The sequence below is a fragment of the Oncorhynchus mykiss genome, chromosome 16 (genome assembly GCF_057628025.1).
Source record: "Oncorhynchus mykiss isolate SJ-2025 chromosome 16, ASM5762802v1, whole genome shotgun sequence".
NCBI lineage: Eukaryota > Metazoa > Chordata > Actinopteri > Salmoniformes > Salmonidae > Oncorhynchus > Oncorhynchus mykiss.
Genome location: NC_143037.1, coordinates 44,166,560 through 44,310,738, shown reverse-complemented (window position 1 = coordinate 44,310,738; position 144,179 = coordinate 44,166,560). Strand labels below are relative to the sequence as shown.

At 41.1% G+C, this 144,179-nt stretch overlaps 10 protein-coding genes across 23 annotated transcripts in view; all 10 read right to left on the bottom strand.

Annotated features, from left to right (window-relative positions):
- Window positions 1–29,702: 29,702 nt before the first annotated feature.
- On the bottom strand, window positions 29,703–33,550 carry hoxc1a (homeobox C1a; the record flags this gene model as incomplete). The annotated part of the gene is made up of 2 exons (XM_021564429.3): window positions 29,703–30,191; window positions 33,127–33,550. Coding segments are annotated over 2 exons (768 nt in total), but the record flags the coding sequence as incomplete, so codon positions are not given.
- A 7,226-nt stretch (window positions 33,551–40,776) lies between these two features.
- Window positions 40,777–112,622, bottom strand: LOC110491998 (homeobox protein Hox-C3a). Of its 13 annotated transcripts, none has more exons than XM_090202818.1 (5): window positions 111,766–111,901; window positions 66,460–66,508; window positions 44,742–44,887; window positions 44,217–44,538; window positions 40,777–42,591 (listed from the first exon to the last, which is right to left on the bottom strand). In XM_090202818.1, exons 3-5 carry the CDS (start codon window positions 44,847–44,849, stop codon window positions 41,882–41,884), a joined length of 1,140 nt encoding a protein of 379 aa, XP_090058944.1. In that variant the 5' UTR covers window positions 44,850–44,887; window positions 66,460–66,508; window positions 111,766–111,901; the 3' UTR covers window positions 40,777–41,881. The 13 variants fall into 13 exon arrangements, with proteins under 13 accessions (XP_090058944.1, XP_090058943.1, XP_021421599.3 ...); XM_090202817.1 differs by having other exon boundaries at window positions 111,751–111,890; XM_021565924.3 differs by lacking the exon at window positions 111,766–111,901 and adding an exon at window positions 82,801–82,941.
- Window positions 59,852–63,477, bottom strand: LOC110491999 (homeobox protein Hox-C4a). Its single transcript, XM_021565929.3, has 2 exons — window positions 61,380–63,477; window positions 59,852–60,823 (listed from the first exon to the last, which is right to left on the bottom strand). Exons 1-2 carry the CDS (start codon window positions 61,819–61,821, stop codon window positions 60,456–60,458), a joined length of 810 nt encoding a protein of 269 aa, XP_021421604.1. The 5' UTR covers window positions 61,822–63,477; the 3' UTR covers window positions 59,852–60,455.
- hoxc5a (homeobox C5a) lies at window positions 70,159–73,627 on the bottom strand. Its single transcript, XM_021565932.3, has 2 exons — window positions 72,951–73,627; window positions 70,159–71,958 (listed from the first exon to the last, which is right to left on the bottom strand). The coding sequence occupies exons 1-2, from the start codon at window positions 73,444–73,446 to the stop codon at window positions 71,741–71,743; spliced, it is 714 nt and encodes a 237-aa protein (XP_021421607.1). The 5' UTR covers window positions 73,447–73,627; the 3' UTR covers window positions 70,159–71,740.
- On the bottom strand, window positions 74,604–76,732 carry hoxc6a (homeobox C6a). Its single transcript, XM_021565930.3, has 2 exons — window positions 76,183–76,732; window positions 74,604–75,686 (listed from the first exon to the last, which is right to left on the bottom strand). Exons 1-2 carry the CDS (start codon window positions 76,589–76,591, stop codon window positions 75,379–75,381), a joined length of 717 nt encoding a protein of 238 aa, XP_021421605.1. The 5' UTR covers window positions 76,592–76,732; the 3' UTR covers window positions 74,604–75,378.
- On the bottom strand, window positions 94,072–97,839 carry hoxc8a (homeobox C8a). 2 transcript variants are annotated; one of them, XM_021565917.3, is made up of 2 exons: window positions 96,878–97,839; window positions 94,072–95,752 (listed from the first exon to the last, which is right to left on the bottom strand). In XM_021565917.3, the coding sequence occupies exons 1-2, from the start codon at window positions 97,311–97,313 to the stop codon at window positions 95,418–95,420; spliced, it is 771 nt and encodes a 256-aa protein (XP_021421592.1). In that variant the 5' UTR covers window positions 97,314–97,839; the 3' UTR covers window positions 94,072–95,417. The 2 variants fall into 2 exon arrangements, with proteins under 2 accessions (XP_021421592.1, XP_021421593.1); XM_021565918.3 differs by having other exon boundaries at window positions 94,072–95,746; window positions 96,878–97,827.
- On the bottom strand, window positions 101,605–104,296 carry LOC118939536 (homeobox protein Hox-C9). Its single transcript, XM_036946913.2, has 2 exons — window positions 103,568–104,296; window positions 101,605–102,497 (listed from the first exon to the last, which is right to left on the bottom strand). Exons 1-2 carry the CDS (start codon window positions 104,181–104,183, stop codon window positions 102,250–102,252), a joined length of 864 nt encoding a protein of 287 aa, XP_036802808.2. The 5' UTR covers window positions 104,184–104,296; the 3' UTR covers window positions 101,605–102,249.
- On the bottom strand, window positions 112,340–116,048 carry LOC110491995 (homeobox protein Hox-C10a). Its single transcript, XM_021565916.3, has 2 exons — window positions 115,143–116,048; window positions 112,340–113,033 (listed from the first exon to the last, which is right to left on the bottom strand). Exons 1-2 carry the CDS (start codon window positions 116,029–116,031, stop codon window positions 112,756–112,758), a joined length of 1,167 nt encoding a protein of 388 aa, XP_021421591.2. The 5' UTR covers window positions 116,032–116,048; the 3' UTR covers window positions 112,340–112,755.
- A 10,249-nt stretch (window positions 116,049–126,297) lies between these two features.
- Window positions 126,298–129,881, bottom strand: hoxc11a (homeobox C11a). The gene is made up of 2 exons (XM_021565915.3): window positions 128,636–129,881; window positions 126,298–127,369 (listed from the first exon to the last, which is right to left on the bottom strand). Exons 1-2 carry the CDS (start codon window positions 129,324–129,326, stop codon window positions 127,137–127,139), a joined length of 924 nt encoding a protein of 307 aa, XP_021421590.1. The 5' UTR covers window positions 129,327–129,881; the 3' UTR covers window positions 126,298–127,136.
- A 13,833-nt stretch (window positions 129,882–143,714) lies between these two features.
- The window catches only part of hoxc12a (homeobox C12a), a 1,952-nt gene continuing 1,487 nt past the window's right edge, over window positions 143,715–144,179 (bottom strand). The window contains exon 2 of the mRNA XM_021565914.3: window positions 143,715–144,043. Coding sequence (XP_021421589.3) covers window positions 143,805–144,043 — 239 coding nt within the window. The 3' untranslated portion in view covers window positions 143,715–143,804. The remainder of the gene's footprint in view (window positions 144,044–144,179) is intronic.

Here is a 144,179-nt window from a genome sequence, read left to right as displayed (position 1 = left end):
ATTTGCGGTGTCATATAACACACTAAGTTAGCAATTGAACACATTCGCTGTGCGGTTTGGAGCCCCTTTGATTGTAGAGTAACTCAAGCATTTTACCTCTGAGCCCTGCTTTCTGGAACAAATGTCCATCCACTTAGACAAGAAGAATGCTTATCTCAAGTGCTTCAAGAGGCTCTTATCTCTCCTTCCTCCTCTTTGTATGAAAGTTGCGTAAGTTATCTAAGCTATGGTAGTTTCTCTGTGAGACACACACACACACACACATGCACACACACACGCACACACACACGCACACGCACACACACACACACACACACACACACACTTCTCAGCGTAGCTAAAAGCATATATTGATTTATGCTTTTTACTTCTCATTGAACTTAGCACGGTTTGTTTAATATTTTTGGACATACCCCAAGCGGCCTGGGTCCAAATGAGTGTACGTAACTAAGATTTATTGTAATTCCCCATGTCGTTTGATTGGCCTGCCAATAGGTGGAGCTGTGTACATAAAACACAGAGGGAGAGAGACCGCAGTTGACGGTCAAATGCAGGAGGAGAGACACGGGAAAAGAAGGGCCATTCATTTATAGAGGGTCTCAATGTCAACTACTAGAGGATCATCTGGATGAAGCTGATGCTGAAAACCAACTCTGGTTAGTAAGGTGGTCAGAGATTCTGTCTGTAGAGGGAGATATTGACGGATTCCATAGCTCAAAGCCTACCTGAGTAGTAGTAGCGAAGTAGTAGTAGCGAAGTAGTAGTAGCGAAGTAGTAGTAGCGAAGTGGGCACGACAGCGCCTCTTCCCCCTCTGGAGGCAGAAAAAGTTGTACTTCTGCACCATAGAAAGCATCTTGACTGGCTCCATCACTCGACCGCCAAGCGTTACAGAGGGTGGTGCGGACAGCCCAGTACATCACTCGACCGCCAAGCGTTACAGAGGGTGGTGCGGACAGCCCAGTACATCACTCGACCGCCAAGCGTTACAGAGGGTGGTGCGGACAGCCCAGTACATCACTCGACCGCCAAGCGTTACAGAGGGTGGTGCGGACAGCCCAGTACATCACTCGACCGCCAAGCGTTACAGAGGGTGGTGCGGACAGCCCAGTACATCACTCGACCGCCAAGCGTTACAGAGGGTGGTGCGGACAGCCCAGTACATCACTCGACCGCCAAGCGTTACAGAGGGTGGTGCGGACAGCCCAGTACATCACTCGACCGCCAAGCGTTACAGAGGGTGGTGCGGACAGCCCAGTACATCACTCGACCGCCAAGCGTTACAGAGGGTGGTGCGGACAGCCCAGTACATCACTCGACCGCCAAGCGTTACAGAGGGTGGTGCGGACAGCCCAGTACATCACTCGACCGCCAAGCGTTACAGAGGGTGGTGCGGACAGCCCAGTACATCACTCGACCGCCAAGCGTTACAGAGGGTGGTGCGTACAGCCCAGTACATCACTCGACCGCCAAGCGTTACAGAGGGTGGTGCGGACAGCCCAGTACATCACTCGACCGCCAAGCGTTACAGAGGGTGGTGCGGACAGCCCAGTACATCACTTGGCCGAGCACCCTGCCATCCAGGACCTCTCTATCAGGTAGTGTCGGAGGAAGGCCCGTAAAATTGCTAAAGACTCCAGGCCACCCGAGCCATTATTTATTTATTTATTATTTTACCCCTTTTTCTCCCCAATTTCGTGGTATCCAATTGTTTTTAGTAGCTACTATCTTGTCTCATCGCTACAGCTCCCGTACGGGCTCGGGAGAGACGAAGGTTGAAAGTCATGCGTCCTCCGATACACAACCCAACCAAGCACCACTGCTTCTTAACACAGTGCGCATCCAACCCGGAAGCCAGCCGCACCAATGTGTCGGAGGAAACACCGTGCACCTGGCAACCTTGGTTAGCGCGCACTGTGCCTGGCCCGCCACAGGAGTCGCTGGTGCACGATGAGACAAGGAGATCCCTACCGGCTCTATGCACACTCACAAGACACACAGCGAAGTGCCTTCAGAAATATTTGGATTTATTGTATGGGCCGCGTCTCAATCCACCACATCCGCAAAATGCCTGCCGGTGTAAGGTGTTACAGCGGTGTGTTTTGTCAGCAGGTGTTACAGCGGTGTGTTTTGTCAGCAGGTGTTACAGCGGTGTGTTTTGTCAGCAGGTGTTACAGCGGTGTGTTTTGTCAGCAGGTGTTACAGCGGTGTGTTTTGTCAGCAGGTGTTACAGCGGTGTGTTTTGTCAGCAGGTGTTACAGTGGTGTGTTTTGTCAGCAGGTGTTACAGCGGTGTGTTTTGTCAGCAGGTGTTACAGTGGTGTGTTTTGTCAGCAGGTGTTACAGCGGTGTGTTTTGTCAGCAGGTGTTACAGCGGTGTGTTTTGTCAGCAGGTGTTACAGCGGTGTGTTTTGTCAGCAGGTGTTACAGCGGTGTGTTTTGTCAGCAGGTGTTACAGTGGTGTGTTTTGTCAGCAGGTGTTACAGCGGTGTGTTTTGTCAGCAGGTGTTACAGCGGTGTGTTTTGTCAGCAGGTGTTACAGCGGTGTGTTTTGTCAGCAGGTGTTACAGCGGTGTGTTTTGTCAGCAGGTGTTACAGCGGTGTGTTTTGTCAGCAGGTGTTACAGCGGTGTGTTTTGTCAGCAGGTGTTACAGCGGTGTGTTTTGTCAGCAGGTGTTACAGCGGTGTGTTTTGTCAGCAGGTGTTACAGCGGTGTGTTTTGTCAGCAGGTGTTACAGCGGTGTGTTTTGTCAGATCGGTCTTCTCACGAAAAAACGTCAGTAGCGTCAAAACGGTTTGGCCTACAAAAACTGTGACCCCATTACGAAAAGATGACTCACGAACACGTACGTGTCAGTTGTTTTGCTCTCGGGACTCCCACAAAGCCTAGCAAGTTAGTCTGAAGGTCCCCGGTACCAGTAGAAACAGTTCATGGAAGTATATATGGAAGTAGTTTAGTGCATAAAAAAAAGGGGTGTTAAGTATTTTAAAAAATATATAGAATAATAATTTCCTGATCTTTCTTATTTCTCTCAGATATAGAACAGACACTTCAAAACATTGTTTTTTGTCACGTTCTGACCTTTATTCCTTTGTTTTGTCTTTATTTAGTATGGTCGCGAGTTGGGGTGGGCAGTCTATGTTAGTTTTTCTATATTCTCTATTTCTGTGTTTGGCCTGATATGGTTCTCAATCAGAGGCAGCTGTCTATCGTTGTCCCTGATTGAGAACCATATTTAGGCAGCCTGTTTTCCTTTGTGTTTTGTGGGTGGTTATTTTCAGTCTTTGTGTGTCTGCACCAGATAGAACTGTTTTCCTTTGTGTTTTGTGGGTGGTTATTTTCAGTCTTTGTGTGTCTGCACCAGATAGAACTGTTTCGTTTGTCACTTTGTTGTTTTGTATTTTTGAAGTGTTCAGATGTTTTATTAAAAAGATGAACACTAACCACGCTGCGCTTTGGTCCTCTCCTTCTTCCACCCAAGACAACCGTTACAGTTTTTCCATGTATGATTCTCCAATTCAATGTGTTTCTATGGGCTAATACCAGTTAGGCCAAATTCAACGTTTCATCAAATACTGTATGTTGTTTTTTTTTTTAATAGCTCAAGGGGTCCTAAAATGTTAAATCAAATAGCTAAATGATCCTCGGTATGACCATCTTGAACAATTCCACATGTCAGCTTTAGTAGTTAACTTTTAATTATTTTTTTTATTTTTATTTTTAACTCTTTGTCGTTGGGAATGGCTCGTAAGCAAGCATATCACGTTTAAGTCTACACCTGTCGACGTTCGGCACACGTGACAAATCATATTCGATTTTCATTTGATCTGATTTGAGAATGAGTTCTGGCATTTGTCCATCTTTGGAGAGATGATTCTCAGAGTGAACCTGTTACTGGCAAGGGATACTATCTTATCCCACTGTTTTATTGTACTGATGAAGCAAATGACTTTGCAATAGGGTTGCTACTCTATAAATTCATTAGGACCCAACCAGTTAACTCTAATCAATATGGTTGAGACAGTAAGCCTGTGTGATGAATGTGGCCTATTATTCTTAGTCTCTCTTGTGGGATATGTGTAGCCTGGCCCTGATCCCAGATCAGTTTGAGCTGTCTTTCCAATTCCTATGGTCATTGTGTTTGGTGTGACAACGACCATAGCAGTTGACAAAAACAGCCATAACAGGTTTGGGACCATGCTCAGATATGTGTAGCTCCTGGGTGTTGTGATATACAGTAAGAGTCAAAAAATGTGGACACACCTACTCATTCAAGGGTCTTCATTTATTTTTTACTATATTCCACATTGCACAATAATAGTGAAAATATATGTTATATTTGAGATTCTTCAAAGTAGCCACCCTTTGCCTTGATGGCAGCTTTGCACACTCTTAGTATTCTCTCAACCAGCTTCACCTGGAATGCTTTTCCAACAGTCTTGAAGGAGTTCCCACATATGCTGAGCACTTGTTGGTTGCTTTTCCTTCACTCTGCGGTCCAACTCATCCCAAACCATCTCAGATCATCTGATGCAGCACTCCATCGCTCTCCTTCTTGGTCAAATAGCCTTTACACAGCCTGGAGGGGTGTTGAGTCATTGTCCTGTTGAAAAACGAAAAAAGGTCCCACTAAGCGCAAACCAGATGGGATGGCGTATCGCTGTTTTTTTGGTGGCTACATGATTCCATATGTGTTATTTCATAGTTTTGATGTCTTCACTATTATTCTACAATATACTATTATTCTACAACCCTTGAATGAGTAGGTATGTCCAAACTTTTGACTGGCACTGTATATATTTTTTTAAATCCAGTCAGATAAACACTCCAAACAGCCTAACCGACCGCTCGGAGAGGTCCGCATGGTCCTAAAGCACACCGTTGCCTCGTTTTGTATCGCATTCCAAAGATAAATCGGGGGGGGTGCAATTGCAGAATGTGCGGGGGACATGTTGCGCCCATGAATTACTTCTGTATGCCTGTGCAATCCCTATTGAATTACTACTGCCATCTGTGTGTGTAGGGTTTTGTCACTACTGATCACTACTGAATTGCTTCTGATACTTTTTAATTTCCTACATAAACCCCTTTTTGAATTACTATTGAAAATAGACACATTTACTACTGTTTGCTTATTCAAAATTCTTATTTCACTACTGTGTCACTATTAAACTAGTGCACATGTTATTTCCTCAACTATAACATTTTCCGACAAGATATAACTGCCAAAGGGGGCAGTGTTGCAATCTACTGCAGAGATAGCCTGCAGAGTTCTGTCTTACTATCCAGGCTTGTATCCAAACAATTTGAGCTTCTACTTTTAAAAATCCACCTTTCCAGAAACAAGTCCCTCACCATTGCCGCCTGCTATAGACCACCCTCTGCCCCCAGCTGTGCCCTTGACACCATATGTGAATTGATTGCCCCCCATCTATCTTCAGAGCTCGTGCTAATAGGTGACCTGAACTGGGACATGCTTAACACCCCGGCCATCCTACAATCTAAGCTTGATGCCCTCAATCTCACACAAATTATCAATGAACTCACCAGGTACAACCCCAAATCCGTAAATACAGGCACCCTCATAGATATCATCCTAACCAACATGCCCTCCAAATACACCTCTGCTGTTTTCAATCAAGATCTCAGCGATCACTGCCTCATTGGCTGCGTCCATAATGGGTCTGTGGTCAAACGACCACCCCTCATCACTGTCAAACGCTCCCTAAAACACTTCAGCGAGCAGGCCTTTCTAATCGACCTGGCCCGGGTATCCTGGAAGGATATTGACCTCATCCCATCAGTAGAGGATGCCTGGTTATTCTTTAAAAGTGCCTTCTTCACCATCTTAAATATGCATTCCCCTTTCAATTTTTTTTGAACCAGGAACAGATATAGCCCTTGGTTCACTCCAGACCTGACTGACCTTGACCAGCACAAAAACATTCTGTGGCGTATCGAATAGCCCCCATGATATGCAACTTTTCAGGGAAGTTAGGAACCAATATACACAGGCAGTTAGGAAAGCTAAGGCTAGCTTTTTCAAGCAGAAATTTGCATCCTTGTAGCACAAACTCAAAAAAGTTCTGGGACACTATAAAGCCCATGGAGAATAAGAGAACCTCCTCCCAGCTGCCCACTGCACTGAGGCGTGGATAACACTGTCACCCCCAATAAATTCACTATAATTGAGAATTTCAATAAGCATTTTTCTACGGCTGGCCATGCTTTCCACCTGGCTACCCCTACCCCGGTCAACAGCCCTGCACCACCCACAGCAACTCACCCAAGCCTCCCCATTTCTCCTTCACCCAAATCCAGATAGCTGATGTTCTGAAAGAGCTGCAAAATCTGGACCCCTACAAATCAGCTGGGCTAGACAATCTGGACCCTCTCTTCCCAAAATTATCTGCCGAAATTGTTGAAACCACTATTACTAGCCTGTTCAACCTCTGTTTTGTATCGTCTCAGATTCCCAAAGATTGGAAAGCTGCCGCGTTCATCCCCCTCTTCAAAGGGGGAGACACTCTAGACCCAAACTGCTACAGACCTATATCTATCCTACCCTGCCTTTCTAAGGTCTTCGAAAGCCAAGTTAACAAACAGATCACCGACCATTTCGAATCCCACTGTACCTTCTCCGCTATGCAATCTGGTTTCATTGCTGGTCATGGGTGCACCTCAGCCACGCTCAAGGTCCTAAACGATATCATAACTGCCATCGATAAGAGACATTACTGTGCAGCTGTATTCATCAACCTGGCCAAGGCTTTCGACTCTGTCATTCACCACATTCTTATCGGCAGACTCAACAGCCTCAGTTTCTCAAATGATTGCAGCGCCTGGTTCACCAACTACTTCTCTGATAGAGTTCAGTGTGTCAAATCGGAGGGCCTGTTGTCCAGACCTCTGGCAGTCTCTATGGGGGTGCCACAGGGTTCAATTCTCGGGCCAACTCTCTTCTCTGTATACATCAATGATGTCGCTCTTGCTGTTGGTGATTCTCTGATCCATCTCTACACAGATGACACCATTCTGAATACCTCTGGGCCTTCTTTGAAACACTGTGTTAACTAACCTCCAGACGAGCTTCAATGCCATACAACTCTCCTTCTGTGGCCTCCAACTGCTCTTAAATGCAAGTAAAATTAAATGCATGCTCTTCAATCGATCGCTGCATGCACCTGCCCGCCCATCCAGCATCACTAATCTGGACGGTTTTGACTTATGTGGACAACTATAAATACCTAGGTGTCTGGTTAGACTGTAAACTTCACATTATTCATTTCCAATCCAAAATTAAATCTGGAATCAGCTTCCTATTTCGCAACAAAGCATCCTTCACTAATCCTGCCAAATATACCCTTGTTAAACTGACTATCCTACCGATCCACGGCTTTGGCGATGTCATTTACAAAATAGCCTCCAACACTCTACTCAACAAATTGGATGCAGTCTATCACAGTGCCATCCATTTTGTGACCAAGGCCCCATATACTACCCACCACTGCGACCTGTATGCTCTAGTTGGCTGGCCCTCGCTTCGTACTCGTCGCCAAACCCACTGGCTCCAGGTCATCTACAAGTCTCTGCTATGTAAAGCCCTGCCTTATCTCAGCTCACTGGTCACCATAGCAGCACCCACCAGTAGCACGTGCTCCAGCAGGTATATCTCACTGGTCACCCCCCAAAGCCAATTCTTCCTTTGGCCACCTTTCCTTCCAGTTCTCTGCTGCCAATGACTGGAACGAACTGCAAAAATGACTGAAGCTGGAGACTCATATCTCCCTCACTAGCTTTAAGCACCAGCTGTCAGAGCAGCTCACTGATCACTGCACCTGTACATAGCCCATCTGTAAATAGCCCATCCAACTACCTCATCCCCATACTTGCTCCTTTGTACCCCAGTATCTCTACTTGCACATTCATCTTCTGCACATCTACCATTCCAGTGTTTATTGCTATATTGTAATTACTTTGCCACAATGGCCTATTTATTGCCTTACCTCCCTTATCCTACCTTATCCTACCTTATCCTACCTCATTTGCAGACACTGACAACAGAGGACACATAAGAAAATACAAAAATATAATATATACATAGTATCTAACATGCATAAATGAGCTTCAAAGCATCATTTACACAGTATCTTGGTGGAGAGGTTATCATATGCTGTTGAAAGTTAGATGGAAGTTGGTGCTAGTTTTAGAGACAGTAAAGGACTGACCCTTGAGTTGTGTCTGGGGCCCTGAAGGAATTGTAAACATGGACATGCTTTCAGGCAAAGCATGTACCCACATCAACTACTTTATGTTGACTCTTCTTCTCACATGCACACACGCACGCACACGCACACAAACACGCACGCACGCACACAAGCACGCACACACGCACGCACGCACGCACACACACACACGCTTCAGCATTGGGTTAAAAGGTAGTTAGATCAGCAAAACAAATGAGTCAACGAAGGGTGTTGACTGGGCTTTATCTCCCATGTTCCTCATCTCTTACTCCAATGGCCCTGTGCAGCATCCTCCGTGGAGGCCAGAGCCAGGATGTGAATGAGGAGTATGAGGCCTGCAGAACACCTGTGGAGACGGAGTGACAGCCAGCCAGGCTCTTGCATTAGTAAAGCCTCTCTACTCTCTACTACCCTGTGGCTCCACTGAAAGAGAGATGTCAGACTAGACGTGGCTGTGGCTCGTCTGTGTAAGCTACTGCGGCTGTCTGTCTGCATGACCGAGCCACAGGCAGGTAGCTACAGATGCTAATGTCCTTTATTATGCTGGCTCACTCCAGACAGAGAGGGAGAAGAGAAGGAAACAGACAAAGCAGAGGTATAGCAATGATATGGCAAAAGGAGAGTGGCATGCTTAAAATAGAACCTGCGTGAGCCCTGTGTGCAATGAATGACTAAGATGTCTGATGTGGCAGCATTCAGTCGATAGCGTGCTTATGTGTGTTTGTGTGTGTGTGTGTGTGTGTGTGTGTCTGCAGGTTGTTGAGCTGCACTAGTCGAACACTGTTCCCTGTTGCCCTGACTACGGCAGGGTCAAACCTGTTACATTACCTTGTCGTGTTTGAGTCCCCAGGGCACCAAACCAACGAACGGCACGCCGACCGCCACGCCACGGTGAGTAATCGTGCTCTGTGTGTACGTGTGTTGCCATTGATTTTGTCTCAGGCTCCCTGCTTCCCCAATTACCTCCAGCCACAGCCTGTTAGTGTGTGTGTGTGAGTGTGTGTGTGTGTGTGTGTGTGTATGTGTGTGCTTGTGATTGCGTGTGTGTTTGTTAGTCCCTGTGCTGTCAGAGGGAGGCTGTGTGGACTACTGGGGCCTTGCTGAGCGCCTTGTTAACTCTGCTAATTGCCCCTGATGTTTCCTTTAATTAGTGAAACAGCCTGAGCTATCACACACACACACACACACACACACACATACACAAACATATGAAAAAGTTATAACAAAAACATCTCAAAAAGATTGTTTAAAATGAAAATGAAATCGAAGAAAATGAAAAGTGCATTAACGTTCTACTTTTTGAAAGTTCATCTGAGCTTAAGAAACTGTATTAGGTCCTTCCATGGCTTCCTGCTTCCTGTTTCACCGGAGTATAACATACATGTTTCATCCATCACCATGGGGAATGGCAAAGAACTCACAAAAACGAAAAGAGTCAAAGGGTTGTTGAACTTCATGCAACAAATATATACCACTTACCACTATTAGGGAAATCATTAAGTAGTTTAAAACCACTGGAACAGTGTTAAACTCAACAAATCTCACCGTTTTACCAATTTTCTCCAAACGTCAACTTTCAAAGTGTTTTTGACATTGTTCCGTTTTCTCCAATAGTCTTTTTTTAATTTCATGTTTTGGATAGGGTTTGGCATTGAAAGAAGGATACATATGCAGACAATAACCCCATACCTAGTGTGGTGGATCTTTGATGGTATGGGGCTGTTTTGCTTCCACTGGTCCTGGGGCTCTTGTTAAGGTCAACAGCATTATGAAGTCTACCAAGTAGCAGGATATTTTATGTAAAAACCTGGTTGCCTCTGCCAGGAGGCTGGAACTCGGCTGCGAGTGGATCTTCCAGCGAGACAATTGAGCTGTTCTTGAAGCAGCATATACTATTCCTGGGGTGAGTAGCTGCTGCCCCCAAGCACACATCAAAATCCAGAAAGGAATGGTTAATTGGCCACAAAACCAACATTTTTCAATGGCCATTTCAGTCTCCGGACTTGAACCCCGTTGAAAACCTGTGGTTGGAGTGCATGGGCATTCCATTAGCACAGACCGAAGGATGTTAATGATCTGGAAATATTCTGCATGGAGGAATGGAATGGTCTCAGATCCCTCTCAATGTGTTATTTCAATCTCATGGAAGCATTATAGAAAAAGGCTCTGTGCTGTTATCCTCGCAAGAGGAGGGTACACAAAATATTGACAACATGGTGCCAATAATTGTACACCTATCTTTTGGGGAGAAAATGTTTTTACTTGTTCAAACCTCTTGAGGATCGTACCCTTTTTTTCAGTTTTCGCCTAAAATGACATACCCAAATCTAAACGCCTGTAGCTCAGGACCTGAAACAAGGATATGCATATTCTTGATACCATTTGAAAGGAAACACTTTGAAGTTTGTGGAAATGTAGTAGAATATAACACAGGACCCCTCCTGTCTCAGCCTCCAGTTTTTATGCTGCAGTAGTTTATGTGTCGGGGGGCTAGGGTCAGTTTGCTTTATCTGGAGTACTTCTCCTGTCCTATTCGGTGTCCTGTGCGAATTTAAGTATGCTCTCTCTAATTCTCTCTTTCTCTCTTTCTTTCTCTCTCTCGGAGGACCTGAGCCCTAGGACCATGCCTCAGGACTACCTGGCATGATGACTCCTTGCTGTCCACAGTCCACCTGGCCGTGCTGCTGCTCCAGTTTCAACTGTTCTGCCTGTGATTATTATTATTTGACCATGCTGGTCATTTATGAACATTTGAACATCTTGGCCATATTCTGTTATAATCTCCACCCGGCACAGCCAGAAGAGGACTGGCCACTCCTCATTGCCTGGTTCCTCTCTAGGTTTCTTTTTCTTTCTAGAGTTTTTCCTAGCCACCCTGCTTCTACACCTGCATTGCTTGCTGTTTGGGGTTTTAGGCTGGGTTTCTGTACAGCACTTTGAGATATCAGCTGATGTACGAAGGGCTGTATAAATACATTTGATTTGATTTGATTAGATCTGGTAAAAGATAATGCAAACCAAAAAACATGGTTTTCTATATTTTCTTTCCTTTCATCATCTGTGAAATGCAAGAGAAAGGTCATAACATAATATTGCAGTTTAGGTGGAATTTAGAGTGTGGCCACTAGATGGCAGCAGTGCGTTTGCAAGGTTTCAGATTGATCCAGTGAAGAATTGCAATACTGGACAATATTTTGTATCAAGTCTGCCCAAATGTGCCAAATTAGTCAATTGATCCATTTTCAGTACATAACTATAGAGAACATACAAAATTAATACGTTAATACAAAATGTAAGTGTACACACTCCCAGGAATGTCATACATGATGGAACATTAGCTAATACACTCTTTCACACATCAAGATGGCCGGGCAGGGTTGGTTTGGAGCCAAAGACAACAAGGGTTCAAACTGTAGAACCCAGTTCCTACATTTGAATATAAAAATCAATTTTATCAAACAAAACTATGCTACATTTTATCTCTGGCACCCTCAGGATGACAAATCAGAGCAAGGTTACTGAATGTAAGTACATAATTTACCTTCAGAGTGGAATGTATCAAACCAGTTGCAGTGATAAGTTTGTTGTTGTTGTGCACTCTACTCAAACAATAGCATGGTATTTTTTTCACTGTAATAGCTACTGTAAATTGAACGATGCAGTTAGATTAACAAGAATGTAAGCTTTCTAACCGTATAAGACATGTCTATGTCCTGGAAAGTTTGCTGTTACTTACAACTGTCATGCAGTTTAGCACATTAGCGCACGTTAGCTCAACCGTCCCGGTATAGGGACACCGATCCCGCAGAGGTTAAACAACATTTCTTCCTCTGAGTAATTGTATTAGTATCAAATAATATATTGGACTTTTTTTGGGAACGTACACTATAGCTCACTATTTTTATTTACACAGTCTTTTTTGCTCGTCTTTATCAAGGGTGCCAATCATTTCGGAGGTGACTGTATTGTATCAATTTGAATTCGTAACATACTTTATCATACGAAGTGCATTTGCATATCATACAAAATGTAAGTTATCCTACTAAATGGAGGTGAACAAATGTACATTGACTATGTTACGTTGACCCCTGAGTCCAGGTTGTACTCCGCCTGGTCTGTCTGTGTACAGTACAGTATATATTAGACATATAGTATGTGGCTGCATGCTAACATATGGCTGTTACTGGAAATAATAGGCCTGAGCTGTGTGTGCATGACACCACAGAGCTGTAAACATCTCTGTTTCTATAGACCCCTCAGTCATTTAATTGAATGCCATTTATTTAACAAGGATAGTCGACTCAGTAACACTAGTTTCCCAGGGAGTCGTGGGATCTATAAAATAGACCCCCTCTGGTTCTAGTGTATGTTGGTACCATTGTTCCAATCAGACCCTGTCTCAGCTCAATAATGAAGGAGAGAGAGGGATGCATTTCTTTTTGCTCTATCTGACCTTTTGTTCAGGCCCAAACTGTCCTGTCCTGTCCACTGTGTCTGTGTGTGTCTGTGTCTGCCTGTGTTCTCTCAGACTGGTTTGTCCTTAGTGGAGTATACTGTACACCAGAGCTGTTCTCTCTCTCTCTCTCACTCTCACTCTCACACACATATACACACACACACAGCCATGGCGCGGCTCCTTAATGACTGCCATCCCTCTCTGTGCCATGTTATTAATTAGCTCAATGATCCTTGCCGATAGGACCTGTGTCATGGATTAGAGCCTCCAGCAAAGCAGGAGCCAGCAGCCAGCAGCTAGCAGTCAGCAGCTAGCACCCGCACCCCTGCCTACCCTCCCAGCACACCCGCACCCCTAGCTACTGCTGCCTACCTACACCACCCCCTCCCCCCGCCCCGCCCTGCCTGGCAGGGATAAATCATGATACCGGAGGGAGAACCACTGTAGTGCTCAGCAGCTCTCATGGACTGTTACCTGCTCAGTCGCATTGTGTTCTACCCTGTTGTTTTCTAAGGCAATGATGTTTAATATCTTGTCCTGGTTGCTGATTCCCACGTTACATGGATTTGTAATCTATTCCATTCTGTTCGATTCCATTCATTGATTTTAGGCTCCCCGAGTTCTTGTCCTCTTCAGTGTCTTTGTTGTGTATAATCGTCAAGGTGTCTTTCCTTGTGTCTCCCCCAGATCCAGGTGTTCATCAAGGGCTTGGTCACTGTGGCATGCAAATCTGAATTGATATTATTGTCAGAGTGAAAAAATGGGGGGAAATGGGAAAGCAGCCACTTCAGATGCCTTGCTGATGTACAGAGTAAATGAACATAAACGTCACTGTCAAAATAGAATGAAGAGAGAACATGGGCGGAGTGGTCGCTAACAAACAGTGCTTCTTCTTGATTCAATTGTATTCGGATCACCATTAGCCGATGCCAATGGCGACAGCTAGTCTTACGGGGGTCCGACACGTGATGAAAGAGACAAAAGACGTTTGACATTTTACATACATTAAAAAAACACGGTGGTGTGTTTGTGTATGTGTGTGTGTGCGTGAGTGTGTTTGTGTGTGTGTGTATGCATCTATCAGTCACACATTACATATCACTACATACACACAAAAAGTAGGTCACATGGGGGAGAGGCGTTGTGCCGCGAGGTCTGACTTGATTTGTTTTTTGAAACCAGGTTTGCTGTTCACTTGCACTATGGAAGGGAGTTCCATGCAATACTGGTTCTGTACAATACTGTACCTTTCCTTGAATTTGTTCTGGACCTGGGGACAGTGACCCTGGTGGCATGTCTGGTGGGGTAAGTGTGAGAGTCTGGGCTGTGTGTCAGTTGACTATGCAATTCTTACGTTCTTATAAAAACAAGACGTGATGCAGTCAGTCTCTCCTCATCTCTTAACCAAGAGAGATAGTATTGATATTATACCTCTTCTGATTACAATGAAGAGCAAAACGTGCCACTCTGTTCTGGGCCAGCTGCAGCTGCACTCGTTCCTTCTTTGCAGCTTGACCATATGACTGGACAATCAAAGATAAGCTCAAACTAGACCCTGTCGGACTTGTTTTGTGGAGTGGGGTGTCGAAAAATCTTAGCATCTCTTTATCACATACAGACCTTCCCCCCATCTCTACAACCATTGAATCAATATGTTTTGACCGTGACAGTTAACAATCTAAGCTAACACTAAGTCATTTAGTCTCCTCAACTCCTCAACTCATTACCAGATTCAGCTGAGGTCTAGAACTTAGGGAATGATTTGTACCAAATACTATGCTCTTAGTTTTAGAGATGTTCAGGACCAGTTTATCACTGGCCATCCGTTCTAAAACTTACTACAACTCTTTGTTTAGGGTTGCCATGATTTCACTAGCTGTGGTTGTTGATGAGTATAGGGTTGAATCCTCAACATACTGTTCATGGACACACAGGCTTTGTTTAATGCCAGTGGCAGGTCATTGGTAAAAATAGGAAAGTTGTAGACGGCCAAGAGAACTGCCCTGTGATACAAAAAAAACTTGACATGTTTAGCTTCCATTAAAGAAACCATTTTTTGTGATCAATAGCTCTGAATCCATGATATGGCAGAGGTTTAAAAACCACAACACAACAGGTCAAAAGTTTTAGACCACCTACTCATTCAAGGTTTTTATGTTATTTTATTGCTATTTTCTACATTGTAGAATAATAGTGAAGACATCAAAACTGTGAAATAATACATATGGAATCACGTAGTAAGCAAAAAAGTGTTACACAAATCAAAATATATTTTATTTTTGAGATTCTTCAATTAGCCACCCTTTTCCTTGATACAGCTTTGCACACTCTTGGCATTCTCTCAACCAGCTTTAAGAGGTAGTCGCCTGGAATGCATTTAAATTAACAGGTTTAACAGGTGTGCCTTGTTAAAAGTTCATTTGTGGAATTTCCTTCCTTCTTAATGCATTTGAGCCAATCAGTTGTGTTGTGACAAGGTGTGTGTGTGTGTGTGGGGGAGGGGGAGGGGGTGGGGGGGTATGCAGAAGATGGCCCTACTTGGTTAAAGACCAAGTCCATATTATGGCAAGAACAACTCAAATAAGCAAAGATAAATGACAGTCCATCATTACTTTAAGACATGAAGGTCAGTCAATACGGAATATTTCAAGAACTTTGAACGTTTCTTCAAGTGCATTCGCAAAAACCATCAAGCGCTATGATGAAACTGGCTCTCATGAGGACCGCCACAGGAATGGAAGACCCAGAGTTACCTCTGCTGCAGAGGACAAGTTCATTATACCCTGACTACACCGAATGAGGTCGGTGGCGGTAATGCACCTAATTTATGAAAGTTGCCAATCACAATATAAAGTCAAGAGAAGAAATAGCCTGGAAGGAGGAGAGATGACTAGAAATGATTCGGTTGGCCAATTAGCTAGCAACAGCAAGCTAGCTAAATAGGACAACTTAGCTAGCAAGTGCAAACTAGCTAGCTAAATTGCCAAAACAATGTAATGCTTTTCGACCTGTCCCCAAATTAATGTAATTAGTTCAGAGTTTGTTTTGATATTTTAACCTGCGTGTCGTGATCGCGTTTGGTGTGGGGGGACAAAATACATCTATGCACAATGGCGCACGATGGCGCACGCTCGCAGACGGTTTGGGTTCCATGTTAGAGTTACCAGCCTCAGAAATTGCAGTCCAAATAAATGCTTCACAGAGTTCAAGTAACAAACACATCTCAACATCAACTGTTCAGAGGAGACTGTGTGAATCAGGCCTTCATGATGGAATTTCTGCAAAGAAACTACTACTAAAGGACCCCAATAATAAGCAGAGACTTGCTTGGGCCAAGAAACACGAGCAACAGACATTAGACAGGTGGAAATTTGTCCTTTGATCTGGACTCCAAATGGAACATTTTTGGTTCCAACTGTCGTGTCTTTGTTAGACACGGTGTGGGTGAACGGATGATCTCCGCATGTGTATTTCCCACCTTTAAACATGGAGGAGGAGGAGGTGTTATGGTGTGGTGGGTGCTTTGCTGGTGACACTGTCTGTGATTTATTTAGAGTTCAAAGCACACTTAACCAGCATGTGGCTACCACGGCATTCTGCAGCGATACACCATCCCATCTGGTTTGGGCTTAGTGGGACTATCATTTGATTTTCAACAGGACAGTGACCCAACACACTTCCAGGCTGTGGAGGGCTATTTTACCAAGAAGGTGAGGGATGGAGTGCTGCATCAGATGAACTGGCCTCCACAATCCCCCAACCTCACCCAAATTGAGATGGTTTGAGATGAGTCGGATGCAGAGTGAAGGAAAAGCATTCAACAAGTGCTCAGCATATGTGGGAACTCATTTAAGACTTTTGGAAAAGCATTCCAGGTGAAGCTGGTTGAGTATGCAAAGCTAGGCCTCCCGGGTGGCGCAGTGGTTAAGGGCGCTGTACTGCAGCGCCAGCTGTGCCATCAGAGTCCCTGGGTTCGCGCCCAGGCTCTGTCGTAACCGGCCGCGACCGAGAGGTCCGTGGGGCGACGCACAATTGGCCTAGCGTCGTCCGGGTTAGGGAGGGCTTGGTCGGTAGGGATGTCCTTGTCTCATCCCGCACCAGCACCAGACTCCTGTGGCGGGCCGGGCGCAGTGCCAAGGTTGCCAGGTGCACGGTGTAGCCTCCGACACATTGGTGCGGCTGGCTTCCGGGTTGGATGCGTGCTATGTTAAGAAGCAGTGCGGCTGGTTGGGTTGTGTATCGGAGGACGCATGACATTCAACCTTCGTCTCTCCCGAGCCTGTACGGGAGTTGTAGCGATGAGACAAGATACTACCACGAAATTGGGGAGAAAAAGGGGTAAAAATTCAGTATGCAAAGCTGTCACCAATGCAATGAAGAATCTCAAATATAAAATATATTTTGATTTGTTTAACACTTTTTGGTTTATTACATGATTCCTGTGTTATTTCATAGTTTTGATGTCTTCACTATTCTACAATGTAGAAAATAGTCAAAATAAAGAAAATGTGTAAGTGTTCTAACACTTTTGACCAGTAGTGTACATTTTTTCAAAAACAAGTTATGGTCAAAGGCTGCACTGAAATCTAACAATACAGCTCCCACAATATTCTTACCAATTTCTTTCAACCACTCATCTGTCATTTGTGTCAGTGCAGTACATGTTGAGTGCCCTTCTCTATAAGCATGCTGAAGTCTGATGTTAATTTGTTTACAGGGAAATGGCATTGTATTTGGTCAAACACAATTTTCGACAACAGTTGGCTAAGAGCTGGCAGTAAGCTGATTGGTTGTCTGTTTGAACCAGTAAAGGCCGCTTGGATAACGGAATGACTTTGGCTTCCCTCCAGGTCTGAGGACAAAGTATTTTCTCTAGACTCAGGTAAAAGACATGACAAATAGGAGTGACTATAGAGTCAGCTACCATCCTCAGTAGCTTTCCATCTAAGTTGTCAATGCCAGGAGGTTTGTCATTATTGATCGATAACAATCATTTTCCCACCTCTCTCACAATAACTTTACAAAATTCTAACTTACAATGCTTTGCCAATTAAGTAATCATAAACATAATTGGCAACATCAAATGGTGTTATGATGAATAAGTCATCTGATTCGACGAAAGACGGAGTAGAACGTGCCTTTCTGCCCCTAATTTAATTTAGTACTCCAAAGTTGTTTTCCATTATTCTTTATATCATTGATCTTGGCTTCATAATAGAGTTTCTTCTTCTCTTAGTTGAGTTTAGTCACATCATTTCTCAGTTTGCAGTAAGTCAGAAAGTCGGATGTACAGCCAGACTTATTAGCCACTCCTCTCATCTCTCACTCCTACAGCTTTTCAACTCCTCATCAATCCATGGAGCCTTAACAGTTCCGACAGTCAGTTTCTTAACAGGTACATGTTTTTCAATAATCGGAAGAAGCAATTTCATAAAAAGTGCAGCATCTGGATGCTCCTCATTAATCACATCAGACCAACACATATTTTTAACATCATCCACATAAACCACAGCTAAATATTTTGTAAACCCAGCTTTTGGAACTTTGGCTTTCCTGGATATAGCCACTATATTGTGATCACTGCATGCAATGGGTACGGATACAGCTTTAGAACAAAGTTCTACAGTATTAGTTCAGATGTGATCAATACATGTGGGCGATCTTGTTCCTGTAGTGTTTGTAAACACCCTGGTAGGTTGATTAATAACCTGAACCAGATGACAGGCACTGGTTACAGTGAGAAGCTCCCTCTTGAGCGGACAGCTTGATGAAAACCAGTCAATATTCAGGTCCCCAAGAAAGTAGATCTCTCTGTTAAAATCACACACACTATCAAGCTTTTGTTACCACTTGGTGGCCTATAGCTGAACCCTAAAAGACTGGGCTTTAGATGAAGCAGGTGAACCTCAACCACAACATTTCATTAACACTTGACATGAGATCTTCTCCAAGCATTACAGGGATATGGCTCTGAATATATCCCCCATTGGCATTCCTGTCTCTTCTGTGGATGTACATCCTTGTATTGCTACTGCTGTATCATCAAAGGAATTAGCCGAGTCTCAGAAATGGCTAATATGTAAATGTTATATGACGGTAGCAAGTTATTCATTTCATTAACCTTATTTCTAAGGCTACATATATTAATTAATATGTGTTGTTTTTAGTCCTTCCTGGGTAGCTTATCAGAGATAGACATAATATGGAAAATAACAAGCAAAGCAGTTGGTGTGTGTAAGTGTGTGTTTTGCTGCGGTGTTGAAGCCACAAACCCACATGCTTGGCTCTCTCATCCCTTCCAGGCTTTTGGGAGGGAGGGTGGACAATGAGCCCGTCAAAGCGGCTGTAAGCAATGTCCCCCACGCGCTCTGGCAGCTTTCATGGCTGCGATAAGGAACACACACATGTCCAAAGTTATTATTAGTAGTGAAGTCAATGCCAGTTGGAAAATGTGCCAGGTAGGAAAAAGTTTGTGCTTGGGCTGTTGTTGAAGAGAGAATGTCTGTCCTACTCAGTAATGCCTCAAATGTACATTGTACATCCGCTACAGTGAAATGGGCTACTTCTATGTGGATTAATGAGGAGGCGGAACACACCTCAGTTCAAACTGTCAGTAAATAAAACTGATTAGAAAATAATTTAAAAGTTGAAACATAGCTTGTGGAAAATTAGCAGGAGCGTGCCTTGGGTTTGAGGGCTGCGTAACTGTCCTGTTTTGTGACCATCGCATTTTAAAACAGTGAATGCATTCTGACATCATGCACATATGAGAGACCATTAGAGATACTGCATTTGAAACTCACACGTGAGAGCTCTCTTTGCTTGTTGAAAAGATCCTTCACCTGTGATAGAGAAACACCACTGCCCTCAGCGGTACTCCCACCGGCTTTGGTCTTTGTCAACGTTAGGCTGTGTTCTTACTCCTCGCAGTTCCAGACAGGGCAGGTCACAGGGCAGATGGAAACAGCAACAAACAGCAGGGATTCACAGTCACACTCCCGGGACAATCCGTTCTGTTCCTCTGTGGGAGGACAATGGGCCACGTTTTACATACGAGGAGGTGAAAATCAGAGAGAGAGAGACGTTACAGCGTAGGCTAATTTAGCATCTCAACACTGATTTGTAATTAGTAACAGTGATAATGACAATAGTGAGGAAACTTAAAGGGACCGCACGTTTACACTGCAATACCGTACACTTTGCAAGCACCTATGTGTACACTTTACAGTACTGCGAGCGCATCATTCACATGCTGCGTGGTTGTGCCTACTAATCGTCTCGGTCAATGACAATCACCACATAGTACTGTATGTAAATATGAGGAGCATGGACACATCTCCAAGGTGAAAGCCAGCAATGTGTGTGTGTGTGATTATTGACTGTGTTGACCTGCGGGTGACCCTGGCGGTGTGCAAGTAAAGGGCAGGGAGTTAGTGTGCTCCGCAGCGCCTGTCACACACGTCAATAAGCTGATGGATGGTCGCTATGGTTATTAAAGCAGAATTAGAGCGGGGGGGGGGGGGGGGAGTACTGGGATAAATGATGTCTGAAAATGGCTGGTTGTACGTGTGTGTGTGTGCGTGTGTACGTGCGTGTGTGCGTTGCAGTGTGAAGAGGAGACGAGGGAGCCGGATGGCACGGCATCGGTGTCATTAGTCTTTATTATCCTCCGGAGAGGAGGAGTGGAGGGGAGGGGAGGAGCAGTGAGGGAGAGACAGGGAGCGGTCAGTGGATCCCGTCGGTAAGCCAGGTCGCACCGCGCCAGGACTGTAATGTCCCCCCTGCTGGCCATGCGTTATACCACACACACACACACACACACGCACACACACACACACACGCACACACACTCACACACACACGCACGCACACACACACACACGCACACACACACACACACGCACACACGCACACACACATGCACGCACACACGCACACACACACGCACACACACACACACACACACACACCTCCATTCTTCTTCCACCTCTCAGGTTTCTCTCTCTAGTCTCCCCAGGCTTCCCTGCTTTGCCTCCTCTCTTTTCTCCTCTTCTTAACTCCCTCCATTCTCTCTCTCTCTCCTACCAAGGGAGGAGAGGACCCCCACCACAATCAATCATGGTGAAGTCGCAAAGCACAGCGGCACACTCAAGGCACAGCTCAGCGCCGAGCAGATAGGCTGGGGAGAAGAGAGGGAGCGGCCAGGGGGAGACAGGGAGATGAGGAGAGAGGAGGGATGAGAGGAGATCCGAGCTGTACTGGTGGAGACGATGGGTTCACTGCACAGTCAAATAGTGGGCACACTCTCTCCTGGGCTTGATGTGTGGCGGGGAGGCTGGGATGGAGGGAACCAACGAGCCAACATGATTGGTGAAGCCCCCATGAGGACCAGCCCCTCGCCAACAGAGCTCTGAAAGCGTCCCAAATGGCACCCTATTCCCTATTAAGTGCACTACCTTTGACCAGAGCAGGTCAAAAGTAGTGCACTGTATAGCGGTAGGGGCGCCATTTGGAACACAACCTCTGAATCGCTGGCTGAATGCAGATGTGACTGAACAGGCCTGTCGTTGATATTCTCTCCCTGTCTTCTCTTCCTGTTCCAGCACGGGTTCTTTTTTTCTAATTAGTGGTTTATTTATTGATACCCCAGTTAATGTCTCTCCTCATTTCAGAATGCTTCTGTCTCCATTACCCAGGGAGATTCATTTGCCGCAGTGTGTGTGGGAGGGATTGTGTGTGTGTGTGTGTGTGTGTGTGTGTGTGTGTCGGAGCGTGGGTGTGTGTGTGTCTGAGTTTGGAGCGACTCACCAAACGCCTACCAGTTTATACCCTCTTCCTCCCCAAAACTGCCCCCCCCATCTTACGCCCTCTACTTCCACCTCTACCTCTGTCTATCTTTCACCTGTAGGGACATCTTTGTTCGGACTGCAGCCAGTGCATTGACACTTTGTACTTTAGCGTTGTACTCCTTAAAAAAGTATTTCTGACCAGTTTATTTTTTGTACGTTGACAGGAAATGAAATGGCTATCTGATAGACAGACAACAATCCCATTCAGTCGTCTCTATACCTTAATTATATTAAATTGTCTGTCCATCAGTTTGACCCCTTGTGCCTCATCATTCCACAACACCCTCCCTCACCTGGCAGACAGAATGACTAAACTACATAATACACCCCCCCCCCCCCACACACACACACACATGCACACACACACTCCTGCCCTGTTTCCCTACTACACCCAGCTGCAAGCCCAGCTGCACCCAGACTGACGTCTCATGGATCACAATAAATCCCCCCATTCAGTCCAGCACCATCCCTATCTGTTAACCTGGTCTGTCTGTCTGTCTCTCTGTCTCTCTCTCTCTCTCTCTCTCCAGGGTTGAGGATGATACCATCCCAATGATCCCAGCCTCTCCATGACAACAGCTTCCATGGGCTTGAGAGTGGACCGGCGACCTTTGAGAGAACTTCTGTCTTTGTTTACACTGTCATACTGTGACATAGTTCCCATAACACAATGTGACACTTGGGAGCTGTATGAGATATTGTCCACTAACTCTTTGCTTTTCACCAATGCATGGTAAAGTGTCTGACAAATCTGCCCATTGATTGAGTAGATGTGGATGAAATATAAGCGCAAGTCTATTTGAGAGGCCCCTACATTTTCATCACACTCTATCGGCTTTCTAAATGGGTCAAATAGGAGAGAGGGGGCGGACCATGCACGCAGGACAGGAGAGATGGGAGGTGGCCCTGGCAGTGTGGCACCAAGGTTAACTAATTAGAGCATTAGTGTGTGATACATGTCTCTCTCAGGTGATCAGTCAAAGCCATCCAGTCATCCCCTCCTTACCGCCCCTCATCCACCCCCCCACCCCCCTTTCATCCCCTCATTACCTTCCCCTGCTATCTCCCCTTAACACCTGCAGCCCAGCCATCGGTTGTAGCATTATACAGTGGCTTCCCACAAACACACACACGCACGAGCGAATTTGAAACACGCATGCATTCACACACGGTCGTATCACATTGGTCCATACACCGCCACTCTTTGTCCTGACGGAGCCAAGGCCTACCCATCACGTCAATCTAATGGCAGCACTGTTTATATTTATGTACAGAGGATAGAGGGGGGGGCGAGAAAAGGTCCCTCTCTTACTGTGGGGTTTATTGACTAAGCATTAAGTGGACATTATCAGCCAATAGCCTGGTTATTTATGAGGCGGTGAAAAAGGCTTGGAGATTGAGTTATGTGAGAACCAGGCTCTGGATGAAAGGTGCTCATACAAACCGCTGATACCCGCCGCTCGGAACTCCGTGTCTGGGTAGAGAGAGAGAGGCACGCCGGCCCAGGCTGAGGCTGGGAGAGCCGGGCCAAACCCGAGCTGAAACACTATTGCGCGGAGGATTTATGGATGAGGGCATTTATGCTCCTTCCACAGGTCAAACGAAGGGCTGCTGCTCTACATTTCCTATCTGCGTAAGACGAGGCAAATCTATCCTGTACGTACTGAATTCTATTGACCTCTTGACCTTAGCGTAAGATGATACTGAGGGCAGCTCAGAGAGCGAGTGTTTAAAATGCAACATGCTGTTATACATAATGCATGGGAAAATGTACCTTATTTCTCAAACCTTTTATTGAATATCGTCGCTGTCCACGACTATTCCCTCAGCCAGACTTCAGTGCTCGGTTTGGTTTTCATTTAAAAAAAGCTGTGGCTACAGTGAAACAGCAATCCTATGGACCGATAATACTTTCTTGTGTAATCTAAAAGAAAAACACGAGTTAATCTGTGATAAATCTGATCCCTCCAAACACCTGCACTGTACACAGACATACATGTACACACACCCAATACAGTACACACACACACACCTTCAACCAAATTCACGACATACACCCATCTTCATACTGTACACACACCCATTCTCACCCACACATACTGCCACTGCACACACACACACGCCTTCACCAAAATCCACAACACACACCTTCACCAAAATCCACAAGCCACACACATCCTCACCAAAGTCCACAATGCATACACAAACGGACTTTATCCACTGTAACTGTAACTGTACACACACCACTGTATTCTTCACCCACTACCCCGAGGAAGCCATCTTTCTCTGCACTAAACCAGGTCAACAAACAAAAAGCAATTATGTTGGGCAGCTGCCGCCTGGGAGTGGGTAATTACAGTGCTGTGTGGACAGCTTCATTCTAAACAGGTACTAAAAGCATCATCCATCATCCTCACACTCACTGACGCCCACCTCACCCTCGTCATGTGACACGAGTGGAGTGTGTAGCTGTGGAACTGTGATGGGGGGTGGGGGGTATAGGAAGTGTGGGGGTATGTGCGTGTGTGTGTGTGTGTGTGGGGGGGGGGGGGGGGGGTTGTGTTTCTGGGAGTGTGTGTGTAGGCAGGGAGAGTGAGAGTGAGATGGATGTGATTGGCTGCTGCCAGAAGTCATTTTAGAGGTCAGCCAATCAGAGGAGATGACCTGCCAATGACCTTGTATCACTTGACCTCCGAAGGCCTGAGGGTCAGTCGCTCATATCTGGAAGAGAACATAGCAGGAAGCAAGCGACAGTGCTTGCGTGAGTGAGTGAGTGAGTGAGTGAGTGAGTGAGAGAGAGAGAGAGAGAGAGAGAGAGAGAGAGAGAGAGAGAGGGAAGATGAATGGCAGAGAAGAAGAGAATGGTGTGAGAGGAGTGGGGAGTGGGGAGGCATCAAGAGAAGGATGGGTAAATAAGGAAAGGGAGGGGTAAAGATGAAAAATCACCTGGGGTTCCCCCTTTGGATAAAGGGACTGTTCAATGTGTGTTTTCATAGCATCCAGGCCAGTCCTGCAGTCCGCCTAACCTGTGTGGATGTTATCCTTGAATATATAGAATATATAACAAAAAGATCTATGTTAGATGTTAGACACAAAATCTACCAAAAAATTATCAAGAGTAAAAAAAAAAACACACATTTTGTCCGTAATTCTATGTATTTACGCTTCCTCAGGAAAACGTAGGTTCAGGGACATGATTGTACGGTAATCCGTTTGTTTATCTCCGCCCTAAATGAATTAAGATGGTGGCTGCCGGCTGGCACAGACCTGATTGAGATAGGTTCATGAACTGGGCTCCTATTCAGCACGCACGGATGATTGAGGGATGAGGCACAAAGACACATCTGAAAGACAGACAGTGCCCTCGAACCGCCCCTTCTCTTCTCCTCTCCTCCGGACTCCCCCTCTCCTCCCCTCATCTCTCCACCGCCCCACCCAACCCCACCTCCCTGCTCCCCTGTGCTCCCCTCTCTTCTCTCCATGTCTAAGAACCTGTTGTCATGGCAACCTCACCCAGCGCAGCAGAAAAGGGAGGGGGGGTTGTCGACTTTAGAGCAGACAAATAAGCATTGCAGGGCTCATTTATGTTTTTTTTTTAAATAAGATAATATAGAGATCAAAATATGTTTGTGTGTGTGTGTGTGTGTGTGTGTGTGTGTGTGTGTGTGTGTGTGTGTGTGTGTGTGTGTGTGTGTGTGTGTGTGTGTGTGTGTGTGTGTGTCCTTGTTGTGTCCGTGTTGTGTCTGTACACTGAATACTGAATACCAGTAATACATGTCATTGCCTCAATTAAATAAATCGTAATCAAATATTCATAATTTTGTATGATATATTGTAATGCAACCTACATAACCATCAACTCAAAACTCTATTCAAATTAATTCTGAAAAATAAGTATAGGGCTCCTTCATTGCAATAGCCAGACTCAAGTATGGCTGACGTCTTGAATGACCCATCAGCAACCCCTATAGAGGCCTATTGTTTTGCTTTGTGTGCCCCCCCCCCCCCCCTCACTTTATGTTCATCTGCAACTTTTGAAAGGGCAATGCAAAGCGCTAATGTAAACAGAGCTGTAGGATAGAGGTCAGTAGCTCCACACACACAATCTGCCGTGGCGTCCACCTGCATTCATTTTACTGACGATGCATGTGTTCCTGCAGAGGAGAGGAGAAATCCTTTCTGAACCTGCAGCATACTGCTTAGTCTCAGAGACTCAGAAACCTGTATTCATTCAAAAGTCGTATGGGGAAATAACAATAGAATTCCTATGCAATAAACATGCAACCTTGACACAGATTCACCTTTGTGTGCACCCCTTCTCTCTCTCTCTCTCTCTCTCTCTCCTTCCCCCGCTCCCTCTCTTTCTCTTTCTCTTTCTCTCTACCTCTCTCTCTCTCCCTTACTCTCTCTCTCCCTCACTCTCCCCTTTACCTTGTGTTGACTCCATCGCAGATCTCCCCTCCCCCCATCCAAAAGCAAACTTCTCTGTTCCTGCAGCCAGAAATGCTGAGTGCTGCTGTTTTGCTTTGTACACTGAAATGCGCTGAGGCTGTAAGCTGTCCCCAAGCATCTGGTCCCTGGAGGAGAGGATGACAGGAGAAGCAAGGACCTATATGTGTGTGTGTGTGCGTGTGCGCGTGCATGTGTGTGCGTGCGTGTGCGTGCGTGTGCGTGTGTGCGTGTGCGCGTGTGTGTGCGTGCGTGCGTGCGTGTGTGCGTGTGTGTGTGTGTGTGTGTGTGTGTGTGTGTGTGTGGGTTGGTGGGTGGGTGGGTGCATGCATGATTATGCATGTTGAACACTTATCGTTCATTGCTGCTCCTTGAGTAATTAATTGTCAAACAAGGTAGCCAAACCTGTGACAGAGAGAGAGAGGGTATGAGAAGAAGTGCACAGGAGAGAGTAAAGGTGAGAGTGAACGACTGAGAAAGAGAAAGAGAGAGAGAGAGAGAGAGAGAGAGAGAGAGAGACAGAGGGAGCCAAAGGAAGAAGGAAGAGAGAGTGTAATCCCGGAGAACCCCATATTTATTTAACTTCGTTAGTAGTTCTGAAATGTTTAAGTTGATCAATTGATTTCATTTCAGGGTGCACCTATGGCATGTACATGATGTGTTACGTTAATACTAGGTTGCCTTACAATGAATGTCAATGAATCCAGTCAAATCACACTTACACGTACGTGTCAATGCAAAAGTAATGCAACATATCTCTGATTCAATCAATCATCTCATGCTATAGAGTGCATTAGCACAAGAATATCAGTACGTATTCCTATAACCAGAATAAACTCTGGGCTCTCATCATAGCCTCGTGTTCCCAGACAAACTCAAGGCTCTACAGTATCACTTGATTGGGTTCAACCTTATGCATGCACGTTTTGAATAGTATTGAACCCGTATTAACACTAGTGTCAGTGCGTGACAGAGCTGTCACTGTGATGAGGGGGCTGTGCAGCGTTGGGAAACGAGGGGAAAGGAGAGTACAGATCCATCAGACAAGAATGGTTTCAAACTCTGGAAATGTCAGCGTGGACAGAAACGCAAAGGTGTTCTCGTCAATTGACAGGCAGCCAGCCCAATACTGAACCTGTCAGAGAACAACCAGAACAAATGTTAGTACAGGTGCTCAGTAACAGATATGGCTAGCCGAGCCTCTGTCTCCGCGAGATAATGGTGCATTATTTAACCAGATTAAACTCAACTAATTCAAGTCAAATATCAGTCCATCACAATCATAATCACGACCATGTACATCAGAAGCATCATCATCATCACACTGTAGTGGGTACATCCTGCTATATTGTTTGCTAAGAACCAAATCACTTATAGATGCTGTTAAAGCGTCCCTAATATGGTCATCGTGTTTTATTGCAGGAAGCAGAACTAATGGTGTGTATTTAAATGACTTTAAATGACAGCGCTAAATCTAAAAATGAGTTGGGTACAGTGCACTGCCTTTTTACAATGATCCTCCCTTTGATTCAATCAAGCTCATCTTTTTCAGGGCCATAAGCCATGAAGGTCATTGGTACTTCATTTTGTATGGATTAAGTCTGTATGCGTTTTATAGCTTATTTAAGTTCCTGTAGGTGAAAACGAATGAACTAATGAAAAAAAAAAAAAAAAAAAAAAGATATGGCTGTAGGAAGCAATTTCGCAAACGTTTTAGACAGAGGCAACATGATTTTGTCGATTAAGTGTTGACGTTTAATGAAAGAGCAGACCGATTAAAGACAATGTCCATGTGAAATTGGACCATAACAATGTAACAACAAAATAAAATGCAATACAGGCCTAAACATTCTATTTTATAATAAGCATTGTTAGCAGGTCAATAATAAGACTACAATTATGAGTAGGCCTACTCAATCAGGCTATAGTATACTATTCTCCTCCGTCCAATTTCAATGCGGGATGAAATATTGTTTTGAACAAAAGTGTTACGGAGTTGCTTGAAAAAGCCAAAGAGCCCCTTGTGAGTCTAAGGTCACACAGATGAACGGTCACCGTCGTCAGGAGGCAAGAGAAAGGTCACGGGGTCAGAGTTGAACTCTGGAGTAACTGCATACATTAGCACGACTTGCACAAGCTTAAGTGCATGTTTCCATAACCCTATACAATAGTGGTATATTCATTCATGTAAAACTATGCATTGAAATTCCCAAAATATGTCAAATGTTCTACACTGTAATTAATTCAAAGGAAGGCATCGGTCAGTAGTAGGCCAATAGTTTGCAATAAATAATTGCATTAATTCCGAGCATAAGTAACTGAAGTAATTCCGTGCTTCCAAATGTTTTGTAATTTTCAGCCCTGCGACATATTTATGGGTGATATATAGGCCTAACACACGCATGCAAAAAGCTATTCAACTAAACTAGGCGATTCGATATTTCCGAAAATAATATGGATTCATCCCTTCCATGGTTTTAACTTTAAACGTGACAAACTATAGACCCTATATTAACACCACGGATAACCTGTCACTCCGTCAATAACGTTTTTATGAAGCATGTGAACAAACAGTTAACGAACGCATTTCAGTGGAATAGTGGCGTCGTGCCCAGTCAATCTATTGGTTGATTTACTACAGGGGAACACCACAGTTTAGATAGCGTTTTATTGTTGAACACATGTTGAAACTGAAGTGTTCAGAAGTGGATTTTTATTTTTTGATGTATGTTTATGGCGAGGCTATTAGCATACTCGTTAAGGAAAGAGGATTCTACAATTAATTAGCATTTACAGTACCGTTGAAACGCGTTCAAATGTTTGATTCAAATGGTCGGATTAACGTTGATCAATACACTAAACCTGTTAGTCAATAAATCTATCATTCAATTGCCAAATGAATCCCTCGGCGCTCGCGGTATAATTCAAACTATCAACGGATAGAAACAAAAAGAGTGAAACAGGAGATACAGAAAGATGAAGAGAAGAGCACAACAATGTTGAGTAGAGGTGGAAATATAAAATCAAGAATGATTCATATTCAAGGACATGAAAAATCTAAACGGAATAATAAATATAACTCAAATAACTGTTCATTTATTCCAAATTTGTGACCAGAAGATGTATTACTGTAGATAGGCTATTGACAAAAATATTGTAAATTATTTTGGAAATAGATTTCAGCCATGGTGCTTTTAAAAAAATTAATTAGATGTTCTTTCACCTTTTAAACGAAGAGAAAACCCTGACAGAAATATACATGCTTTTTAGTCAAGAACATTTCAGGTAGGCTGTTCCCGAAGAAAGAGCTGGCCACAAAATGATTGTAATGCTGCTTTAATGACATGTAGGCTAACTTATAATAATTAACAACTCAATAAATAAATAAACAAATACATATAATACATATTATAATAATAGTTATGTCTGATTAAACTTATTTGGTATAAACTCATAAAGTGCCTTAATTTTACTACAGCTGACACCGGAGAACAAGTCAAATAGCCTACTCCAATCGAAAGTCTCAGGTAGGCTTATATTGCCTCGTAAAATAATGGTTCAATAAATACAGAAAATAAATATGTGAGCCTCTAAAACTAAGAATCGCCGAGTCAAACATTTTACAATAAATTATTCGCGTTCACAAAACTTACCCTGCTTTCGTGGTTTTCGTGCAAAACAACATGATCCTGATTTAACCAATTAGGCTAACTAAAATTCCCCCAAACGGAGAATTAAACCAGCTGCAGGTTGGTGACACTATCACAATTTTTAGGCCTACACACCTTGTTTTGTAACGCACGAGACAGGTCCTCTGCTAGTTGGTGTTTGGGAGAGCACGAGGTCGGGTCAGATGTCCAAGTTGTTGGAGCGTGAGTGTTCTGAGCATCTCGAGGACGCCAAAGGGGTCACCGGGAGAAGAAGGCCCTCGCGCGTTAATTTCTTGTGTTTCATGAGCCGGTTCTGGAACCAAATCTTCACCTGCGTCTCGCTCAGCTGCAGGGCGCTCGAGGGCGTCAAGTACTTGTTGAAGTGGAAATCCTTCTCGAGCTCCGTGAGCTGTTTTGTGGTGAAGTTGGTCCTTGGTACCCGGTTAGCAGTAAGATGGTGCCCATCGGTGGTTACCTCCACGTCCTCTGTCCATACTGACCCCCGTGCAACTATACTCAATCCACAGGCCATGTGCATCTTGGCTGAAAAGACAGTTAAAACACAAGTATATCATTATTATAAGGAGCATAAAAGTGTTTCTGAAACTGACCATGGAGACCACACTGGCTGCAACATAAAGTCATCTTATCCAATGAAAGAGATGAATGAAGGTTTCAGGGGGATTAAAGTGATTACAGAATGACTTATAAAACATATATTCAATATATTCATTAAGTTAATTGGTTATGTGTATCTGTGTTGAGATCAATACACTGGGTGGCAATGAGGAGTAAAAAATGTGGCACTAAAAGAGTCACATTTTTGTTGCAGTGCCCAAGATTCGGCTATGGTTCTGAGACATGGATAGATAAGTAGCCGTCGTGGCTTTTGCCCTAGTCACACACTGGACACTGGACTTAAACCAGACTTAAACAGCTGACTCACTAAATCCTCGGGACTAGAGTAGGTGTGATGAAATCCCTAGTCTGGAGTGTTTCTTAATCCTGGCACTGGAGACCTAAAGCAGAGCACAATTATTTATTTTCATCGTAACACATGAATGATGACTTGATCATTTTGATCAGCTAGAATAAATGTACAAAAAAATAGTGCCCCCGCTTTGGGTCTCCGGGACCAGCATTTGGAAACACTGATTATAGGTGTTGGATTGTTTGTGATGGAGACACCAACCCCATCATGGTGTCTGTCTATGGTGATTATAGGTGGGTCAATTGACTGGTACTGTATCCATACTGTACCATGGACTCAATAAGGCCAGGTATTGGATGTAATAACTTCTATCATAATTCATAAGAAAGGTATAGGAATTGAAGAGGCTATGAAGAAGAGGCCTCTTAGACACGTCAGCTCATAGGAGACGTCTTGAAATCCATGTTTTAGACAAAGGAGAATGTCAAGGAGAGGTTTACCTAACCTATAACCTAAACTAAGAGCCTTTGGTGACTATGAAGAGGCCAACACAGGCCAAACAACACAGTAAGTAATTAAGCACCTGGGCTCTCAGGAATAGAACATCACATGTACATTCTGATGAATGACTTCTAAGATAATAGAACTGATGCTGGCCAGGAGGAATGAAGAATCAAACTGAAAATATTCTCCTTGGCTGGGAATATTAACGACTCGCATGCTTTAAAAATAGCCAGCCAGCAAAGCCAGGGCAAGCTGCTGAGGGAAAGTATTCCCAGCCAAGGAGAGACAGAAAGAGAAAGTGAGAGAGAGAGAGAGAGAGAGAGAGAGAGAGAGAGAGAGAGAGAGAGAGCAAGAGAGAGAGAGAGAGAGAGAGAGAGAGAGAAGATCAATACACATTGCCTCAGCCATCTGGGCATCCTGCCCACAGTAATTCAGGTGCTGTCAGAGCATAATTGAAGAATGAGGCACTGGGAGTATATACACTGTACCAGCAGATCAACTTGCAGAGACGGGTTGTATGAAGGCCTTTATGCATGAGAGAATATAGGGATGCTTTGTTTTCGTGCCAAGACAATACACCCTACAGAAAAAAACGTTGCTGCTGCTTTCACTAATCATACTACTGGTAAGAATGTAGCACTAATGAGATATACTCCAACCCCGAGAATCATTCTTATGATACTACGTCTATCCTTTAAATCTACCCAGCTGTTTGTATGATAGCTTAAAGCCATCAGGCAGTAACATACAAACGCTGGCTAGAGGACATGGATACTAGTCCTGGCAAGCAACAAAAACAATCAATTTAAATCAAGACATTTTGAATGAGAAATTGTTGTAATTGTAGATGTCTCTGAGACAAGTAACAATGAAGGCATGTCATCTTTGATTAACCATTTACTGCAGTGTGCTATATCGGGGTCACACAGAAAGATTATTGGTCGTTTTAAACATGATCAATTACTTTCAATGGGCAAAGTCAAGAAACTGCAGGTATTCTACGGGAGTTTTTAGTAAGTACGATCTCATTTCTACGAAATCAGAAAGTATACGCTGAATGCACAGTAAAGACCGATGTGTTGTTGGTGGACTGATGATATGTGACTATGATTATGGTCAAAAGGTGAACGCGTAAAGGTGCTTGGCATTGAGATCAATACACAAGGCTCTCATTACTATACCGACAGATAATCAATAGGCAGAGAGCTCTAACGTTTTTGGGAGTGAGCTTGGCTAAACTTACCTGTGCACACTGAACCCTCAGGTCCTACTGCCTTTCCAGAGCACAGTGATGCAAATTAAAGAAAGGCGCAAGTGGATAGAATAAAACTATTCTATTCTTTTCTAGAAATATCTCCATAATTTTCTGTGCCCCAATAGGTACAGAGAGGCAGGCATATGTGTGTATGCCTGTGTATAGACTCAGTACATCCTAATTTTTCCAATCTGGGTTGAATTGATGAATACGTAGGTAAAATGTCACTAACTGTATGGTTATTGGGGTTGACTGATTCAGGAATTACAAGTGCTCAGTTATACTATTCATATTTTATAGCCTATTACCTTTTGTTAAAAGTCACAATTATGTATTTATTTCTGAAGCCATTTGGTGCAATAGGCTACATGAATGCAAATAAATACGTGTCTTGTAGTTGATCATGTTGACCGACTTTTGCGAAATTTCAGCTATGCACAAAAACACGTCAAACTTGTTTTGCCTGTTGTACAGTAGCCTACAGTAGCCTAGCTTATACTTTCGCACAGCACAGCACTGTCCTACCTACAGTAGCCGATTTGAGAATATGGCACATCTGTTGCAGACTACTTTTCAACATATGATAAGTAATGAATAACGGTTTACCAAACGTTAAATGTAGATGTAGAAACGAATTGATAACTAATGATACAGTACTCATACATCGTTTAAGACTTGCTATTGGTTTTCGTATCAATAACAAATGAAACGTTTTTACAAATGATTTGGTCAATAAGATAGCTGTCGTCTTTCCAAATGGGAACGTGAACGACGTGTCCAAAACTTACCCGTCCGAGGTCGAGTTCTCTTCACTTTCAACCACTCAAAAGTTTTGCTCCTGTGACTTAGTTCAGGTACCTTACACTTGGGGTCCGAGGGAGAGCCACTGTCCACAACAGCAACGTGAATCTTAGGCCCATCATGAGTGTAGATTTGAAAGTGTGCATTTACACACCCGAATTCGGAGTGCGCCAGCGCCTCAGTCGCGGTGTTGTGTGTGGAAGAGGAGTATCCAAGTCCGGGAAGTCGTGCTCGTGAGCCAGGAGATAGGAGGGGAGACGAGAGTAGCGGAGGCAAGACGCTGGCGTGGTGGAAAAGCCCTGACTCTGTGTTAAGGGAAGGGCTGCTCGAGCCTGAGCAGACCCGGAGCTGACTTACCGTGCAGTCTGTTTTAGAACTGGTTTCGAAAAAAGATGGGTAACTGTGTTGCAATTAATTAATATTCCCTGCCAATCTCTGCTGAAGTTTTTCCTTAGTTGCCAGCGCTAACTTCAGGATAAGTTATCTGGTCCAAGTCCCGTATCATGACCTCCCCAGGTCGGTACCCCCCCTGCTACCCTCCCCATTACACGCTAACTCTTGATGTGAATTCACCTACCATAATCGTTGGACCGGTCAAACGGTCGTAGAACGCATGGACAAGTAGCTGTAGCTAACACCCAACAACGCATGGATGGACCAAGACAGCGACCATGCATGGACAGTCAGATGGGCATGCCCTGGAGAAAGTCGATCTCTGATTGATGGAGATGACGTGCCCTCTTGGTCTTGGCCAATAGCTGGACATCTCTGTCATCCATCCGGGACAACGCTGATTAGCCAAGCCAAGCAAGTTGTAGACTATTTTGGGGTGGCCAAATGAATGGACTCCATCCAGTACAGCAGGCAATGCCAGTGTAGACCATTCGTGGTAACTTTATTTTCTCAAACAGGTCCGTTTAAATATTTACGCGTAAGATGGACACATGAAGTGGCACTTTGTGACTGGGATATGGAGGACTGGGATATGGAGGACTGGAATATGGAGGAGCAAGTAGGCCTAAATGAAGGAAAGTTCCCTGAGACGATAGACCAACGTTTCTGAAGTTTTGCATTCATCACAGTGTCCGCGCTCATATTTCAAACAGGCACAGGCAAAATGACGGCAGATTGGTGTGTTCCTCTTTACGCGCACTGTGCTGCAGGCTTTCTCCATCTACCAACTTTGTGACTCTGTATACATCACGCCAGATTTGTTGTTATCATTTACGTAAACGATTGGGCCTATAGCTGTTATTTAATAACTGCTTTTAAGGTACAAGCCAATACCATAACAACACTTGTTTGCAGGTCCTGGATTGAAATGTTTGCCAATATTGGCCTAAGACGTTCATTAGTATAGGCCTACATAATGTAAAATGCCTAAACAAACTAGTAGGAAGGTCGACTATAAGCTTAAGTGGATACAGTCTATTCATTGGCGTTAGGGTCTTACGCAACTATCCTGCGATGACGGTTTTTTCAGCAGCATTGGCCGCGTTCAGTGCAGGGCTAAGGGTCATGTGAAAGGCACACTTAATGGGTTCAAAGGTCGTGACAGTGGCTGTTGAGCTGTTCACTGGCAGCATATCTGTAATTAGTCTCCGAACAACTAGGAAAATAGCTCCGAGGACAAAACCCAAAAGTTTTGCATTTGAGAGACAGATGGACGTTCACGTTTAGGGACCCACTTCTCGACAATTATATAGCCTTAGTTAGCTTTATGAAATGGGAAGATAAACTAATAGAACTATGAATGATCAAACTATGTCAATATTGCAAATGCAGGCTCAGCGATGTTATTTCAGATACATATTTCCATCTTCATGTATATTATATATACAGCCGGCCTTCTTCTTGCCATTAAACTGTATTTAAATTTTTAATTAGATGGCATAGGAAATGTTGACAGTGCAAATTGAACAACAACCTTTAAATTACATTTTGTTCGGCCGCTATAATTCCCAGTTACGTGCATAGGCCTATACGCTCATCCTCATTTTATTACACTTTAAGGAGAGCTAAACCTGTTTAATTGCCTACATTAAAGTTGATTATATTCAGATGAGGCTACATGTTAAGAAACAAAATAACACAACGTGAGAAAAAAATGTTAGTATTAGCTCGTACATTTTTTTTAAGAAGCAGAATTTACAGGTAGGCGTGCAGTTTTATTAGGAATTATTTGAAGGAATTACATGTGTTTAGAGATACAGGTAATTACAACGTTATTAATTCAGTAGCATGTCTGTTGAGTCCAGATATTGAGGTGGGTGAGACAAGTGGGTGGAGAATCCAAAGACCTTTGGTTTTGTAGTATTGACTGCTATACGATTAGAGTGTAATATTACATATACCGGGACACCAACTTCACAATAGACAACGTATTTTAGTTTCACAAGCGTAAATGTATCCGTTTAAAATGGTGTAATTATTATTTGTAGTAAATATCGTGCATTTATTATTGTTATTGTTATTATTATTATTATACGACTTCGTTTTATTAGGCATATCATTTTTGCTATTATTATTATTGTAGGGGAGAGAAATTGCTATGAATAATGTTTTATTGTTCATAACTAACCTCTATTTGCGTCTGAATTTTTGTTTGAATTATTATCATCACCGTAACATAATTTTCCATCAAAGACCATATAACTAACCTGATCACAATATTTATTCACACAACTCCACAATAGTAATTACAAAACAATGATATATAATCAACCATTTAGGCCTCATAAAAGCATACAACATTCTATAGGCAACAGCCCAGAAACCCGGTCGCAGCTGGGGGAGGTAATGGAATTCTACAGGCACCGATGTGCTGAATGAGTGAGTGCGATATATCCCTTCCCTCCGTGCATTTGCATGCTACACTTATCCATCTTGTTGTCATCTTGCGAGGTTACCCAGGGTTCACGCGCTAGCTTGTTTCTCTCCCCTACACTCAATAAATAAATCTCCGCAGCGTTCTGTTTACCGCCTGAATATAAATTTGTTTGCAGTCGATCGAAGACCTGTGTGGAGGTATTAGAAATTGTATTTCTCTAATGGCTTTCAGCAGAGGGGGAGGGGGGGGGGGGGGGGGGGGGGGTATGCAGTATGATAAAAAAATATATAAAATTTTTTAAAAAACAACTGGCATGAGAATATTTCCTCTCCCTTTCTGGAAATACACGTACTTCTTTAATTAAAAAAAAGTTAATAAACCCAGTTACCAACGAATAAAAAATCTGAAAATAAATAAATAACTATGCAACCATGCATATATTCAGTCAGTGGCATATGTTTGATTAGCATATATTTTAAATAAGTGTGTTAAACACACTCCTGGTTGTAAACATCCTGGCAACAGGAGTGATATTATCACGCTGACCTTAGGAAGTAAAACAAGTCCTCTGGACCTTGAGTTGGCTCGTCTCCCTCTCAACAGCTTGTATCCCCAAAACAGACACATTTACCAGGGCAGATGATGCTAAACAATCTGGGATGATGTTAAGAATGGAGAAAGAACATTTCCTTCTTTTTTTTTACAGCTGGAATGAAACCAACCAGCAGCCAATACCACCATCCTAAACCTCCTCTCCCTCTGCAAAATAAATGAACCAACTCACTGCATTATTTAACATCCTGCATGGATGTCAGATTTGTACTTTGCCTTCACATGCCTCATTAAAATTATGCACTCTTACAAAACCCTTCTCAGATGCTATTTGGCGATAAAGTCAAACACCACGTGTTGTTCTGGATGGGTAACCTAACATACCTTGTTGTACCCTGTACAATCCATTCCATGTTCCCTTATAACATGCATATTACATTTTCACATCCCTCCATCCTCTTGTTGATGACCCCATTGTCTCTATAGTTGTCATTGGAGGTGAGGTAAACAACGCTATTGGTGAGGTTGTCTATCTCAGACAGCAGGGAGAAAGAATATTGATTGACTGATGCTGCTCATTTGTTTTCTGCTCCATTCTCTGATCTCTCTGATCTGTCGCCAATAGAGGAGCTGAGCTGCAGAGGCCCAGTGATCATGGTGGCCATGCCTGGATGGATGGGATTATCTCCTATGGGTTTGTATGGACCCCTCACCCTGTTGACACGGACATACACGCACACACACACACACACACACACACACACACACACACACACACACACACACACACACACACACACACACACACACACACACACACACACTGACAGTGGTCATACACACACACACACACACACACACACACACACACACACACACACACACACACACACACACACACACACACACACACACTGATAGTGGTCACACACACACACACACACACATACACACACACACACACACACACACACACACACTAACAGTGGTCATACACACACACACACACCTTGCTGACAGTGGCGGTAATGATGCTACAGGCTGAAGCGTGGTGACGGTGCTGACACTGACACGATGAGGCCCTGGTCTAACCCAGGAACACCGTCACAGACTCATTATTTGTCATCTGTCGACCCTGGGAGCGCTGGGAATTAACCGTGCGATGACAGATGACTGTCACCACCAACCTGAGGTCACAGTTGGCCGTTAATGCGGTGTGGGGCTGAGCTGTAAAAGCTGAGCGACCTATACAGTGGCGGGGATCTCTGTGGGGTCCACAAGATGACAAACAGGAGCAGTAAAAGCCAGCTCGGCGATATATATGCGGTGAGGCCCTCAGCAACCTGTACAGTGGGGATCACTCAGCAGTCATAACCTCAGTTGTGGACTTTACCAGGTCAAGGGACAGAGGCACGTTATAGTGAGGGAGGGATTGGGGGGAGAGGGGAGGGGCTCATCTAAGATGCATGTAACCACATTCCCACAGAGAGGATAATAGAGCGATACACAGCCAACAGCGCTAGCTTGGCATACTCAGACTTCCCAAGAACATATAGATACTGGTGCGCCACCAGAATATGTGTGTATGATGCTTCACAAATCCTAGGAGCCCAGCGAGGCGCTCAGCAGGCAGTCCCCCAAACACCATGACAACAAAGCATCCGTCATCACCGTTCCTCGCCAGCTGCTGTGCACACTTCTCGGTTTCCTTCCGGAGTTTTTACTGGCGGGAAATGAGCAGGGTTCAACATGAAGTGTGAGTGCGTCGTGTGTGTGTTCATCGCAGCAGCACATTGCTATATGCCTCCGTCTCCAGTCTCACACCGCAACGAATGCAGGGAAATAGAATGAGAAGGAGAAGACAGCACATGGCATTGAGACGTTTTTAGAGCTGAAAACGTCTATCGTGGACATGAATAAGGGTAAAGAATTTTTGTGACACAAAGGGCTGTGCTTTTAATTTGAGGTTGTTACCGTGGAATGCAATTGAAGCTGGATAATAAAGCCATTGGGTCTGTCCATCATATCTCCTGTCCTCTCTGAACGATCAATGACGATCAACGCGTTGACATTTAGCCTTGATGATTGGTGTGATTACAATTTCCTTTAATCGGTCAGATTTGTTGTAGTGGCAGATACACTGTCAATGTCAGTTAGAATACGTTCTTAACCAAAGGCAATTGGTACAGCATGCGATCCCTCTAGGACTTGAACATTGCTGTAGTGCCAACTGAGCCACACAGGACCACAGCCGAGGTACAGTAAGTGACTCTCTCTCTCAGTTTGCTCTGTCCTTCCCTCGACTGCCACACTTTTATCGGTGGCCTCACCTTTTCATTGTCACCGATCACCCTTAACTGGGATGTATTTAAAACGTCATGGATCTTTACGGCGGCATGCTTTAATGCGACGCTAACAGTTGTCTAGCTAACCAGGAAGTCAAATTCCTGAGATGGATGAGCAGTACCAGGTGAGTTGTCATCCGTCTACCTGAGTGATGCTCTCCCTCGCTCCGTTCCGCACCACGGCGCGGACATATAAATACAACCCATAAAGCTGACACAGGAAATTGACACTTAACAAAAAAAAAAAAAAAAGCTGCTGGAAAAGGGCATGAGCGGTGTGACGTACTGCTGAGGGTGGAGGGATTGAAGGGAGAGAGGGAAGGGGGGAGGGGGGAGAGAGAGCGAAAGAGAGCGCGTAAAGGCGGATGATAAGGTTAACGGTTGTAAATTGTACTTGATTGGCTAAAGGCCACCTGTGAAGTTCAGTGTCTTGTTTATCGTCAGAGGAATAGAGTATAATGCATGTATAATACCTACTCGTTGGCCCAAAATAAGTCAAATGAAAATATAACAACACAGACAAGAAAGGGTCACCAAGAATGATCTTACGTTGAAAGTTTTATGGGCAGTCTGTCTTTGTTTATGTGACCACCAATTGTCAAAAAACATCATCTATGATCTGGTTTGGATTGCAAGTCTGCTGGGATCTGACCTCATGTTCCGGAATGTGTAATGTAATGCATTCTCAATCCTGGATTCTGTTTCATATTCTGCAATGACACTGAGAGTGTTTGTAGTGGCATGGTTTAGTGTGGTGTGTCTGGTTTTTAATGTCTAAAAGCCGACTGTTTAGGATGGAGCAGAGCAGAACAAGCAGAGCTCCTCAGATGCCGGGCCAGGCCTCATTTAATGCTCTGTATTACGACCATAAATCACGTCTGCTCACACAGCACACACAAGAATGCAAAGAATCCAACACTGCTGTCTGCAATTTAGTCTCTCTCTCTCTCTCTCGCTCTCTCTCTCAGTCTCTCGCCGGTTGGTTTTCTCTCTCTCTAATCTATTCTCTGTCTGTCTCTCTGTCTCTGTCTCTGTCTCTGTCTCTGTCTCTTTCTTTCTTTCTTTCTTTCTCTCTCTCTCTCTCTCTCTCTCTCTCTCTCTCTCTCTGATTTATATTGAGTATGCATCTTCTGTTTTGTGTCCTGATTCAATCGTTTTCATCATACTGTACCTTTGATCTTAGACAGACTGCATTGTCGAGGCCATAGGGTTCCAGGTCATAAATATCTGATGATAACACTGCTGGCATTTACTGTATAATCTCTGTCTCTGTCTATCTCTCTGTGTCTGTCTCTCTGTCTCTCTGTCTCTCTGTCTCTCTGTCTGTCTGTCTGTCTGTCTGTCCGTCTGTCTCTCTCTCTCTCTCTGTGTCTCTCTCTCTCTCTCCGTCTCTCTCTCTCTCTCTCTCTCTCTCTCTCTCTCTCTCTCTCTCTCTCTCTCTCTGTAATAACAAGTAGATAGCTTGGCATATAGTCCTACTGGATGCTGTAAACTAGGGTGCTGAGCCATGCAACAAACACATCCTCTGAGAATGAAGGGACTCCAACCCTGCTTCAAATAAGCAATTGAAAAGGAGAGGGTTTAGAATGAAAGGGAGGCGGCATCAGCTCTTGTCAAGATGTCTAGTGGGTTGAGAGCCTGTGGTTGGACTGCTGGAAACACTGCCTTGTCTCCATGATTAATGTAGGGTAAACAGGAGGCAGGAGCCAGGGAAAGTGGTGCCCAGAGATTGTGTAACATGAAAACATAATATCACAGAGTTTTTATTGAATCTATTCCACAGTATGGGCTAATTTCATTACAAAACTTGTTTTCCAGAAGTAGAATGCACTCTTTAATCTCAATAAAATGCTGCTGGAGAATGAAGTCATTCTAATAAGAAATGAATAAAGATAATGATTCCACTGAGATTGATTTTCCACAAATGCCTTTATTAAACATCTCATTAATCAAGAACAGTATCAAAGACGTTTTTTTTTCAAAGCTGTGATCCTTAGTTTCTGCATCCAGTTTTAATTTATAGATGAATGGCATATACCCATTGACTCTTGAAGAATATAACTTATAAATGCCGCATGAGCTTAGTTCAACAGTCGTACCCTATCAGAACACAAACATAAGCTTGTTTTACCCCAATGTTTGTCAACAATGTAAATGTAAACAAACACTGTATAGCCTCGAAACACGGTTAAAACGATACATTTGAAATCATGGATGGTCAGTCCTTGCATCCATAGCGCTGTCTATGAATTTGAGAGTAGTTACATTTCTCCAGCCCCATCCCTTAGCTTTTTTAGCGAAACAGGGACAGGGAGACATGTTGATATTGTTTTAACGAAGGATTCTAGCTTCAACACAAACACATATATAACAAAAATAGAACTTCATTCAATATGAACATATGCTTCTGTGTTTTCACACTTACACAAACTCACACGAACGAACAGCTATTTAATGATAAGAACACAAAACATGGCCTAACACATGACACCTACATGACACCTACAGCCCAAGTCAAATTCCTTTCTCTCTGATTTACAGATATGGCCGCCACAATTATTTTACACATTAGGAGCTCTTGAAAAAACAAAACTGATCGCTAGTACGTTACGCTATACTGCAAAGTAAAATTCCTTTCTCTCTGATTTAAATAGATGACAAGCACAAGCCATGACACATGAAAATACAAAAATGGATTGATAATGTGTTCAAAACATGCATTTGACATGCAAAACAGTAGCAGGATGTCTTTGAGGATTTTATTGCTAATGTAAATCATGTCAATTTTGATTCAAAAAAGATAACATTTTGCCACAAGGTGTAACAGGAACAGAGGGGGCAGTAGTGGTCGCTTTTGGACTAGAAACCTATAAGGATACTGGAAACCCTATAGGTAATAAATCTGCATTCTTCAATGAGCCACTATCAGAAAGTTGAAAGAAAGCTAGCCTCCAGAATGCTGGTTCACATATTACTGAAGGTCTAGGTGTTTAGGTTTGTGGCATAGGCCTGCTCTTACAGGTGAGTAAGTGTAGGGGGTTCTAGGTCTAAGAGGCATCCTCTACATCTGAAATATGCACTGATGTCACTGTCAACATAAGAGGATAGGTGCCCTGGGGCGAGTTTGGAGAGACCCGTGCACAAACATCCGCTGTCTACAACCGTAAGGGCCGACTGCAGACTATCAGAGTCAGGCACAGTTCCGGTGGTGAGCTGGGGAAGGTCCATGGGAGTAACACGTAAACAGTCACTGGTGTTGGCCTTACTGTGAGAACCCGACGCCGGGGTACGATCACAATTAACGAGGAGAAGGTTTGGAGACCGAGTCCCTCTCACCAGACCAGCACTTCTGAATCCCGAGTACCCAACTCCAACAGAGGACCTTGGGCTGAGGGATGGCATGTGTGTGGTGGTAGAGAGGCACGGCGACGGTGTCTCAGTCGCTGTCCCTCTGTCCTCCTTATGATCCTTCTTGTATTTCATGCGTCGGTTCTGGAACCAGATCTTGATCTGCCGGTCTGTGAGCCTCAGGCCCGCAGCCATCTCCAGCCTGCGTGGTCGACATAGGTAGGGGCTGAAGTGAAATTCCTTCTCCAGCTCCACTAGCTGAGTACTGGTGAACGCCGTCCTCGCTCGCCTCTCTCCGTCTCGCCCTCCGTCTCGCCCTCCGTCTCTTCCTCTACTTGGGAGACCACCAGCTTCGTTACGACTGCACACTGAATCACCTGGGGGGAATGACAAAAGGAACATGTGAAGGAGCAGTCAATTAAAAGTCAGCTAGCGGGCACCCAGGCGAGCTTCCGCCTCGCTTGCGTAAAAAGGGAAAATCTTAACTGAGGGACTTAGCAATCCTAATAGGCATCTTGTAAAGTGTCCTGGGATAAAGTGTTTTTTTCTGGAGTCAATTAACCTTTTACTGCAGTGGGCTAAATCAGGGTCACACAGTGTTTCTTGGTAGTCTTAACCAAATCTACTTTGGAACAAAAGTACACACCTCACACACATGGCGATGGACTTAAGAAAAGAAGACACCTGTACCATGTCAGATATAGAGTTGAAATGTATTACATTGTGACGTTGCATCCCAATATTACACTTCATATACATCACAGAAGCCTGAAATATAACAAAACTATTTGACATAGAAACCACCAGATTTCCGTTGTTTAAAAAAAAATGTTTTTTTATTAATGATGAAATTATGATGAATATGAATAACTTTCCACTCATGACGCCAAAGAGGGCACTTTTGGTCATTGACTGCAGGAAAGGGCTACATGTGTTTCCGTCAAAGCTTCCATCTCTCCTTAATTGCATCAATTGCTTTGTGTTCATGACTAGCCCAAGAGAGACCTGTCCCATGGGCCTAAGAGAGAAACACGTCTATACCTTGCTGATAATGCACTGCAAGTGTCTGGGACATAACACCAGTTACAGCTTGTCTCAGATGATAGTGTTTTGAGAAAGTTGTTTTTCAGGGAATCGTCTTACATACGCATTAATCACATCTACACACGGCAGTAGTGTACCTGTCAACTCAATCACTTAAAGAGTGCCTTGGGACCACCACTGGAAACAACCACCTTCAGAGTGTCAGATGTGCCACAACAATCCTGTCAGTGACTATTGCATTCAGGGTTTAAAGTCCCAGTTTACACCTGGATATCTGACCTACTTAGGAGGAAATGATTGTGTGTGATAGAATTGAGAACTAACATCAGGAGTTGTTCAAACATATTATTCAAATTTCTTCAAATGTAACACAAACATATGTATGTGTATATACACTCTTAGGAAAGGAGGGTGGGAGAACCATTTTTGGTTCCAGGTAGAACCCGTTTTGGTTACAGGTAGAACTCTTTTGGGTTCCATGTAAAACCCTCTATGAAAAAAAGGGTTCTACATGGAACTCTCTGTGAAAAAGAGTTCTACCTGGAACCAAAAAGGGTTCTACCTGGAACCAAACAGAGTTCTTCAAAGGGTTCTCCTGTGGTGACAGCTGAAGAACCCCTTTAGGTTCTAAATAGCACCCTTGTTTTCTAAAAGTGTAGGCATAGCATAATTCTGGTCAATAAAAAGAGAATTATAGACAACATCTAAACTCTATATTATGTCAATAAAGGTTAAAACAAGAATTATTGCCTAATACTTATTATTTCTATGTTAATATGTGAGCAAGTCATAACTCACAAATGTTCTTTTGGCACCAAAATTATAAGGTGTGCAATGTTCTGATAAAATACGTTTGAAGGCTAGGTAAATGCAGATATAGGCTAGGGTAATATGGACAGTCATATGCACATTCATCATTATGACACTGTACTATATTCAAATATGATATTATATTTACCTAATTCGTTGGAGTCCGATGCACTCTGGTGTAGGTCATGCCGAGTTTCTCTCATCCAGGGGAAGAGATGCCTCGGTGAGAGGAAGTAAGTGGATGCACTGCACCTCTTGTCTCTGACGACTGCTTTGCCCTTGGCATGGCGGGTATCCACCGGGTCCGGGGTGCCCCATAACGGGTCAGTCGGGTACGGCGTGCAGCTGATACAAGCAGAAGAGGTGACTGAACGCTGGAAGAGTGGAATCTCTCGGAATTGTGGCGCGTGGCCTCCCTCACTGTGTCCGGTGACGCATCCAGCAGGTTCGGTTGCAGTGTTGGGTTCGCCCTGTAGATGACATGGGAGAAGGGACTGGTGCTGGTCCATAGACCTAGCAGGGTGCACTTCATCAAATTCACTCTGATAAATATAACTCTGGGAAGGTGTGCACTTTTGCATGTTAAATATATAGCTTTTACAACGAACGTAAATGTAAAAGCTTTATGCAGAAGACTTTAAATAAGCTTTAAGACTGTATTGAATAATATTACCAGAGGGGTAAACCGTGAAGTCACGTGGGGCCGTCCTCCAATAATCGCGCGCTGGAGTTGCAAACCGTCCGAAAGGAACTTAATCGCGCTGGAGGAACCCGCTCCCATTCTTCAGGCAGCATTGCAATAAGCACGGGTTTCTTCACCTATGGATGAAAACAACTAATTAGTGTATGAAAAGTAAGAGAGGACTAGCAGTGTATGTAGGCAGTTTTAGAACGCGAGAGAGGGGAAGATGGAGGAAGAGAGAGAGCTAGAGAGAGAGAGAGAAAGAGAGAGAGAGAGAGAGAGTAAGAGAGTGAGTAAGAGATAGACAGAAAAAGAGGCACGCAACTGAACGCATCATTTGGAACTAAATATCTATTCGTTTTTTATTTACAGAGTACCAGATGGTGGGAAGAATTCGAATGGAAATCCAGCGCAATGAAAGTTGCATCGTTTTTAAAAACTTCCCCGGTAGGTTATATCAATGCTCCTTGTTGGAAACTATCGAATAAGTGGTATGTTAGCCTACTTGGATAATATCAATGCTATCGCGAGATATACAACAAAAAAAAAAGACATTTGACTAAATGTGTAATTTTCGTGAATGTGTTATTGTAACATGAGTGTGCTGTTTGTTGAAGTGTTATTACTATATTAAAAACGAGGACCAACCATTGTGAGTGGTATTCCTCTGGATATACAAAGCTTGGGCTTAAAACTCTACGTTTGTCTATTTACTTTATTCTGTTTGCTTGTGAATATGCATTCAGTTCATAGTGGTTGTATGCTAATACACTCAGTGAGGGAACCATCCAAGTGAGCAGTGCATTTATCTACTTAGATTAAAGGACTTGGAATAGATTCGAATAGAGTCAATGGGAGTGGTCAAACAAAGGCTTTTGATAATCATTGCCACACACAAAGAGAATGAGAAGACTACAAAAGAATATCAAAAATAATAGTATTTTTTACCTCAAATGTCTGGCTACCTGCGATTACTAATCAATATCCACGTGGATGTGTTTTGCTCTGCCCAACAACATTCATATTACAGGGTATTTTTCGATTGATATAAAACCCGTGTGTATGGACGGACAGACAAAGAGGGAGGAAAATGACTGGCTGGCTGTGTTATACGAACCCAACGCTAACACCAAAGCAATAGCCTATGGACTTCATGAACTTGCTAGTCATTTAACTTGGAGGTGTGCTGTTGCAATAATGTTTAGGCCAATGTAAATATTACAATAAAAAAATAGACTATATAGCTAGCTATAAATACCCTACCCAAACGAGCATGGTCTACAGCAGAGCCATGTAGAGATTAGGGCTCTGGTGGCTTTAAAGTGTACGTGGACTAAGGATGATATTATCAGAAAATGTTGATTAGATTCTAGGCCTACAATATTATATTTTCACTAGTATTTCTATAATATAATATAACAAATATGTTGAGGTGAATCCTCAATAGATGTCTTCCAGCAGCACCGTGATGGATGATGCACTCTGGATCGCCTAGCCGGGACGACCCAGCATCTTCACAGCACCACTCTGATGTAATCCCTCTTCCGTTTACCCTCCTTCTAGCCCCGCCACAAGGGTAACCTCACTCCCTGATTCATAGCCTCCATTCACACGTCACACACTCACGCCAATACGTTATTTGAACATAAAGAAGGAGCATATCACGTTCTCAATATTGTAGGCTAAAACGATTAAAGGACATTTTTTGACGGGATCATTTAGAATAATAGAACAACAAGAATAGCACGCATGTAGAGATAGGATTTCCGGCAACATCAAATGTTCACGGAGAGCATGCAGTTGATCATCAGGATAAACAAAATACTCCACTTGAATTTCAGCTAAATCGAGTTATGGGTCATAGTCATATCCTAGTCATGTTCACAGCCTTATAGTAATGAGAGAGAACATAGACTTTTCAGAATCATATAGGAGATTGGGACAAATAAGCAGACCATCTCTTATTAAACGTTAACAATAAGACGTGTGCACATACAAAAATGACAAATATTCGCATGTATTTACCATATTAGGCCTACATTAAAATAGGCTACCTCTGGCCATTTCATTTGAAACTGGTATGCATAGTATACTGTGCACAACTAAACAGGCAGGTTATACTGCGTCTATTAGAGGGAGCTTATCAGAAGACACTCCTCCTCATGCCCTTAACTTTTCCAATTGTTCTTCCCAAAATCATTCTTGTTTTAAGAACGATTTGTTATTTAGAGTACAGTGAATTGCTTGCTGTCACATAGCTCTTCAGAGAGAGGCATTCAGTGTACACATAGCAGGGTTCGCATTGGTGCCATTTAGGCGACATGAAATATGACTTGGTTGGGAGTGTGCGGTGAATGTGAGACGATTCATTCCAACCTGAGATACAAATGCCGATAAGGGAACTCAATAGGCCTATTTGAGCTTCATGTGCATTTAATCCACTTTTTCATTTTCCTCACCCATGATCAGTTTCGATATATAGACTACACATACTCAGTACAGTATTATGATTAGGATAATTATAAGGATAACATTATTATTATTATTATTACCATCATCATATGGTGAACCTGTAACTAATTTTAGCTGGAAATGAGAAATGAGAGGAAAGGAATTCAATTCGGTTTGTTTTCTTTGTTTCAAATCGTTGAACACTCGGCTGTGTTGGATATAGAATATAATCTGTGATATACTATCTCAGCAAGAACATAATTTAGCTCATCCGTGCGACTACACCACGATTCTCCGTGAACTCTGGTTGAACCGCCCAAGTGGCAATAAATCATTTTTCTCTGTCTGCACAAAGCGCGCGCCAGTCCCTCTGGGTGTCAACCCCTTTTTCACGGCTTGGTGGCTGACACAAACAGCCGAGGAAACATGGACAAAGTTTCGTAACGATTGAGGATTTTAACATACAACATATCATAACTCACAGCATATAGCATTTCCACTAATGTGGGCTTTTTCGTGTTGACATGGCTACCATGTAGGCCTTAGCACTAGCAGCAAAATTCCGAACCCCTTTGTTCCAAAAACACTGTTCTCCACACTGCTCTTCTCAATAAAAAGCATCCATGCCCATAATGTATTTTCGGCGGACAGAGCTCGAGTCGGGCAGAGAAGAGGAGACAGAGAGCTCGTGGAAGGACGTTAATGGGCAGAGGATGTTGTCGGTTAAAACGGTGCATACAAATGGACCTGTCTCGGCAGAGCACGCGGGAGATTTATTGGCCCGGTGCCCTACATTGCTGTAAACAATTCAGAGTGAAATGAAAGGACCGGAGACTTTGCTGAACACTGCACACTTCATACATGAGGAAAAGTAAAAGACACACATTGTCAATTTCCTTTCTTCCCAGAACACGTGTTAATGTCTTGACCTATATAAATAGGACATGTACATGCAATACACTTAGAAAAAAACGGTTCCTTATAGAACCAAAAAGGTTATATTGCGTGCTTTATGTATGGAACCCCTAAATGTTCTATGTAGAACCATTTTATGGGGTTCTTTTATCAGAACCCTAGAGGTTCTTCTTCACTAAAACAAAATGGTACCATATGGAACCCTGCATGGTGCCATTTATGAATTATGGCTACTACCATTAACCAACAATGTTTTGAGCTTTAATAAACAATTAATGAAAGCACAAATGTATACCAGCATAGTTTTTAGAATGCATTGTCATTATTTGCAAACATAGTTTGGAAATATGCATTGGTGGCCAGGCAGGTATCTCCGTGTTTGAATGATGGCCTAAGTCAACTCTGGCTGACTTCTTTACAATAACAATACAATAAAACATGAAAAATGTGTCGTCTGCTCCCTTCTCAACTCCCCAAACCTCACACATACAGTTGAAGTCGGAAGTTAACATACACTTAGGTTGGAGTCATTAAAACTTGTTTTTCAACCACTCCACACATTTCTTGTTAACAAACTATAGTTTTGGCAAGTCGGTTAGGACATCTACTTTGTGCATGACACAAGTAATTTTTCCAACAATTGTTTACAGTCAGATTATTTCACTTATGATTCACTGTATCACAATTCCAGTGGGTCAGAGGTTTACATACACTAAGTTGGCTGTGCCTTTAAACTGCTTGGAAAAATCCAGAAAATGATGCCAAGGCTTTAGAAGCTTCTGATAGGCTATATGACATCATTTGAGTCAATTGGAGGTGTACCTGTGGATGTATTGCAAGGCCTACCATCAAACTCAGTGCCTCGTTGCTTGACATCATGGGAAAATCAAAAGAAATCAGCCAAGACCTCCGAAAAAAAATTGTAGACCTCCTCAAGTCTGGTTTATCCTTGGGAGCAATTTCAAAATGCCTGAAGGTACCACATTCATCTGTACAAACAATAGCATGCAAGTATAAACACCATGGGACCACGCAGCTGTCATACCGCTGAGGAAGGAGACACATTCTGTCTCCTAGAGATGAACGTATTAGGGGGCGAAGAGTGCAAATCTATCCCAGAACAACAGCAAATGACCTTGTGAAGATGCTGGAGGAAACAGGTATGAAAGTATCTCTATCCACAGTAAAACGAGTCCAAATCAACATAACCTGAAAGGCCGCTCAGCAAGGAAGAAGCCACTGCTCCAAATCCGCCAGACAAAATCCAGACTACGGTTTGCAAATGCACTTTTTGGAGAAATTTCCTCTGGTCTCATGAAAGAAAAATAGAACTGTTTGGCCATAATGACCATTGTTATGTTTGGAGGAAAAAGGGGGAGGCCTGCAAGCCGAAGAACACCCCCCCAACTGTGAAGCACAGGATGTGGCAGCATCATGTTATGGGGGTGCTTTGCTGTAGGAGGGACTGGTGCACTTCACAAAATAAATGGCATCATGAGAAGGAAAATTACGTGGATATATTGAAGCAACATCCTAAGACATCAGTCAAGTTAAAGCTTGGTCGCAAATGGGTCTTCCAAATGGACAATGACCCCAAGCATATATCCAAAGTTGTGGCAAAAAGGCTTAAGGACAGCAAAGTCAAGGTATTGAAGCAGCCATCACAAAGCCCTGACCTCAATCCTATAGGAAATTTGTGGGCAGAACTGAAAAAGCGTGTGTGAGCAAGGAGGCCTACAAACCTGACTCAGTTACACCAGCTCTGTCAGGAAGAATGGGCAAAAATTCACCCAACTTATTGTGGGAAGCTTGTGGAAGGCTACCCGAAATGTTTGACCCAGGTTAAGCAATTTAAAGGTAATGCTACCACCTACTATTTGCGTGTATGAATCTTCTGACCCACTGGGAATGTGATGAAAGAAATATAAACTGAAATAAATCATTCTCTCTACTGTTATTCTGACATTTCACATTCTTACAATAAAATGGCGATGCTAACTGACCATCGCCTTAGTCTTAATCACGTTGAGGGAGAGGTTTTTGTCCTTGCACCACACGATCAGGTCTCTGTACTCCTCCCTATATGCTGTCTCGTCGTTATTGATGACCAGGCCTACCACTGTTGTGTCATCGGCAAACTTAATGATGGTGTTGGAGTCATGCCTGGTCGTGCAATCATGAGTGAACAGGGAGTACAGGAGGGGACTGAGCACGCACTCCTGAGGGGCCCACGTGTTGAGGATCAGCGTGGCGGATGTGTTGTTACCTACCCTTACCACCTGGGGGCGGCCCATCAGGATTTCCAGGACCCAGTTGCAGAGGGAGGTGCTTAGTCCTAGGGTCCTTAGCTTAGTAATGAACTTTGAGGGCACTATGGTGTTGAACGCTGAGCTGTCGTCAATGGTATAGCATTCTCACATAGGTGTTCCTTTTGTCCAGGTGTGAAAGGGTAGTGTGGAGTGCACTAGAGATTGCATCATCTGTGAATCTGTTGGGGCGGTATGCAAATTGGAGTGGGTCTCGGGATTCTGGGATAATGGTGTTGATGTGAGCCATGACCAGCCTTTCAAAGCTCTTCATGCCTACAGACGTGAGTGTATGTATCAGTAGTCATTTAGGCAGATTACAGTGCCTTGCAAAAGTATTCATCCCCCTTGGCTATTTTTCCTATTTTGTTGCATTACAACCTGTCTTTTAAATTGATTTTTATTTGGAGTTCATGTATTGGACAAACACAAAATAGTCCAAATTGGTAAAGTGAAATGTAAAAAAATTCAAAACGGAATTGTGGTGCGTGAATTGTGGTGCGTGCATGTATTCACCTCCTTTGCTATGAAGCCCCTAAATAAGTTCTGGTGCAACCAATTACCTTCATAAGTCACATAATTAGTTAAGTAAAGTCCACCTGTGTGCAATCTAAGTGTCACATGATCTCAGTATATATATATACCTGTTCTGAAGGGCCCCAGAGTCTGCAACACCATTATGCAAGGGGCAACACCAAGCAAGCGACAGCATGAAGACCAAGGAGCTCTCCAAACAGGCCGGGGAAAATATCAGAAACTTTAAACATCCCATGGAGCACCATTAAATCCATTATTAAAAAATGGAAAGAATCTGGCACCACAACAAACCTGCCAAGAGAAGGCCTCCCACCAAAACTCAGGCAAGGAGGGCATTAATCAGAGAGGCAGAATTGAAGCAATGATGGATTGCGCTAAATACAGGGAAATCCACGAGGGGAACCTGTTTCAGTCTCCCAGAGATTTGAGACTGGGAAGGAGGTTCACCTTCCAGCAGGACAATGACCCTAAGCATACTGCTAAAGCAACACTTGAGTGGTTTAAGGGGAAACATTTAAATGTCTTGGAATGGCCTAGTCAAAGCCCAGACCTCAACCAAATTGAGAATCTGTGGTATGACTTAAAGATTGCTGAACACCAGCAGAACCCATCCAACTTGAAGGAGCTGGAGCAGTTTTGCCTTGAAGAATGGGAAAAAAATCCCAGTGGCTAGATGTGCTAAGCTTATAGAGACATACCCCAAGAGACTTGCAGCTGTAATTGCTAAGAAAGATAGCTCTACAAAGTATTGATTTTGGTGGGGGGTAAATAGTCATGCACGCTCAAGTTTTCTGTTTTTTTTTGTCTTATTTCTTGTTTGTTTCACAATTAAAAAGATTTTGCATCTTCAAAGTGGTAGGCATGTGAGTGTGTAAATCAAATTATACAAACCCCCCAAAAATCTATTTTAATTCCAGGTTGTAAGACAACAAAATAGGAAAAATGCCAAGGGGGGTGAATACTTTCGTAAGCCACTGTACCTTAGTGTTATTGGGCACAGGGACTATGGTGGTCTGCTTGAGACATGTTTGTATTACAGACTCAGACAGGGAGAGGTTGAAAATGTCGGTGAAGACACTTGCCAGTTGGTCAGCGCATGCTTGGAGTACATGTCCTGCTAATCTGTCTGGCCCATCGGCCTTGTGAATGTTGACCTGTTTAAAGGTCTTACTCACATCGGCTGCGGAGAGTGTGATCACACAGTCGTCCGGAACAGCTGATGCTCTCATGCATGTTTCAGTGTTTCTTGACTCGAAGCGAGCATAGAAGTAATTTAGCTTGTCTGGTAGGCTCATGTCACTGGGAAGCTCTTGGCTGCGCTTCCCTTTGTAGTCTGTATTAGTTTGTAAGCCCTGCCACATCCGACAAGCGTCAGAGCCAGTGTAGTACGATTCAATCTTAGTCCTGTATTGACACTTTGCTGTTTGATGGTTCGTCGGAGGGAATAGCGGGATTTCTTATAAGCTTCCGGGTTAGAGTCCCGCTCCTTGAAAGCGGCAGCTCTACCCTTTAGCTCAGCGCGGATGTTGCCTGTAATCCATGGCTTCTGGTTGGGGTATGTCACTGTGGGGACGATGTCATCGATGCACTTACTGATGAAGCCAGTGACTGATGTGGTGTACTCCTCAATACCATTGGAAGAATCCCGGAACATATTCCAATCTGTGCTAGCAAAACAGTCCTGTAGTTTAGCATCTGCTTCATCTGACCACTTTTTTATTGACGAGTCACTGGTGCTTCCTCCTTTCAATTTTGCTTGTAATGCAGGATTCAGGAGGATAGAATTATGGTCAGATTTGTCAAATGGAGGGCGAGGGAGAGCTTGAAGAATTATAAAAAGAATAATGTGCAAAGATCTTACAGACTTACCCAGAAAGACCTACAGCTGTAATTCCTGCCAAAGGTGATTCTAACATGCACTGACTCAGGGGTGTGAATACTTATGTAAATGAATACATGTTTTCTTTTTTTTACATTTTCACTTTCTCATTATGGGGTATTGTTTGTAGAGTGGGGAGGAAAAAATAAATTGAATAAATGTTTTATTCAGTGTGTAACACAACAACATGTAGAATAACTCAAGGGGTTTGAATACTTTCTGAAGGCACTGTAGAACCTTTTACTGTAAGGCACTGTAGAACCTTTTTTTGTAAAAGGTTATTTTATCTTGTCCAAAGAACCAAAAGGTTCCCCAAATTAGGCTTTTTCTAAGACTGTAGACTCCTATCAATAATAACCCACTAAAACGACAAATTAAAAGTGAAACTAGCTATTTTGTCTTTCTTGGCCAACATATATCCTTAGTTTCTGGACATACATTTCCATGAACATTTGAGTAAATTAACATGTTGGTTTGTGTCCAATATAGACATAAAACACTACTTTTCAGTTGTATCTCCCTCTCTAGGGCCTATACCATAAACTGAAAAACCAGTTCTTTCAGAAGTGTGCTTCTGGGAGTAAAATATTGTTACAACAACCCCCTGCACTTGGATATCGTCCACGGCCAAAGGACCTCCAATCTCTAGCGCGGATGGAAGTTCTATTTTACATAGTATTTTTGGATTGATTCTCTGTCAATACGTTCCAACAGTAGGCTAATATCACTTCTAAAACTGTTATGTTCCATTTCTCAAAACACATGATACCTACACAGTATACTGCAGTGAACTGTTACCAGTTTGCATCTGAGCATCACAATCTCATTATTCCCTAAAATGTCCAGTTGGGGCGATATACTGTGCATCAATAATGACTACATTTGGTATGGAATATGTTCATGATTCCTGTATCTGCTACAATGCAATTGGACCCATCGAGTTCTGCAATAATGCCATAGTTTTGATCCTACAGAAATACATTTTCGCCTACACTCAGCAAACGCAACCTTGTAGTCCAACCAGGCAGATTGTTCAAGATGGACTTGTCCCGAAGACGTCGGTAAATGCCTTCTAAACCGGCCACTAGGGGCAACACGGAGCGCTATTACCGTAGGCTTGGTGTTATGGACAGGCGTGGTGGATGGGCATAATCCCATGACTTCGGATCAGATGGTCGTGTGTCCAATCCCAGTGGTAGACAATCATTTTATTTTATATTTCTTTTAACCCTATATCAAACCTTAACCCTTAACTGAACCATTCGGAAGGAATGCCTGAATTGAATGGTTTAACCCAATCCAAAGCCTCAACCTCTCACCTGATTTAATGGACCTGCATAGAATTGGAGAGCTGACAAGAACAGATGGCTGCTGAGAATTATACAATACCTTGGAAATGTATGTTACTTGTCCAGAAAAATACATTTAATCAAATTCACATTAAACGTCTGTTGGGTATACTAGTGAAGACAAGACGTTATTAGTAGCTCACTTGCTATTGCAACTAATCACTCTCCCTTTATCATTTAGGCAGCAGTCCAGTGCATTCAGTCCAGCTCTGACATTGATCCATGTCTCATATAGACCAATACTTGGACACTTGTCTACCAGGGACTGAAACTTGGGTAAAATGCTATATTACGTTACACTAATATCTATAAATGCTTTATAAGTAACTGCAGTAGGCCTAATTACAACTGTTAAATGTTATGTTATGATGTTTATAAAGGAATAACCATAATTGTATTGACAACTTTTAAGTCCATATACTTTTTAAATATTGAGCCTTGGATGGCAACTTTTCTACTTGTAAATAATTAATTCATAATAGATTTGAGAATCAATTCAACACACACACACACACACACGCACTCACACACGCATGCTCCAACACACACACACACGCTCCAACACACACACACACACAGATGCCCATGAGCACACAGGCCAGACATGGTGCATCTGCCCCTCTGGGGGTGAACGGACCGACTAGATTTACGGATTTATGACACACCCTCCTTAATTAAGTCTGGTCAATGTGAGAGTGAGCAGCCTTATTTCCTCTATCCCTGGAACATGAGATTTGACCCCTGTTTCAACTCAGCGCCTTCATGCAGCTGCCATGACTGCTATATAAACAGACTACCAGTGGTGGAAAAAGTACTCCGTTTTCATACTTGAGTAAAAGTAAAGAAACGTTAATAGAAAATGACTCAAGTAGAAGTGAAAGTCACACAGTAAAATACTACTTTAGTAAAAGTCTAAAAGTATTTGGTTTTAAATATACTTAAGTATCGAAAGTAAATGTAGTTGCTAAAATATACTTAAGTATCAAAAGTAAATGTAAAAGTAGGAATAAGTAGAAATGCATTATATTAAGCAAACCAGATGCATAATTTTCACACTCCAACACTAAGACATCATTTTAAAAACAAAGCATTTGTTATTAGCGAGTCCTCCAGATCAGAGGCAGTAGGGATGACCAGGGATGTTCTCTTGATAAGTGTGCGACTTGGACCATTTTCTGTCCTGCTGAGCATTCAAAATGTAACGAGTACTTGTGGGTGTCAGGGAGAATATATGGCGTAAAAAGAACATTATTTTCTTTAGGCATCTAGTGAAGTGAAAGTAAAAGTTGTCAAAAAATATAAATAGTAAAGTACAGATACAAAAAAAAAGTACTTAAGTAGTACTTTAAAGTATTTTTTACTTAAATACTTTACGCCTCTGCAGACTACACCATCCCCATCACAATAGTCTGGAGTCAGACCTTTCGTTAAAAAATAAATTGGTTGAAGAAGACACTCATCTTGAACAAGGGAGAGATGTTTTTGTAGCCATAGTAATGTACTAATATAAATCTACACATATTACCACAAAGATCATCATAACAGTTTTTTGGGGTGGGGATTTCGGATATATGATTTCCACTTCTTTTAACAAGTTTATTTTCGTGGTTCCGTCCGCCAAGAGAGTGTGAGAGAGAAAGATGCCTTGCCAGAGGCCTGCCATAAATCAACGTTGCAAAGTGGAATGTTCGCCTGCATTCCCCGGAATCATATGGAGAGAAACATTCTCAATATTCTCTAAAGACTTTGAAGAGACAAGATTCACAATGGCTTAGCTTTTGCAGGAATGTTATCAAATAATTAGGCCTACACTCCAAAAATATAGGCGACATTTGTACAAAATGCAGCATATTCTTTATTTACTTTTGGGGAATTCATCACACCAATTGAAATACACGAAGCTAAACAATTAAACAAATACAAAATAATTCTGAAAAGACAGGTCTTAGCCTGTAGCTACAAATAAAACATTACATCTGAACTAGTGCGTAATTGCTTTACATTTAAACCCATAGTGTATAATCTACTTTTAGATGTATTTATATTACCAGTATCTGGCTATATAATCTACTTTCAAACTAGCATTCTTCGTAATGACATAAACATGTAGATTTGATTGAAAGCTGCAACTCGTAAAGTAAGCTTTCAAATCAAGTTGAAAATACATTCGGTTGCGGCTAAGGTCTGTGAATGGACCTCTTCGATTGTTTAAGTCACAAGAAAATAACTTGAAAAAGTTCATTTCCCCCATAATTTATGTTCTGTTTGTGTTGCTGCTTGTGTTTACTCAAATAATATTGAACAATGTGAAAATAAACGTATTGTCACACATAACCTCTGTGCAACCCCTACTCTCAAATATCTTCAGGGCACAAAATGTCAGGTGAGGTGGCTTTATGGAGATGCTGATAAATGGTACAATTACTGTTCTATAGCACGTGAAAGCTGTTCATCGCTTACAGAACTGTTGTGTGTAAACTTCCTGTTTGCTACAACATATTTGTGCCATGGACCACAGTAACTGCATAGGTTTGATATATGTTTTAGGGGCAAATCAAGGCATAGGCCTATATCTAAAATCGTGAATTACATGTTATGATCACAAGTCATTTTAAAACGGTTTCAATGTCGAATCATTCTAAGAGGTCCGACTGAACGTCAATGATCTAAATATAGTTACAAATGATGCAATTACAAGTGACCACTCTCGTTCATATGTACACATCTACACCTAACCCATTCACACACATATAACATCTAACCAGCACAGGTTGAATAATCTATACTGAGTGTGATGCATGCTGCCGTGGTGTGGTTTAATTCATGTATTCGTATAGGCCCCACTTCGACGACAGATCGTAACAGACTAGTACGTAGTAAATCAGTGAACTGCAAAGAGAGGTACACGAGGTACAAAAGCTTCTAATAAAATACACCATGTGGCTGTATAACTTCACACACCTGCACAGTGCACTACGAGACCATTCACTTCAGACCGTCGTCAATTGTATATATTGGGGGATTCAGTCCTGTCCTGGTGGAGCATCCTATCATTGTCTCCATGAATGCCCACAAGTTGAAGACGTGCATTTCTTGTATAACATTGTCATTATTTGAGCTTTATCAAGGTAGGTGTTAAAATGTAGATTAAATATTATAGGCTCAAATTAGGCTAGATGCCTGGACTAATCTCTTGCAGAATCAGTTTTATAAATCAATGCTTTCGTTCGTGGTTGTTCATAGCCTCACACTGTTAACACATGTACTTAATTTTGTGATTAACTGACTTAAGAACTTAAGAACGTTTATTTTTATTTTTGGGAGCATGAATCAAATACATGACTTGGATTGCAATGCATTCAATTGTTAATTTAGGCCTACAATGCAGGAGCAAATGTCCACATAAACGTAGCCTATATATTTGTCTATATAATATTTATTCCAAAAGTAACGTTTACCCGTAATGATATTGAAGCTGTTATGCACCAAGATGGATGCATTTTCACAAATATACAACGTTTTCCCATGCAGAATCCTATCAATTGTAATAATGCATTCGACATGAGCAGGCCTAACACTCACATGCATACGGATCAGAAGCTCCAAAGTCACCACTTGGAAGTCCCTCAAATGTGTAAGATGTCCAAGGGGGCTAGGTCCTACACAATGGAAGAGAAGTGGCCGACAGTTCACCGCACTCTCGGGTCACCACTGAGAGCAACAAAAGAGCAACACATTCAGAGGTGCCCTTCCACCGGCCCCTCAATAGGCCCCGAGCAGAAAAACCCACAAAGGCCAGCGCACTGACGAAGCCACGTAAGGACGGGGTACCACCTACGAGGGCACACACAGAAGGTACACGTATAGAGAGCCAGTCAGGTCACAGGGGTTGCAAAGGTCGGCCATCCCGGCTGAAACGGACCTAATGGGACAGAAAATGTGCCCTCCGACTGAACTCGGCCTTCTCGCGGTTCGTCCCCAACTTCAATAAAGTACCTTTTCAGCCTCGCGACATGGAGGCGACAGGTTTTAGAAAGAGATTGGAGGGATGCTGAGACTGTGGAGTAGCTAGCTACACATTCTCTCAACTGTCAAGGGCCCGGTTTCCCAAAACATTTTAAGGCTAAGTTCATAATTATCCTTAAGATGCTTTTGGGAAAACGGGCCATGGCAACTACATAAAGGCTCCTGGAATTTGGCATGGTGTTAAGTTTCATTTTTGTCCCTGGTAGTTTTATTTCGTAAAGTTGCTAGTTAGCGAGTTGGGTTTATTTCTTTGTGAGGGAGGCTGTTGCCAAATTAATATATTCAGTCCCAAATAATTTTACTCTGCGGCGTTAAGATTGATGGTTCAGAATAGACTACATCTCCCCTTTGTGATCGTCTGCCCCCCCCATCTAGCAAGCCGTTTTATAATTTCTATTCAAGTCACACATTTTAATAATCTATCAAATGCTTGCGCTCTTTTCAAACGTGGCATGTTTTACACCACATTTTGAGCAGGATAAGAAAAAGTTATTCCACAAATGAAATAATTTTTTGGAAAACTGTTAACTGAACGGTCTTTTTCATCATGCAAGACATGGTTACAGGAGATAAATTGCACAATATGAGTAGCCTATGTATTATTAGAGTTGCATGGTGACAATAAATCCACAACACTGCCATATAGGCCTATGGAAAATCCCGCCACGATACTTTTGCAGTGTCGGCTACTTACCAAGCGCAGAGGTGACGATGACGTTGCTCGAGCGCCACTTTTTAAAAGCATACTCTTCACTTTGACCGGGGAGGTCTCAGGGCCCAACAGACATAGGCTACTTTTAGAATGACAATCTCAGAAAACTAACATTCCATTTTATATCTGTAGAAATGATTGCATATTGAGAAGGCCTGTGTGCATGCATATAAAAAACTATTATCAAATTATTGTTTGTTTTTTACAAGATATTCTATGAAAATCTGAGGCAATGCTCGTGGATATGATCATAGTACGATATTGTGTAAACTATAGTATACTTTATTGTCCACGATAAGGCCCCATAATCTGACTTCAAGTTATTGACTTTATTAGAAGACAAGAAAAACAACCTGTAATTGGGGCAAAGGGGGAATTAATAGCAACCCATACCATCAACACAAATTATTATTTGGTCATATTTTGACATTATGATACTGATTTGCAGAGTTATATGCAGCGATAGGTTCAGTAATGAGCAGGAAACAGGGCTCCAGAAAGTCAGGCACTGGCCTATTCTACAGAGGGAGTCTGGTTGAGGGCCTGGTTGAATGGCTTGCCATGTTAATTGAATGTCCTTGAGACTAATGAGCTAGCATGTAGGGTAGGACGCATGCAGCCAGGCTATAACCCTTTATTTGGAATAGAATCATTGATTATTATTGGATTAAGGATTAGGTCTATTGTGGAGTATTAGAAATTAAGGGGGAATACGTTGCAAACGGACAACTTTGCCAAACAAATGTTTAATGCTTTGTTAGGCTGAACTATAAAGGAAATACAGTACTTGGTCAATTGTGACTTTCATAACATTTTGAAATAACGTTCACCACATCATAGGATGAGCTTCTGTTATCAAAATAAATTACACTTGACCTCGATTGGTCATGAATAAAATCCATCCAAACACGAAACAAAAACTAGTAGACATTCACTGTTTTATTGACCAATATAATTATCACAAATACACTAAACTCTGTTTATTGCATTTTACAATAACCTGCTAAACACAACGTAAACACCACAAACTAAATTGTAATTCAAAATCCTGTTTTTGAAATACGCGAGGTAATTCACCTTGCAAGATCGATGTTCCCATCGGTATGTTCCAGCATTTTTACCAAAAATAACTATGATAATAATGATATTCTTCCAGTGTTCCGCTTGAAATAAATAAATTGTGCATTTCACCTTGGGCAGCAGGGCAAACGAATGGCCCACCATAACATTTAGATCAAATGTAGGGCTACATTTTTTTCCCCTCCATTCAAAACATTTTCTCATAAAAACATCATTTTGATTCAGCATGAAATAACTTAAACCCTGTGTCGCGTAAAAAGAATCCATCGGTATTCGCATAAATCCATGCTATATAACATGCATTTTATATAACTTTGGACTTAAATGAAACCACACAAATAGCTACGAAAACAAAATATATTCTATATGACTGATTATTTTATTCTATAAATAATCAGTCATTTCTCTATCTCCCTTCTTGAAGTGTTTTTGTGTTTTGTTTTGTTCGCCTTATAACGTTGTTATATCCTCGCCATCCTCTCCTCCGGAAAGTTCATTTGGAATAATGGCACCAGTGGCCGAGGAAGTGGCGACAGCGCCGGTTGATGAGGTTGTGTTGGACCCGGAGGATACGCCCGTGGTGGAGGATCTCACTTTGGTGTTAGGAAGCCTATGGTCTTTTTTCCACTTCATCCTGCGGTTCTGAAACCAAATTTTGATTTGTCGTTCGGAGAGAACCAATGTATGAGCTATCTCAATGCGCCTCCGCCGAGTTAAATAGCGGTTATAGTGGAACTCCTTCTCCAATTCTAAGACCTGCTGTCGAGTGTAGGCTGTCCTAGACCGCTTGGAATCCGCTCCATTGTAATTCGGGTTCGCTGGAAAAGGGGAGAAGTAAATAGAAAGAAAGAAAGAAAAGCAGGGAAGGAGGGAGTAAACAAGAGTGTCCTCAACTGGGATATATGATGGGAATGGGCAGAATAAATGGCTAGATATGGTAGTTCTGGTGTGAGAAAGAATCTAAATGGGAAGTTAAGAACTTGTCCATCTCTCTGTAATTAGGGGACACTCACATCCAAGTATGCGCTAAATTATTAATGCAAGATTACAAAGCGCAGTCTTTTTTCTTTCGTTTAATCTCTCCCCCTCTTCTCTCCATCGCGCACATAGGCTACATAACAGCAGAAGCCACATGGTGATACGGCTGCCAAGAGTATACCTCGGCTATAAAATTTATGGTGGGTGTAATTACCGACGCTGAGTCGTAAATCCGCCTCAATTGTGCCATTTCAAAAGCTTCTCCCCTATCGTAGCAGGGGCTGGGAAGAAGATGGGAGTTAGAGGCACCGATAAAGGGAAGGAAAGGAGGAGAGAGGAGTAGAGAGTGGAGAGAGAGAGAGAGAGAAAAGACAAACACAGAGACAAGTTGCCTACCAGTGCTGATGTGAATTTTCTTCATCCATGGGTATACCACGGGCTGCTTGGAGGAGGCTGAGCTGTTTGGATGCTCCGGTGTAGCTTGGTTGCAGGCGGAGGATGCAGTCGGTGGGGTGGTGGGGGACATGGGTAGCTGTGGGGTCTCACATGAGGCTGGCTGCCCTTTCCCTGCAAGCAGGTGCGCAGTATGGGGTAGTCCATGTCCACTTTGCGTGTCAGGTTCAGGGATGCTTGCACAGTTATATTGGCGCTCTTGGTAGCTCGCCCGCGGAGGGTATAACTCCTGATGGTGATGCTGGTAACCAGAGCCAGGGTCCCTTGCGCGGCTGTAATATTCGGGGCTGTGGTCGGGGATGTAGCTGTTTTGTGAATATTCCTCGCATGGAGGAAATTTCGGATCAATGTAGGTAGAGTCCATCAAATACGAGCTCATGATCATTAATTTCTGGAGTGGAAAATAATTTTTCTAGCTTTGTCGTTTTTCTGCTCCATAAAGCCCTCCTACTTGCGAGCAGCCCTGTAAAGTTACTTTTACCACGTGACCCCACGGCCCAATAGCAGAGTGAGAGGTAGTCCCCGGATAAGGAACCAAAGGTTTTCGAACGTACCTTCGGTCGCCATTGTGGGCATCATCTCTCTCTCTCTCTCTTTCTCTCGCTGTCTCTCTCTCTCTCGCTCTCTCTCCTCACGCCATTTGTGTCACCAATGCAAGTGATCAAAACAAACACCTCTTATGTGAAGTGAACCCTGTCATTACAGTTATATTATTATTATTGTTATCATCAGTATCATTATTATCCAGAAATAGAAATGGAGGTAGAGTGATGTATGTGAATGGATAATCGCACGCAAAATCTCAATAACGATTGGGTTGCTTACTGCAAGTAAAACAGCGGCAGGATTACCTCATTCACAAAAATAAGAATATAAGTCTAAGAATATCCGGCTACTGCCTTCAAACAGTCCATGAACGTTCGCGTAAATCGTACATGTTATGCAGACATTCCAGTTCCAACTAAGCGAGAGTTTTTGAAATTAGAATTGGGCCTAAATCAGGAGAAAGAGGACACCAGAGGTACACCAAATTAGTATACCAGTATACATGAGCTTTTTAGGTAACAACAATATCACGAAGTATACTGAAGTACAAGTACACATGTAATACTTTGCATTTGAATTACTTTCAAACACGGTCAAACACATCTCACTGCTTTAAAATAGTATTACGTAGATGCTAATGATAATGCAATATCACTGACATTATGGTTGAATTATTGCAGTATGAATTTATACCGTTCTCCGTCGCGTTCTCTTTCTCTCTCTGGATATGTACAGGTCCATACGTTTGTATAAGACACTACATAAGTATGACATGGTGATCCAACTAGTAAACAAATCAGTGTTACGTTACTCTGAAATGAGTCTCAGGGAGGTGTTTTGTCCATCGTGGCTTCATCTTCTTCAACACAAGTGGCTGTCTAAGTGCACGTGTATAGGTTATTCATTTGACATCAGCCCTAGCATGCGGAGCAAATAACATCATCCATTACAACCCCCCCATACACTGTTGTGTTCAGAAAAGTAAATCATTGCAGATAAAGCTGTCCATTTTGAGTGGTATCACTTGCCACAGATGCGTTACAGGCGCAATTATACTGTAATTAACTGTTGGCCAAATGTATTCGTGTTTTGTATTCCATCCTTTAAATTATGCACGACACCACATTGTCACATGACAGTAGGCCTACACATAATCAGTCTGTGAACTTTATGGCTCAATAGACTAATAATAAAAACGAATAATAATAATAATTTAAAAATACATCTAGAATAAATCTAGCCTACTACGACAGGGGATTATAAGAACATGAGAAGGATCAGAACACGAGGTCAATCACCTGCTTGCTAATCAGCGTCTAAATTCGAGGTAGTGGTCTTCTTTTAGTCATTTGTCAACATGATCTGGTGAAAATAACATAGCAGGGCAGATGTTTATGGTTTGTTTATGTGTAGAGCGCGCCCGCCATTTTTATTACTTTCGGCAGCGATGTTTGAGGCGTTTTATGGGGCTATAGAACGCCGTAGGCCTAAATCAGTCCGCTTTAAACGATCGCTGGTTGCTTACATGTTTTACTAGTACAGGCAGACTTGTAGTAGTATACCTTTGCTTCCAGATAGCCTACTGTACAAATATATGCCTTTGAACGTCATTACAATGCCTGGGCCTGGGCTTCTTCTAGACAATCTTAGATTGTTTGTAAGTTAGACACATATTTTGCACAGACTTCTTCTGAGATTTATGGCTATTCGTGCCCTATTATTCATCCTAACACGTGATACAACGCAGCTATAACCTACTGAATAGAAGCGACAGTTGAAGCAGACGATTATCTTGACAGACGTGGGATTTCAGTAGCCCATGTATTCCTGTAGAGACGTACTTGCGATTGTAATATATTAACACAAATTCGGTTCTACAGGGTACATATAGACAACTAATGAGTATTTTCCATTGTAGCATGAAAAGAAAAAATCGAACTGCCAGAATTCTGTTAGGTGAAAATCTGTCAATGAAATATCTGCAGTAGCTATTTTCTCTCTCTCTCTCTCTCTCTCTCTCTCTCTCTCTCACACACACACACACACACACGCGCGCGCGCGCGCGAAAAGAGTAGTCTGCCTTTGAGGTTAGTCGCTCCTCTAAACTATGAATATTCAGCCACAAACACGGTGCACGGTGGGTAGCCTGCAAAGCGCCGGCGTGACAGCACAGATGAAAAATAAGTTTCTATTGTCCCCAACGATTTCTTGTGCTCGCCTGCCTCGCTATTACCATACTGACCGCTCGGTAACCTCTCTGGCTGCCATCCTAGAAGTTAATGAGAAGACGGAGATGAAAAATGTATCGTGCATGGTGTGAGTGTGACCTGTTTCAAGAATCTAATAGTCTACTAAAATGGTGAATAGGTATATTCAACCGAATAGCCTGGAAAACGCCAATTTAATCTTCACGTTTTTATTGATGCACAATTAAAAGATGAACATGTTCAGATGACTTGTGAACAAGATCATGTTATAGATATAATATAATATCATACATTGAATGGAATGGAATAGAATAGGTAACCATTTAGGATAGACAAGAGAAGAAGAAAACATACACACTTTCTTGCTCATCTAAAATTAGCATCTGCAAATCTCGGCATATGATTAAGCAATAATATAATCATTATAATGTACGACGCAACGCAGAGTGCTTTGACACATATCACAAACCCCCGAAGAGCCTTATTGCTATTATAAACTGCTTACCAACACAATTAGAGCAGTAAAAATACATGTTTTGCCATACCCATGGTATACGGTCTGATTTACCAGCTTTCAGCCAATCAGCATTTAGGGTTCGACCCACTCAGTTTATAATTAGAGTTTTCGCACTACCCCTACCACCCGCCCCCGCCTTCACAGGCCCGTGCACGCCCCCAGGTCCCATCTCACCCCAGCTCCAGTGTTGTGGACGCTTTTTAATATTCGTTAGACAGCCTGACCTGCGTTTCACCCCTCACGTTTGACTTCCAATAGTTCACTGCCAAGGATTATTGATGGGCGAAAAGCAATGAATTCTTTCTCCCCACAAATAGATTTCAGATCTCTCCCCTAGTTCAATAACTAGTTATAATGTAGAACTACAGAAAAATGAGGCCCTTAGGCAAACTCATTTGATGTTTCATTTGTTCATGGGAAAAAAGGTGAACCTTTCTTTTCCGTCACATGAACACCTTGCAGCATGTTCTCTTTCACAAACATAGGCTGCACACTGTAACAGAAAACTGTAAATGATACTGTAATTGTGGCTATTATCAACAGTAATATATTCTGAAACGTTTTACTGCAGCATACTGTCAATTATGGTGCATTGTGGGTAAATGTTGTAGGTGGGGAAAGAATTGCTGTATTTCGAATAGCACTCTAATTCCACCCCACAGAATACAGTATGCCATACCGTATCTTTGGAGCACTAAAAACCCTTTGACCACTAGTGTGGTTGTATGGTAATGTAGTTTCTGTCTCATTTACAAATTTTGAGGCGTGCATTGTAGGAGGCCATATTTGTTGCACCCATGAGTGAGAATGCGGTACCAATTGAACTCCAATGTGGTTATAGGGCCCCAGAGGCAGTCAGTCTTAAACCTCAAATGGTTGAGCATTTTGCCATGTCATTTTGATCCGGTTTTCCATGCAGTTGCTGCCAGTTTAGAAACCGTTGTTAAAGGCCTCTAGAAGTGTACGTAATATAAAAACCCAAATATGAATTAGTCTTACTATAACGTGTAAACACTTTACTTAGCAGCCAACCTGCTTGTACCAATCCCTTGTTATTACAGTAAAATACTGTGAAATACGATCTCCTCCCCTCAATTAATTTCATTCATCCATTCACTCATTCTTTCAGTCATTCATTTCGATTACGGTAGCATTTTCTTTTTTACAGTATACTACGGTACATTTACGGCAATGTACTGTGTGTCCTTACACAGTACTTGCTTTGATACTTTGTTTATATTACAGTAGGTGTGCTGTAATATTACATACAGCATTGTACTTTCCACCTAGATGCCTGTAAACTACTGTCAAATTCATAATAACCCTTTTTATAGTGTATCTATCTATCTGTAACACACGATATGCATGCAACACAAATTCTGTAGGCTACAACATTGATAGTAGGATAACATGAGATTCGTTGTTATTTCACTGAATGATTGTTATAAATAGATATATTTCAGAAAATTAGAACCCAACATGTGTGAAATAATCTTTGTGATGTTTATATAGTGTAATAACGAGTAATTGTTGTAGAATGGAATGTGTGTCCATAGGCCTAGTTTAAACGAATTTCTTAGCATGAAAGCAAATAGCATCTTTTTGCTAATATCACCTCGCCCAGTGCATTTCACTGGCTATTATCATTTCACTGGCTATTATCAGGGAACACTGCCCTCTCTGTTGGCTCTGCAGGAAGGGACCGAATGGGGCAGGTAGCCTATTGTTTGTGCAAAAATAATAAACAACTTACCGATACTGTACATATCCCCTTCATTCTGTATCGGTCCTCATTTCGTTGTCTGCAAAATAAAATATACAAAAAAAGATAATGAGCGGGATGAGCGGGATGAGATACTAGAGTTCAAACTCCCGATTGGCGCGGTGGCACTGCATTTCAGCGCTAGAGGCGTCACTACAGACCCTGGTTCGATTCCAGGCTGTGTCACAACCGGCCGTGATGGGGAGTCCCATTAGGCAGCGCACAATTGGCCCAGCGTCGTTAGGGTTTGACCGGGGTAGGCCGTCATTGTAAGTAAGAATTTGGTCTTAACTGGCTTGCCTAGCTAAATAAAAAACCTGTAAAAGTATATATATTATTTCATCCCAAATTATTCGGAATGGTTTTAATAACTGCCCTAAAAAAGTGTATGATGTCCTGAAAAACAACACGGACGGTCAAGATAGTATTTTGTAGTGTATTTTCAAATTTCATTACTAAAAAACACAATGGACATTTTCGTTTAGAAATGATCTTTTGTCGCAATAAAAAAAGAGGGAATTATCTAATAAATTATCAGGTTTGAAAAGGCTAAAATACTGTGAATTACAATATTTTTATGTCATAGAAAAGCAATCGATACCAATTAAGTCATATGTCCCCTTTTTCTAACGACAATTTCTCTTCTCTCTGAAATCTCCCTGAAATGTCCAATATATATGTGGCCTAAGCCACATAGGCTTAGGCTACAACTTTCCCCATTAATAACAACAATGTTAGTGTTCTTGACTTTGCATTGCTTGTTGTATCCTTTTCTCTCCATTGCCACTTTATCCTCCCAACCCCTTCTCCCACATCCCCCTCCTTCCAGTTAATTTCTAATTGAGGTGAGGTGTCCCAGAAAAAGCTATAACAAGTGTGTGATCTTCTAGAATTGGGGCCGAGGAGAGACATTAAGGACAGGTCGGTTTGGGGTCGTTAAACTGGATTTATACATTTGGCATTTCCTTGGGCAAAAGTTATATTTATAGAAATCCCTCGACTTCGATTCAGACCATGCTGATTAATGTTCAATTGTCAAAAGATTTTGTCACCGTATTGGGTATATTCAAGCCTGAAGCAGAAACGAATTTGACTGTACATCATAAAACTTGCAATCTCTACAACTGGAATTCGGACCCTTTGTTGAAAAAGGGTCCGTTTTTTTTCTGTTTCGCATCTGTCTTACATTGGGCAGTTTTTGGCACTGAAATGAACACACTAAGAAATCCAATTAATGGCATAGGCCTGCATGCTCAATTGTGTTTAATTCAATCTCATAATGAAACAAATTAATTTCATAAAGTGAGACTCATGTAATGTGAAAATATTACAATATAACAAACCATTAAGTTAAGTACGCAAACAAATACAAAATCATAATACAGTTTTCTGTTCATCGAGACATATTTGTTGTTTTCTGGAGGTGGGTTCCTCGAAAAAAAAAAATGAGGCACGTTCTCAATGCCTCACAACTCTTATATTATCTCAACTTGACAGTGGTTTTCTTATTGGATGAGTAGTTGCCAATCACTGTGATACCATAGATGGAATACAGTCAACCGGAACCGGAACAGTAAAGAATAACTGAGTTTAAGAACAGTGAAGAACTTAACTCCATTCCAATGAATATAATGCAGGTGAATCCCCTCTTTAACATCCTTATGCGCTATATGGAGGTGGAGCATGTTAAATAGCACCCCCTATTGGCTTCCCCTCTCTTCATCTAACAGGAATTATTGGGAAAATACTCAACATGAACCCATCAACTCACTGCATCATCAGGGCCCAGAGTTCCTCCTTGACCTGTCTGTGAACTGACCAGGAAATACTCTGGGCCATAATTACAAGCTACAACATGGGGCCCAGATTTCATTGGCAGGTCACACGAACATGAAAAACTCAAGGCAGCAGAGGATCTTACCAATATCAACCACACAACTTTCCCAAGTAAATAGTGATGGATACAATATTACAATTGGGACTAAACTTGTTGCTCTGCTACATCCAGTTTGGCTTCAGAAACGTTTCCAACACCTTTCACTACCTAATCCATTCATCAACTACAAAAACAAACATAAAATCACAAACATGCATTGATTAAGGGATGGATGATGTTTATCCACTGAACTTCTAACGTCACAGGCATCAACTGGGCTGCCCTGCAAAGATATTAAAGACAGATGAAGCATTGAGCAGGGACGATGATGACACACTCTTCAGTCTCTGAGTCATCAGTATGATTGCTTCAGCAGTACCTCCTTCCCTATCCCAACCAAGCCAAACCTGCAAGGCGGGTTGTTATATTTATTCAAGTAGCAACGAGTTATTTATGCATATGACCAAGCTCTGGAACCTGACTGCAATGGTTTGGATAGCAGCTGTTGCCTATGTATAGGCTTTTGACATCAACACACACACACACACACACGCACGCACACGCACACACACACACACACACACACACACCTACAGAGTCTGACAACTATGTAACATATTATAGCATAAAGCATCTGACCATTGTGCAGCAAAGTGGAGTTGGCCTTTATCTAAAGAAGTATATACTCCGTTCTGTATAAAGGTGCATGCCTAATGAATAAGAGTAGCATAAGTAGAACACACTCAAGTGAAGCTGGAACAGATCTCTCTTTCAAACTCTACTCCCATAGCTTCATTTTGCCAGTGGTAAAGGGGAACATGCATGGATGACACACGTTTGTAATATATTGGAATACATTTAGCCTCTAAGGACCAACAAACAGCAAACAGAGTCAGATATATAAAATAACGATTGAGTGTACAAATTACAAGGGATGAAAATCACAACCATTTTAAAACAAATCCCGTTGCGTCGGGAAACATCAAGCAAACCCAACCACAGCACCAAATACAAACGAAACGCTATAGTTTGACACAACATGCTGGAAAGTACAAATATTGTAAACTTACTGGAGCGTTTAAGGATCCATTTGTGACTGAGAGAGCACAGCACCACCATTACAGGCAGACTAGTCCGGGCCAAGGTAATCCACACTAACTGCCACACAGCCCTTTCTTCCTCGGATAAGAGGAGCCAGCAGCTGCGATTCCGGACAGTTAAGATTATATATGATGTGTATATATCGAGGGTTTGTCAGCTCTTCCAGGCCATAAAACCCACTTTAATGGCACCACGTGCTCCGTATGCACCATTCACAGGCCCCGCTAGAGGCAATTGGCATAAATAACCTTCCAAACTTTAAAATACTAAAAGAAAGAGATACCATAAAGGGGAATTTGATAGCCCTACATAGGCTAACGTAGCACGGTTAGGCCCGACAGTGCCATTGAGAAAGCAGCCCATGCTCTGTTGCATTTATAGACCTAGTAGTAAAAAGGCTACCTGTCTGCGAGGTGAGTGAAAATTATATATTTTTTCATTTGAGACGATATTTGCGACAGGACATGGCATCTGAACAATTGTTGTCCCTGTTAACCTGATTGTTTTGGTTAAGCCATTTAATTAAGCTATTGTTAAAATTATAGTTCCACGTGCCACTAGGCCAGCAGTGGGTCAAATTCAGGTCAATGCATTTTTTTGTTTCAATTTATGGTTTTGTCTATATACACAGCCTGCAGCTCCAATATAGCTTACAATCTTGACCCACGTGATTAAATGAACATCTACTCAAAGCACAAGAGATAAAGACATTAAGTCAACCGTTTATTATTTTTCCACTTTGAACAAAAATGTCCATTCATTATAGTCCACATAATAATTCACATTTCCTGTTGCTGCAGGACTATTTTCATGCGGTAGCAAACTAGGCTCAAATTAAGATCCTACATTTCATAACCATAGCTTTTACATTTGATCCAGAATGCCCTAGAAACATCAACATATGTAGGTCGTCAGCCTCTATAGAGAAGAAAGTTAGTCTGCATTTCAACCCATGAGAATTTAGTAGCAGCTGGCTATGTGCCTTTATATCCTGTTAAAACATGGACCATTTCCCTATCTGTGGTGGAAAGGTGGAAACCTAGTAATAACGTTTTATTGGGACCTTCAATTTTTATGTGCATGCGTTTGTCTGACAGGGATACTGTAAATTATTGAAATAGACGGTGCGGGGACTCGAATCTGTTTTTCAATACCAAGTGTGCCTACACATGTAAGGATTTAAAAAAAAGCGACACGAATGTGCTGGTATATGGTTTGGGAAGTTTATTCAAAAGGTCTCTCAACACCTGTAAGCGTTTTGATTGAATCACAAGCTTTAACATACCATGAATATACAATAGGTCTTGTAGCTATTTAGATAATCCAATATGTAGCCTACACTGTTGATATCTCAGTTTTGGAAAATGTTAGTGTTAGGGTATATTTGTACTTCTATAGTTCTAAAGAATCATCCAAAGTCTTGATATTACATAGAGACTATAAAGAGACGACATGTACAACACATTTCCATGTCTGTTGACAACTCTGGACATTGATTACAGTGAACAATAAGATACAAAATCAGTAAGAATCTGAAATTGGAGAAACGCATGTCGATGGTTCTTCAGTTGAAGGGTATGGACATGGACATCTCAGGCCTATTGGTATGGGTGATGTCCTCAAATACCATCACGAAACTCTTAAATATTTGGTTGGACATAAAACAAGCAGATCCCTGACCCTGCTGGTCTATGCGTGTAGACAATCTATTTGCTATTGAAAAAGTCAACCGTCTGTTTCTAACGTCTGTTTTTCTTATTCGTGTGTAAGACTCTGGCCAAATATGAATTTTAAAACATTTAGAAAAATCAAATATTTTCGTGATAAAGTCTCCTCGTTCTCATTGGTACCCCTCAGTAGGCTTATCAGTCATTTACATGATCATAATTATTATCTCAATGCTAAGGGTATAGGCTATAGAATGTTTATTTGGTGTCTATTCCATTTTTGAATGTAACATGAAAGAGGGAGTGGCCTTATAGTCCACAGCTCTCCCTAATTCTTCCAAAGGTCCTGACACAATCTTTACATTAAGACAACACATTACTTTATTATTATATATATATTTTTAATCTTAAATGTTGTACAACCATTAAGCAAAGAATACAAGTCCACATATAAAGTGCCAAACACGAAATATGCAAATAATGTAATAGTCCATAACACATAATAGGGTCTGATTCTGAACACGGACTTCACGTTTCAAATCATGATCTCTCTCTCTCTCTATTTAGGGTAGGCTTAGGCCCTACTTCTTTTAGCTGTTCGTCTCCAGATCAGTCATAAACTCCATGTTTATATTGAATCCTTTGATTTCAGTTTCGAATCCTTCTTCCACTTCATACGTCGATTCTGGAACCAAATTTTAATTTGCCTCTCGTTCAGACAGAGGGTATTGGCGATCTCAATACGCCTGCGACGGGCGAGGTAACGGTTGAAATGGAACTCTTTCTCCAACTCCAGAGTCTGGTAGCGGGTGTAACTGGTTCGAGAGCGTTTACCGTCAGATGATTCTGAAGTGGCATTAGAGAAAAACAAATAGGTGTTAGCCTACATTTGAAGTAAAAAATCCAGAGCTGTCGAACATGATATACATCTTATACTTTAAAAAAATAATATGGCTCGAGGTCAAACGGTTTGGATGACCTGAGAATGAAGACTCCTGTGAGTTACAGAATGCAAAACCATTCAAATAATGAACAAATGGTAAAATGGCCTTGTGACTAAATCCCCAAACGTGAAACGATTTAAATTCAGGTTAAATTCGTTGTTTTTTTTTTTACTAAATAATGGAATTGAAATCAAGGGATAACATCTATGGGATGACAACCAATTTTATTCTAATTATTTTTCATTGAAAGCAAAAACTTTTATATTCTGGCACTTGTTCATTTCAAATACCTCTTGGCAAAATAAATTGTTGCCCTAGTTGAGGGAAAAACAGATCATTGTTACAAGAACACTTGCAGAACTATAATTTAAGTCTTTAACACCACACTAAATGCAGTGCTAATATTTAGTGGCTAAATCCCAATGGACAGCTAGTGGATGTTGGACATGGCAACATGAATGCCTTTCCGCAGTTATATCTGGAGCTTTCCAGGGTGAAAAGTTCACACGGAGGTCAGGACACTGGTTTCCCCCCGAGAGTTCAACTAGCCTATACTCTCATTTTAGACTAAAATAACCTGTTTGGAAACGAAAAGTGCTTTCAGCCCAACAGAACTCACATTAATACTCGTTCATCGTTTTCTTCAATTGTTTGTTTCTCTTATCCAATTATGCAGCAATCAATCTAACCGCAGATCATCTCTTCACAGTAACAGAACAGGTTTACGAGCAATAGATGCCTTTGTCAAAATTTATGACCGCCAGTTTTATTATTTCCTGCGTTTGGCCAATAAAACTCAAGAGGAAAAACTGTGAATGGACAAAAGCAGGATAGCAGGCGTGAGAGTGAGTGAGGGAAGTAGTAGGCTATATACATGTTTACAAATAAGTTTACCGTGGATCATGTGTAGTTTTGTCATCCAGGGAAAAATCTGCGGTTGCTGATGATTGTCTTGGTGCTTCTTCGAATGGATTTGATGTTTTACAGGTTGCATAGTTTCGACTTTGATCGCGCTTTCTTCGGTCGTAGTTCTGGGGTTTTCGACCACCTCCATTTGCATTTCATTCCCTTTGCTCAGTATACCGTCACTGAGGCAGTTCTGCACGGAGTTCCGGGAGCTCAAGGCTGAGTATGACTGTGGTCGTGTTGGAGATTGAGTGTCCGTTTTGCCTCGCAGGCTAGAGTTCATCTCTTCTCGTTTTAGAGAGTTTACAGTGGCATCAGAGGAGGTGAATGTTCCGTTGAAATCACGAAGACCTCCGTTATAGGCATAATTAGCTTGATCGAAGTCAGAGAGAGAGCCATAACTGCCTAAACTATTCATGGCGCTACAGGAGGATGCCTCGTGCGTTTGCTGCTTAAAAATGGAATTTGCTACATAGGAACTCATCTTATACGAAAAACCAAACACACAAAAACGGTGCAGAAGAGATACATGAAGTAAAAACTGCAATAGCCTATAGCCTAAATATTTTATCTGGGAGTAGCCTGGGCTAGATATTTGGCTCTTGTATTGTTGTTTTTATTGGTTATTGCTTTTCCTATGAAGCTCTTTGGAAGTTCAAGGGGTATCTTTCCTAACAAAAAAAATAAGCACGATTTATAGGTGGGGGAATGGTATTTTTTTCTTGATTCGACGCGCACTGCCCAAATATGGGGCATCTGAATAGGATCACGTGCTGATGTTGGCCAGTCATACATTGGCTTGATACCCCGGGGGTATATTGATGAATAGGAGGAACGTGTCCGGTAAACTTTGTGCTGTGGGCTGTTGGGGACCTTGTGGGGTCTTTGTGAGGAAAAGGGCGAGACTCTAAGACAAGAGCGTCATCTGGTGTCTGATATAGGGCAGGCCAGGGCGGTCATCTCATCTATGCCCCCTCCATAATGCCCATGCCTTGCTGCATCATATAGCATACCACCCTCTGTTGAGGGTGGGTGCGGGGTGCCCCATAGAGGCACTATGAAGAGCAACACTGATCGAGCAATGACGTGATTGTTAAGCAATAAAAACGTAAAATGCTCTATAGTAGGCTATAATAGTAATAGTAATAATAATAATAACAATAAATTAACTGTTTGCTATTCGAGGAGCCATTATTATATTTAGGTTTGTCTTAATTTGGTTTAAATGTAGTTTTATAGTCATCCCAGGAGTCCATATAGGTCCACGTGCCCAAAGTGTCTATATGAAAATGTATTGCGCAGAATAAAAGCCGATAGCCTAAATGTTTTACCAGCTATCAGCTTTTATAGCACAATATCATATTTTCCTGGCTTATGGTCACGGTTATTTTGGTATGCCAAATTGGTTTCAGTTGCAACTTCATTTGGAAATTGGATAGGCTATATGACTAAAAAACAATACGGGTGCTTTCTTAAACCGTAATATGTCAAGTAACAGGTTATTCATACATGAGATACCTTGACGAATGACCAATCAAACACACAACTTGTGCAAAAGACTCTGGATTATATTGATATGACGTAAAGTCACCCGGGTGTCCACTTAGTCTATTGTGGATTTACATACCACACGGACGGAACTGTTTTGAAAACATTTTATTCAATGATACACAAAACATAAATTCACAACCTTAAACAACGTGATTGATTCCTCTTGTATCATTTCTCCCTTTTTATTAGGTAGTCTTGGGTAACCATAAACGGTTATTATGCCAAAAAGTGGTAAGTGCAACGTTAAGAGAACATCCGTTTAAGCAGCATAATGCACACAAAGCCCTCACAGAGTATATATGGGAATACATAGAATATATACAGGCATATCTACAATTTAGGTAGTGTAGTTCACCCCGTGAGAGCTTTCAGGATATTTTGCAGGAGTCATATTGCGATGGGATTCATGGGAATGTGAAGATTCAAGTACATTAACACAAACGAAATAAGTATGCCTGAGCATTTCCTTCACATTTGGAATGCTTATGCCCTATTGTGTTTGTAAACCATCCCCAACACTGACCTATGTGAATTGACTGAAGTAATCCGAAAGATATATTTTACAGTGTAAATGGGGCAATTCTGGAGGGAAATGGTGAATGTTTCACATTTCACAACACAAATAGCATGACTATGACAAAGGACATTATGCCACCAGAAGTAAACAGCTATCAGTTAACTATATGCTTTTTCCAGCCTAAAATGATCCGAATGGCAGAATATTGCATGTTTTTACGCGCGCGAAGGCTACGAGTTTGTGAGAGAGAGGGACAAATAGCAGAATAATATCATGCAAGGGGAGTTTGTAGTCTTTGAATGGCTAGGTAGTTTAGTGGAGTTTCATGATTTCGTTTTAAAATGTCTTTCATTCTTTCTCTTTCTTTTCCTCCTCTTTCTCCTCTTCCACGCCGTCTCGTTCCTTCTCCGCCGTGGCCCCTGTCGATTCACTTCCCGTCACCGTCGACGTCAGGCTGCTCTCTTTCTTCCATTTCATGCGACGATTCTGGAACCAAATTTTGATCTGACGTTCTGTCAAACAAAGGGCGTTTGCTATTTCGATACGTCTACGTCTGGTTAGATAGCGGTTGAAATGGAACTCCTTCTCTAGTTCCAGTGTTTGGTAACGGGAGTATATCTGGCGTCCTCTGCGTCTGTCTGACCCATACCCAACTCCTGTGCAAAGAAAATAAATCATAATGTACTGGATTACATTTCTATGTCAAGCCATTATGTGAATTGTTCTGACATAAATTGATGCAATTACCATAATCTAGATTAGACATCATGACAAAGGTACTGACAATGTGATGGGAGCAATTCATGTAGAAAATAGCCTATCTCTGGTCAGGGTAGAAACGCATATGGCATGCAGTAAAATAAACACGATTCTCCAAACCATGCATGAGACTTAATCTGCATGTCCAATATCTGTTTGTAAAATATACGTAGCCTATGCAAATTGTTTAAACTAAATGTATAATAGTTAAATATATCATCGTTATTTTGGGAAACTGTTGGAATAGTTACGCACACTCAGAAAAGAGGCCTTCTACAGGGCGAGACGATACAATGATGTTTTATGGGGCCATAAAAACGAAGATGCTCTGTTGCTAAGATATATCGTGAAACTGGCTCATTTACTTAATTTATTTGTTGTAGTAAAACTCACCGCTGTGAGAGTTCATTCGCTGCATCCACGGGTATATCTGGACGTTAGCTTTCTGCTCCTGCGATCCACCTCTGGCTTGATCCAAACTGTACTCCTGAGCAATGTGGTTTTGTGCATTGAGTCCCATGCTTGTTGTTTGTCTGCAACTGGCAAGACCTCCATCCTTGTCTTGAAGAAACACATTAGATCCATGATACTCATAGGATGCTCGGCTCGGCCCAAAAACAACATTGTCTTGGGGAGAATAGAAAGGATTTGCGTATATCCGATTCTGGGTCACAGCAGCCCCATACGACGAAAAATGTCTCACTGTGTCATAAGTGGTGGAATTTAGTGGCACGCTTGGCAAAACATCTTGACCACCGGATAAATGGCAGGAGAGTGACGGGTTTGCGAAATACGAATTCATACCTTGCCTGCAACCCTTCTTCTTCAACTCTCCGCACTTCTTAATCAGTCTTTTTTTCTCCACTTTCCCCTCTCAGTAGCTCCCCCTTTCCCTTTCCCTTATTCTGGATATGTTGCTAGCTGCTCACACACCTTTGCAAAACCTTCCTTTCACCCTTTCGCTGCTTGTATAAATAGACGGTTGCTTGAGGTTTCAATATTATTAATTTCCAATCTCCGGTAAGACTCACAAACCCGAGTGTTATAGCTGATCGCTTAGCTCCAGAGAGAGGCAATATGACAATGTCAGCTGACCATTCTCCACCAATTGAGAGCAAGGAAACTGTAGCTTTTAGCTAACCAGCTATAGCTCTAAAAATGCAGCCAGAAAACGAATGCATTAAGTTAGTGGGGCATAGCAACGCATGCATTAAGTTAGTTGGACATTCCACACTGAGCAAGAAAACAAGACAATATAAATATATAAGCGACGTGTATATGTCTGCAATATCAAACTGCTGTCCAGAAACAGAATAATCCCGTCACTGAATTGGCATTTTAGTTTTTTTTAATGTAAGTTTATAAATGGGATAAATAAATTGATACCTCTACATATGTTTTACCTGCTTATGTGGCATGGCGTGTGTGTGTGTGCGTGTGAGTGCACGTGTGTGTGTGTAACACACTTACACACAAGGACAATGTAGTTCGCACGCACGTATTTGAAAATTGTGAAAGCCAATAAAGAGTACAATGTAATATGTAAGATAATGTATCGTTTGTCCTCGCCACTGTGTACATATTCAGTGTAGGTTGTATCCAAATAAGATGTTTATGTAGTGGTAGCGCTCTCATAAAGCTCGCGTGCTCTGTTGGTTCTTGTGTTTTTGCTGGGCAAGAATTTTTCACATTCTTTCCATGTTTTACATCGTGTATGAATTAGCATTACATGACTTGAAGGTAATTATCGTGCCTTGGCTCTTAACGGGTAATTCCGATTGCTAGGGGGAAGGGCGGTGGTGATAAGAATGCGTTTAGGGTCTCTTCTGTGAAGGGCAATAAAACCAAGTGAAGTTTCTCAGCTCACCAACAAATAACTCTGTGTATAGCCTACATAACGATACATCCTGAGCCTCTGAAACGAATGCGTTGGATTGTAAACGCAAGAAGAATAACAGCAATCAACCGTGAGTAGAAACCCAGCAATCAACCGTGAGTAGAGAATTGATCAGGCTACGTCAGAGGATATGTATCCACAAAGCACTGTTATTGAGATGGTAGGCGATATCTTTACGGATACAATCACATCTTAGAAATGTAGAGTTAGGTATAACTTACATATATATATGTTTAGTGCCAAATTGCGTTAAATATAAGTTATGTGAGTTGGCTTCACAAAATTATTACATCGATTAATGGTAGTAATGGAATTTTAGTGTCGACGGTATGCTGTACATCGTACACAGAGGTGGATATTTTAAAATAGCCCAGTGCTTTAGCTATAGATCTATAATTGTGTGTTATGAGGGCCTGGGACATATGCTCGTGCGTGAGTCAGCTGTGGAAACGATAAGGAATCCTATTGTCTAAAATGACTGACAAGAGTAATTTATCAATGAATGGCAACCTGGATAAAAAAAAGTGGGCTCCTTTCTATAAGGTAGGCTACTCAATTTGAGGTACAAACCCGACAAAACTGTTATTCCAAAAATGAATATTCCACATTGAATCCTTTTGTTCTCCATGTGTGGAAAAACTCAGTCAACAATAGCCTACTGCAAACCCTTTTACCACTATCTTCAGCTTTAACACACAGCTGCATGTAAATCCATTCAGATTGATTCATTTGATTGTTCAAACAACCGTCAAGCTATTCGATAACAACACGTTGGTTAGAGAACGATATTAGCTAAAGATCTGATTTTTTCTCTCTCAATAATCTATAGTAACGACGTCTAGTATTGAAAACAATGACATAATTCACATGATTGAAACCACAAATGTAGGACATACGTATGTATTTGACAAGGGGATGTCTACGCGTAGGCCTATGCAGTCTACAATAAAACGAATCTTTAACTTGCACATAGTAGGTCTATTTTGCTGGGCTTCTGTTGTCGGTTCTAAAACAGGCAATAAAAGCTAGAACGGAAAGAAAGACGAGGACGTCTGTTGTGCAATAAAGGCTTCCCACTGGATTGACCGCCGTTGGTTTACATCCGCAGACTGACAAAAATGACACAAATAGGAAAACCAAATAGGAAAACCCCCCAAAAATCTGTAGGCCTCATTGTAAACATTATTACATGTGTGTTATGGTGTTAACCATTTGACAACATTGAAGTCAGTAGAAAGTGCGTCATAACTCTCAGAAACTAGGTATATAGGCCCGTGCCTATGTCCTTCACTTGAAATGTTCTATGTAGTGCAGATGCTTTCCTTATGCTCACAACATTGCATTTCACCAGCCTACATAAATTGTATCCCCATTCTGCGAATAGAATTACGATTCTCCTCCGACACTCAACTAAGACAAAAATAAGTATGGGTTTCTAGCACTTGATGAGAACCATATAGCCGAGCGCGCTTCTGAAATCAGCAATATTCATAACGTATCACCATCACGTACTTCAACGTGTTGTCAACTGTGACGGATGGGATGACTGAGAGCGAACCACAGTGACTATTTGACTATACGCTATGTGCTCTCTTTGGTATTTCACGTTTTATACCTCTCTGTAGGCTACAACATCTTAGTTTTATCCCTTATTCGACATGGTTGTTTATAAAGCCACTATGATTATTTGTACTTTCAGATCATGGAGTTTGTGGTAGTTCCATTGCATAATTCACAAGAGCTGTTGGTATGCGGTATAGTGATGTGAGCTGGGAGAAAGAGCTGTAGGCATTAAGTGTTTTGGCAGCCCTCAAGACAAATGACGTGGATTCATCTCAGCTTTTGAAGCAGAGAGGAAAGAGACCGTTTGGCCCGTAATTATTTTATTTCTTTGAAGAAGAACATCTGCACTGTTGCACTTTATTACTACCCCTATTGCGTGTAGCTAACTATAATACTACTACGACGACTACTATTACTACTGCTACTACTACTAACAATAATACTATTTTTGACCAAACACGATATTATTATTATTATTATTATTATTATTATCAGGAGTTGTAGAAATTCCAGAACAATCCAATTAGGCCTAATAATGGTAGCCTAGCCCATCACTGCACTGGGTTGAATTATAATTAGTGTACATCTGAAGCTGTAACAACATAGGCTAACACATAATATCGAGGCTACATTAGCCTACACTGTTCAGTTTGCCACGTTTAACAATTTGAAGCAGAGATGAACATGTGTCGATCATGTGGGCCGGGAAGCAATGTTTTCTGTTATCAGCTTTCTCTTACTTGACCATGAGGAATTCATACGTATTGCTGGCTCTGAACAAACTTTTATAATATGATGTTCACCTTTTCCGGCCAATTTACAAATTAGGTCTAGGCGCTGTGCTGCATTCCTGTTACGCACTACGCTAATCAGAGACTAGGCTGTTTTAAGGAGCCCAACAAAAAAACAACACATCGTAAATCATGTTAATAAGCAAATATCTTCTTGTAAAATTGATTTATGATTCAATAGCAATGTTTATTAGTCATTAAAAAGTTTGAATGAACAGCGCTTGGTCCTATTGCAAGTTTCAAAACCCCAGGAAAAAATACACTGCAGGCATTTGGTATGCCTATTATTTTCATGTGTATCAATAAAGCATAAAATCATAATTTATTTCCTTCTTAATTTGCGTGTTTGTGGAGGCCTATGTATCTGCAAACTTACATCTGGAAAATTCTAAATTTGTAGGATTTTTACGATTGAGTTGGGTCACTCGTTATTGTACGAAGGTTTTGAAGTGCAACGTTAGTTACGATGGATTGGGGAAACATGTTTCGCATATTGGCAGCACATGACTTCTGTGTTTCATTTTACTGATCTCTTTCTCTCTCATTCAAGGATAACCGGAAGAGCTGCAAAAGGTGTACCCCACGCGACAAAGTGCAAAAAGAAACCATTGGAAAAAGGTTCCCGCACAATGACCTGCAGCAAAATCTCATTGAGGTGATAGTACGACTCAAACGCACCTGCGACAGGCCTATCTACTTCGTCTCATTTCAATTAGCCTCACACAATATCTGAAGTGATTTGGAAAAATCAAATATGCATTTTTGCCAGCTAATGTTTTTACTTTAGGCTATAGCCTAACTTATAGTGAAAAATGTAGTTAAATACACAATATGTACCCCCCCCCCCCACCCGCCCCCACAGACAGACACACACTTTCACAGCTTTGCCATCACTAAACATGCATTCAATGTTCATTTTGTGTAAATGAATGTACAAGTGTCTGCCATATTTAACAAAACATGTACAGGAAAGGGCCTACGTCCCATTCACCACAGTATACACTATTGGCGAATCCAACAATGATGACGTTCATGCGTAAAATATCGTATATAAAGCGTAACAAAGCTCGTAAATAAACCTTAGCAATCCGATCGACGCGCAAGTTCTAGGCTAGTTAAGCATGGATTTCTGAATTAAAGATCTTGTGTGCAAATTATTGTTGTTGTGAAATATGATCATGATGATTATTGTGATTATGATTTATAGTTATATTAGTATTATGATTTTTACCATGTTTGCTGTTGCTGGTGTTCCTCCAATAAATATAATTCATTTTTTTACATTTGTTGTGTACAGCTGTTTTCATTATTGTATGAGAAAATAACAGGTTTAAGCCATCTCACAATACAGACATCCATTCAACATGGTTCCAATGCCACACGTGACAGTTGAAATATTTCAGACGAGGTTCCAAGCTTCGTACCTGACTATTTTTATTTAACTAATGAAGTCAGTTAAGAACAAATTCTTGTTCACAATTACGGCCTACCCCAGGGTGTATCCTAACCCGGACGACGCTGGGCCAATTGTGCGCCGCCCTATGGGACTCCCAATCACGGCCGGTTGTGATACAGCCTGGAATCGAACCAGAGTCTATAGTGACTCCTCTGGCAGTGCCTTAGAATGCTGCGCCACTCGGGAGCCACTCGGGAGCCCGATGACATGTTCAGACATCTTTCTATCCGCATATGTCATTTATGTATTAAACTGTATCCGCACTAATGTGGCATATAGCCTGCATAACTACCAACCACCGACCAACGGTCACCAAACCCCATCACTCCCCCCACACAACCTCTCAACTCCGCTGTGGAAGAGGTGGGCACAAGGGGGCACTGTTAGTATCAGTGAACAACAGTATTGTGTTTGTTTGTGTGTGTGTGTGTGTGTGTGTGTGTGTGTGTGTGTGTGTGTGTGTGTGTGTGCGTGCGTGTAACATAGTATAATACTACAAGATCTAACATTGACTTTTCACATTGATTAGATATATATACTCTCACCCATCTTTTTTTGCAACTAATGTTGCCTATAGATAATTACATATGCAGTCAGCAATTAGAAGAGATCATAGAAGAAAGGTCATTTAGACCAATGGGGAGGGCCCAAAACAGGGTTCAATGTAATATATAAATAATCTGGAAGAATGGAAAACAAAGATTAAATCAAATCAAATCACATTTATTTACATAGCCCTTCGTACATCAGCTGATATCTCAAAGTGCTGTACAGAAACTCAGCCTAAAACCCCAAACAGCAAGCAATGCAGGTGTAGAAGCATGTTTAGCACAAATCAACACGCCCCCAGTGGATAATCTCACATTATTAAGCCACTCAAGGCAAGCTACCTTCGATAAACAAACCAAACCTTAGAACAATTGATGATTCAATCTAATTCTCGATGGTGTGTCAGTGATTTTCTGAACAGCGCACTGTCAAAGTTTGGAGGTAGCCTACTATAGGCCTATAGAAATAACGGAGGTTACAATAGCCTACAGGTCAGGTCACGAACACCCAAACTACACAAAATCAAGCTTTTCACTGTAAGGTCTACCTACACCTGTTGTGTTCGGCGCACGAGACAAATAAACTTTGATTTGATCAATAGCATTCATATTCAATGTCTTTGCCCTCACTTAGGATATCTGACCCCATATAACATGTATGGCATAACGTCTCAAATCCCCCTTCTCACAGATACGGTTTAGTTCATTAACAGTCAAGCCAGTGAGGAAGGATCACGGAAGGAACCGCTTTCTTACCCGCGTCTGAGTTCTCCCGGTTGTCTATAGTGACGGTGACGCAAACTCCCTGGCCCATCGGAAAGGTATGCTGACGAATAGACCTCTACACCGCTACACCGGGCGTAGCAAACGTCCCCAAATCTGCCAATTGATGGAAGAGCAAAAAGCTGAATTTAACAATTAGGTAAACACCGCGTAATTTACAGTCCGCTGCTTTATCTTTCTCTATCTCTCTTTCTGCAACCGTTGGGTTGCTCTAGACAGGGGCTGGTAGAGACGGTGACTGTGGTGAAGCCATTTCTGACCGCGAAGCATGCAGGAGCACAAGGGGATGGAGCCTAGACGAAACGCGTTCCATATCAAAAAGCTAAACTATTGTATAATCTATACTCTAGGAAAATACGCTATTGGCGAAGTAATTTCTATGCCCCTGCTGAGAGAGCTGCTGATATTACGTGAGGTCCGAGGAATAGACAAAGGCATAAAGTTCATGTTCACAGAGCGGGTGTGCCACGTGGCTCGCTGCAACCAATCCCTGAATGGATTGAGTCGTAAACTTTTATTACTCAGCTGTAAATTTCTCCCCTAAACAACTAGGAATGTGTTGCACACCCTAGAATTTGTCTCTCTCCTTCTTGGGGATACAATTCTCTAGGCCTAAATATAGGTTTTTATAAAGAACAAAACGAAAGCAATGATATGACAGCCTTCCCCCATATGTTACTTTATCTATCAATATCTCAATTGATCCACCAATATGACTGTTGGCCATGAATAACACACACACACACACACACACACACACACACACACACACACACACACACACACACACACACACACACACACACACACACACACACACACACACACACACACACACACACACACACCCATTAGGTGAATAGAGATCATTTGAGTCCATTTTCCCCTCAATCATCATCATCTTCAATATAATAAGAACATAGGCCTACTAGAATGAATGTGTATGCTCAGGTTCAATTCTTTCCATTCCTCTATGTTTTCAAAGATATGAGCAGGCCTACAATACTTCATATTTACAGAAACGACACTGTGACGACACTATAATTCATGTCATGCAGACATTTCTATTATAATATGGTTGAAAAAAAAACGTATAGAAAATATGTGGTTATAGAAACAGTTCACCTTCAGTTATTGTCAGCAACGTTGAGAAACAATAGGCATCATACCTCGAAAGGAACCACGCTATTTGACAACGACCTATGTAGTGTGAAAACAATAGCCTATCGTTTTTTATATTCTCAGGAATACTGAAAACAGTCTAAATGTTACAGATTTCCCTCACCAAGAGTTTGATTTAAGCCTTTCATCCACCAACAACACACATAATATATGCGTGGAAAGCTTTAAAGATGAATTAAAAAAGTTAGACAGAAAAAGTTAGACAGAACGTTGCAATAAATCGCACAACTGCAAATCCGACAGGGCTAGATATATTTCAGCAAAAGCAGTGTCGCCAAACCTCTTTTATTAGGATACTGTCATTTAAAAAAGGTTAGAATTAAGATGAGCGACGAGGGAAGATCAAGCCCAGATGTTGTGACACTTCAATTAAATTACTAGCGCTATTCAAAATAATACGCCTTGATATCGGAGAAAAACATGTTTGTTTTGTAGGTCTACTAGCCTATTCCGTTTGAATATTTGATTCTATGTTTTAGCCTACGACATTTTCCATGTTTCTGTTGTAATAGCCTAGTTCATGCCCAAATCGGTCGAATCCTGTCTTTGAGCATAGACAAAGTAGGCAATCATTTAGTCTCTCTATGATAAATATATATCATATTTTGAATTCCACAGCTATGATTAAGATATAAATAAATGATATACATACACTGAGGCAAGTTGCATCTTGTACATGCATACTGGGTGTAGCAGTTTGGGCTGGGTGTACCCGTGTAGCAGGACGAGTCGACATTGCACACTATAAAAAGAGAAACACTGTTTCCGGAAACGGCTAGCTCCGTTTATACCACCAATAAAGTTTACAGCAGGTACACTAAACCTAAACGAGAATGTCAACCCTCTGTTAAAAGTATACACAAAAGCCGCACGGTCAGTCAACGCTTTCAGATAATTGTTAATTGCACGGAAACTTTCTGTATTTTTAAAAAGCTACAAGGAGGCAAAAATTGTTTTAAAATAACTTCACTTAAGGACTAGATATTTTGGCAGTAGGATACGAAAAATGCAGACACCAATAGGCCTATAATTTTCGTGATATTTTTGGAATGGACAATCCAGAAGATTTGACACTGATTTGAGAGAATAGATTCAAAATTCAAATGTGGGTAAGTTTAATCAATAGCTGTTTCATTCGAGAATTTTATTTGATCCTAGAAAGAAATGCAACAGCTTTGTAAAGATCCTCTTTAAAAAGAGTAGTCTACTCTATAGGCCCACTTTAAAATATAATCCTCCTTCTTCAGTTGATTTCGATTTACAGAAACATATCAACACAGCAAATACATCGTAAAGTATCCGTTTAGAATGTTTAAAAATGAATGACTGAATAACTTTTAGAACAAAATTTGAGTTTTGGGCAGTTGTTTCATTTCTGTTTCGGACCCAATATTTATTGAGCTGACGCACATACATACATGCGATTAACTAAGGTAAACAAAATGTAATCTTATGTGATTCAATAGCTATCATCGAGGTTGTGGTTTACTTCCCCAGTTCAAATTTACAAAATCCTGTCATAGATTTTGAGAATTGTGGCCTGTTTCTTGACTCCTAACGAAAAATCTGAGCCTAATATTTTGAATGTATGGCTAATTGGAATAAGCAATTCATTGTCTCTAAACCATGTCAAACAAGTTATACCTTGTATAATTTTATAGATCCAATGACTCACATTGCATATTTACTGTGGTGTAGTGTGTAAGGGGTTTGTTTACATCAATGGGAAATGCCGACTTCATGGGCTGTATTCTGCTCCAATACCAAGCGTTCCAGTCACAATAAAAGCTGACTTCACAGTGACTAACTAAATACCACATGTAACATATAGTTCAAGATAGCCAGGTTTCTCGTTCACAGGATATGCCCAAATACCTCTTATAATAGTACTTCTGTTGTGAAAAGAAAGCCTTAAACACACTTTGGTGAGAGGGGCGGTTCCTATTCCTCGCAGACAGTACCAAAGCTGCAGTGGAACAGTCATAGGCAGAGCTGTGTGCCAATAGGATGTGCAGAATAGGGAATACGGAAGTGACAAAAGCAAAGGGCCAAAACCCCAAGCTCCAAACTAACCCCTGTGTGTGTGTGTGTGTGTGTGTGTGTGTGTGTGTGTGTGTGTGTGTGTGTGTGTGTGTGTGTGTGTGTGTCAGTGACAGCTCGTGCTGTTAAAGGTTAGGAAGGATGATTTTTTTATGAGCAAGGCCTTATTTCTATTACAGCATTTTGGATGACTGTCATTCATTTTCCATTCACCCAGGTCAATGTAACATCGATAGGTTTAGAATACTACATGACACTCACATTTTCCCTATACCCATCATGATGTTTCTGCAACCTAGCCTATGAGTTAAAGTTTAAAACGTAGGTGCACAGGTCAAGAGACAACTTGACTTAGTAATGAAGGTGACAGACAGTGACCCATTCAATACCGCCTTGCATACTCTTGCCTGCATCTAGCTGAGTGTAATCATTAAACAAGAGTTTCTATTGGACAAATTCAGGTAGGTCCCGTTTCGTTTCATGTGCCTCTGTTTAAAAAATGTTTTGCAACAGAATCAGCGGAATGAATACACCGCTGATCACCTGCACACACGGTTCACCTTCAATGCAGCCACGTGCTCTCCTCCTCTCACCTTTTCCCTTCGCTTGTGGACTTCAGTGCACAACAAACTAGCTGTCTGTGACCAGGCGCATAAATCTCTCCAAGCTAAACCTTCATATCATAACCGCTAACCACTACACAACCTACATCGTTGTGACCATATTCACTTTATAGCCAATGAACTAGAACTAACGCTTTAGTCAGGGACGGGCATAGATTACAAATTACAATTACAAAATAGAACTACAAAATACCCTAAAGAGGATCAAAATAAAATCTAAAATGCTTTTGCAAAGTATTGTTTTTAATTGAAAATACATGTAATTTGCATTTTAAAACACAAATAATACATTTGCAAATGGCCTGCAGACAGCAACAACATTCTCATGAAGGGTTACAGAAACTTCTTGCTATGACTGTGATATGTTGCTGTTTATCTAACTTAGTTGAATACACTGTCAGTCTGGATAAGAGCGTCTGCTAAATTACCAAAATGTAAATGCATGTGAAAATGAACAATTGCAAAGCACACTGGGTATTGTCATTGCCCTTGTTTTCGGGGCAGAGTAGAGTAGAGTAATACTCAGCATGCTTTGCAATTGTTCATTTTTACATGTACATATGCATTTAGTACATTTAGTAGAAACTCTTATCATACCATAGTGCCATCAGATTTTTGAGACCAATGTAGGGTGAAAGGGGGCCACAAAACTGTGAAATGCTATAAAGAATTTATTTGTATGTCGAAAATACAAATTACAGCTTTCGAAAGTATCTTGTTACAAAATACAGTGGAGTGTAGTTTAGCCCAGTGTAACACAACATAACAAATACTCAGAAGTAATTCAAATACGTATTTCAAATACATGTAACAGAATACTGCACATCTCTGGTGTTAGTATACCCACAATCCAATCCATGTGTACAATCACGCAGTAAAGTGTGCAGCAAGCAGTTTAGCAGTTACACCGGTGGCCCCGATGTCAATACATTAATAAAATTGAAAGCTTACCTTGACTTGGAAGAGTTGGCCTGTTGGTTAGCCATAGAAAGCAAGCTAACAGAAATAGCATTGAATTGAAAGGTAATTGAAAGGTAAACTAAGAAAGATAAAAATACAACAAAACATCTCTCTCTCTCTCTCTCTCTCTCTCTCTCTCTCGCTCTCTCTCTCGCTCTCTCTCTCTCTCTCGCTCTCTCACTCTCTTTCTCTGCTGCATCTCCTTTATTTCGGCACATATTATTTTGTTCAAATCTGTTCAACTATTGTCTTTCTCTCTCTTTGAGTCAACTATTCAACACATTTTATGCCAGTGTTTCCCAAACTCGGTTTGTTTTTTTGCCCTAGCACCACACAGCTGATTCAAATAATCAACTCAACATTAAGCTTTGATCATTTGAATCAGCTGTGTAGTGCAGGGCAAAAAAACAAGAAAGTGCGCCCCTTGGGGTCCCCAGGACAGAGTTTGTGAAACACTGCTTTATGCAGTGTCCGTTTCTCAAACTAGACACTCCAATGTACTTGTCCTCTTGCTCAGTTGTGCACCGGGGCCTCCCACTCCTCTTTCTATTCTGGTTAGAGACAGTTTGCGCCGTTCTGTGAAGGGAGTAGTACACAGCGTTGTACGAGATCTTCAGTTTCTTGGCAATTTTTCGCATGGAAAAGCCTTCATTTCTCAGAACAAGAATAGACTGACAACTTTCAGAAGAAAGTTCTTTGTTTCTGGCCATTTTGATCCTGTAATTGAACCCACAAATGCTAGTCTAAAGAAGGCTAGTTTTATTGCTTCTTTAATCAAAACAACAGTTTTCAACTGTGCTAACATAATTGCAAAAGGATTTTTTAATGATTAATTAGCCTTTTAAAATGATACACTTGGATTAGCTAACCCAATTGGAACACAGGAGTGATGGTTGCTGATAATGGACCTCAATACGCCTATGTAGATATTGCATTAACAATCAGCCGTTTACAGCTACAATAGTCATTTACAACATTAACCATGTCTACACTGTATTTCTGATCAATTTGATGTTATTTTAATGGACAAAAAATTTGGTTTTCTTTCAAAAACAAGGAAATGTCTAAGTGACACCAAACTTTTGAACGGTAGTGTATGTGTGTGTGTTCTAGTCACACCGCCTTACGATCTTTTGCTTGATATTAGACACCTTACCAGATTTGCTCAGGGTAAACAAAAATTATATTTATCAAATGTCTCTTCAAGATATGGGAGAAACAGATTTCTCCTGTTGTTGTTGTTGTTGTCTCCAACACTGCAGTATAAAACTCAGCAAAAAAATAAACATCCCTTTTTCAGGACCCTGTCTTTCAAAAATAATTAGTTAAAATCCAAATAACTTATCAGATCTTCATAGTAAAGGGTTTAAACACTGTTTCCCATGCTTGTTCAATGAACCATGAACAATTAATGAACATGCACCTGTGGAACGGTCATTAAGACACTAACAGTTTAGGCAATTAAGGTCACAGTTATGAAAACTTAGGACACTAAAGAGGTCTTTCTACTGACTCTGAAAAACAAAAGAAAGATGCCCAGGGTCCCTGCTCATCTGTGTGAACGTGCCTTAGGCATGCTGCAAGGAGGCATGAGGACTGCAGATGTGGCCAGGGCAATAAATTGCAATATTCGTACTGTGAGACACCAAAGACAGCGATACAGGGATACAGGATGGACAGCTGATCGTCCTTGCAGTGGCAGAACACTTGTAACAACACCTGCACAGGATCGGTACATCTGAATATCACACCTGCGGGACAGGTACAGGATGGCAACAACAACTGCCCGAGTTACACCAGGAACACACAATCCCTCCATCAGTGCTCAGACTGTCCGCAATAGGCTGAGAGAGGCTGGACTGAGGGCTTGTAGGCCTGTTGTAAGACAGGTCCTCACCAGACATCACTGGCAACAAATGTCGCCTATGGGCACAAACTCACCGGCGGTGGACCAGACAGGACTGGCAAAAAGGGCTCTTCACTGACGAGTCAAGGTTTTGTCTCACCAGGGGTGATGGTCGGATTCGCGTTTATCTTCGAAGGAATGAGCGTTACACCGAGGCCTGTACTCTGGAGAGGGATCGATTTGGAGGTGGAGGGTCCATCATGGTCTGGGGCGGTGTGTCACAACATCATCGGACTGAGCTTGTTGTCATTGCAAGCAATCTCAACGTTGTGCGTTACAGGAAAGACATCCTCCTCCCTCATGTGGTACCCTTCCTGCAGGCTCATCCTGACATGACCATGCAGCATGACAATGCCACCAACCATACTGTTCGTTCTGTGCGTGATTTCCTGCAAGAAAGGAATGTAAGTGTTCTGCCATGGCCAGCGAAGAGCCCGGATCTCAATCCCATTGAGTATGTCTGGGACCTCTTGGATCAGAGGGGGAGGGCTAGGGCCATTCCCCCCAGAAATGTCCGGGAACTTGCAGGTGCCTTGGTGAAAGAGTGGGGTAACATCTCACAGCAAGAACTGGCAAATCTGGTGCAGTCCATGAGGAGGATATGCACTGCAGTACTTAATGCAGCTGGTGGCCACACCAGATACTTACTGTTACTTTTGATTTTGACCCCCTTTGTTCAGGGACACATTATTCCATTTATGTTTGTCACATGTCTGTGGAACTTGTTCAGTTTATGTCTCAGTTGTTGAATCTTATGTTCATAGAAATATTTACACATGTTAAGTTTGCTGAAAATAAGCACAGTTGACAGCGAGAGGAAATTATTTTTTTTGCTGAGTTTATATGACCCATTCACCCCATTCATACACAATGATGGGAGCCCAAAGGTTTGAGTCCTGGGCCTACCTAGCTCTTGGCATGCTACACTGCGGCTGACCCTGTGCTCTTCTCAATTTGTAGTGTGCTTGTGTCTGTGTTTGTGTCTGTGGGGGGGGGGGGGGGGGGGACAGAGAAAAATAAGAATTTCCGTTTCTAATGAACCAGTACTATTATTTTCTATCATTCTATGTACTGAACCACTGATGAACAAAGATGATTGCTTTCCTACTGTTGGACCTTCAGTCCCTGTATTCATAGAACCATGTAGACCTTCATCCATAACTAGGGGCGGACTGGGACCAAAAATCTAAAACCCGGCCCATTCTTCCTCAAGGCCCCTGGAAACTGGCCAATTTATTTCCTTGAGGCCACCATTATTTTCCAGTTAATGATAATTTTGCACAAGAACAAATAAAGTTTGACAGGCCCGCTTGGCTAAAAACGGACCAGCCCGTATGGCATTTGCCTGAAATGCCAGAAGGCCAGTACAAACCTGACCTCTTCTGAGGGTAGTGAGTGGCGATACATCTCTTGTAACTCGATTGTTTGTTTATGTACAGTGCCTTCGGAAAGTATTCAGACCACATTCCTTTTTCCACATTTTGTTACATTACAGCAATATTCTAAAGCTGATTAAATAAAAACAAATCCTCAACAATCTGCACACAATACCCCATAATGAAAAAGCAAAAACTGTTTTTTAGACATTTTTGCAAAGGTATTAAACATGAAAAAATTAAATATCACATTTACATAAGTATTCAGGCCCTTTGCTATGACACTCGAAATTGAGTTCAGGTGCATCTTGTTTCCATTGATCATCTTTGAGATGTTTGAGACAGTGATGCATTCAGTCAGGATGCTCTCGATGGTGCAGCTGTATAACTTTTTGAAGATCTGAGGACCCATGCCAAATCTTTTCAGTCCCCTGAGGGGGAATAGGTTTTGTTGTGCCCTCTTCACAATTGTCTTGGTGTGCTTGGACCATGATAGTTTGTTGTTGATGTGGACACCAAGGAACTTGAAGCTCTCAACCTGCTCCATCGATGAAAATGGGGGCGTGCTCGGTGCTCCTTTTCCTGTAGTCCACAATCATCTCCTTTGTCTTGATCACATTGAGGGAGAGGTTGTTGTCCTGGCACCACACGACAAGGTCACTGACCTCCTCCCTATAGGCTGTCTCATCATTGTCGGTGATCAGGCCTACCACTGTTGTGTCATCAGAAAATGTAATGATGGTGTTGGAGATGTGCCTGGCCATGCAATCATGAGTGAACAGGGAGTACAGGAGGGGACTGAGCACGCACCCCTGAGGGGCCCTGTTTTGAGGATCAGCGTGGTGGATGTGTTGTTACTTACCCTTACCACCTGGGGGCGGCCCGTCAGGAAGTCCAGAATCCAGTTGCAGAGCGAGGTGTTTAGTCCCTTAACTTTTTTCGGTCATTAGAGATGGTAGCAGAAACATTATGTACAAAATAATAATGATGGAGCCGGAGAGAAAGTCTACCGTTTTACTGTCACCTAACCAATTGTGCTATGTGTGTCTTTTCGTGTTATTTGTAACTTATTTTGTGCATAATGTTTCTGCCACAGTCACTTATGACCGAAAAGAGCTTCTAGAAATCAGGACAGCGATTACTCACCTCGTATTGAAAGACAATTATTTCTTTAACGAGTCGGACATGAGGGATTTACTCCAGACAACCGACAAGGCCCTCATCCCTGTCATTCGCAAGAGAAAGAGACGGAGATATCGAGGACGAAGGTCGGGTGCCTTGTAAGGATCCGGCAGGGAGTGGGTAATTTGCCTTTACCATCGGTCCTATTAAAAACTGTGATGTACTGTAAAACATGCTCAAGAATAAAAGATTGTCCTCCCTCATCTTAAATGGCACCGACCGTACTGGATTCATCCCTCCAGAGAACACGTTTCCACTGCTCTAGAGTCTATTGGTGGTGAGCTTTACACCACTACTGCCGATGCTTGGCATTGCACATGGGGACCTTAGGATTGTGTGCGGCTGCTCTGCCATGGAAACCCATTTTGTGAAGCTCCTGACTAACAGTTTTTGTACTGACGTTGCTTCCAGAGGCAGTTTAGAGCTTGTGTTGCAAACAAGAACAGACGATTTTTACGAGCTACTCGCTTCAGCACTCGCTGGTCCCGTTCTGTGAGCTTGTGTGGCCTACCACTTCGCGGCTGAGCCGTTGTTGCTGCTAGATGTTTCCACTTCACAATAACTGCACTTACAGTTGACCGAACAGCTCGAGCAGGGCAGGAATTTGATGAACTGACTTGTTGGTAAGGCCATTCTACTGCCAATGTTTGTCTATGGAGGTTGCATGGCTGTGCACTCGATTTTAGGCACCTGTCAGCAACATGTGTGGCTGAAATAGTAAAATCCACTCATTTTAAGTGGTGTCCACATACTTTTGTATAGATAGTGTAAGTAGGAATGTGTAAATGTGTCTAATGTTTATCTATTTGAAAGCTCTGACGAAGGCTTTGAGGCCATAGACGATATTTAACCTCAGTAAGTGCAGTGAGCATAAGTGTTCTTCGTTTCTTTTAAGTTTTGTACTAATGTACACACATAGGCATCATTGGCCAAACTACTGGCTTGCACCGCCTAATGGTCAACCACTATATGACATGTTCTGCTACAGCTACAACATGGCTGGGAAGAGAGAGTGTGCAGGGAAACAGGCCCATACCTTTGTCCATTATAATCCCCCCTGAAGCAAACTTCACCATTTACTCATTACAAGAATTTATATAAATCATAGGAGAGGCTCTCCTTATCCTAAAAAAGCTAGTATTGTGCCTCATAATTAATTTCAGGGATGTACTTCATATAAGGTCACGTCAAAGACTAAATGTCAACTTGTCATTAAATAGTATGATTGCTTTTGAACAGGACATAGTTACTCATTGATACAGCTTCAACTGATATATAACATTTTCAGCTTCAATAACATTAGACAATTGTTTTGAGATTGTTGACTGTCTCCAACAGACCCACAAAACAACAAATCTGATTGTACATGATACTGGAGAACTATCTCTTAAAACGATTTGTAATAGGAGTGACATATTTCTAAGTCAATTTGAGAATCCATCAAATCGTTGTATTACTTGGGTCACATTGAGTAGCCACAAACGGCATAGCAACTGATCATTTCAATTGCTGTGGTGATAACATTGTAACTATATGTAACAACGTTGTAATTATATCAGTGACTAATGGGGTGCAGACTTGTCTGTTTCCACCATTACACTGTGAAAGAAGTTAACTGTGGTATCCTATTGCATTCCATATAGCCTAACTTCTGCAGTCGCCCTGTGACACCGAGAAGCTTCTGGTCGTCGACGAGGCACACTATGGAATAATGTGCTTAGGCTGCAAGTGCAACTTCAAGTCAAATGTTACCATGAGTGTCAATAGTTGCATCAGATCTAATGTCTAATGGCTATCGGCACTCTTAACAATCGACCGTGTCTCATTTATCTAAAATGCTTTTGTAGGGCATCGATACTGTATGTATATGGTTGGTTGCTCCCTGTAGCGTAGACAGACAGCATAGAAACAGTAGCCTAGACATGCTCAGTCATTCAGTTAACAAGTTCTTACGGCCATAAAAGAAGAGGTACGATGGTGAGCCATCTTGTTTATTCGTATTTTTACGTTAACAACAATGGCGGAGATACACAATTCCGTCTTTCACGTGAGAAACACCAGCAAACGAGCATACTGTTCACATCAATAATATAACAAGACGTACATTAAGATTATATTCAGTGCAAAAAAAACTACGGTATTATCACCAGCACATTAAAATAACACGCCTTACTTTTTAAAATCGTTGTAGGCTAATTGTAGCAGGTATTATAATCATACAGTCATGTAAGTTTTCTATAGGCAGTTTTAGTTGTTGGGGGAAATATATGTTTTAGTCTAAACATAGCAGTGCCGTTATTATGGAATACAAATTCAGTAAAAGGCAAAGTTCTGTTTTAGTAGGTAGTGCCCTGGTACAATCTTGCCATATCGGTTACTTGGCTTTTAGCTAACTTTGTCTTCCTAAGACTCACAAATTGTCTTAAACAAGCATAGGTATATATTGGGTAAATAATACATAACTTAATAATATAACGTTAATATAACACTATAAAAACAATATCATATGAAATCTCTATTTAGAAATCTCTATTGCAATTTCCCCAGGTTTAGGTAGCATCTTTATTAAGGATTTAAAACGATTGCATGTCCCTGGTAATCCTACCAAAATCCTATCTGAAGTAAGAACTAAATATCCTTGTCTTGGCTCTTCACCACAAATGACAATGAAGTATAATACAAAAAAACTGAAAAGAACAATAAAATGTGTTTTACATATGGGCCTGCTAGTCAATGTTATTTCCTCGGAAGTCACACTGCTGTCATGACATTAAACATTAAACATATTGTTGAGTTACATTTTGCTGACGATTTTAAATGGCAACTATTTGTCCATTGTGAATTTGAATTCTATTTACAGGATTAGTTGGCATTGGTTAAGTGTTGTTGTACCCTGCCCTGTCTGCCTATGTGTATTTGTTTGTCTATGCTTTTGTTAGGAGATTACATAAAATCAGTTTTTTTTATCAAATAAATTATCTAAAGTGGCCTATAGCCTACTCCATTAAACATGCTTTTAAACAGAGATCACGTATAAGATACATTTTCTAAATGCAATATTGCCGAATGTAAATGTTGTAAGGAAAAGTAAAAAACTACAAAATAACTAATTTGCATCCATATAACTCATCGTGAAGAGGGAGAAATACATACATAAGTATGCCAGCAATATCTGTGGGATCTTTTTTTCCTTTCCCTTGTTGACTAATAAAACAGTGGCCATAAAGTTGACGCTCTCTGCCTCCTTCTCTCCTTTCATCGTCAATATGGTTCCTCTTTTTTTCCCTTTTTCTGCCATATAACCATAAAAAGACCATAAAATCACTCCTTGGTCTCCTCTTTCTCTTTCTCTTCCGCTTCTTTCTCTTCCCCCTCTTCCCCTTCACCGTCCTCGTTGCCCTCCTCCTCAGCCTCAGCCTCGGCATCAGCATCCGCCTCTCCTCTCTGGCCCGGAAACTTGTCTTTGTTGTTTTCTTTTTTCCACTTCATTCGCCGATTTTGAAACCATATCTTGACCTGCCTTTCGGTGAGACTCAGGGCATGGGACACCTCGATCCGCCGCTTGCGTGTAAGGTACGGATTGAAGAGAAACTCCTTCTCCAGTTCAAGTGTTTGGTAACGACTGTAGGTTTGCCTTCCATTCCGCCTCCCTGGTGCTTAAATGAAATAGTAAATATGGTTAGCTTATATGTATTAGATATTGTCTTTAACATATTATTAGTAGGACTACAGTAATTTGATCATCTTAATGAAAAACACAGACTGGACTTTCCTGAGTTAATTTGATGGTGGAATTAATATTTTAAAATCAAGGAAAAACAACTAAATCTAAAATATTCCCACATGTCTATTATTTTGTAGTATAAATTAAATATGATCTGTTTAGTAACGTTTACTTTTTCAATTATGTAACTGGTAACTGCACTACACACACTCACACAAACACACACATTCACACACTCACAACCACACACACACTCTCTCTCACACACACGCGCGCGCGCGCACACACAATAGGTAGATAGATACATGTTCTTCTGCAGATTGCGGAGGAAGTATCTTAGGCCTAACATATTTTTCTAAGATAACACTAAAAACACTTGAAACGATAGTCCATGATGTGTTAAATTATCAATTCTATCACACCCTACATTACCTTATTAGCTTGGTTTAGGGCAAGGACATGTGAAGAGATGAATAGCAGGTGGAATACTGACGTTTAGAAGCAAAGTAGGATATTTGCATTACAAATCGTTTATTGTTTCAGTAACAATTTGGTCATACAATGTTTGGGCACTCCGTTTAGTAGGTCTCTATTTAATTTAGGATGGCAAGGGATGGGGACAAGTTGTACTTCAGGTTCTTCAAATAACTCTGGGTTTCTGGGTTTCAGTTTTTTTGTCATTACAGATATTCTCAAGAAAAACACTATCCGTGTCACCGATACCTCTGTCAAGTGAGACAACTTTTTTTTTCTTTACATGGTAACCTAAGTTGTTTGTTAGAAGCTTATACGTTAATATTACAGGCCACCTGATATAAGATCTGAGATTACATAACTATTGTTTATAGTGTATACTCGCTATAGCTATGTAATCAATTAACCTGTATATTCTGCTGCACTAAAACGCAATAAATAAAGACATTCTCAATTCCTTATTATTACTTTTGCTTTTACGCACGCAGGCACACGCACAAACACGCACACAAACACACACCGCGCACAAACACACATAGTTACTCGCACATATGGGAAATAAAGTACACAAAATAATTCTAACCGTGAGGTCTCATCCAAGGAAACATAATACTGGGAGACGAGTTCTGATTTAAGTGGCCTTGTCCTTCTCCGGGGTTAGAGCCGTTAGAGGATTTAGAGTCTGGGTATTGCGCGAGGCTTGCCTCTTGCTGGGTACCATAAAGCGGTTGCCTCGGTAGAGCTTCATATCCATAAAATTTCGTTGCGTCTCCATGGCAAGCCAGCGCGCAGGGGTTCTGTTGGTATCCAGGATTGGAGATCCCCGTGGTCCCATGGTGAAAAAAGTCCTGGACATGATGGGAAGGGTGCTGAAAGCCCGATGCAGCTGCCCCGGGTCCGTAGACCAGCGTGTGGCTACGGGCAACGCTTTGTGGGAATCTGCAGTCGTAGTAAGTTGGCTCCAGTGATTCGCCTCCTTTGTATTTGGAGAAAAGAGGGTTAACAAAATATGAGCTCATTGTTTAGTTTGCATTAAACAAGGGAAGGTTTCTTCGTTGTAGAATATCCCCGTTCAGGATTGTGGCAGCCTTTTGTTTAGGTTCCCAGTCGCACACAGAACACAGACAAACCGGAACTAGATGGAGAAACGCTGCCCGTTTGGACAAACAGTCTCAGGCAGCTCTCTCGCGCTCCAACACTCTTCTCATCGAGTTTTTCTCACTATCTCCAGTAGTTTTCCTTTTTTCAGCCTCAAATCCGGCTCATGGCGTGTGCTTTGGATATGTGTTAAGGTTATAGCTGGCTTGCTCCGCCGACACAGTCACAAGCGCTTCTCTTTTTTTTCCTTCTTTTTTTTTTAGCTTCCCACCCAACCACCCCCACCATAATCCTCCCTCCCAACAACCCCCCCAACTCATCTTTTACCCAAGCGGTCAGCGTGTACATACACCATGATAGACAACCTGCACTAACCATTCTACTACAACAAGAAAAATGAGCTCAATATGATGCCTATGATCACCATGTGAAAAAGCTAAACTCTCAAGTTGTCTTTGTGGCCAAATTACTATGACACATAGAGCTACTGGAGCGGACTGGCCATCTGGCATTTCAGGCAAATGCCAGATGGGCTGGACCATGTTTTGCCCAGTGGGCCTGTCTAACTTAGATTTTTTTTAAAATCTGGCTAATAATGGGGGCCTCAATGAAGATAATATGGCCACTGGTAGAAAAAATGAGACGTGGGGGGCTCAAGGGGAAAATAATGGGCAGTTTGTTAGAAATGCTAGGGAAGATTTTTGGTCCAGTCCACCCCTGTAAAGCTACACATATATAACAAATACATTAAAAAAGGCCTTGTTCTTAATAAAGTCATCATATGTAACCTGTGTATGTAGTTTGAGAGCCATTCCTTATATAAAATAATGGTTTAAAAAGGGACGCTGTTAGCTGTTAGCTTAGCCTACCATAAATACACAATAGCACTGCTTGAGGGCCCACTATACTGCCTGCTATTTATGACAGGGTAACAAAAAATAAAGGCCTATATAACTATAAACGAGTAGGCCAGGCCTAGCACATATAACTAACTACAAATGTGTAATGCTTTAATAATGATAACGGAAATAATAATGATAATGGCATCTTTAACAAAATCACAAACCCATTCAAATGTCTAACCCTTGTAGCTCAACATTAACGCTAAGTTTTCATACTTGAGCTAATACGCCTACTAACTATAAGCGCTTTACCAGTCCCTTGCGCACTTAAACTACAGAAGGCCATGAAACCCCGGCATGAGCAAACATAAATGAGGCCTGTATACCCGACTCACTCTACTGACCCTGTTAAACCTATGAGCAAAAGTAGTAAATCTGCCACGTTCAGTTAATAAAATGTTACATTAGACTACATTAGATGTCTCATTATTTCAGCGGAGATATCGATAGCGCGTTGTTTATTTCTGTTGTGTATAGCTAAGTTGTAGCATGGCCTCTCCCTGAATGCGCGCTCGTGTTGGTTTTGTGGTGTTACTGACGATTTTTACACGTCATCGTAAAATATGAAAGGCCCACAGAGAACATTTACAGACTTGTAACAGTCTATAAATATGCTGATTGCTGTTTCAACAACAAAAGCACTGAAAGGGACTAAGAAACAATTAGACTATAATAGTATGCTTCTGATGTAGGCCTATAAATGCTGTTAACAACATTATTATTACAATATCTATTAGCATATTATTATTATCATGAGGTATTATTAGGATCTGGTATTAGTGTTAGTTCGTTATTAGGGGTAATGCTTATTCAAATATTCAGTGTTATTTGTCAATCAATTGTAGAAGTAAAAACTTTCTCTGTTTGTTCATTTTACTGGTTTGAAGATCTTTTCAGATAGGCCTACATTGTCTTAAGTATGGGGTGGTTGATACAAGGTTTATGGTACAAGGTCCACGCCTCTCCAGAGAAAAACTAGACCACACAACTGCCATAAAAAAACGTGGATAGGAAGTGATTTCAATTGCGCTTAAGGTGAAAAATGTTATGTTTTCAAATGTCAGTCCAAATGTTAATTGGCCTTCAATGTTGATGCAAATATGCAGAACCAACCTAATCGATTGTGCTAACGTTAGCTCCTATACATAAAGCTTGATGCGTTGCTAATAGTTTATAACCACGCATAATGAATGATATTTGATTAACATGTGTACAAACCAGCTCTTAGTCAACTACACATATTAGGCGTATACGTTCTACTAACGTGAAAGGTCATAACATAACATGGGTGAATGGGAAATGTAGGTTCATTTTGGTGTGACCCATCCTACAAATAGCGTACAATAGGCTCCCCATACGCGCATAAAAAGGTTCAACGAAGTCATAATCTATGTCTTCTGTACCCATACCTACACAAGTGAGACAGTCAATTATATCACATCTTTCAACCCTTTTTCTTAAAAATGTGATGAATGACGAAAACTGCATTTATTCCATCAGTAGACCTATAGACATTGGCCTAGCCAACTCCCTATTCGTGCACCACGCAAGGCCATAGCACAGCAGCACATAGCAGTACAGTCGGTCAACAGTGTCATCTAGTGTTGAGTTCGATCACCAACATTCATCTGCACCACGCATGCTATCATCAAATCGACGTTGCTTACATGAGGGAGAAATAAATGCAGTCGTATACATAATCAATATAGGGCCACAAATATGTGTTGAAAATGTATTTTACGACCTGTCAAATAAACTATATCCTTATAGGGCCTCCAATATTTTGCATTTGCTTTTATTTAAGTAGACCCCCTCAGAATAGTTTTTGACATTCTCTTCATATGGATTGTCTTAAGATAACGAACAGGCTTTTCTCTCTTCTTGCGGTCATATAGCCCACTCTGCCGTGCTCAGAGAGACCTGCCCAGGGGGAAGGCAGTAGGCTTGTTTGCGGTGGGCCCAACAGACAAACTAGCTGTAGCAAGTCCCCTTTGAACGAGTCCACCATCGCCCACCGTCCCACCATTAAAACCATAAAGTAATTTAGCCCAGACGTCTAGCCAGTTAGTCGGGTTTGCTTTGTTCGTCTGAATTTGAGACAAACAACCGAGCTCCAACAGGGCTGTAAACTCAGCGTTTTTGTCCTGTGCGGAAATACACTGGATTGGGCTTTGAAATTACAACATCCTGTCCATATTGTTCAACATCACAAAAAGGCAATTTAGGCCAAGAGCCCAGGAAACAAATGCCAGACGTGAATTTATTTTCACATTAGGAAACTTTAATTTCGTTACATTTCAAACAAGACGAATGGATCGAAATATGTTTCTTACAATTCATTAATTATAATTACTCTCTCGCTTATGAAGAAGTTGGTTTAAACTATGCCTATAGCGTTGGCTACAAGATTTGTTCAGAATTCCTGCGAGCCTAACTACTTTTTCCTTAGCTTCACGCACACGCAAAGGAGCCTCTCAACACATGGATAAAGGTTAAAAATATAATAATATCTTCATAAGCAGCTGCTAGTATTTTTGCTTAGGAAAATAAATTATTACACGGGACACATATGGCTAGGCCTGTGACGACACAGGCTCATTGGCCAAATGTTTATATGAAGTTGTCTTCTGCGGTTTTTGTCACGAAATAAATGTCTATTTCCTTTCCAAAATATGAGTAATGACTGTTTCCTATTTGTTCTATAACACATTTTACTGCTACATTTTGATTTATAGGCTATGTCTTTGATGTTTACGCAGTGCAATGCGAACTAGCTGTGGTAGTTTGTGGACAGATGTGGTGGCCTCTGCATACCAAGTGGTAACCTTAAATTCATGCATTCAAATATAATTTGTATCAAAACAGCACAATATAAAACAAACGTTTTGTGAAATCATATTTAGTAACAACCTTGATGTGTCGGCGAACTTACATCAATCTATTCGAGAGAGAAAAAATAACCCACTTATGGGCACACTCTAAAGAGCAGTAGTCTAAAGATTCTGATTTGCTTGCAAATACTCGAAAGAGGATTAGGAAATGTTCCATCTGCTTCCAATATTCCACACAACGTGCAGGGAAATTGGGATTTCATTTCTTACAGGTCTCCTGATTAACACAAATGCGGTTCGTGTTGCCTTTGTGTTGACATCATTATCGATACATTGGCTATTTTACGCGCCACAAATGTGCGCTTTAAGTTCCAATATGTAGTTCTACATGTGGATCTAAATTGGTCGTAAGATTGCATGCATATTTACGTTTGTTTTACTTTGAGACGTCTGAAAAGAAACACAGAAAACACAAGAGCCTCGTGGTAATGTTTATATTTGAGTAGGCCTATATCTACACGTATATAATGAATGAAACGTGCCTATACAATCGACTGAATATGAAATGCACAATTAGGTACACCAAACGGTTACGTTACCACATAGACGCAAGACAGACATTTTGTTAAGACGGCAGATGTTCTCTTTCTGTATAAAATGTGCTACTACACCCATAGCATAGAAAATGAACAAACATGGAAGAAACATTCACAGAGACATCATAAATTATGGAGTGAAGAAATTAAAACAATTCAAGTATTCTCTTTCTTATAGGCCTACTTCGGGGCAGTTTTTAATTTGTCCAAAATATCATTAATTAAAATGTCCCTTATAACAAAGAAACACATACATGTATCTTCAAAGTAAGTGCAGAGTGTTTTATTTTCTTGGAAAGGGGTTCGTTTAAAACTGGACAAAGAAAGGAGAGCATATAAAAAAAAAATATTTCGCAAACATGGAAGGTGGGGTTAATGCAAAAACTAAAGCCAACCCAAAATCCAACATTAAGAAGTGAGCATAATGTATTTTGGTTTATCTTTGTTGTTGTCCATGGCAATAGTGGTTATTTTACTGTTGTCTGATGCTTGTTTTTGTCTGATGACGTTTTTGTAACAATTCCTTTATTATTGTTCTTTGTTGGCGTCGGTTTTTTCCTTGTTCATTTTCTTCATCTTCATCCGCCGGTTCTGGAACCATATTTTGACCTGCCTCTCAGTGAGGTTGAGGACTCTTGCCACCTCGTATCGACGGTCTCTGGTAAGGTACATATTGAACAAAAACTCCTTTTCAAGTTCGAGAGTCTGGTATTTTGAATAAGGGCACCTCTTCTTCCTTGTAGAACGCGCGTGAATCCAATTTGCCACTGGGTTATCTGCAAATAACACATGATCAGTCAGCAATAAACTTGAAGCAATGACAAATGAAACAACAATCATACAATGGCCCTAGACTATAGCTTTGTCCCGTGGGTCTCCAGTACAAAACTAGTGTATCTCCAGATAAAGTATGTATCAGCAAATGTAATGCTGTAGGCAACAAACGTCAAAACATGTAGGCCTATCTACAACATTTAGTGATGCTTTTCCAGCTTTTCTCTTTCTTGGACTTGCCGTCGTAAAATACTCAATGGGCTTATTCACTTTATAGGCCCATAAAACGGCCTGTGGTTCAAGCCTTTACAAGTCAGTAGTGAAAGTCCCTCGAATATGTTGCAAACATTCCTCAAGTTGTTTTTGGCGTTATACCTGAATTTGGCTTGAAATGGAAAACGTTTAGCCTATGACAACAGACAACATATAACCAACACGTAGGCACCACGTGTTCCCGTGTTGCCATGATAGTTATGTATCAGGGTTTCTCTTTGGTGTTTTTTCTGAGAATATCCACTTTTACTGGATATACTTGAAGCTTGATATAGCAACATAATATCCCATTGAGATTATCTTTAAAAGTTAATTCAAGGTAGTGTATTTTTTATTTTATTTATGGAGTTAGTGGCATACTAGCATAACATAAAATAGTAGCATAAACCACCAAAATGGTGACCACCAAAATAGATTAAAATGGCGATCAATGTTGAAGTATTTGGCACATAAAATAGGCTACCTAATTGATTTAGACGCGAGCATTTTACATTTCAGTGTCCCTATACATTCACAACATCCACACTGGCTGTATCCGAATTGTTTTTTGAGACCTATTTTATAACCTGCTCGTCGTTTTATAGCCCAATCCTACTAGCGTTTGTCTCTTTATAAGTCCTCAACATAGCCACCGAGCAGAGAAGATTCAGTCGAGGAAAGAAAAGATGAATGAAAGAGCATATTATGGGAAAGAGACACTATAGACCAGCTCTAAACCAAACGCAATTAACACAGACAGAATATCATCCAAACACCCCCCCCCCCATTCCCGGTTGTAAAACAAGGGGCTTGAACTTACTTGGGTCTAATTCTGGTTTCTCGTCTTTATGCTTTCCGGAAGCCAAAAGCTCGGTCTCGGGAGAAGGGATGTTCGTTTGGTTCTTTTCTCGAATGTCAGCGGAGGTGCAGTAGAGATAATCCGTGTAGTTGCGTCCGTTGGAGGCGAGGCAGTCACCGGCTCGATGCTCCTGGAAGGCGTCGGGCTTCAGCCCATAGTGTCTGCCGTTGGCTGGGTAGCCAGGGAAGGACATGGTCCCCGAGATCGGCTCTAGCCATGACCGCACATACCTTGAGTCCGTTCCTAAATGAGGTTGGTGGCTGTATGGGTGGTAAACCACTGAGGACTGGGAGTGAACAGGGGCCCAAGAGGTAGTAAACACGGGTGGTTTCGGGGAAAAGCTGCAGGACGGATACTCACCACACTCCGGTATAAGGGACGTTGGACGAGGGCCGGTGGGGTGCGAACCAGGAGCCGAGAATCGAGCCGCAAGAACATCCTCGCTTTCATGGTGTATCAAGGAATCCACATAATAATTACTTATGGGACCCGTGGTCGACATGTCGATGGTTCCGTTCTCTTTTACATGCATCCGATTATTATATGGAGTGTGTGTACTTTTTTTTGATCTACCCATAGAACAATCAACGCAGGTAATTATTTCTCAAAGCTTCCCCAGCTGCAATTGGCTGCCTTAGCAACACGTGATTATATTTTGCCCCACAAAAATTGCACAGTGGATCAATGCGCGGGTTATCACAGCATTACACAATATATGTCTTATAGAATCATATTCAGATGTTTTCCCCTGGATGAATTAGAGGTAAATTCAACAGTATTCTATCCTGACGTTGATAAAATATAAGTCAAATAGTCAAATATATCGTAAAACAGACTAAGGTTGGCTAGGTTTGAAATCGCAGGCACTATTTGTTGATGTAATCAATCTCTGTCTAGTGTGCGCAATATCTGTAGTCCAGTTTCATGCGCGTATAGACATAGTTAAGTAGTAAAATAGATCATTAAACTCACTCTCTAACACATAAGGCGTTTTATTATTTTGCATTTTTCATTGTATAACGCTATTCATTTTTTTATCGGGAAAAGATAGTTACTCTACTTTTTTATATTACCATGAACCGCATGGATAATATTGGATAGTCTATGATATTGTAATTTAGGTAATGTAATATATGAACAAGAAAAAAGTTTGCACGGACTACAAATTGGCATTATGGAGATATGTTTTCCCAAAATTGAGTACGTATGCTTTAGATATGAGGAGGATGCTTGAAACTACTACGATGCTTGAAACTTTGCACACTACAGCGGTATATTCGGCAAGTGGCCGGCGGTGCATGTTTTTATGTCCTTCAATAAATTTTTACGAGGACCATTTGATTGTTCATAAACTTGTCGTTAATAAAACTGCAGTCGAGTTCCTATCTTAACATAAAAGCAACACTGTCCATGTGGGACAAGTCCCATCAAACTGGAACGCTGAGGACGGACAGCAACGACAGGGACTGGGGGACTATATGCTGCAGAGGAGAGGAGGTATTGGTTCAAGGAATAATCCGGCTAGAGATGCAGGCTTGCAGACGAATAAACGTTCTTCTTTGTAAAACTAATATGGTATTAGCTGATCTCTGATCCCAGCATAAGCCTTTTGTTGTCATTTATGCCTATAGAGCAGAGGTCTGTGTATATTCTGCGGCTAATAATAGCCTACAAAATGTGCATTTCAGAGTGTGTACTTCTCATCTCAGCCAGGCCCATCTGTATAAGTCTCTGTATAAGGCTGATTCCGATTTGCTGCAGTTATTGACCCCACAAACACATTTAACGACGATGGTTCGTCGAATGCATGCTATGGTAAGATCACATACTTTCATATTCAAAATATTACATTTGAGCTTTTATTGTCCAATACGAATTTAAGACAGACCGCTAATCCACAATGTTGTTGTCAGAAATAAAAATAGACATAGCCTATTATCTCAAATCTTATTATTGAATATTGAATAGTTAAAGATGGCATCTTCGACAGGGTCTTGTTTTGTCATTTAAGAGCTGGTAGTGTGATGTCTCGAAGTCATTGCGTTGGTGACCTAAAATATCAAGGGATGTCATTCGTTTTTGCGTTAAATTGAATAATGGAATGGAAACTTAGACATATAAAAATGTGATAATTTATTTAATTTCTTTATCTAATTTCATTGCATTACTTGAACTTCCTGCAATGAAAACATGGCCTTTGTACGGTAGTCTGTATAGCATCCTTAGCTTTTGAACAATGAAATGTAAACACCTAATAAGTCTGGAACTTGTAGCAGGTTTAAATTATAGTGATTGTGTAGTAAAAGATAACTATGGATGGTGGGGACGAAGGGCGTTGTTTGACTTGCAAAGTTGGGCAAAAGCATTGTACGGTTGTGTTATAGCTAATGTTTAAAATAGTGTTAATATTAATCAAAACTGTTATCCATATATTCTTATCAATACGATGCAACTGAATATCAAGACAGTCAAATAGAATGTATTTTGCTCAAATAAAATAGGATAAACCTTGTGCTCGCTAACGTTGGCTTTTTCCCAGTAGATACGCAGTTACCATTCAGACCCAATGAGGGCACCAGACTATTTTACCCCTAGGGGTTTCCCTTGATATTAAACCCATTAAATCCTAAATATAAATATTATAGAGAACGTGATCTGTCATTAAAAGTCAGACACACATATCCGTAATACTATATTTCAAACAAATGCGTAATACACGCTTTATAACCTTACCCATGCGGCAATATGGCGACTTTATAAGTGACCAGAAAAGTCAAAAAGGCAGGCCAGTATGATGCAGAGAAACTATACAATAATATGTACAAACATATACACAGGTAGGTGCAGATCAGCATGTTTTATGACAGCGGGTGGGGCATACTGCAACGCGTTTTGACCAAACGTCTTCCTCATGTATAGCCTTTATTATGGTCAAAAAATAGGAAAAAGGTATAGGCTATTGTTTAGTCGTTCACAATTTCATTGGTAGAAATTACATGAATGTACTTAATATATGCACTTATGTCTAAGACAGAGTAGCTTGAGTCTTGTTTAGTATTGTTTCCCCCACAGATATGAAATTCATCTACAAAATTACTATTGGTATTGCTGATTGAACGGAAATGCATTATTTAACAACAAATATGATTACATCCGGGGACAAATATCAGTTTTATGTCATTGTTGACAAATGTATGCATGTTTAAAATCCTATTTTGTCATTATTCTGCTGTATTATTTGTATTTATTTATTGTGCTGTTGATTATTGATAATAAAAAAGAAAATGTCACATTTATGTATCCTGGTTTCTTAAGTTGTGGTTGGTTATTTACGTTTTTGCTCCTGACGGTGATTCCAAACCTCTGAACATTTCAATCGTATATCGGCGTGTAAAGCCATATCACGGAAGCTATTGTTATGATACCAGTGTAGCCTATGTATTAGGTAGTGATATAGACTCGCCTAACTCCTGATTAAAGAGCCGATAATGTTGATTCATTCAAATTATTGTTTTTACTGTGTATTTTACCACAATGCTTTTATTGTGCGTATGTTGTGCAACCCAAATGCACTCTTCCATATTTCACCATGAACCTTGATCATTGTCAGTCATTAATTTGATTATCATTTGATCTGGTTCTTAGGATTGGTAAATCGTTTAATTCAACCTGTGCACGCACGGACGACAATCATAAGAGAGTCTAACTGATTTGACACATTATCTGAAATGGTTATGTCTATCCTACTTTAGGGTGGGGTTATACGTGTCTCTAACAACGCTATTCTATCAAATTCCATTCATTTTAATAATGTCTCTCAGTATTGGGATGCAATATAAGGAAATGCTCTAAAATGGTGCATTTACACACTGATTGTCAACTGCTGGTTTGATATTTGTCTCGCTGGAGCAATGGCAGAGGAATTCACTGACCAAACATGGTTATAAGGAGAGGACTGCAGGAGACGAAAAGGGCGCAGACTGTCACTGTAGACAACAATGGCGTCCAAAGATTCTCTCCTCTCAGTGGAGGGGTCAGACTGCAATATATTGTTAGCAGTCAGATTAAATTCTTCATTCAAAAAGGGCTACAAGAGCTGGGTTTTAGAAATGCAGATTTTTTTTTTTGCACATGCATGTTTCAGCCAATCAACATCTTGTCCGAAGATGATGTTTAACATGTATGTCCAAAACATACTAGCTATACTACATAGTAAAGATCGTAAGTTCATGATATAGTTTCAAATAAATACCAAGGGAAATAGCAAAAAAAATAGATTTCAGAAATGTTAGTGCTAGACTCGCTGTAGGCCTAAAACTGAGTACTGATGTATAAATGTTTAGCAACAATAATCAGAAGCCATACGTAGCGGAAGCATGTTTCATTTGAAATCTAATTCGATATACTCCTAAATCATTTGGCAAGTTTTAAACATCTTATGTACGATTATATGGATCAAGGTCATTGTTGGAAACTATGGTGCAAATGTGTGGAGATAAAATAATATACAAATCCGGAGAACAGTAAACTTGGAAGCTAGATTTTTAAATAAATATATTAAATCATAATATTTACATTCAACATGTCAATTCTAGATAGATGGAGGTTTTAGCTTAAAATTGCACTCACCTCGCATAACAATTAACAATATTCCCGAACGAATTATGCAAATATCGCATTACAAACTAGTGATCACTGTATTTAGGTGCACTCCTACATGAAGGAACTTCAAGGAAGTACTTGTTTTGATATATGATGCATATTTGAACAAGGGATATTTTTTCTGTTGTACAGTCCAAACCTAATTTGAATCGTCAAATGAATTAGCCTATACAGTCCAGGTTAAAATCTTACCCTCAAACCTTTATGTTTAATCACCAAGGTGCCAATTTGAAAACTATTCAGTGAACAATATATTGGTATGCTGCTAAATAACAGCAACGCAAATCCTTTAAAAGAAATCGCTAGTAGGTAGCTATCTATATGGTTCAGGCAACAGCTAATTTAGGCAAATTAAGGATGAGGTAGGCATATGAGCTCCCCAAAAGCTTCGTAGCACTATAATCGTTAAGTCCATCATATGATCCGTCGTTAGTTTAAGAGCTTTTACTGAAACCGTTTATATGACTAAAGGTTTATAAAGCGGTTACAGCGGAGCACTTCAATCATTAATTAACGAGAAAGCCAGACCACTTGTAGAACAGCCAAGAGCTTCGTTGGGCAAATTTCCCTCTCTGTGTCAGATCACATAAAAATAGACAGTGGTGGTATGGCATATGGTATGGTCCTGTATTCTGTGTGCTAGAATTACAGCAATTTTCCCACAATGCACCGACATTTAGAGTATTTCCGCAGTAAAATGTTTTGTTGTTTGTTTTGTTACTGTTGATAATACAAATGACAGTTTTTGTTACAGTGTAGGCCTAATTGTGTATTATGGTGTGTTAACTCCTCATAACGCTGATGCAATGCGACAAGTCAGAAAATGAACAACTGCCAATTTATAGGTTATGCACGGACACACACACACGCAGACTAGTATACTTGCCACTGTGCTGCACCATTTATGTTTACATGTTTTACCCATTTCTTGTGTATATCCTGTATTCTAGTCAAGGCTCATCCTATATAACTACTGCTGTAGACACATTTTCTATTCATATAGTGTATCTATACATATTCCGGACTCGTTCTGATATTTCTTCATTTCTTTCTTTACATTTTTTGGGGGGATTTGTGTGTGTTGTTTTCTATTGTTATGTATTACCGCGCTGTCATTTTGCTGCACCTGGGATAATATCTGCAAAATATGTGTACTCGACCAATAACATTTGATTTGATTTTTGTGTCATAATATAGGCCCTCTGCAAATGCTCGCATCCGGTATCAGATACCTCCGGGCACGCCTTTTTTAGATATAGCAGTAATCATGCACACATTTTGTTTCACCATGACACAGCTATCAGCTCTAGCCAGGGGTGGAACATGGGTGTAGTCTATGCGCGGTCTCGCGACACAGTTTCATGATGAACCAGGCTTATTTATATTAGCCTGCATTATACATATACTTAAACACCAGGATGTTGGTGACAATGAGTTCGCCTTTATGAAGATAATGAAGCCGCCCAGTTACACTGCAGATATACAGATACCGGACTGTGAAGCCTTGCGTTAAAATGACAAATTCATCCAATAGCTTAGCCATTCCTTTCTTTTCTTCTTCCGCGCCCCACCTGTTTTAAGATGGTCAAATGCGTTGTTCAAATGCAATTCTTCACTCTATGACAACATACTATTTGCAATGGCAATTCCTATTAGATAATACGAGAAATTATAACCTGTCTACAAAAGAGGCAAAATTAGCCAAGTAATGTGAACCTTCATTAAAAATACCTGGTTACGTGTTCGTGCGTAATTGCTGTGCGTAATTGTGCACTAGTACGAATTCGAACAGTCTCAGTGTGAGTGTTTGAGTGTTTCCTCTGGGTGTCAATTCGAGTGCTGTAAATTATTTGTCAGTGGTGCATTCCAGAGCGAGACATCTATTCACTGAACTGAATGAAAATGACTTTGGATTCCAGACTGTCTCTGTTAGTGGCACTGACTGTTGTGAGAAGGGGGTTGATATAACAACAAGGCAAAATGGCGAGTAAATATAAACACATGCTCTCCATTTAAAGAGAGGGGACTTTGACTGTGCCATGTTAAAACACGTTCTTGACCAAACGTGAAAGAATTGTGTTGTGTATTATAAATACAACAAACAGTTGATTTTCCTCGGCCACGTCTTGTCATTTGGGTCATGTGGACCTAGGTTAACCTAGTTTCATGGATCAGATCGTTTTTATTTGAGAACGTTGAGGAAACGGAAACAATCAGAAGTGTCATCTGAAATATAATTTGATAATGGAGTCATTTCCCCCTGATCCGAAGAGGTTGCAAATGCATTATAGGTCAACAAAATTAGAGGGATATTCAAAGGTCCGTTCAGTGAGCCCAATCGCACACGTGCCACAATCAGAGATATACTGGTCTGTGATCAACTTCTATACAGAAGAGGGTTGAATAGCCTACATGACGACAACATACCTTATTTCCACATTTTATATTGACTTTAAGGCCAATAACATTGTACACATTTGAGGGGAAATAAAAAATACATTTAATTAATATTTGGCAATGTTGCTAACTGGCCTACAGCTCGATTCACTCTTCATATGTAAAGGATATGCTCATCATATTATGATGGAAAAAAATGAAACCCAAACAAAAGCATCATCAGGGAAACCTAAGAAGAAACCAGTAACGAAATGAAAAGGCAACGAAAGAGGTCTAACGTCTACCCCATGTTGTTTACAGCCCATTCTCTCTATGAGAATCTAAAGTACGTTTTACAGCCCGTCACAAACATGAGAGCCGGGGAGAAAAGTCTCCGTCCCGGCTATTACAGCTCCAGTTCATTTACAATGCCATTTGCGAGGACTTCAGTCAGAGTCTAGGGTGTAATTGAACGGAAAGTGTCGCCCTTGATGAAGACGAACTGACGTAATCAAGGCAGTTTCTTGTTGCGGAGCCAGGAAGCGAATCCCAACAACATAAAACTACCTAAACCACGCTTCAGCTGCGCAAGATGGGGTGTTCCATCGGGAAGGGAGACAAACAAACAGCAAAACACTCAAAGCCAGGTAAGGATTTTATTGTCTGTCAACCATAACATAGCTATTACCAGCATAATGAAACAAATAGGAATCGTTCATCCGAATGTATTATTTCATTGTCACTGTCATCCTAAATAGGCTAAGTGTGTACAACATTGAGAACCAACAGCAAATTAGGACATTGAAATAGCTTACTGTTAAACCGCAGAATAATAACAAATGGTGTCTGAAAATGCCCAACTAATAAAGGGAAAACTATTTAGACAAAGTATACATCATCGATATCAACACAGCAATAACAAAACCAATGTCTGGTTCAAAATGCTCAAAATGTTCCCAAAAGAAGAACGTCAAATCAATTGGTTTAATCAGACAACCCATCCCATCTCGCATGCTCGAGAGCGCTGTCAAACAAGCTCCACTGGCAGACCAACCGGCAGACAGGCGTGACATCTCAAAAATCACAGCTGAGTTAATAATACGTACCTATTTGTGTCCTACCTTGAATTTCCCCGGAGACACTCTGTCGTGGTGGTCCTTATTTATTCAAGCTGTCATTGATGTTTCAGTTGTTGTTGTTTATCATCCATCCTTTTCGTTTCTTGACGAGTTAACAAACAGCCCTGTATCGTCAAATAAGTAGGCGGCAGGCTACATAGCAGAGGGAGCCCGTCGAGCGCGTTGGTGACTCCAGTACAAAGCAGACACTCTCCACTCTGTAGACTAGCCTAGCCCTCTCCTCCACACACGTTTAAACGATGCATCTTTACTGCAGCAGCCAGCTAGCACATTATATTTGCAGATCATAAAATCCACCCCGAGCTCATGCTTCTACCACGAGACGGTCCTGACATAATACTTTTATGACCTTGACTTACTGTGGTCACCTGGATACTATTTAAACCAATCTCTTCTATTAAAACGGCCATGATCTTCCCACTCTCATCTGCAGCCTCTCTCTCTCTCTCTCTCTTCCCCTCTGTCTTTTCCTTTCTCAGAGTGCTAACATGATAATAAGGGGAAGGACAAGCTATATGTTATATATATTTCATTTCAAATCCCCTCCTTTATTCTATTGGACACGATTTTCCTTTAGGAATCGTCAACGGGTCTTATATGACGCAAGCAACAATGTGCATGCAAACAGTGCGAATAGCCTATCATGGCCTACATAGCAGAAGCAACTAAACTAAAGACAACAAGATGAAGCAACGGAATGAGGAAACATTCCAAAACAAACAATGTCTGTTTTCAATCCGGCAGTTCTAGCAGTTCTATGTTGGCAGGGCAACCGACACCTCTATTCAATGTTAATGTGTTGAAAGGCAAACTCAACTGCTGACCCGAAACCAAGTCCCTCCTTGATAAAGTAATGTACTCTTGGGCATCGTTGAAATATTGTCCTTGTATGAAGGCACACTTTGTGTGTGTGTGTGTGTATGTGTGTGTGTGTTTGGGTGTATATGGAATGGTTTTATAGATAAAATAATTTTAAGTGAAGTTGTGGACTGCCATATGATCCCGTCCACGACATTCCTTATTGAGTTTCTTGAGTTTCATCCTTCGGTTCTGGAACCAGATCTTGACTTGTCTATCGGTCAGATCGATACTCTTACTGATCTCCAGGCGGCGCTCGCGAGACAGGTACATGTTATACAAAAATTCCTTTTCCAGCTCGAGCGTCTGGTGCTTTGTGTACGGGCATCTCTTCTTCCGTCCACTTGTGGCTTTTAACCAGTTTCCTGGAGCATTTTCCAGTGTAAAATCATCTGTAGACATAAAACATGGAAAAGGTGAGCATACTGAAGGACTACTTCCGTGTTCAAGGCAGTCTATACCAGGCCTTTTGCGTTCCAATTGGTCTGCGTCAGGTCTGCACTGCCGCACCGCAATGTCTGGACTGTCTTTGACAATCTTTATTTCGAATGCACATTCAAGTTCTTGATCTTGAATCAAATGTCCACGCGCTCTATCAAATACATGGGTTCAAAAATCATCTATTTTTGTCGCTATCTTCGAACGCTTTGAACGAAGATGCAACAACAAAAAAATACTTGATGAATGATGAAACATAATGTATAGGCCTATTCGTTTGGCAGCAATACTACATCCGACCCACTTGTATTACTGTCCTATAGCCCTGGTTTGAGGTTTGAGGCTACCCTACATGGAAACTGGAGAGAGATTGGAAATAGCTGCATAGCCAGTACTTGATTACGTATATTCAAGGGTACACGGATAACATACATGGTTACTTCCCAGCTTCGATTTTCTTAGGAGTAAATATTTCCAACATTTTGAAACGATTGATGAATTCAACGTTGAGCAGAATATAATAGTGTCATCTCTCGATTATCGGTGGTTTTATTTTCTTCCCAAAGGCTGGCCAAATATGAAATGTTAGGCGGCTACATTGTGGCGGTTGAAAGTAGTATTTTGTGTGGCAATTACAAAATGTAGCTCTACCCCAAAATATGTAGCCGAGACTGGACGGTTTTATAAGACAAACGAGGGATAGTTTAACATTTTGCAGCAACATTTATTTAATGCACGTTGGCCCAAATAGGCCCAAATAGAAATTCATTTTTGGCAAACTTGAACTCTACTAAACTGAATTCCATAGCGTTAGCTAATACAAATACACAACGTAACCAAGCAATGTATTATTCGTATTATTATTAATAATAACAAGATCACGTGGACGATTCGTTAATAATATATGTATTCACCCTTTACCTTTCCTTTTAATCATTTTGGATACACACAACATTGTCCGGGGGAAAAACTGTGTGTTATCCACCCGTTATCCTCTATTACAAGAAAAATAAAAAGGGAATATATATTAACTAGCATGACGTTTACGCTAGCTAAACCACATTGTTATTATAAGACTATTTATTTTATATGCAAGGTGATTTTCATATAAATAAAACGAGATATAATAGTTTAAAATTCAAGGAAAGACAATTTCGTGGACGCTATTTCAGACTGCGTCTATCGTACACTGTTTTACAACAAAAAAAACAGTCATTATCGAAATTAAGACGTGATGTATAGCCTAAGCTGTATTCTGCTTTATATAACGTAGGATATAGTCTAACGTATATAATTGGTGAGTCAAATTAAGCCATTGCAAATGGTTAGGCCTTCTTTATACATTTGAAATGTCCCGTGTAGTGTTTGTGTGTGTGTATTTGTCTGGTCAATCTGTTTGATCTGCACGCGCGTTATGCGTTATGAGTGTGTGTGAACGTGTTTATTTCAATGATAACGGCCCATCTCACATTCTCACATGAATAGAAAGGTGATAAATGCCGTCGCCACGGTAACCCCTGCTAGGCTAGACCATTAAATGCTTGTTCAGAATGTCTCCAAATGTTCTGGATAGAACCAAAAAGGATTCTATTGCTTGCTTCATATATGGCACCCCTTAAGGTTCTGTACAGAACCCTTTTGAAGGGTGCTTTGATCAGAACCCCAGGGGTTATTCTTCGTTGAATCAAAATTGGTTATATAGAATCCTTGGGTTCGATATAGGGTTCTATATGGAACCAAGTACGATTCTATATAGAACATTAAGGGGTGCCATATATGAAACAAGCATAAAACCTTTTTTTTATCCAGAAGCTTTTTTTCTAAGAGTGTACAGTAGATACAGCATACACAATTGCAGAATATCAAAACGCCCACTGAAGCTTAGCTCATGCATGCAGAGGAGACCATTTTTAGTACACCATTTTTAGTACACCATTTTAAAAATTGCCACATTGTATCTCACAACTGTTTTATGGTACGTTTTTAAGTATGTGTGTGTGTGTGTGTGAGAGAGAGAGAGAGAGACAGGAGAGAAGGGGGGGGGGGGGGGCTTTTTGGGTTACCTTTCAATTCGCTGTCGGAGTTATCAGAACAACTGTCAGTCTTTGCGCTTTCCTCTTTCATGCTCTTTCCCTGTTTTGCCTTTTCGTTGCGCATTTCCTCGCTGACTGTCTCCTGGGTAGATTTGCTCATTTTAACCGTTGATTCTCTGGGTGATTCAACAGATGTCGTCACCTGGTCCAAAGAAGCAAAGCCTGTCCCGACCTGCTCTTTTCGCTGTCCCCTGCTCCCTCTGGGGTATACCTGTTTCTCTCCTCCATAACATTCGGACGTCGCCGAGACAGCGGTTTGGTCGGTCTGGCTGCTACTATTGTTCCCAAGCCGGATGTAAGTAGCCGACTCTGTAGCGTCCTTATTAGCCCTGCTGCTACTGTCACCCTGATACAGACAACAGAACGCCTCCTCTTTGACGTTGTCGGTTGGAAACGAACACGGTTGTAAACTGGACTGGGCAACAGGTTGCTCGTCCCTGTTAGTTTTGGAAGCCGAGGTCCATGTGCCCAGTTGGGATGACAGGTAAGGCGCATCTTGGTAGGAGCCGAGAGGGTGGCTGCTCAGAGGAACCTCGTCTTTTTTCGATCCAACTACTCCAAAATGTCTCATCATTGAGCATCCATACTCAGATGCAGCCGGGTGGATGTACATTCCATGGTTGCTGTTGGAGTAGCCTTCGCCTCTATAGGAAGATGATCCTCCCATCAAAGAATCCATAAGGAAATGACCCGCAGACATGTTATCCTGGCATGACATTATTTGTATTGTTGTTGTTTTTTCCCCCGTTTCTGTTCCTGTAGTAAAGGTTTTCTGGAGGAGAATAAGGACAGTTGGAAGCTGACATATTTTGGGGGCCAAAAATATCAGCAACATAATTATGGATTCTTGGAGCTCCATGTCATGTGATTTTCAGACCAATAGCAGTGTGGAAGTGGCCTTGAGGCGCCAGGCTGGGATGACGTCAGCGTGGTCAAGTTGGTAAGCAAAGGGGCTTTAAGACGGTGCAAGGGCGCTCTCTAGCGGAGAGCTTTGTGTAAAGACAGCCATGGGAGGAGTGAACAAACGGGTAGATACATATTTTATAATCACTTACTTGGGTATAACCGAAATTAAATCTAGTTAAAAAAAATCATTGTTAAGACAGGCTAATATTAAAACAAGACAGAGCAAATAGTTCGATAAATATGATTATTTCTTGGAACTCGCTCGATGCCACTTGGAAAGCCACTTCTAGGTATTCGTCAACAGATTCAGGAATAAACCAATGGTCGCATAGAAAATGTCAGCACCACTCTCGGTTAGGCCTACGTTTGTTTGGCAAACTGATTTTCATAAGAGGTAAAACTTTAGACTATTTGCCATAGACCAACCGACAGGCCTCTGTCAAATCACTGTAGCTGCTGTGGCACCAGCAGTTGCATAAGAACATTTGCTTGCCTAAAATCTATTTAAAAGGTTTTAACCAGTTTGAGTATGCCAAAGTGTGTTTTACTTCAATTATTTGTTTTTCTAGAGCGTTTTACGCATTTTATGAATATTCTAGTAACACAATTTATTTGATATGTTTTACTGTATAAAGGCCTATAGGCTACTACTCAGTGTTTTGTTTTTCAGTTCCACCAGTGTTGATGTGAGCAGATCGTTTCAGGATATATATATATATATATATATATATATATATATATATATATATATATATATATATATATATATTAGACCTAGTTACATACAACAGTCACCAAAAGTTAGACGATTAAATTGAACATGGTTTCTAAGATGCGTCTACAATTTATCCTGGGCCTATACAGAGTGGTTGGTGGAAAACATACCCTTCTATATACGTTCAAAAGTATAAGAAGGATTAGGCTATTATAGTTCGGGTTATTTTTTCTCATTCCAACTGGTGCGCAATTCGTGCGTAATAGGCTATTTCATTCATATCAATGCAGGCGTGACTTCAACTTGAGAGAGAAAAATATACACAGGGCTACGCCTCGTGTAAATTGTTATTGGGAGATACAATTATTCCCAATTTTCTGACAAATATTGAGGGTAATTCAATGTAGATAATTCCATGTCATTAACAAATTAAGCAGACATTTCTGTGTGCGTTTTTACATTTCTTACTAATTGAAGCATTGACTAAGACATTTTTAAAACCCATGCAAAAATATGTATCATGTCAATAACGTTCTGTAAATCGTTACATAATGATAATTCTGTTTTCCGGCGAGGACAGTAGGTCACATTTTCTGAGATTGATAGTTCAAAAAAACACAACATTTCTTTTTTCAATTCATATTTTTTTGCATGCCTATTCGCATCTTATTTTGAGGTTAAAATGTAAGAGCCACGAGTCAAAAAAAGGTATGGATGCAAAAGGGTTTAACATGTTGCCATATTTTGAGTCAACACCACAATATCAAAAAATGCGCATAGTTTTTCCTGCCGAAGTCCTATGAAAATGCCTATCAATAAGGCTTAGGTGTAGTATTTTTCTACTCGAATATTTATGTGGTCAACACGTTTGATATTCCAATTGCTAAGGTAATACAAGTACATCTACAAACAGTAGTCTACCAGGTTTAGCAACCAGGTCCTAAACAAAGCAGGACCCCTCATGGCGCGTGTTGTTATTTCTGTGTTGGCTATGCTGCTTTAAAGTTAAAGGGGCAACCCAGCCTCTTTATTTATACAATTTCACCACGAGACATGACAAATCATTATTCTCAGACTTGCACGAGTTGTAGGTCTATTTCAAACGGAGGCAAAAATGTACGAGTGGTTACTAGCTCACTTGAATTTGGACAGAGAATGACACATTTCCATGAACTTTGAGGTTGTTTAGAGGCCCAGTGGAGTCAAAAACGTGATTCTTTGTTTTACATATATTTTCACACTATGAGGTTGAAATAATACTGTGAAGTTGTGAAAATCATGCGCTCTAAAAAAAAAAATGCTGTAACCCAGCACTGGGTCACTATAGCACTGGGTTATTTTGACCCAGCACTGTTGGGTTATGTGAATGACCCAACACGTTGGGGTTGTTATTTTGACCCAGCAGTGGGTTATTTCTTACTTTATTTCTAGGCTATTTTTCTACCTTTTCTCTATTACAGAATCAGCTCATTTTCTAAAAGTATGAATACTTCTAATAATAATTCTTAAAATGACATGGGGCCAGTCATGACAAACTGTAGGTAGAACACAACACCTTTATTCTCAGCTATTCATCTCAGCTACAAGATGAATTCATGCAAAAGACAAAGCACAAATAGGGAACACACAAATAAGCAAACATTTCAGAAGCACAATCCATCATTTGAAAATCACAGCAGCCCTACCAATTTAAGCTGAGGAATGGGGCTGGTGAAAAGTAACAACTTTACCCTCTACTCCCTCAAGCCCTACCAGGTATACATGTTCAAGTGCATTCTTTGTAAAAACAACAACAACAAAACATAATGTCTCCAGAACCTGCCCATTCATGATGGTGAATGCCAGGGACTAGAGACGATTGTCCCCGAGACAAAGAAAAAAGGGTGTCGGGTCGCTTGTTCTTTTGGTCGCCTGGTGGAGATATTCAGTCATATTGGTTCCAACCGGGAGATTAGAGAATATGACTATAAAATGTTGAACAATAAGACACGCATGACACTTTGCACAAGCCAACACGGACACACACACACAAACACACACAGATTGTGGCCCTTCCTATTATTCAGAACATGCTACACTCATATACAGTCTATTGCTGTGCGCAGGAGGTTCATCTGTATTGAGTTCAGTCCAGAAACTTTGTGCATGGTTTACACTATTACATATTAAATAGTATTCAATATTCCACAATCCACATACTTGCAATATGAGTTTCGGGCCTCCTCAGTGCTTGCGTGGGCAGTCTTCTTTCTAACTTTTTACACTGGTGTTGGGGGAAACCCTTTTAGGACCATGTATTCTGTAGTATCTGGGGTACAAAGACATGAGGTTTTAGGGGACAGTCAAAATGGTTAAAGGTGGAGTAACATTTCATTTCAATATGTAGCTAGCTACCTGCACTGGGTACACTGATGGTGGGAGAAGCACTCTCAGGGCCTTTAGTAACCTATCGGTTGGACAAAGACATACCAACGTTTAAGTGGAGAGTCAAAATGGATAGACTAAACACTCTTTTCATTTCAATGTGTAGCTAGCTAGGTATAGCTACCTAAAATAACTGTGTGCATCCACACTGAGACCAGCAAGCTAACTCGTAGAAAGACTTAGGCTAAAAGCCATACAGGAGCCTAACTGAACCACCATAAAAGCACAAGTTATAAGCTTGCCAACTAGCTACCAACCATGTTAAATTAAATCAGAAACAGGGAATAGGCCTAGCTAAGTAAAATATATAGCTAGCTCTTCTAGCTAGCCAAATAGAGTGAGAATCCTAGTTTAAGCTAGCTAACTACCTGACGTGGAACAATGCACCACACAGTAGGCCTACAGAAGACAAGCGTTCTACAGGCACTGACATAGCTAGCCGAACCTTACATTTGCTACCTCACAGAGTACAGGACAATAGCTTGATAGCAGGCTCGGGCTAGCATGCATGGGGTTGTTTGCTAGCTAACATGATCTACAAATGTCAATGACTGAGATAATACAGAATGTAATTATGATAGCTAGGTCTATTTAACCTGAATGGATAATTACAAACGTTAGCTTTGTACTAAAAAAATGTTGGTCAGCCACAACGGCTTGCCCCTTTTGTCCATAAGAAAAGTAATTCCCCTCAGTGCCGGCTGCAACAGTAGACTTGTTACAGATGCAACAGTCCTCATTCACAAGCTTGCCGGATCACTTTATCTTTTGGTTTTGGTGGGAGAATTTAACCCACTCACTGGAACATATCTCAAAAACCCAACCTCAATAACCTAGTATCAACAACCCGACGTTGCTCCTATTAAAGAAAAAAACCCAGCTAAGTGACCAAATGCCTTCAACCCAGCAAATGGGTCATCCAAACAACCCAGCATTTTTAGAGTGTGATATGTCCTTTAAGTGTAAGAGCTGTTTGAAAATTACAGCTGGAAATTTCTGCCTGTTTTGGTGCGATGGAGTTTCGGCCTGCCTGGTGACCTCACCAGGCGATAATTAGTCAATAAACCAATAAGAAAGAGAGTTACAAACCTCTTTGCCAATAGCTAGTTTTCAGCTCATACCACTCTTAGGCAGTTGTAGCAAAATTCTTGCTTGAGAAATTGCTCCTTGATAGAAGCTATTTTAGTTTATTTTTGACAATTTGAATTGAAAACAATCACAGGTACTTACGCATTCTGCTCCTTGAGTCGAATTCAAACAATATCAGAGCAATTTGAGTTGCATACACTCTTAGAAAAAAAGGTCCTGGATAGAACCAAAATGCATTAGGCACCCATTAAGGTTCTATATATAACCATTTTGTAGGGTTCTTTGACCAGAACCCCAGAGGTTCTTCTTCACTGAACCAAAATCGGGTTCTATATGGAACCAATGTTGGTTCTACACTGAGTGTACAAAACATTAAGAACACCTCCTCTTTCCATGACATGATCCCTTATTGGTGTCACTTGTTAAATCCACTTCAATAAGTGTACATGAAGGGGAGGAGACAGGTTAAAGAAGGATATTTAAGCTTTGAGACAATTGAAACATGGCTCGTGTTTGTGTGCCATTCAGAGGGTAAATTGGCTGAATTATTCTCAATGTTAGAAAGAACATTTTTGGTTCTATCTCGATTTTTTTTAAAGAGTGTAAGCAAAAGGGTAAAAAAAAACTAAAAGTTTTGCATATTGACAATTAGACGGAGACCCTTTGATTCGTTTCTGAGCAAATAACTAAGAGTCTAGCTAATAGCCTAAGAGCAATTCATTGAAATGATTAATGTTGATGCGTATGGAATGGTGTGAGGTCAAGGCCATTTTCACTTAAAATATTGAATCTTTGCTAAATGCTGTAGCTTATTTCAAGTAGGCATATTAGGCTACATTGGCTGTGGAGAATGCAGTGGTTTCTCTTCCAACCACTAAAAGCAAGGGTAATGTAATGACTGTTTTGATTGGTTTCCTCGCCTGCCCATCATTTCATCCTCTTGTTAGAAATATAATCCAGTCTTTCATTCTAACGCTAATCAATCAATTTGAGGACACATTCGTAAGCCTATACCTATTCAATATGTCTCAGAATATGTTAACATTATCTAATAAGCGCTTGCTCAAGTTAGTTTTTTGTGGGTTGATTTCGTTCTGAACATCATCCACACATACGCAACCTACTACAGAGCAATATTAAATGTGTAGAGTAAATTCAGTGCGGAGACTTGTTAGTTAATTGTACCAAACATGGATGCAATAAAAGGGATATAATGTTTAGTATTTTACCATTTCTAATATGAAATGTATTCCTGTTTTCAGACTGACATGGAAGTTGTAACCCTCCATTGTAGTTTTATGTTGGCGTTTGCATGGCATTTGCAACTACCTATACTTAAAAAAATTGCTTTCGCGTTTGATAAATGGCATTTATTATATTATGGAACCTGGGGCATGGCATTCAATTATATTTTATAAAATGAAGAAGTCTTCTCCAAAGGGTTGTGTTTTGTGATAGAGAGATTAAGTTAAATGCTGCTGTAACGATACCTTTAGAAGACTATTAACGTTGGCAAATGAAACCAGCATCCTGAATTCGAGATCCTCAGATATTTGTATGCTAATACCCATGTCATAACCTTGAGTGAAAATGCAGACTGCGTGTGTGTGCACATTATCTCTGTGTGTGTGTGTGTGTGTGTGTGTGTGTGTGTGTGTGTGTGTGTGTGTGTGTGTGTGTGTGTGTGTCTGTGTCTGTGTGTGTGTGTGTGTGTGTGTGTGTTTGCCCGCTTACGAATGGTTGGTAGTATCTCAATTTAAATAAGGAGTAATTGTGGAATTGACCTATGCTGAAGACACAACCCATTACTCCATTCCCGGTTCACAGATACCTTTAACGGGTCATTCGTGGTTTCAACAGATAAGTTATAACCCGTTATTACCTAACTCGTGTTCAACATGGGTCATTGCATAGCATAATAATGGGAACTTTAGGCCGACTTCAAGTACAATTTCTCACAAAATAGTAATTGGTCAATAAGCAATGTCTTTGTTCAGTTTACCTCCATTTAAAAGGGGATAAGCCCAATAATAACACGTGATCTGAATAATTATCATGATCTAAATATTGTTTACTACATGTGAATCACTATACCTGTGTATTTGCCCTTGTTTGTAATGGGAGGGCTATGTGTGTTTGGGGGACTGATGTGTGTCGATTGGTATGCCTATTATGTGTATTTGTCAGTGAAATAAACGGTAATAACGATTAATGCCTAGGTGTGAATGTTCTTTCGTGTATTTTGTTCTTTTGAATGTTGTTTTGTGCACATATTGATGTTTTACGCACGCGCATAGGAAAGGTTTTATTTGCTCATGGGTAAAATAACATATTTCCATTCGTTTTATTGCCTAAATAGCTGTTGATTTGTGTTTAGTGTGAAATAAGCACAGACACATGTGCGCTTTACGTCTTTAAACTTTATTCAGTCTGCTATACAGTTTTTTGCTATATTTACCATCATGCGGAGTAGCGAAAACATAGACAAGATACACATTACGCGTATGCCGCCCATCCCCTTGTCATGTTGCGTTTACGCAGATGGAGGCAAGCCAAAACTAGTTTGTCTATTGCAGGCCACCATGAAATAGCTTCCCAATTTGATGTAACGAGGTTGAGCTCCTTGCAAGCAGATGTCCACCCCCTGTGCAAGTGGGAATTTATGGCTGAGGCATGTAGCGTCTTAAAGACAAATATAAATCAGAGAAGTGGTAATCTGAAAGCACACATAGGTATTAAATTGGTGACGACCACACAAAGGACCGCAGGTTAGTTTCTTCGAAGTATATCGACAGCTTTCGGCTTTCATCACATCTAGGGTAAGCCACTTGTACAATGCGCATACATTGGAACTCATTATGGCAATAACTCGTTGCAAAACAAAGCCTAAGTTGCCATTTCTATCCAAATTAGTGCTGGTCTCATTTCATTTCTGATGTAATCTATTTCTGATTGCAACCACCCTTTCATTTGTTTATGCCGGAGGATAAGTGCTCGTTATCAACCCTTCACCTAAAAACTCACTGCAGAATTATTCTCAAGAACGAGGCCTATAGTAACAGGCTAATCTCTACTCAAAATGAACTTGGTAGCGCGGGCTTTTGAGCTTTCAAATTCGGGTCCTATTATCAAACACGAACACGTGTATATAATAATCTACTGTGGAAAACAACAGCATCATACATAAAGTAACCATCAAGACAAGGCTGCTGAGTAATGTAGATGTAGTTCGGTGTGATCAAGGGGTTAAGCACAAACGTCATTTCAAGCAATACACCTTGAATTACTATGACGCGTAATTTAGACACCTTTTCAATGTGTCCTTCACAATATCCCAACTAAAAACATGCTAGGACAAAATACAGGAATGCTCAAAACATGAACGAAATGAAATTAGGCCTCAGTACTCACCAAACACACAAACCATAACAATAACATCAAGTTAGAACATATACATGGAGTCAAAAATACATAGGCCTACATAATAATTATTTGAGCGCTGCCGTAGAATTAATTCAAATAAGCGTTAGTTACATTTCTTATCACATTGAAAAGGTTCAACAAAGATCTCGCTATGCTTTGTGTTAGTTCATTTTCAACCTTAATGAATCGCCATGCATCGGATATCACGAAATGTTATTCTTCAGGCCGTCCGATTGCATTCGCCTGTGACACCCGCCATTTTCCTTCCCAACAGCCAAGTGCGCAATGGGATCAGCTCGACTGAACCAACCGCCGGCTGCATTGTATCCTCTCTCATCTCTCAGGATAAATCAAGACTACCATATTACAACTATAGCACAACCAAAACAAAAGAAAATGTCATTCAATCTCGAACACCATATGAACACTGTAGTGACATATGTATAAAATCATCCATCGAAAGAAGAACATGATGTGTCCATGCATTGTCCTATAATTTTATAAAGCCTATTGAAGGAAAGGAAACAAAACATTGCCCTCCTATTGTGCGATCAGCACAACCCGGGGTGAATCCTGGCCCCCTGTGGTTGATGGGCAGGAGTTTGAGGAGCCTCGAGCCACAGAGAAATGGTGACGATGTGTGGCAGAGATATCCTACGTCATCGTCCCAGGGCCAAGGTTGGTGGGTGTGACAAGAAAAGTATTCCAGCCTTGATCTCTGCCTGCGAGCATCTCCCTCCTCCTCCTCCCCCCCTGTCACAACTAACACCCCCCTCTTCCGCCTTCAGCTTTAGTCTAAAGGGATTGTAGTGAGTAGCAGGGAATAAACACACACAAATATAGAGAGAATCGAATAGAACATTACAGAATATAATATAATTCTATAATATAATTCTCAAAGAAGAATTGAACCCAAAGGCATTATCTACATTCATTTCCACAAGAAACTGTGAAAATATAACTACATGTTAAAGCTCATGCCAACATGTTATAAAACGTATCATGCGTGAAAACGTATACATTTTACTGGGATAATAAAGTGTATTTACTGGGCGTACTAAAGCTGGCAAAGTTACCTGCTGTAGTTTAATGGGAGGGGTCAAAGTTGGACTCTCTACACATTCCTTTTTCTTTTCCCACTCACTCCCATTGGTCGATTCCTCGCCTGCACACATTTCCGGGCAAAAGGGGCTCCTTGATTCCACTTTATTGCAGCGGGTTAAAGGTGAAGGCCTTGACATTATTGAAGTTCAAAGACTACTTTTAATTATAAATTGTAGTTAATACACACACGTGCAATATTCCATGCACATATGCTCTGTGTGCACGCGGGCGCACGCACGTAGGCTATCCACACACTCATACACTCACTCGGTAAAATCTGTCCAACAGACACACCCCAGTAATGTCCTCTATATTTATAGATGTGCAAACACACCTACCACCTGGCCAGTGTAGTCAACAATTAGTAAAGACATAGTTGGGGTAATGTCAATGTATAACCTGACTGACCTAGAGTTCCACGATCTAATTTTTGAGGTTCGTTTTTCTCAGAAATATCTGAGGTATGAAGCAGCGGTGAAGACTGAAATGGTAAAGGATGTGTGGGGTGTGTGTGTGTGTGTGTGTGTGTGTGTGTGTGTGTGTGTGTGTGTGTGTGTGTGTGTGTGTGTGTGTGTGTGTGTGTGTGTGTGTGTGTGTGTGTGTGTGCGTGTGCTTGTGTGTTGTGCAGTTGGAGGGCGATTGACGTTGTGCACAACACCGGCCCGAGTTCACGTTGAACAGTCTAGTTGCAAAGTTTTTTGTTTGGACAGCCAATCTTACTTGTTTACTATTTTACATCGGAAGTGAACGCCATTCCCTCCGAACAGACGGTGCAATTAAGAGAAAAAAAATAGCCATTTAGTGCCTCTGTCTTTATGACACTGTCTGGACTGCAAGAGTGGCGATTCCATTTAGTGGGCACTAAAGGAGGATCCCGTTCCTCTTTCTTTCTCTGTGATTCTGAGGTGTAGCCTAGTTTCTGTGTTGTCGTTTCCGTGTACTTCTGTGTGTGCTTGCAAAAGCTCAAAAATGCAGTCCTAGAGTTATATCCACTAAGCATGTAAGCGTTGTATAAATGTACCGCTCAACAGCCCCACACACACACTCCCTCAACAATGTTTTCGTCAGAAAATGTTTTTGCGTAAAAGGTAAGGCCTGTTCCTACATTAAAATAGTGTGGCTTAAAACTAAGTTGGCATTGGATGCAATTACTATCCACAAATACCCAACTAATAACGCACGACTCGCAATCTCTCCACATGCTTCGAACTTGGTTTTATCAAAACAGTGGCACAAACATTTAGGCTACCCACCCCACTCAAATCCCTTGAAAATAACCATCAGATAGACCGAACAATGGCCCAAAAGAAAATCGAAGGCATAAATGCAGTCGGATTATTTTGCCAATACTTTTTTAATCATTGCCTACCACTCTCAATCAATCGGCTTGAAAACGAGATTCACATAGGCATAACCATGGTCAATAATAACATCTATGACAAAAAAAATCCACCAGTCTGTTAGTTTTGTCTATACGCCTGTTTATTTCATAGGTATCTTTATATTAATGATACACAGGCACAACGCCATATTTTCCTCCTCTTTCATAAAGAAGCACCAAGCATAAAGCAAATAATTTAATGGAGGGTTAACATTAAAGCTTTTAAAGTACACAGCTTGGGCGGTGTAAAGAAAATAGCAGCAGGGAAAAGGGGGGAGCGAAACTAAAAACAAAATTATATTTACAGTCACGAATGCACATAGTTGCATAGTCTGTACAAGGAAAACATCATTACAGATTGTACACGTCACAGTTCTCGGTGGCAAAATGGACACCTGTAAATGTATTATTGTGAGTTGAATATTCTGGTCGAAAACAGAAACATGGTAGGCTACAAATACATCGACCAGAGGAAAGGGAACGTTTAAATGTCCAATATAGGCCTATCATGGCTTCCGAATTGCGTTGTAACATGTAATACTATTCAACAAACAATAATTGTGAAATGCACAATTGAATAAACACAATTAAGATTCGTGGTCAATACACGGAAAACCATATGAACTCGACAGCAGCATATAAATGATTATTCTATATAATCACCTGTATATATATATGAACTAGAAAGTATCCTGCGAATGAAGGCTACAGGAAAATGGTGCCTTATTACGCATACATACAGCAACCCCGAATGTTAGAAATTGAAATAACCTCATCTTAACATTTAGTTGCTCAACATTGCTGCTGATCTGTCTTTTTGAAGTAACTTGAAATGTGTTTATTACTGGTGATAAGAATTCACTGAGAAAAGTGTGTCATTGACCTTTTGACTATAATCATTATGCTTTTACACTCTGCGTGCTCACAATAGTGGGTTTCCAGAAAAGTACTGCAAACGATCTCTGCTTAATTTCTTTTCTTTCATTCTTCGATTCTGAAACCAGATTTTAACCTGTCGGTCGGTGAGGTTCAGCATCCGGGAAAGCTGCATCCGTTTCTCTTTGTTGATGTAAACGTTAAAGAAGAACTCCCGCTCCAATTCTCGGATCTGAAATTTGGAGTATGGACACCTCTTCTTCCTTGTGCGAGGAGTACCTGGGGCAATCAATCATAAAGGACATGATCAGTGAAAGTTCAATGGGATTGTTTGCCATTTACGCACAGATATTCACATGAAGTTAAAGCAGCCGCTCACACATATTCACATCAACACAAAGTATATAGCCTCCCTATGTGAATACACTATTCAGGAATTTCGAGAAGCATCAATTTGATTATACCAATTCTGTCAACATCCAACACTGCACGTAACACATCAGACACATCCGCCATAAAGACTGTTACATTATCACAAGCGCTTGAAGAGCAAATCATATAAATTTACAGCCTCCAAGTATGTGTTTTGGTCTCTTACAAATACACAAAACTAAACCTTCGCTATCCATTTCCAGACTCCTTCATGCCTCTGTGAAATGCGTATGTTTATATTCGATGTGAATCTAAAATGTATTTCGGATCTGAGACACACTACATCACAGTGGTGGTCAAAACGTCATGAAAAAGATAAAGTACAACGACACAAAACATCTCTGCAGTTATTTCCTGATTGGGATACATTTGGCTACACAAAGAGACGCCAGTGGGCCTGTGTGTGTGAGTTAGAGATAGTGTGTGTGTGTGTGTGTATCAATCACTGCAGATTCAGGCATACATATCTCAGGGCTAACCGAATGGAAATGTGCCTCACTTGGACAGGATGTGTTTGGTTCAATACTGCAGTGCAATGCTTGAATCCAGATATTGACACAAACTCACACTGGAGTCTCTACGACTGATTACACTTGTATCCTTTTCTCTTTCGTTGCAAGGAAACCACCACAACACAATGATATTGCTATCTTCGACATTTGCCCAGATAAATATAGATAGATGGATACTTATGGAGCCTCTAAGTGTACAAGGCTAATAATCTCACAGCACGTACTTTAGTGTTATAGTTTGCGTGCAAGCTGCTAAAATAAAATTCACAGGACGCCAAAAGCAATGTTCTGCCCAATTGGTTTTTACTCACGACAGCCCAACGCGAAAATCCCTTAAAATGCCCAATGCAAGTTCATGATCAAAGTTAGCATTTGTCACAATAGCGCGCTCTTAAAATTTCACAGACTCCACGATAGAAGCGTCTGTGTATAACATCCTTTTTTTTCAAAGCGCTTTCCCATCGTAAAAAGTCTTCTCATTGGAAGAAAGAGCTTTGTAGGTTATAATAAAATCCTTTGAATGCTTATAAAACTCCACATAAAATCTGACCGACAAAACACCGGGCTAGTCCCTTTCCCCATTTACAGCTTCGGTACCTACTCGAGTGGCTGTTCTTGCTGGCGCTGCGGTCCTTGGTGGCTGAAGAAGAACACGAGCCCGAATTTGTATGTTCCTCCTCATCCTCTGTGTCCTTGTCTTGGTCTGGGACGCCCGGTAGAGCCGCTGGCTGCTGGAACTTTGTTTCCAGCTTTCTAGCCTCGCTCTTTTGTAAACAAGTATCTGCTGACTGATTGTCCGTGCCGCAGTATGCGGTCTCAAAAAAGCGGTCGAAACCTTGAGGGAGGACGCTGTTTTTCCCCACTCCGGGGTAGAACCCTGTGGAGGGATGGTTGGAGCTGGGATGGTGGTTATGGTGGCTGTACACATTCTCGTTCGTTTTCATAAGCATTTCTGTCATGGTGGATTGCGGAAGACAGTCCCTGTGCACCAGATCCTCTCCAGAGTAGCATGATGCATAATTGCTTCTATGGTGCCATTTACTAGAAGGGTCCAATCCATAGGAAACTTCCCGTACCGGCTGCACTTGAGACAGATTTGTGGAATATGGGTAGGTTATCTGCCGCGACGAGGCCTGTGGAAGAAATGAAGAGACGGCAGAAAATTCGGGGACGTAGTAGGTGCAGCTGGGGAGGTAGATGTTAGAGGCGCAGCCCGTTCTGTCCCCAAACTCGGATGTCCGGTCTTTGCGCGTCTGGGAGCAGAAGTTTCCCAGATTCACTGAGTTAAACATCTTTCCCCCGTACTCCGTACGATAGATAGATGTTTTGGATTCGAGCTGTTAGAAGGGGGAAATTTAGGAAGGCGAGATGACGCGCAATCCGTCTAAGTCGCCCGGAGACACGTGATCGAAAGTAGATATTGTCATATATCAACGTGGAACACTTGGATGTGTAGGAGTGGTTCACTTAGGCAAGATCTAGGAGGTTCAAACTATTCTTTTTCAAAACACCGCAGGAGCAGTAAGAAAACCAGTAACAGATTCCTGTTTGTTTACATAGGTTATGGCAATTATAAAGATAATCTTTAGGAGGCTATTTATGTATGGGAGTGGGCTAGGCTAGCACAGGTTTAGTATTTGATATAGCAGACTAAACATGCTTTTGAATTCTACAGGTAAGACTTCACTATTAGGCCTACTATGATTATGATTATTAGTATTATTATAACTATCACTATAGTATAGCTACTACATTAATACATTAGCATATTTTACAATAGCCTATACTGGAACACAGCAGAATATAGACATTTTACTCTCACACATTGTAATGTATGACTAACCACTACCAGCCTTACTGACAAAGTGAAACGAGATCACTGCGAGGTTAAGGCAAATCTATGCTTTATAATGAGACCAAGATTTCAAGACCACACTCGAAGCGCTGCTGTTTTCACTCTCATACAGTCTAGCAGGCTTTATGCTATTTGTAGGTAGTCTAAATGTCCATCGTGAATCAATTACTAGATGTTGCCTTGCTTGAGATGTTACCATTTTGAAACCTGGGCATTTTTCATCTAAACCACTGTAATAGCCTATATTTACATTTTGAAACAGCCACCAACAGACTAACATTTCCCTATAATGACACCCCCCCACAAAAAGTAACTATTCAAAATAAGCATTTTTGAATACATAGGCTAGTTGGCTTCATTCCCGTGCTTCAGGGACATCTTTCTATTTACGTTTTTATCTCTGATTTTATTTGATCAAGGCATGGCCTTAACGGAAGCCGACATGTTGTGGCTATAGTTTCAACATCAATGTGAACTAAATGAGAATGAACAAGGATGCAGAGCATAACGTTTAGGGTGGCCTACTCCATTAGTTTGACTACATCACTCATTTTCCTAATTCAATCAATTTCTCTTGGATCATGATAGGCCCTCGAGTGAATAGCCGGGAAAGTCAAGACCAAGCATCCAGGCTGAACATAGAGGAGAGAAGAAAACCAGCTAAGTTTAACCTTTGACGACGAAAGGCTGTCAAAACAACTCTAATCCACCAACTGCAAACTATAACATATCAAGTCGTCGTAATTTTGAATCGAGATAGTCTACACGAGAGTGGCTATATTAAAGCTTAATCCGCCCAAATAGTCTCCAGGAGGCCATTTATTTTGTTTTGAAGTACAAGAGGGGCTATTTCTGCGTAGTCTCCACTGTCTCACTGGGCAACAAATGAATCGATTTGTCATAGAATACCTTCACTGACAGCTGCATAGCAATAAGAAATCGGGCACTATATCCCTGTCTTTAGGACTACAGTGTAGCTTTAGGACTAGTTGCCCGATTAAATACACATTGCTTTACGAAAGAAAACGAAAACTCTAGGCTACCATTATTGATTTGTTTTAATATGCCTGAGTGCTCCCAGGCAAGGTAGGCTAGATTAGTTATCGCCTTCATTCAAGGAATTTAAACGACATTTCAGTTGAAAAATATATATCACGGCTGAAATCCTCATCACACAGTTCTAAAGTAGATTAGGCCATGCCATCAACTAGAGGAATGATATTTCAATCCTGTAATAAATTGATATATATATACACATTTAAAATACCCTTGTGTGCTCTTTCTCTTATGTGGTGAACGTTCACTGTCGTATACAGAATCACGTGAACTACAGTTGCCAATCATCAACACAAAGGTAGGATCATTGTATTGATAAATGTCACTAGACTATCAATAGCTTCCTATGTTCCAAAACATTTTTTTTCTGAAGGTTAACCTGTATGCAAATTATAAAATGACATAACGCAAACTCTATGGTTCCAATAGTTTAAACGTTTAAGATGATCATGGGATTAAGATTATGGAATTATGTATGTAAATTTGACGGCCCACTTTTTGTCACCTAAAAGCACAATTTTTTTTGTAAATCATCAAAAAAAGATGACTATCATGAGTATATGTATATATTTTGGAGAGAGGTATATGGCAATGGAATGTGTTTGTTTTACAGTCCCCTTCCAGCAGATACAAAGTTGACGTGCACGATGCCCGCATCCAAGTACAAAGAAAGCAGACAGCTGCCAAGACACAGCACTTGAATTTGACCACTAAAATCCTCTACGCGTCTAACCATAAAACGCCGAATGGCTGTAAGAAAAAGCTAAATCCCTTTGTTCTACAGAACACATTAAAGTACGATGGAAAAGGGTTTTTAAAATTGGTATACACTCTAATAAGTTCTACCCACGCATGTAACCATGCAGACATAGGCCGACTGTGGTTTTGAATTATGAAAACACAAATGGAGAATTCCACGTCACAGTACAAGGGACGGGTAAAATAAGTTAACATTATTTTTACAAAATAGCTGATGCGGGAAAAAATGTTAGCTACCATAAGTTAGTCTGGCTATACTGCGCAGTGTGTCGTCGTCTCCCACGGGTTTGGGCTTAGTGCCTTACTTTGTAATAGAAAATGGTGAACGTTTTTGCTCAAGGGGCTTCGCATTCCAGAAAGTAAAACATTCCGAAATGTAATAATAACCTCTTCGTATTCAGTGGTTGCAGAAACTGTACTACTGTTGTAGGCCTACTGTTGAGTTATTTCGAGAATGGGTTCTAAATGGCACTGATTCTCCAAAGGCAATAACATTTACTGTAAACGAAGCCTTAACACACAACAAAGTATTTGTTCCTTTGTGGAATGCATGATCATCTGCAGCAAGACAACAACAACCAGCGTAGGTTACATAATAGCTTCGGCTAATTATCCATAACCTTGTCAGATGTTCTAAGGATTCTGAGAATTGTACCAGTTAGGCCTGTACTGGAGGGCCCAATCGCAGGATCGGGTATACACCAGTGGTGTGCAATCACAAAAGGAGATGCCAAAACGTTGCCTGGGGTATTACATAAAGGACATGCCCACCACACTTCCGTTTTCAAATCTGGACACAAGCTTGCAAGGAGCAATAAAGTCGTGCGTAACCCTCCTTCAAAGGCCTCAAACTATCATAGACATGTCTTACGGCGGAATAAGGCCATCATTCAGGGGATAAGGTTTACCATGTGTTTATTCTTCTTGGATTTAAGTTCAAGTCACAGTTAGCCTATAAAATACCACCCGCAGTAGGACCCTGGAGTCGGATGGCTGGTGCGCCAGTTCTCTAAATAAGAAGGGGTTCCTTCACAAATGTTTTTGACTAACCAAAGCCCCTGCCGAGTATGCCTACCATGCAGCGAGTACAATTACAACATGTTAAAAAATACTGCTAGAGCCTTTAGCGTAATAGCCACACAGGCCTTTTCGAGTCCTGCGAGTTTCCTGGAAGAAAGAGGTGTTGTAAATATGTGCCATTCTCTGCTTAAACATCACTGTCAGGAGAGCACATGCTTTACGACTGTGTTTGAGGAATCTAAGCAATGTATTGCTACCTCGCACAGTAATTACAATGCATTGTCTAAAGCCAAGTGCAGCCTGTTGCTGAGAAGAACGAGAACTATCTTGATAAAAAAAAAATAAAGTTGCTGTATTCGCAAGTCTTATTTGTTTAGCCTACTCGATAGCATGACTATTGTTTGATTGGGCTTGAAGCCTATAGCAGTATGGGCTATTCCAATTGAGTCATTCTTGAATTGAGGTGGTAAATGTTGTACCTTGACTTTGGCACCATGTAAAACCCCTTCAAAAGCACAAAAACTTGACAAATAATATATGTTCCGTTTTATTAAACTGTTATTTAATAACAAGTCCTTTCTACTGCAAAGCATGTATTTGTATGCATTGTAGAAACTACTGCGGGCTAGCAAATGAGCCTGTCCCGCTGGGGATGTGTAGAGGTGTAGTGACATGTTTTAGAGATTTAGAGATATCTATATATTATTTTGAATGCTAGACATTGAACAAAAGTATTTAATATATTATATAGATCAATAAAAGAAGGCTATTAAAATATTTTTTTTTTTACTAGTAGACCTATCATGTGTTACTCAGTTTGATGTCAGTGTGTTACTGCCTTGAACATCGTTGTTTACAAATATATACACAGACCTTGAGCATTCTCTCCAGTGGCAAACTGTTATCGGGGGAGTGGCCTACTAAATATAATTATTACCTAATCACGCCCTTTTAGTATGTTATACATTTGGCGATTCCATTGATCATTTGGTGTCTAAATCCAAAGTGTCACTTGGCGTTAGTCATTTTAAATTAAAGGAAATAACTTTGCGAGCAAAATTTTTTAAATTATTTTTAAAGGGTTGAGTACCTTAGATTTTAACATTTGTGGCCTCCATTTCAGAAAATGACTACTCTTAGGGCACAATGTTATCATAATGGTACAAATAGTTTCAAATGTAATTACGCTACCATGTTAGTTGATTTAGAATGGGAATATGTAGGCCTACCCAAACACATTTCAATAAATAAAAATCTAGACAAAGTAGATTTATTTCCAAAATACAGGCCCAAATGCCACAGTAATTCAAAAACAACCCTATTCCTTTGCTATTCGGGGACAGACTTCATTATTCATATTTTTGCTCCTGTTTTATTTCAAACGGAAGAAGAAAAAAAACAAGATGCACCGTCTCCAGACGCAGACATTGTCTTGTCGCTAAGCACCAAAACGGAAGGAAGGCAACGTTTTCCTGTTGAGAGGCGCGCGCGGCCTCCCTGGCCCGCCTCAAATTAAAGCGGTCTGAAGCCAGGGCTAAATGTTCGAAGCGTGTGTAATCATGTTACTGTCCCCTCATGGCCTAGATACATTTAATTGGATGTAAGTCGGGCTGTTAAACGTGGTTGTATAAGCTGCTAACAGTTTCAAGCGCAACAAGAAAGGCCCTTGTTTTTACTGAGGTCTCAGTGAACGTACCTAGCGTGAAAGCATCTGCACTGAGAACCAGTATAGGTTACAAGATCAGATGATATAAACGCTGTTAAACGGACTCCCCAGAGTCTATTTCTGGAATTTAGGAGCACAAAGATTGATAAACAATAGGCCGTTGATTAGTCCTCTCATCACAAAGATAGAATATATACATTTAAGTTAAATTATTTAATTTGCTTGGATATTTAAATAGCTTTGCTTTATTTTTCGCACAAAGTAGTATTTTACGCACAATCATTTGGTGGGTTTGACAAAAGTATTTTACATTAGTGCGCTCAATAAAATGTCTTCATCAATTCTGTGAAAGTGTCAAATTATTTCACACATATTGGATGGTTATTTTGTGACTACAGGTGGCCATCCTATTTATCCTGTTATGTATTTTTCTGCTCATGGTAAATGTTATTGACTGGTCAACTTTTTTTTCACTGCAGCGAGGCACAGTGCAGTCGGCATCCCCAAAACAAAACCAACTAAAGTTTGGCCTACTTTTGAACATTCATTCAAATTCAATACAAATACAATAATAGCAGACCTAACTATACTACGGCTCATTATGAGACCAAATAACAGACTATATTTATAAACAGTTTTCCTCCATATATTATTTTGCACCTACATTATAAAAAAAAAAACATTCATTCCCACAATTTGTGGGAAGAAACTGCCATGGCGGATATGTCGAAATGTGTTTTTTAAATTAGCATGTTTTTAAAGTCGATCTTTTTCACCAGTTCTAAATACATAAATAATTCACACTGAAAGAAACATTTTGACTAGTTTTGCAGGCTATATTATAAACAACAAGTATCCTATGATTGAGGCTTTATAATGCATAAATAATAAAATCTTATTGCAAAATGTGTACAGATTAATACAGTACATGACCAAAATTATGTAGGCACCTGCTCGTCGAATATTTCATTCCATAATCATGGCCATTAATATGGAGTTGGTCCCCCCTTTGCTGATACAACAGCCTCCACTCCTCTGGGAAGGCTTTCCACTAGATGTTGGAAAATTGCTGCTGGGACTTGCTTAGATTCAGCCACACGTGCATCGCTGAGGTCGGACACTGATGTTGGGCGACTAGGCCTGGCTCGCAGACGGCGTTGCAATTCATCCCAAAGGTGTTCGATGGAGTTGAGGTGAGAGCTCTGTGCAGGCCAGTTAAGTTCTTCCACACCGATCTCGACAAACCATTTCTGTATGGACCTTGCTTTGTGCATGGGGGTATTGTCATGCTGAAACAGGAAAGGGCCTTCCCCAAACTGTTGCCACAAAGTTGACGCACAGAGTCGTCTAGAATGTCATTGTATGCTGTAGCATTAAGATGTCCCTTCACTGGAACTAAGGGGCCAAGCCCGAACCATGTAAAACAGCCCCAGACCATTATTCCTCCTCCACCAAACTTACAGTTGGCACTATGCATTCGGGCAGGTAGAATTCTCCTGGCATCCGCAGAACCCAAATTTGCTCCGTAATGCCAGATGGTGAAGGGTGATTCATCACTTCAGAAACGCGTTTCCACTGCTCCAGAGTGCAATGGTGGCTAGCTTTACACCTCTCCAGCCAGCAATGGCGGCTAGCGTTACACCTCTCCAGCCAACGCTTGGCATTGCGCATGGTGATCTTAGGCTTGTGTGCGGCTGTTCAGCCATGGAAACCCATTTCATGAAGCTCCCAACGAACAGTTATTTTGCTGACGTTGCTTCCAGAGGCAGTTTGGATCTCGGTAGTGAGTGTTGCAACCGCAGACATACGATTTTACGCGCTACGCACTTCAACACTTGGTGGTCCCATTCTGTGAGCTTGTGTGACCTACCACTTCACGGCTTGGCAGTTCCTGACGTTTCCACTTCACAATAACATCACTTACAGTTGACTGGTGCAGCTCTAGCAGGGCAGAAATATGACGAACTGACTTGTTGGAAAGGTGGCATCCTATGTCCGTGGCACGTTGAAAGTCAATGAGCTCTTCGTACTTTTGTATATATATAGTGTTTCTTGCACAAGAACATCAATGTTCACCAAACAAACATGTCTTAATTACCTTAGATGTATGTATGAAATGGAATACATTACTACAAAGAAACAACAACTACCAAAGAGGTTCATTTCTGCAGGTTTAATCGATACCAAAACGCATTCAAATGAAACAATTTCATGTAGCCGGTATGGGCCTGTTTTCCCATTTAAGTTCTTGCTATAATTACATTTGACTTAGGTCTTCTATGTCTACTTTATTTTTGACTTTATTGTTAGCATAGCAAACCCCTTTTATTATGTATTTGTTAATAACGATGGATCCCATTTGCCATATGGCTTTCCCTTTCCGAGTTTTTCCACCTAACCTTTCAAGTCAAAACTACTTTCATCAACCTCATTTCCCATGCAGCAAGAGTTCAGACACAATGGCAAAGCTCGACGATTTCAATATACGTGTTTATCTTTATGTTGCACGACGCATATATCAAATGTAACATTGGCATGCCAAATTATTTGGCTGTGTTGATCAGTGGGCTAACTAGGTCTGTGCACGGGTATCCAAGTCCCGCCTTTCTTTAGAAACAAAAGGCAACGGCGCATTGAACTCTAAACACTGAGCACTGAACAACGCACAGCGCAGATATGAGCTAGGCTAGCAGCACTAAAGTGCATTCCTAGGCATGTTGACTTAAACAACACTTAAATAACATTCAGGCAACATATGCTTGGTGCTCGAATGTTGCATATTGCCCAAATGAAAGGTATAGGATTATTTTGTAAAGTAGCCCTATACTGTATTTTCCATTGACGTAGTACAGTCTAGTCCTATTTCATTACCTTATCGTTTCACATGCAAGACAACGCATCGTCTGTATATACCAGAGTCACAGATTAAGCACGGAATAAATCTGTGCCAATTTCTGCTGCACAACTAACTACAAGGCTAACAGGGCTTAACTGAAAGGAGTTCAGAAGAGCTCAAAGTAGGCAAATTATCCATGGTGTTCAATGCATTTTACCAGTGGCACGTACAACAAAAGGCAAGACGGAAACTAGCTAGACGGTTGTTTTTGTTGTCTTCCCAGTCTGAGACAATTCACAGTTTTCTATTGCACCCAGTAAGTCCGTCAGTCAGTCTGTTAGTGCACTAGGGATCCATATAAGGTGCATACTAACTTGACCTTCAATGTGTGCACTGCTCCCGCCCACACGTATCAGTGAGGGGATTGGGGCTGAGGAGAAGCCATGGAACCCTCCCCACAACTGTGCATAGGCCTCTAAAAAGGTTGTGCGTGCGTATTTTTAGACAAATAACGAATAGGCCTACACACTGTGGAGCTTTGGCCGATCGAAATCCTGTTGTCGTTTGAACGACATGCCATGCCATGCCACAGAACAGTGAGTGGTATATGCCATGTCACAGAAGCTGACAAGTAAACCGGTTACAAATGTTTAAATTAGCTGCAAAATACGCTGTTTTGGTTTAGTAATCACAGCGTTTGGTTTGTCTAGACTAAAGGATTTAGACAAGAAAAAGTATTTTCAAGAAACGTTAATAGGGGGCCTACTGGTACGCATGCTGAAACGTCAAGCATTTATGTGGGTCTAAATGGACAGCGTTTTCTGATACGTCCTCGGATTCGTCCTCAAATGTTTTTTATTTTGTGACAGTTACTTCTATAAATCATCTTACTATTATTAGTATGATTATTAGTAGGCCCAGTGGTGGTATATTTGCATTGGCAGTATAAGTATTAGGCTTTTCTTATTAGCTCATTACTATTAGGCTATAATTAGAATTAGCATAAAGATGTTCATACTACGGTGGTCGTTATACACACTGACGGAGCCGCCTCTTTTCACCAATCAACAATGTAACATATCATTATGGATAATATAAGTAGACCTTGTTTTAGTACACTCATACCGCGCATGCACACACACACACACACACACACACACACACACACACACACACACACACACACGCGCGCACACACGCACACGCACACGCACACGCACACACACACACACACACACATGCACACACACACACACACACACACACACACACACAGTTGGGTGCATGGAAATACTATTGCCCATTTCTCACTCATTTCCATCTCTCTAACAAGCTCGGTGCCATAAACGGTATGAGAGAGACTGAGAGAAAGGTGGCCGGGCCGGGGGCCTACTAGACCACATGGCTATCTGTGGTGAAGTTCTCTGTGAAGGGCATGCACGGGTGCAGCTCACTGACCTTTGAGACGGGCCGGGAAGGGAGTCAAGCCACCATAAACAGATTTAGACAGTCTCAAAGTCAAAAGCGCCCAGGAGCATTAAACAAGGCCATTGTTAAGATCGCTGCGCATGCAGCCAACATATCTATAGTAGGCCCACACGAAGATCTACTAAATGTGCTTTTAGAAATGGGTCCTTCGGTGAAATAATATTTTGAAGGCTCTATAATCCTCAAGAGTGCCTCTTTTTCATCGCAAGGCTTACTTGGCTCGGCACAATAAACCTTTCTTGGCTTTCATTGCATGTGGAGGCATATGCGTAAAAGCACGTTTATAACACTAGAAGTAGCCATTACGCAATGTACTAGAGGGCCTATAACCTAACCCAACGTCGAATGTGTGTTTTGGAAAACGGAAAATAACACGGAGAGAAAATAAAAGGCTATTTGCTCTACTCTATTTGCTAAGATGCAAATAACTAACAATTGTTTAGAAATGAGGGCATATTCTACACAAATCCTGACAAAATGTATATACTACATACCATAACATACACAATACTTATATAATTCGTATTAAAAATACTACGCAGTACTAGGCTAATATTGGTCCAGTAACACTACTAATATTATTAGTAATACAATATATTGTATATTGTAACACATCAAAGAAGTGTTCAACATTGAAACTGCAAGAATATTTTCTGCGTGATCTCTGCGCAAAGGCGCTTGATATTGAACTCCAATGAGTACAAACACAAAATGTAACCCGAATCGATTAGACATTTAAAAAAATGTGCGTGCATTCACTTCTATAATCTCAAATGTTTAGACTATTATAGACTGCATGTGCAACCACAAATCAGGAGCAGTATATTGCTTGCCTACTCCATACTGTCTTAGGTTGAATACATTTAAACGTACATTCTTTTGTATTAAATATTCGACAACTTGTATCATCTGAACAATTATTCAGATGATTGCTAGTTGCGACAGTAGTACCCATTATATGCTCTCTTTCTCTCTCTCTATCTTTCTCTCTCTCTCTCTCTCTCTCTTTCTCTTTATTCACTTTATCTATAAACAAGTCCAGAGGCTGATGCTGGAGCGTGGGGTGCAATGCATCGCTCCATTGATGACTTAACGCACCTCTCAATATCTTGACCGTAGAAACTATACATACACACATTGGTTAGTTGAAAGGGCAAAATCACAAGAAGAATACGACAGAAGAAAGAAATGAAGCTGAAAGGGATAGCGAATATGGCGACGTTTTCTAGTAACACCTCACTGTGATGATGATTAAAATGTGCGGTCTTCCAAATTCTCAACGAATGCATGTTCACGCACAGGTTATTGGTGAAATACTTAGTTCAACACAGGCTAGTAAGCTATTGGAAAATGGCATAAGTGGCAGCAGCGTATGATGGATGTGTTTTGATCATACAGGGACTAACTCAGACCGCTTGGCTGGTGCCACGAGTCGGTCGCTGGAGCCGGTCTGCTACAGTTCACTGAAATGCCAACAACTGATCTCAGCCCAGAAAAAACACAAGCCGACAATTTAATGTGACAAGACCTTAATTCCCAATAGGTTTTTATTTGCAAAGATAATTATGTTTGAGAGTTATTTGGTTGATATTTACAATGCGAACTCCATATTTTCTTTTTAGCTGTATTTTCCATATAGCGAGTGCTCGTATTGTTTTAAAATCCCAAATAAGAGGGCTATTCAGGCCACTTGTTCATACCCCATCAATTTGACCTAAATAATGATTTTGTGGACCACAGTAATCGTACGTTTGTGGACACAGCATGTAGGTTACTACAATCAAAAATACTCAGCCAAGTATGAGTTTCAGGATATTATAAATGGAATGTAAGCCTGTGACTGATTTAAAGGGCAATTGTGTGTTCGAGTCACTGTTTAGTGTTTCAGCTACATTGACAACCTGGCTTTTGTACTGCAAGGTTTGTTTATAGCCTACTATTTAGATGAGTGAGCTATATTCAACGTACTGGTCTTCAGAATGTTTTTTCTAGAAGAAAAAGGGAAATAAAGTAAAGGTATATCGTAGACATATTTCGTGTATTCAACGCAATAATGTTCAAATGTGACTCAATTGTTGTACCATTACATCATAATACAGTATTTAAAATCACAGCATAATGATGATGGTAAGACCAATTATATATATTTTTTTAAGATTCTGTTTATTAGAAACCTTACTCATACATAGATACATTCATGTCATTATTACTTTTATACAATAAAATGTTTTAAGCAGCCCTCACAAGCGCAAATAAGGGAATGCGATATTGTACAAGAGAACAATAACATAAAACACTATTACACCAAGGAGAGGGTATCCTGAAATAGCATGTAAATAGTACCATATCATATCATATAACCACGTCATTTCATATCCCCTTACAAACGCAAATAATGGAATGCGAGATTGAATTCTACAGGACGAAATAACGGGAACGTTAACAGAAGACAGTATTACATTGAGATAAGGTATCCTCAAATAGGATGTAAATAGCAACATATCACATCATTTCCATACTTTTACAATTTGATACACGTTATGAGGTAAGAGACATAGAACACAGCGAATAGCAAGCACAGTACAAATAATAGTCAGCAACTCCGACCAATACTATAATAATGATAATAATAATAATAATAGAGTAATAATAAGCATAAATACTTTCATAATAAAGGTTTCATACTTACTTGCCTTAAAATGCAACGACACTTCTTTAAATCTTTCAGTCGTTTCTACTTTGAAAGTTCCTAGGGCCAGATAAATCGTTTATCTATTAACCATTTGTTATATTTCACATAATCACTAACATGCTGCAAGTATCTTTCAGTGCCATTTATAGGTTTTAATCCATATACATTCAATATAATACAGTGTGCTGTCCAGATGTTAAAGGAGAACACACTGCGTTTAGATGGTGTAGCTCATGTATGTTTATAATACGATAATTCTTTCCACAATGCTTATTTTTCACTCAAGTTTATATCTACTTTCAATTATGCCTATATCAAATGTGCACTTTTCTATCAGTAAGCGTTATCAGGTACAAAACGCTTATTGAGTGTATATGGGATTTCCATTTATAGGAAGAACACATGCACCTCGGTTTGATATTGCCATAAGGAAATCCATCAACTTGTGGAACACTAATTTAATAATAGTTTTCAGCACAGCTATGAAGACTACCTTTCTTTGATAGCAGCCTGCACAAAACCTCGCTTAAACAGCAACCTCATCTGTTCTGATCCAACACTATTAGCAAAAAAGGTGTCGCCAGGAAGGTAAAAGGGTTATTCGCCTGTCCCCATAGGAGAACCCTTTGAAAAAAACAATTTTGGTTCCAAGTACAACACTTTCAATTCCATCTGGGTTCCATTCCACAGATGGTTCTACATGGAGCCCAAAAGGGTTCGACGCGGAACAAAAAATGGTTCTACCTGGAATCCTACCCTAAACACTAACCATAAGCTTCCCTGCAGTCAAATGACCTAGTAGCCTCATGGGTGGAATGTTATTATTATTTTTAATAAGTTCATAATTAATTAGCATTATTCATTTAAAAAAGGCCCAAAATCCGGTGTTTTTACGTTATATTTCAGTCTTCTGTGATTTATATAAAGTGTAATATTAGGAAACCCTAAATGTAATACTCTATCTGACATGGTACACGTGTCGTCTTTTTTGTAAGCCCATAGGGCTCCCGAGTGGCGCAGCATATCAGCACTGCATATCAGTGCTTGAGGCGTTACTACAGACACCCTGGTTCGAATCCAGGCTGTATCACAGTTAAGAATTTGTTCTTAGGATTTGTTCTTAACTGACTTGCCTAGTTAAATACAGGTTACATTCTAAGAACATAACCGTGTGTGGTGTATACTTTTGTTTCAAAGTAGATTTGTTTAAGACTACCACGAAACACTGTGTGTGACCCTGATTTAGCCCACTGCAGTAAAAGGTTAACCCTTACCTCAATAATAACTCTTACCTAAACCCTAACTCTAACCTTAAACCCTACCTTAACCGTTATAAATGTCAACTTCAATGGGGTGACGTCAGAGTTGGGACGTCCCACGGATCCGTTGAGACTTTTCCAGTCCCCTATGCTATGGGGGACAGCCAAATAACCATTTTGGATCATTTTATCGAACACCAATGTTATGAGAGTCGGTTGGTTCAGAGGGGGAGATGACGAGAGAGGCGATTCAAAAAGTGAAACTATCTAGAAAAAGTTGTCAGCACTTGAACGAATTCATTGCAAATAATAGTTCAATGCGCTGCATTCATGAAGAGGCTGGCATGGATTTAGAGTTTTAGCTATCTCTAAGATCCTCTGATGTGCGTTTTGGAGTCTTACTCCGTGCCCGTGACAGTGAACGTGCACAAACACGTGGCGGAGATTACGAAAAGTAGATAAGGGTATTGCGTTTCGTATCACTTACAAGTGAACTTTAGAGATATTAAACAACTGGAAATGTCCTCCATCTTAACCAATCTACACTGTCAGTGACAATGAATGCGCCTAAAGATGATTCACTTAGGTCTACATTTGGAGAATTGGCTTGATTACGGCTTAATCTCTCACTCTGGTCTCATTTGCTTATTAGGCTACATTGCTTTTCATTTTGTTCATTTAGTTTTCAAATTCATATTCACTGGCCATATGACTAATAAGGAGTATTACGCGGTTATAAGTAATTTATCAGAATCAATTATTCATTTTTAAGGGCTTGGGAATTTACCAGAGTCTAGGACACCAAGCACTAATTCCATCCTTTAGGCCTATCCGGCGGGGGACGCAAGAATATCATCTCACAAGTTTATAAACGTCTGTGTAAGTGGTTTACCATAACACTATACAGGAAGTACTATCTGGCACAACTCTGCAGAGATTCTAAGTTATGGCAGCAGATTCACTTGGTCGTTTTGTTTGGGGCCTACACCTCAAATACCTTCCTGATCTTTTTGTACCTCCTGTGTGATAGAGATGGAGTGAGAGTAGGCTAGGTGCTTGCATGCATTTATAGCACTTGCAGACAGGAGAAATACTGCCTATCAATCGATTCTCCGTATACTGCTGCATCTCTGCTAATTCTAAAAGAATGACAAAGCTTGCTCCCTCATCATCAGTCTCTTCTTCTTCATACGCCGGTTCTGGAACCAGATTTTAACCTGTTGGTCGCTGAGGTTAAGGCGGTCAGAGAGCTCCCTCCGCCGCTGTCTGGTGATGAATTCATTCAGCATGAACTCGCCCTCCAATTCGGCCAGTTGGAGCTTGGAGTAGGGCTTGCGTTTCTTTCGGGTCCGGCTGTGCACCGGATACCACGGGGCACCTGGAGGAGGCATACAACAGATGGATAAGTCACAACAGTTAGGTCTACAAATTAAACTCACGGTCACCTCCAAGGGGAGGCTATACTCTCCTTAAAATGTGACTTCCTGTGCTGTGCACATACACACAACCTGTTG

Excerpts from the sequence above, each read along its gene's own strand:
- LOC110491998 (XM_090202816.1), bottom strand. The coding sequence starts at position 44,649 with ATGCAAAAGTGCACACCTTCCCAGAGTTATATTTATCAGAGTGAATTT. Across the intron at positions 42,592-44,216 it reads ATCGGACTCCAACGAATTAG|GTGATTCAGTGTGCAGTCGT; the intron begins GTAAATATAATA and ends CATTCCCCCCAG.
- LOC110491999 (XM_021565929.3), bottom strand. The coding sequence starts at position 61,821 with ATGATCATGAGCTCGTATTTGATGGACTCTACCTACATTGATCCGAAA. Across the intron at positions 60,824-61,379 it reads GAAAATTCACATCAGCACTG|CGAACCCGAATTACAATGGA; the intron begins GTAGGCAACTTG and ends CCCCTTTTCCAG.
- hoxc5a (XM_021565932.3), bottom strand. The coding sequence starts at position 73,446 with ATGAGTTCCTATGTAGCAAATTCCATTTTTAAGCAGCAAACGCACGAG. Across the intron at positions 71,959-72,950 it reads AAAACTACACATGATCCACG|AATCATCTGACGGTAAACGC; the intron begins GTAAACTTATTT and ends ATGCCACTTCAG.
- hoxc6a (XM_021565930.3), bottom strand. The coding sequence starts at position 76,591 with ATGAATTCGTATTTCGCAAACCCGTCACTCTCCTGCCATTTATCCGGT. Across the intron at positions 75,687-76,182 it reads GCGAATGAACTCTCACAGCG|GAGTTGGGTATGGGTCAGAC; the intron begins GTGAGTTTTACT and ends TTCTTTGCACAG.
- hoxc8a (XM_021565917.3), bottom strand. The coding sequence starts at position 97,313 with ATGAGCTCATATTTTGTTAACCCTCTTTTCTCCAAATACAAAGGAGGC. Across the intron at positions 95,753-96,877 it reads TCCTTGGATGAGACCTCACG|CACCAGGGAGGCGGAATGGA; the intron begins GTTAGAATTATT and ends ATTTCATTTAAG.
- LOC118939536 (XM_036946913.2), bottom strand. The coding sequence starts at position 104,183 with ATGGGTAGATCAAAAAAAAGTACACACACTCCATATAATAATCGGATG. Across the intron at positions 102,498-103,567 it reads GAAACCAGAATTAGACCCAA|ATAACCCAGTGGCAAATTGG; the intron begins GTAAGTTCAAGC and ends TGTTATTTGCAG.
- LOC110491995 (XM_021565916.3), bottom strand. The coding sequence starts at position 116,031 with ATGGAGCTCCAAGAATCCATAATTATGTTGCTGATATTTTTGGCCCCC. Across the intron at positions 113,034-115,142 it reads CTCCGACAGCGAATTGAAAG|ATGATTTTACACTGGAAAAT; the intron begins GTAACCCAAAAA and ends TTATGTCTACAG.
- hoxc11a (XM_021565915.3), bottom strand. The coding sequence starts at position 129,326 with ATGTTTAACTCAGTGAATCTGGGAAACTTCTGCTCCCAGACGCGCAAA. Across the intron at positions 127,370-128,635 it reads CAGCAAGAACAGCCACTCGA|GTACTCCTCGCACAAGGAAG; the intron begins GTAGGTACCGAA and ends TGATTGCCCCAG.